A 134,037-nucleotide genomic window follows, 5' to 3' on the forward strand; every position below is an offset into this window, starting at 1 on the left:
TACCTGCCCTACCTGCCGCCAGGCTACCTGCCGCCAGGCTACCTGCCGTCAGGCTACCTGCCGCTAGGCTTCCTGCCGCTAGGCTACCTGCCGCTAGGCTACCGCTAGGCTACCTGCCACTAGGCTACCTGCCACTAGGCTACCCTGCCACTAGGCTACCTGCTACCTGCCACTAGTCTACCTGCCACTAGGCTACCTGCCACTAGGCTACCTGCCACTAGACTACCTGCCACTAGGCTACCCTGCCACTAGGCTACCTTCTACCTGCCACTGGTCTACCTGCCACTAGGCTACCTGCTTCCTGCCACTAGTCTATCTGCCACTAGGCTACCTGCTACCTGCCACTAGTCTACCTGCCACTAGGCTACCTGCTACCTGCCACTAGACTACCTGCCACTAGGCTACCTGCTACCTGCCACTAGACTACCTGCCACTAGGCTACCTGCTACCTGCCACAAGTCTACCTGCCACTAGGCTACCCTGCCACTAGGCTACTGCTACCTGCCACTAGGCTACCCTGCCACTAGGCTACCTGCTACCTGCCACTAGACTACCTGCCACTAGGCTACCTGCTACCTGCCACTAGACTACCTGCCACTAGGCTACCTGCTACCTGCCACAAGTCTACCTGCCACTAGGCTACCCTGCCACTAGGCTACTGCTACCTGCCACTAGGCTACCCTGCCACTAGGCTATTTGCTACCTGCCACTAGTCTACCTGCCACTAGGCTACCTGCCACTAGGCTACCTGCCACTAGGCTACCCTGCCACTAGGCTACCTTCTACCTGCCACTAGGCTACCTTCTACCTGCCACTAGACTACCTGCCACTAGGCTACCTGCCACTAGACTACCTGCCACTAGGTTACCCTGCCACTAGGCTACCTGCTACCTGCCACTGGTCTACCTGCCACTAGGCTACCTGCTTCCTGCCACTAGTCTATCTGCCACTAGGCTACCTGCTACCTGACACTAGTCTACCTGCCACTAGGCTACCTGCTACCTGCCACTAGACTACCTGCCACTAGGCTACCTGCTACCTGCCACTAGACTACCTGCCACTAGGCTACCTGCTACCTGCCACTAGACTACCTGCCACTAGGCTACCTGCTACCTGCCACAAGTCTACCTGCCACTAGGCTACCCTGCCACTAGGCTACTGCTACCTGCCACTAGGCTACCCTGCCACTAGGCTACCTGCTACCTGCCACTAGACTACCTGCCACTAGGCTACCTGCTACCTGACACTAGACTACCTGCCACTAGGCTACCTGCTACCTGCCACAAGTCTACCTGCCACTAGGCTACCCTGCCACTAGGCTACTGCTACCTGCCACTAGGCTACCCTGCCACTAGGCTATTTGCTACCTGCCCGCTACCGCCCGCCCTGCCCTAGCCTGCCACTAGCACCTGCCACGCCCTGCCCGGCCCCGCACTAGTCTACCTGCCACTAGGCCCCTACCGCCCTGGCCCCCCGCACTAGTCTACCTGCCACTAGGCTACCCTGCCACTAGGCTACCTTCTACCTGCCACTAGGCTACCTGCTACCTGACACTAGTCTACCTGCCACTAGGCTACCTGCTACCTGCCACCAGACTACCTGCCACTAGGCTACCTAGTGGTTATACTGGGCGTTATAGGGTAGGTGATGTTTGATGTAGCACAAATAATTGTCAACCAACCTAGCGATACCGTCGTTGTCCTTGATTTGTGGAAACAAGAGTCTCATAAAATGTACATGTCCAGTTGCAGGAGGTCCGTTTGAATTCTGAAATAAAAGAGCTCAGTTAATTAAAATAAATATCTGTTTTGCTCCATGAAGTAATGGAACAATGTGTACGTCATCTTGTCTATTTCAAGTCTTCTCTCATTGATTCAGACAGGGGGGTTTCCACCCCAAAGTGTCACATGTCATGATGACAGACCCCTGTATCGAAAATTGTTACCAAAACCTTTTTGTTGTTGTTGCTAACTCACATTTTACCTGCTGTTACAATCTGTTGATAGTATTCCTGCTGGGTCGGTCTAGACATCCTAAACTGGAAATCCTATTGACTTCCTCCCAAAGGAGTTATTGATTTTTACAGGTCTGTGTGTGGCGCTGCTGGGGGCAGATCATTCCATTTCTATCACTTTCCAATCCTCTGCTACATCAACACTTCAACCCATGTGAACTTCATAGTATGTAGTCAATCAAATCAAAGTTTATGGGTCACGTACGCTGATTTGCAGATATTATCGCAGGTGAAATGCAGCAGTGCAGTAATATCTAGCAGCACGATAACAATACACACGTCATCCAAAAGTTAATGAGCTGTCAAGAGTCCTGAATATTAACATATATGTACAGTGCATTTGGAATGTATTCAGACCCCTTCCCTTTTTCCACATTTTGTTAAATTCCAGCCTTATTCTAAAATGGATGAAATAAAACATTTCCCTCATCAATCTACACACAATACCCCATAATGACATCACAATACCCCATAATGACATCACAATACTTCATAATGACATCACAATACCCCATAATGACATCACAATACCCCATAATGACATCACAATACTTCATAATGACATCACAATACCCCATAATGTTTTTTTAGATATTTTTGCAAATGAATGAAAGATAAAAACAGTGGTCCTCCCGAGTGGCACAGCAGTCTAAGACACTACAGCCTGAAGTTTGCTCCCAGGCTGTGTAACAAACCGCTGTAACCGGGAGTCCCAAAGGGCGGCGCACAATTGGCCCAGTGTCGTCCGGGTTAGGGGAGGGTTTGGCCGGGCGCCTGCAAGCTGACTTCGGTCGTCAGACTTCCGACACATTGGTGCAGCTGGCTTCCGAGTTAAATGGGTGAGTGTTAAGAAGCGCGGATTGGCGGGTCATGTTTCGAGGACGCATGACTCGACCTTTGCCTCTCCCAAGCCCGTTGGGGATTTGCAGCGATGAAACAAGATCGAAAATTTGGGAGAAAAAAGTGTTCAGACCCTTTGCTACGAGACTCGAAATTGAACTCATTTGCATCCTGTTTCCATTGATGATCCTTGAGCTGTTTCTCCACCTGTGAAAAATGTAATTGATTGGACATGATTTGGAAAGGCACACACCTGTCTATATAAGGTCCCACAGTTGACAGTGCATGTCAGTGCAAAAACCAAGCAATGAGGTTAAAGGAATTGTCCGTAGACCTCCGAGACAGGATTGTGTCGAGGCACAGATTTGGGGAAGGGTACCAAAACATGTCTGCAGCATTGAAGGTCCCCAAGAACACAGTGGCCTCCATCATTCTTAAATGCAAGAAGTGTGGAACCACCAAGACTCTTCCAAGAGCTGGCCACCCTTCCAAACTGAGCAATCGGGGGAGAAGGGCCTTGGTCAAGGAGGTGAGCAAGAACCCGATGGTCACTCTGACAGAGCTTCAGAGTTCCTCTGTGGAGATGGGAGAACCTTCCAGAAGGACAAACATCTCTGCAGCACTCTAACAATCAGGCCTTAATGGTAGAGTGGCCCGATGGAAGCCATTCCTCAGTAAAAAACACATGACAGCCTGCTTGGAGTTTGCCAAAAAAAGGCACCTAAAGAACTCTCAGACCTTGAGAAACAAGATTCTCTGGTCTGATTAAACCAAAATTAAACTCTCTGGCCTGAATGCCAAGCATCACGTCTGGAGGAAACCTGGCACCATCCCTACGGTGAAGCATGGGGGTGGCAGCATTATACTGTGAGGATGTGTTTCAGCCGCAAGGACTGGGAGACTAGTCAGGATCGAGGGAAAGATGAACGGAGCAAAGTACAGAAAGATCCATGATGAAAACCTGCTCCAGAGCGCTCAGGACCTCAGACTGGGGCAAAGGTTCACCTTCCAACAGGACAATGACCCTAAGCACACAGTCAAGACAATGCAGAGTGTCTCTGAATGTCCTCGAGTGGCCCAGCCAGAGCCCGGACTTGAACCCGATCGAACATCTCTGGAGAGATCTGAAAATAGCTGTGCAGCGACACTCCCCATCCAACCTGACAGAGCTTGAGAGGATCTGCAGAGAAGAATGGGAAGAACTCCCCAAGTACAGGTGTGCCAAGCTTGTAGCGTCATACCCAAGAATACTTGAGTATTGAGTAAAGGGTCTGAATACTTATGTAAATCTAATATTTCCGTTTTTTTTTAAATACATTTGCTAGATTATTTGCTTTGCCATTATGGGGTATTGTGATGTCATTATTGGGTATTGTGATGTCATTATGGGGTATTGTGATGTCATGTGTTATAGATTGATGAGGGGGGAAATGATTTAATCCATTTTAGAATAAGGCTGTAACATAACAAAATGTGGAAAAAGTCAAGCAGTCTGAATACTTTCCCAAATGCACTGTATATAAGAACAACATTCATATTCAGTGAGAGGGACCTAAGATTCCTATTTTGCTCTTTGTTAATTGAAAGAGAGAGGACTAGGAAAAGAGGGTTGGGGTGGCAGAAGTGAGAAAACAGGGAAAGAGAGAGAGAGATGAGAAACAGTGAGAGATAGAATGAGAAAGAGAGAGAAACAGAGTGAGGGGAGAGAGAGAGAGAGAGAGAGAGGAGAGAGAGAGAGAGAGAATTTGCACTTGTTGTGTGGGTGGGAGTAAAACTTATATTTCACCACTAGAGGGCACTAAAACCCTGTGTTTTTATTTTGTCTTTATAGGTGAATGTGCGTGTGTGTGTTGTGTGTGTGTGTGTGTGTGTGTGTGTGTGTTCCCACTCATGCCTACTTGTGCCTGTATGACTCTCTCTCTGTGCCACTTACCGATGCCTCGTTATAACACAGACACCTCGTTAGTGTACCACAGCCAATTACAACCGCCGCAGCTCTCCCCGCGAGGGGCTATCACCGCTTCTTGATTGGCTATGATTGGCATGATAACAAGCTGAGCCTGAGCCACCAACCAACCACACACACACACACACACACACACACACACACACACACACACACACACACACACACACACACACACACACACACACACACACACACACACACACACACAAACACACAACAAACCCAAGGCAGGCAGCACTTAGCTGTTAATGACTATGCCAGATTGACAGCCAGCCCTGTCTCTCCTACTCATACAGCCAGCCCTGGCTCTCCTACTCATACAGCCAGCCCTGTCTCTCCTACTCATACAGCCAGCCCTGTCTCTGCTACTCATACAGCCAGCCCTGTCTCTCCTACTCATACAGCCAGCCCTGTCTCTCCTACTCATACAGCCAGCCCTGTCTCTCCTACTCATACAGCCAGCCCTGTCTCTCCTACTCATACAGCCAGCCCTGTCTCTCCTACTCATACAGCCAGCCCTGTCTCTCCTACTCATACAGCCAGCCCTGCCTCTCCTACTCATACAGCCAGCCCTGTCTCTGCTACTCATACAGCCAGCCCTGTCTCTCCTACTCATACAGCCAGCCCTGCCTCTCCTACTCATACAGCCAGCCCTGTCTCTGCTACTCATACAGCCAGCCCTGTCTCTGCTACTCATACAGCCAGCCCTGTCTCTGCTACTCATACAGCCAGCCCTGTCTCTGCTACTCATACAGCCAGCCCTGTCTCTCCTACTCATACAGCCAGCCCTGTCTCTCCTACTCATACAGCCAGCCCTGTCTCTGCTACTCATACAGCCAGCCCTGTCTCTCCTACTCATACAGCCAGCCCTGTCTCTGCTACTCATACAGCCAGCCCTGTCTCTCCTACTCATACAGCCAGCCCTGTCTCTCCTACTCATACAGCCAGCCTCATGGAATAGTTTATCAGGAGGCAACCAGAGATCAATCAGGATGGTGGATTGATTGAAATGTGTTTATTATGATCATGATGAACAATAATCCTGCTATCCACTTCAGAACTGTGTGAGCCGCTGTAATAGTTAGTTAGTGTGTGTCAGGTAGTAAGCCTAGTCCGAGACAGAACGGCCCGTAGTAATACTGTAAAGCGTCACTGTTACGCTGCTGGGAAATTCTTCCATTTCACTGTTGAGGTTTCTGCGAATCCACCCAGGCGTAATGACTGTCTGGTTTGAGATCAATATTTTTTTGGGACCTAATTTTGTCCTCAAACAGCTGTAGCAAAGAATGTGTCTTCTCCTTTTTGCGACACTGGGTTAAGTTCTCCTCAGTTAGGTCTGTCTCGTATTCTGGGATGTCAGGAGTATGGCAGAACTGTATTCTGGGATGTCAGGAGTATGGCAGAACTGTATTCTGGGAAGTCAGGAGTATGGCAGAACTGTATTCTGGGAAGTCAGGAGTATGGCAGAACTGTATTCTGGGAAGTCAGGAGTATGGCAGAACTGTATTCTGGGAAGTCAGGAGTGTGGCAGAACTGTATTCTGTGTCCAGGCCAGGCAGGGAACACCAGTTGGGTTGCTATGGAGATTAGACAGGAGAACAGAGGATGAGCTTAGCATCATGATTGGCTGACCCATGCAGTTGTTATGATGACACAATGGAAACAGTAACTGCTTCACCATTCTGTTTAATTGTATATATCTATATGATACAGGTATCTCAGGTGGGGAAGATGGGCTCGTGGTAACGGCTGGAGCGGAATCAGTGGAATGGTATCAAATACATCAAACACATGGTTTCCATGGTTTCCATGGTTTCCATGTGTTTGATGCAAATCCCTTGCGCTCCGTTCCAGCCATTATTATGAGCTGTCCTCCCCTCAGCAGCCTCCTCTGATGATTATGGTTGGAATGAAAAAGGCCCCAGACACAAGTAGAAACTATGAGCATGACAGAAAAATAAGTTAGGGAGAATTAGTTAGAGGAAAGTCCTTTGTCACAGCAGTGATCTTCAGTTTTCAACACTTTGCTGTTGTTTAGCGTTTTGGTTACCACGACAAAGCTGTCCTTCGGGGTACAGGTGAGAGGTCAGGTAGGTAGGAGGTAGACGACACAGGAGATCACGGCGATGCTTTCTGCTCGTGGGTGCTGGGAATTGTCTTGACATTTTCCACGATCTACACTTTCTGAACTCTAACGCCTCAGCGCGTCGACAGGTGTTGATTGGATGTTGTTGAATAGCGACATAAGCAGACCTCCGGAGACGAACAGATCATTAGCTAAAGCAAAGGCTTTATAAATCCCCAATCAGCTGCACCCCTTAACAGTCCTTTGATGAAGGTCGTGGCAAACATGATTCTGTAACGCTTACAGCTTTGAGACATTCTCACAGACCTCTGTACATTGACACGTCTGTCAGCAACTCTAGTCACCCTCATACAAGACCACTGATCCTGAAGGCTCACTCACCTTGGAGAGACATCCTATACTGTAAACCATGTGTTTCCATGTTCAGTGTGTGTGTGTGTGTGTGTGTGTGTGTGTGTGTGTGTGTGTGTGTGTGTGTGTGTGTGTGTGTGTGTGTGTGTGTGTGTGTGTGTGTGTGTGTGGGGTGTGTGTGTGTGGTTGTGTGTGTGGTTGTGTGTGTGTGTGTGTAGCAGATGTCTTTGTGACATGAGCACATTTATGCAAACTCCTCTGTGAGAAACACATGGTAAACAAGGATGTGCTGTCGCTATGGATACCGGGCTGGAACACGGAACAGCTAGTGTTTGAGGAGAGGGAAGTGATGAAAGCGTGTACAATACTACACACAATGTTTTTGATGTCACCCACTCAAAACACAGGCTCATTTTACAAAATGGAAACGTATTGAAGCGTTCAAACAAACCCGCTTGATATGACATCACTGGAGGAGATAGAGAGTGTTATAGATGGAAGATTTGTGGAGATCACAAGAGGCAGCGTTTCTGTTCCTCTTTACTCCGCTTAAAACCCTTTAATCCTTTACTGTTTAGCTATTTCTGTATTTATTGACTCTAGGGGATCTAAGCAACGTACATCAACCAATCAAAGGTAACTGTGTAGACTTACGACAGTGTTATTGATGGAAACGGATGGGGAATAGCAAGCAGTGGAGGTTAAAGGAAGCCAGGCTTCCCCCAAATATTGGACCAATAAAAAAACAAAAACAATTATGAAATAAAGTTCTCTTCGTCTCTCAGTGTTTTCATCATTTTTGGTAAATTCGCAAGTGGCTGAATCTCCCAGGAGAAATCATCCGTGCGAGGGAAACGTGTAGCCCATGTATCTGATGCTGTCTGAAACTAAGGAAACGTGTAGACCATGTATATGATGCTGTCTGAAACTAAGGAAACGTGTAGACCATGTATATGATGCTGTCTGAAACTAAGGAAACGTGTAGACCATGTATATGATGCTGTCTGAAACTAAGGAAACGTGTAGACCATGTATCTGATGCTGTCTGAAACTAAGGAAACGTGTAGACCATGTATATGATGCTGTCTGAAACTAAGGAAACGTGTAGCCCATGTATCTGATGCTGTCTGAAACTAAGGAAACGTGTAGCCCATGTATCTGATGCTGTCTGAAACTAAGGAAACGTGTAGACCATGTATCTGATGCTGTCTGAAACTAAGGAAACGTGTAGACCATGTATCTGATGCTGTCTGTGTCACGGCTGTTTAAAGGATCGGACCAAAGCGCAGAATGGTTGTAGTTCCCACAAACACAAACACAAGTGGAAAAACCCCCTACTTAAATATGATCTCCATTTAGAGACAACGAGGACCGGCTGCCTCTAATTGGAGATCATCCCAACAACCCGAAACATAGAAATAGAAACCTAGAAAACCCACATAGAAACAGATAACAAGAAAACCACCCAAAAACACCCCCTGTCACACCCTGACCACTCTACTATAGAAAATGACATCTTACAAGGGTCAGGACGTGACAGTCTGAAACAAAGGAGTATGACGTGTTGACACCGTAGCGTTTGATTGGTTGACGCCAGGAAGCATTTGGCCTCCCTTGATAAAGAAATGTAAAAAAGAATTAGCCAATCAGCGTTGAATTAAGCTCAACTGTGGGTTATCCTGGCGCAGCAAAACTCCCCCCCAAGGGAAGCCAGTTTGGATTTGGCTTCAAACCAATCAAATCACATCCTAAGCAAAACGTCATCATTGTCAGAAAAACGTGTTTGATTGTGGTCTGCTTGTGTTGATGTCCTGCTGTAGCTAACTTGCTAAATCAGCCCTTTCCTAAGCCATGGATGGAGACTTGTGGTTTTGACTTAATTCTATGTACAAACCAATGTTTATGACAGTGATTCTGATCATAAATGAATATGTTGTGCCACTGGCCTGAGAAGACTGAAGTTTAATATGTAGCCTAGTTGTAGCCTAGTAGGCTGACGTTAACTAGCTAGCTAACTTAGCTGGTTCATTGTTGCCCATGTGAGGAAGTCAGGCTAGCAAGCATTTTAGCTAGTTAGCCTATAAAACAAAAACTAAAAGTGTACTGTATGACAGAGACATAGACGGTTTTGCCAACATGAAAGAGAGGAGGATGGCATTGGTGAATCAACTAGTCTGCAAGTAGGGTGAGTCAACTTCATTTGTATTACTAGCATGCGCACGTACCATGGACAGACACATGATAATTAGCAACACCGATTAGACTAAATTGTTTTTTTTTTGGTATCTTTACGTTTGTTTTAAGCGTATTAAACTAAGCGTATATAGCCTTGTGGATTGGATGATTTTTAAAGGGTGCTGGGATAACAGAGGCTCCTGTTGTCTTTGTGCTGACTTGTGGTAACTTGTGGTTCCAAATCACTAGTTGTTTAGTAAACTGTTGAAAACATTAACTTGCTTGAGGGGCTCCTGAGTGGCGCAGCGGTCTAAGACACTGCATCTCAGTGCTAGAGGCGTCACTACAGACACCCTGGTTTGAATCCAGGCTGTATCACAACCGGCCGTGATTGGGAGTTCCATAGGGCTGCGCTCAATTGACTCAGCGTCGTCCGGATTTGGCCGGTGTAGGCCGTCATTGTAAATAAGAATTTGATCTAAACTAATTTGCCTAGTTAAATAAAATAAAACATTTGACCATGCTGCAGGTCATATAACTGTTTGTTACATGCAATATTTGCTTTGTGGACTTCACCGGACAGATGTTGCTCTCCGGTTTTGTGATGAAACAAACGTATGTGTAGTTGAATGTATTCCTCCACTGTGTGACTGTTGTCTTTTTGTTGTCACGGGCCTTATTGTATATCACGGTGGCATATGAACTAATGGGTTATAGAGCAAACAACGCAATTATCACAACAACATTGGTTGAAATATGGCTTTTTTACTGGCTTGGCTTCCCCAGGGATTTTACCCACGCACCTCTACTGATAGCAGGAGGGGTAACAGAAACATAGTTGATGTTTAGGAAAACATTTTGGAGTGTTTGTCACACTCATCTCAGTTGGTTTGTGATTCATCCCAAAGTGCAGTGCTTCTGAATATGTGCATCGTAAAGGAATGAGAATCCTGCATCGTAAAGGAATGAGAATCCTGCATCGTAAAGAATGAGAACCCTGCATCGTAAAGTAATGAGAATCCTGCATCGTAAAGGAATGAGAATCCTGCATCGTAAAGGAATGAGAATCCTGCATCGTAAAGGAATGAGAATCCTGCATCGTAAAGAATGAGAACCCTGCATCGTAAAGTAATGAGAACCCTGCATCGTAAAGGAATGAGAATCCTGCATCGTAAAGGAATGAGAATCCTGTATCGTAAAGGAATGAGAATCCTGCATCGTAAAGGAATGAGAATCCTGCATCGTAAAGGAATGAGAATCCTGCTTCGTAAAGGAATGAGTATCCTGCATCGTAAAGAATGAGAACCCTGCATCGTAAAGTAATGAGAACCCTGCATCGTAAAGAATGAGAACCCTGCATCGTAAAGTAATGAGAATCCTGCATTGTAAAGGAATGAGAATCCTGCATCGTAAAGTAATGAGAACCCTGCATCGTAAAGAATGAGAACCCTGCATCGTAAAGTAATGAGAATCCTGCATCGTAAAGGAATGAGAATCCTGCATCGTAAAGGAATGAGAATCCTGCATCGTAAAGAATGAGAACCCTGCATCGTAAAGTAATGAGAATTCTGCATCGTAAAGGAATGAGAATCCTGCATCGTAAAGGAATGAGAATCCTGCATCGTAAAGGAATGAGAATCCTGCATCGTAAAGAATGAGAACCCTGCATCGTAAAGTAATGAGAACCCTGCATCGTAAAGGAATGAGAATCCTGCATCGTAAAGGAATGAGAATCCTGTATCGTAAAGGAATGAGAATCCTGCATCGTAAAGGAATGAGAATCCTGCATCGTAAAGGAATGAGAATCCTGCATCGTAAAGGAATGACAATCCTGCTTCGTAAAGGAATGAGTATCCTGCATCGTAAAGAATGAGAACCCTGCATCGTAAAGTAATGAGAACCCTGCATCGTAAAGTAATGAGAATCCTGCATCGTAAAGTAATGAGAATCCTGTATCCTAAAGGAATGAGAATCCTGTATCCTAAAGGAATGAGAATCCTGCATCGTAAAGTAATGAGAATCCTGCATCGTAAAGTAATGAGAATCCTGCATCGTAAAGTAATGAGAATCCTGTATCCTAAAGGAATGAGAATCCTGTATCGTAAAGAAATGAGAATCCTACATCGTAAAGAAATGAGAATCCTGTATCCTAAAGGAATGAGAATCCTGTATCGTAAAGAAATGAGAATCCTGCATCGTAAAGAAATGAGAATCCTGTATCCTAAAGGAATGAGAATCCTGTATCGTAAAGAAATGGGAATCCTACATCGTAAAGGAATGAAAATCCTGCATCGTAAAGGAACGAGAATCCTACATCGTAAAGGAACAAGAATCCTGCATCGTAAAGGAATGAGAATCCTGCATCGTAAAGGAATGAGAATCCTGCATCGTAAAGGAATGAGAATCCTGGCAAAAGGTCAGAAGTTGTGTCCCAAATGACACCCTATTCCCTATATGTTGTACTGCTTTTGAGCAGCAAACAAGGACAGAAGAAGAGGCGTGTTGGTGGAGACAGCCTGTGCAGTGCAGCAGACAGCAACCCAAATATGTTTTATAAACAGCTTTATCCTGCCAGGGACAGGAGTGGTTCATTAGGTTTAAATGGATGGTTGATTTGTCTTCATTATAAGGTCTCAGTGCAGAACAGAACAGAAAACACAAAAGACAAAGAGAGAGAGAGAGAGAAGGAAAATACTCTCTCACCTGTAGTGTTTCAGAAAGAGGTCTATAAACAAGCCCCATTATAAACACCAACAGGACCATTTTGGAGAAGCAAACAACTTGCTATCACTGAGTCTGAGTCACTTCAGTTTTATAATTCAGTCAAAATAAGTTCTTGACTGAACCGAGAACAGAATTGACCCCAACATTGATCCCTGTGGCACTCCCTGTCCATCACCTGTCATCACCCTCACCTGAATTGGCCCGTTAATAAGAGGAGAGATTAGACTCCACAGAGCATTGCTTGGAGACCAAACACACACTGCCACCCCTGGAAACTGGATAATCACAGGTGTAAGTGCCACAGGTGTGGTTCCAATATCAGACCTGGAATGGACATTCAATGGCTTCTGACCCAAAATCTATGGAGGAATTTCTTTCAGACAGAATACCATTATACAGTTGTACATATAAGATCAAATGAGAATCCTATGGAGGAATTGCTTTGACACGGTGACCAAATACCATCTTACTGTGTGGCAGAATAACTCTGGGTTCCCTCCAAAAGAGATGCAAAGCTTCATTACTCTCTGAGTGATGGCTCACTAATTTGGACGTCAGCAACAGTCGTCACCGAGTCTGTTTTGCAGACGTGTTTTGGCTAGGAGTTGCCTGGAGGCCCAGTAAAAAAAGCCTGAGTCCTAACTGGCACCCTACTACCTTTTGTACTGCACTACTTTTGACCAGGACCCATAGGACTCAGGTTAAAAGTACAGAAAAAAGGGTTCCAAAAGGGTTCTTTGCGAAGGGATGAGGGTTCTACCAGGAACCGTTTTGATCTTAAGAACCCTTTTTGGAAGACAAATGGTTCTTTGATGATTCTTTGGTATGCAATAAGGGTTCATTGGAACGCAGGAAGGGTTCTACATAGAACCATATATCATATTTCCCAGCATGCTGTGTTGCATGGTGATTTTATGATTTATTTTGTTTTAATATCTGTGTTTTTGAATGTACATTGATTCATTGATTCATTTAATGCTACACAAAGATAAATAGCATACATTTTTCTAAACTAATCCAATCTGTTAGTAGTTGGACCCGTTACTGAGATGGATGTTCCAGTTTAAAGGTTGAGGTAGTCTCAGTATTCAATCTCCCCTACCCTGGCAGTTATTCTGAATGCAGGTTGCGGGTGGTAAACAATTCCACTTGTTGGATATCCTAACTCTGACTAGATTCCAATAGGAATTAAACATCCCTTTGCAAGCCAGATTAATGTGACTTGCAGGCCTGATGTGGCCTGTAAACCAGGAGTTTCCATACACCATTGTGTTAGGGTATAATTAGACCCTCAAAGAAAGACCTTATGATATATATAATGTATTCTCATAAATAATTACAGTTTAAAGGCTAATAAGGCTGGTGGAACCGTTCATAGAGGCTTCTAGAAAGAACGTTTATATTATAAAATGGTTATTGTTAGAACCCTTCATAGAGGGTTCTAGGTTGAACCATATACAGAGAGTTCTATGAAGAACCTTACACGAAGAGTTCTAGGCAGAACCCTCTGCAAACGGTTCTACCTAGCACCAAAATAGGGTTCAACCTGTGGGGACAAACCAAAGAACCCTCTATGGTTCTACTTACCACTTTTTTTTCTAAGAGTGTAGTGCACTATACAGGGAATAGGGTGCCATTTGAGATACAAAACAAAAAACAGAATCAAAAGCACCATCGTTGAATAACTAGAGAGAGAGAGATTCTATGTCTCTCTAATATGTCCCAAAAAGCATGGCTCTTCAGGACACAGAGCACTAGGTAAATACTCATTAAAAGTTCACCTTATTATCTTTCAGACAAAGCAGTAGGCGATTGGCAGACAGCTCATAATAGTAGACTAATCATCACGTCACTACAATTTGCTCATCAAGCTTACTAAACGGTTAGTTAAACATTTGTAGCCCCCGGGGCCGTTACTTTTCTTTTCAAACGTTAAGTGGGCATCTATGAGGTGTAGAGACGTCATAGATGTGTTAAAGAGGAGGGGTTCTAGGGCTAGGATGGCCTTTATAAATGGAACCCAGGCCTGAGATAGATACAGAATGTTTTAACCAGGCTAAGCTTCTAGGTTGTTGTCAGAGTTCTAATGGACAACATGTTTTCTCTTGAGAAGTATGTGTGTCTTCTCCTGTTGATTTTAACACAAGCGTTGAGTTTAGCAGAGACAGGTTTGTCCAACCCAAGACGGGGAAAGAGAGGTGGTCAGTTGAGTTGGTCAGGTAATATCGGTAACGGGGAGAGTACTGGCTTGATTTCACCGAGACGACAGCAAGCCTCCGTTCTCCCCGAAGAGAGACACCGTGACCAATATTCCACGTTCCATGGCAGGGTAATCGATCGAATCGATGAGGACCGCCTGAACCGAGGTTTTGTGGGATTTGGTTCGTTTTCTCAGCCAAAACAGTTGAACAGAAATCGCAGGGACAGAGACCAGACACGCTTTGGCCAATTCAACTCTGGTCAATTCAACTCTGACACGGTGAGTGTTGTTGATTTCAATAACTCATAAAAACGTTTCACGTCATCAATGATCTTTAAGCGACATTTTTTTTTTTCTACCTTCATATTGTAAACACAACATGAACTCGTCATCAACATCACTGCATAATGTGACGTCTATCCCACCAAGGACGTCACATTCAGCAGAAATGTTGGAATAATATCTTACTTAAGTGAGTCACCAATTGACCTGTAATGTCTTTGTAGCACGGCTGCAGTGGTATTCAGGCAAGAAGCTGCAGTGCTCATGGTAACTGTGCAGGATGCCTGGGACTCTACACCTGTGACGTGGACCTTGGAAAGTGTAACCTCAAGGGGATCTCACAGAGGACAGGTAACCAGGCTACAACTCCTCCATAATGTTGTCGATTTGGACGTGTCATTCATAGGTTTTTATGACAAATGTGTTGTTTATTAAAAATGAAATAAACCAGACGATGTGTTTTGTCTTGTCGTTTGCAGAAAGCAAGTTCTTCCAGACCCTGAGTGATAGCAGACGGAGATGACACCCTAAACCAACACAACCGATCATGAACCTTGACCTTTTCTACTGATTCTGTTGTTGTTATTGTTATTGCGCATTTTACTGATGTGCAGGAAATGCACATTTTCTAATTTGAATTTTCTAATAAAATGAAATTATTTTCATGGTCAATGGTTTACTGTACTAGAGTGAACTCAAATGTACTAAAACGTTGTTGTTAATATGAATTGTTCATATAATGTGTGATGCTGTTTTGTATTAAATCTTCTTAGGGGTCAGTTCCTCTTAGGATATTACTTCGTTATGGGCTTAGTGGTCAGAAAATTCGATAAACATCTCTGGATACCTTAAGATATTATCTTGTTTTGGGCAAAATATAAGTGGAATTTCCCCAGAAGATCAAAAATGTTCACATTTTATCAATAAAATTAAATTAAAAAAAAGAAAATGACCTTGATTCTACTTTGAATAATTTATTGGGGTTTTACTGCAAAAGCAACTTTGTTATATATATTATATTCTGTAAATACATGCATTATAAAATGGTGTCAACTCAACACTGACAAAGATTTCAAAGATAATTGACTAAATCCTTGATAAAAGCAGATAATATGTCAGGACCACCAAACTCAACGATTTGTGTTGTAGCTGGCAACAGGAAGTATCCTCTTGTCTTGGCAAGATTGGAGAAGTGTTATGTAATAAGATAACTGAACGTCTAGGCTCTTCTTTTAGTTAACACAATACACACGTATAGTTCAGAAACGTCCCACTCACAGACTATTGGAGCTGAGGACTCACAACGTGAACCAGTCTAGGTAGATCCTAAAGAAACTACGACCAGGTAAAGGGGAATATTTTGATTTCCCCCATTGGAGCTGAGGACTCACAACGTGAACCAGTCTAGGTAGATCCTAAAGAAACTACGACCAGGTAAAGGGGAATATTTTGATTTCCCCCATTGGAGCTGAGGACTCACAACGTGAACCAGTCTAGGTAGATCCTAAAGAAACTACGACCAGGTAAAGGGGAATATTTGGATTTCCCCCATTGGTTTTAGATCTCTACAGTGTGATTATTGTTTAGTTTTCATTCCACTTATGAATTAATGTCAACAATAGTTTGATAAATACATATATATTGATAACTGTATATATTTAAATCCTTTCATTTGCTGTATCAACCTTATATTTTACTGTACCTACCTGTCTTAATCAACCTTATATTTTACTGTACCTACCTGTCTTAATCAACCTTATATTTTACTGTACCTACCTGTCTTAATCAACCTTATATTTTACTGTACCTACCTGTCTTATTCAACCTTATATTTTACTGTACCTACCTGTCTTATTCAACCTTATATTTTACTGTACCTACCTGTCTTAATCAACCTTATATTTTACTGTACCTATCTGTCTTATTCAACCTTATATTTTACTGTACCTACCTGTCTTAATCAACCTTATATTTTACTGTACCTACCTGTCTTATTCAACCTTATATTTTACTGTACCTACCTGTCTTATTCAACCTTATATTTTACTGTACCTACCTGTCTTATTCAACCTTATATTTTACTGTACCTACCTGTCTTAATCAACCTTATATTTTACTGTACCTACCTGTCTTAATCAACCTTATATTTTACTGTACCTATCTGTCTTATTCAACCTTATATGTTACTGTACCAGCAGCGTTCCACCAAATCTGCCCGACGACACCCAATATGTAGACTTCTCACACAACAACATCGATAGATTAGATTATGAGGACCTTACTGGACTAACCCCATGCGTTGGCTCACACTGTCAGGCTCGAGGTCCTAAATGTATCTCACAACTCTTTATCAACCATGCTGGATCTGTCAATGCCTCAACTCCATATCCTGGACTTTATCAACCATCCTGGATCTGTCAATGCCTCAACTCCATATCCTGGACTTTATCAACCATCCTGGATCTGTCAATGCCTCAACTCCATATCCTGGACTTTATCAACCATCCTGGATCTGTCATTGCCTCAACTCCATATCCTGGACTTTATCAACCATCCTGGATCTGTCAATGCCTCAACTCCTCAACTCCAGATCCTGGACTTGTCAACCATCCTGGATCTGTCAATGCCCCAACTCCATATCCTGGACTTGTCAACCATCCTGGATCTGTCAATGCCCCAACTCCATATCCTGGACTTGTCAACCATCCTGGATCTGTCGTTGCCTCAACTCCATATCCTGGACTTTATCAAGCTACCTGGATGACAGTCATCTATTGCCAAGTACCATTGAAAACCTAACACACCTTCAAGTCTTTGCACTCGGAAGCGTAAATGCTATTTCAGTGAGCGACAGAGATATGGATCTGGTTCTCTCTTGCTGCGCCGTAGGGAAGTACCAGAGTCTTGTAGTGGATGCGAGCTTTGAATGGAAACCAGTGGAGTGTGTGGAGGAGCGGCGAGACATGAGAGAAGTTGGGAAGGTTGAAAACCAGGCGGGCTGCTGCGTTCTGTATAAATTGCAGGGGTTTGATGGCACAAGCAGGGAGACCAGCTAACAGAGAGTTGCAGTAGTCCAGATGGGAGATGACAAGAGCCTGGAGGGAGAGTATGGGGTGCAGACACAGATCCTCTCCACATCACCTGGTCAGAGCAGCCTGACAGGTAGGATGCAATCCAAGAGTGTTTCAGAGCCTGAGACGCCCAGCCCTGAGAGGGTGGAGAAGACGATCTGATGGTTCACAGTGTCAAAGGCTGCGGATAGATGTCGGACGATGAGAACAGAGCAGAGAGAGAGAGTCAGCTTTGGCAGTGGGAGCGCCTCCAGGACACAGAAAAGAGCAGTCTTGGTTGAGTGACCCGTTTTGAAGCATGACAGGTTGGGTCAAGAAGATAGTTCTTAGGGAGACAGTGAAAACGTTGGTCAGAGACAGCACGCTCAGAGTGTTTTAGAAAGAAAAGAAGGGTCACTTTATTTGGATAGATGATCTACAGCAATATTGGTCCCTGTCTGTGTGTGTGTGTGTCTATCACTCTGTGTGGTGTGTGGTGTGTGTGTGTGTGTCTATCACTCTGTGTGGTGTGTGTGTGTGTGTCTATCACTCTGTGTGGTGTGTCTATCACTCTGTGTGGGTGGTGTGTGTGTGTGTGTCTATCACTCTGTGTGGTGTGTGTGTCTATCACTCTGTGTGTGTGTGTCTGTGTGTGTGTGTGTGTGTGTGTGTGTCTATCACTCTGTGTGGTGTGTGTGTGTGTGTGTGTCTATCACTCTGTGTGGTGTGTCTATCACTCTGTGTGGTGTGTCTATCACTCTGTGTGGTGTGTGTGTGTGTGTGTGTCTATCACTCTGTGTGGTGTGTGTGTCTATCACTCTGTGTGGTGTGTGTTTCTATCACTCTGTGTGTGTGTGTGTGTGTGTCTATCACTCTGTGTGTGTGTGTGTCTATCACTCTGTGTGTGTGTGTGTCTATCACTCTGTGTGTGTGTATGTGTGTTTCTATCACTCTGTGTGTGTGTGTGTGTGTGTCTATCACTCTGTGTGGTGTGTGTTTCTATCACTCTGTGTGGTGTGTGTTTCTATCACTCTGTGTGTGTGTGTGTGTCTATCACTCTGTGTGGTGTGTGTGTCTATCACTCTGTGTGGTGTGTGTGTCTATCACTCGTGTGTGTGTGTGTGGTGTGTCTATCACTCTGTGTAGTGTGTGTTTCTATCACTCTGTGTGTGTGTGTGTGTGTGTCTATCACTCTGTGTGGTGTGTGTGTCTATCACTCTGTGTGGTGTGTGTGTGTGTGTGTCTATCACTCTGTGTAGTGTGTGTTTCTATCACTCTGTGTGTGTGTGTGTGTGTGTCTATCACTCTGTGTGTGTGTGTGTCTATCACTCTGTGTGTGTGTGTGTCTATCACTCTGTGTGGTGTGTGTGTGTCTATCACTCTGTGTGTAACCAGTTGATAACATTCTTCTGGGGTTAACAGAAAAGCTTTCACCAAAACCTTCTCAATTAAATGTTAACCTCGGAGTAGACTTACCTGGTACAGGTACGCTGAGTACACCCCCCCTTTAGCCCTCAGAACAGCCTCGATTAGTCGGGTCATGGACTCTACAAGGTGTGGAAATCGTTCCACAGGGATGCTGGTCCATGTTGACTCCAATGCTTCCCACAGTTGTGTCAAGTTGGCTGGATGTCCTTTGGGTGGAGGATCATTCTTGATACACACGGGAAACTGTTGAGCGTGAAAAACCCAGCAGCGTTGCAGTTCATGACACACAAACCAGTGCGCCTGGTGCCTACTAACATACCCCAGTTCAAAGGCACTTAAATAATTTGTCTTTTCCATTCACCCTCTGAATGGGACACATACACAATCCATGTCTCAATAGTCTCAAGGCTTAAAAATTACTTTTTTAACCACCTGTGTCTCCTCCCCTTCCTCTACACTGATTGAAGTGGATTTAACAAGTGACATCAATAAGGGATCATAGCTTTCACCTGGGTTCACCTGGTCAGTCTATGTCATGGAAATGTTTTGTACACTCAGTGTATATCAGGAGTAAGTACTATATATAATTTGTATCTATTATTTGTTGTTTGCATAAACTTGGCCATGAAATGAGCCGCAGCAGCGCAGAACCATCGCTAGACCAACACATGAGACAGCACATTCCTCACTCGCTAGATGAGCAATTAAAGGGCCAGATGCGCAATTTTAAAGGGGAATTACACACACACACACACACACACACACACACACACACACACACACACACACACACACACACACACACACACACACCCCACCACACACACACACCACACACACACACACACACACACACACACACACACACACACACACACACACACACACACACACACACACCCCACACACACACACACACACACACACACACACACACACACACACACACACACACACACACACACACACACACACACACACACACACACACACGCCACAAAATGGTCTTCTGATGTGATTTAAGCATTGACATGGACTCAGAACATCCCATTTAGTTGTTTCTCTACAGTTGTAATTTTGAGAGTTGACAATATAGTGCACTACTTTCTCTTGGACACTAAGGACCAGGGGAAGAGTTGACAACATAGTACACTACTTTCTCTTGGACACTAAGGACCAGGGGAAGAGTTGACAATATAGTGCACTACTTTCTCTTGTACACTAAGGACCAGGGGAAGAGTTGACAATATAGTGCACTACTTTCTCTTGGACACTAAGGACCAGGGGAAGAGTTGACAATATAGTACACTACTTTCTCTTGGACACTAAGGACCAGGGGAAGAGTTGACAATATAGTACACTACTTTCTCTTGTACACTAAGGACCAGGGGAAGAGTTGACAATATAGTACACTACTTTCTCTTGGACACTAAGGACCAGGGGAAGAGTTGACAACATAGTACACTACTTTCTCTTGTACACTAAGGACCAGGGGAAGAGTTGACAATATAGTACACTACTTTCTCTTGTACACTAAGGACCAGGGGAAGAGTTGACAATATAGTACACTACTTTCTCTTGTACACTAAGGACCAGGGGAAGAGTTGACAATATAGTACACTACTTTCTCTTGGACACTAAGGACCAGGGGAAGAGTTGACAATATAGTACACTACTTTCTCTTGGACACTAAGGACCAGGGGAAGAGTTGACAATATAGTGCACTACTTTCTCTTGGACACTAAGGACCAGGGGAAGAGTTGACAATATAGTGCACTACTTTCTCTTGGACACTAAGGACCAGGGGAAGAGTTGACAATATAGTACACTACTTTCTCTTGGACACTAAGGACCAGGGGAAGAGTTGACAATATAGTGCACTACTTTCTCTTGTACACTAAGGACCAGGGGAAGAGTTGACAATATAGTACACTACTTTCTCTTGGACACTAAGGACCAGGGGAAGAGTTGACAATATAGTGCACACTACTTTCTCTTGGACACTAAGGACCAGGGGAAGAGTTGACAATATAGTGCACTACTTTCTCTTGTACACTAAGGACCAGGGGAAGAGTTGACAATATAGTACCACTTACGTGTCTGGTAATTTATACTTCTGTAGCTCAAATTGTTTACTTATGTAACTTAAAATTCGGATTTATGAAACTAAAAATGTTTACTTATGTAACTCCGAATTTTGACTTAGAGTATCTCAACATTTCTAGTTCGTATCTCGACAGAATAGACTGATCAGCGCAGACGGATGTCACACTATCTGACGTCACGTAAGACAATGTATCTTTCCAACATTGAAGAAGTGTAACATGAAAAAGGAATTTGAACAAAATGGCAACCAAAGTAAAAATCTAAGAATCATTGTGGAAAAAGAGGATCTTAACAGTGACCCCCAGGCTCTTCCACATCAGGAAACACATAAATACTGGTATCAGAATCACTTTATTTGACAAGTACATTTGCACATAGGCCTACCTGTAATGTAACTTAATGAATAGCTGCTGCCAGCAATAGACAATGTACAAACAGAATACAGACACAAAGTCAACACATAAAACTCTGGAGTAAAGCTGATTGACAGTGAGGATATTTACAGATGGGAAATATCTGCAGAATCACACTCAACTGGTAGAACTGGTAAACTGTTGAACAGCAAACTTTAAAGCTGACAAAGTACTATGTGAAACAGTCTAGTTACCTCGTTGCAGAAGAAGCTGTGGCCAGGCAAATGTAAATGTTAAGATTCTCACTTAGATTTTTACACTTTATTTACAGTTTTAATATTACATTTATTTGGTGTTTTTCACATTTTCATGACATTTTTAATCAATTCAAGAAGGCACTCGCATATCTAATCTATCTCTGTTGCAGGTGCATGATAACAGTTGATTAAGATGAGAAAAAAGGAGAAACCAGCACACTGCTCTTGATGGTATCACTGCTCTTTAATAAGCTTTACGTATCGACCTCAAGCTTTTGTACTCCGACGAAGTCCTTGAGGCCGATACGTAAAGCTTATTAAAGAGCAGTGATACTATCAAGAGCAGTGTTCTGGTTTCTCCTCAGATAGCTGTATCTATTCATGTGTTAAAGCTACATTCAAAACATTTTTTTATTTTTATTTGACAAGTTTATTAAATTTAACTATTTTTCTTTTCTTCCAGTATGTCTTTACTCTTTTGGCCCGTTGCCATCCCTCCTGACACTGCATGCTTCCAGAGGGAGGAGAGAGAGGATTGGACCTGTCTGTGTCACTTCAAGACAAGAGAATAAAGAATTTATCCTATCAGAAATCTCAGCAGGGTGCCAACAAATCTGCCCGACGACACCCCAATACCTAGACATTTTCCCACAACACCATCGATAGACTAGAGAATGAGGAGCTCACTGGATTAAAACCACATTTGTCTCTTGAAGACAACTCATTGTGTTCTGAGGTTCATATATCCCCGAATGCATTTGTTCACACCACAAAGCTAAAGGTTCTGAACGTAACTAACAACTGCTTGTCAACCATCCTGGATCTCTCGTTTCCTCAACTCCAGATCCTGGACTTTATCAAGCCACCCTGTACGACATCTATCGACTGCCAAGTACGTTTGAAAACCTAACCGATCTTGAATTCCTTGTGCTTGGGAGCACAACTGCTTATTTCAGTGAACAACACTGACTTTGACCCGTTGAGAAACGTATATCTTTAAAACAACTTGGTTTGGGTGACAGGAAGTGAGTGGCAGAGATATGAATCTGGTTCTCTCGCCAAGCTCAAGTTTCTTCAGGAAATGACCCCTTTAACGTACCATTTTCAAGGACTTCCTGTTGGACTTGAATGAAACACAGACAACAATACTGAACGGTTGGTTAGGTTATTCCCCAATAACTGCAATGTGATCCTTTTGAGACATTTGGAAGCGATGCGTCTGGTTAAAAATCTCTATCCTTTAAAAAAAAAAAAACACTCGGATTAACAGTTCTGTGTCAGTGAAGCTAATAAACAATGTATGACCATCACCACTTCAGGAAGTCCCGTTTGTCAACATCACTTTATAATGAAGACACTCTGGACGGTTTTCAGTTCCCTAGTCAGAACCACTTGGTCAACGGTCGATCAGTCATTGTGAACAAAGTAGCTGAAGGAGCCCATGTTTTTTTGTTTTTTTACCCCACAGATAAACATCAGCGTTGACTCTCTATCGCTTTCTCAGATGACATATCTAAAGTTCACAGGGACTGGCATGAACATCTCTGTAACGTCTGCTTCCAACTCACACCCTCAAACACGTAGATCCCCTGAACGCAGCTCACTCTCCAGCCCACTTTCCAGCTCACACTCTCAAACACGTAGATCCCCTGAACGCAGCTCACTCTCCAGCCCACTTTCCAGCTCACACTCTCAAACACGTAGATTCCCTGAACGCAGCTCACTCTCCAGCCCACTTTCCAGCTCACACTCTCAAACACATAGATCCCCTGAACACAGCTCACCCTCCAGCCCTCTTTCCAGCTCACACTCTCAAACACGTAGATCCCCTGAACGCAGCTCACTCTCCAGCCCACTTTCCAGCTCACACTCTCAAACACGTAGATCCCCTGAACGCAGCTCACTCTCCAGCCCACTTTCCAGCTCACACTCTCAAACACGTAGATCCCCTGAACGCAGCTCACTCTCCAGCCCACTTTCCAGCTCACACTCTCAAACACGTAGATTCCCTGAACGCAGCTCACTCTCCAGCTCCCAATCACCTGAATTCTTATCACCTGTTCACACACCTGTATGTCATTATCACACATTATTTAGTTCAGTTCTCTGCACCCCATCACTGTGAGTTATTGTTTGTTTTGTAACACACATCTTTCAGAGTGCTGGGTTTACAGTGAGTGATTCCTCCCGTGTATGATAGTTTTTACCTATTCCCTGCCTGTACTTTAGCCTATCGGATTTCCTGTTATCTACCTATAGCCTGATCTCCCGGACTACGTTACCAGCCTTTTCCCTGTCTGTACTGTTGCCTTTTGTGGACCCCCTGTGTATGACCACCTGCCTGCCCCTGGACCCAGCTACCTGCCTCCTCCTGTGTATGACCTTCTGCCTGTCCCTGGACCCAGCTACCTGCCTCCTCCTGTGTATGACCTTATGCCTGCCCCTGGACCCAGCTACCTGCCTCCTCCTGTGTATGACCTTCTGCCTGTCCCTGGACCCAGCTACCTGCCTCCTCCTGTGTATGACCTTCTGCCTGCCCATGGACCCAGCTACCTGCCTCCTCCTGTGTATGACCTTCTGCCTGTCCCTGGACCCAGCTACCTGCCTCCTCCTGTGGTCCTTTACAATAAACACCTGCTGTGCCCTGTGCTTGAAACCATCTCCCTCCAAACTCTCTGCCTAGGAAGTTCCTGAACCTGCGGACAATGCTGAGGCAGCAGAGCTACCTTGAGTGTCCCGGGGCTGGTTTGGAGAGGAAGAGACAGGTGTTCTGGAGCAGTCTGAAAGCTATGCTGAGGACTGCAGACAAGAGCATGGTGCTAAAGGACCTGGCTGCAGATATAGCTGATACATTACCTCTGATGATAGACCAGGGCTGAGCATGGTGCTAAAGGACCTGGCTGCAGATATAGCTGATACATTACCTCTGATGATAGACCAGGGCTGAGCATGGTGCTAAAGGACCTGGCTGCAGATATAGCTGATACATTACCTCTGATGATAGACCAGGGCTGAGCATGGTGCTAAAGGACCTGGCTGCAGATATAGCTGATACATTACCTCTGATGATAGACCAGGGCTGAGCATGGTGCTAAAGGACCTGGCTGCAGATATAGCTGATACATTACCTCTGATGATAGACCAGGGCTGAGCATGGTGCTAAAGGACCTGGCTGCAGATATAGCTGATACATTACCTCTGATGATAGACCAGGGCTGAGCATGGTGCTAAAGGACCTGGCTGCAGATATAGCTGATACATTACCTCTGATGATAGACCAGGGCTGAGCATGGTGCTAAAGGACCTGGCTGCAGATATAGCTGATACATTACCTCTGATGATCCAGGAAAAGGTGACGACAGGAATATTCTCAGGTCGAGAGAGAGAACAGAGGAAACAAAGGCTTGGACACACAAGGCTTAACAGTTCATTGAAATTGGTGGGAAAACATCCGACTGGGAGGTGTCATCACTAACAAGAGCAGACGGAGACAAAGGGACGCATTCTATTTTAGTGCCAGCAATATGGGAGGGGAAATGGAGAGAGATAGTTATTATATATAAGGAGTAATGGTTTTGAAGAGCTTTAAGTGAACTGCTGGGGAAATCTTCAGGAGATAGTAATATTTAATGATGTATATCGTTGCCTTAAGGAGACGAGAATAATGGGTAGGATTTAGACCTTCCCTGTCTCTGGTCCACATTCCACTCCAGTTGGTTGTAGTAATGCACCTTAAAGTTGGTTGCCAACCGCCATATAAAAACCACAGAAGAAGCAGCAGGAGCAGCAGCAGCAGCAGGAGGAGCAGCAGCAGGAGCAGGAGGAGCAGCAGCAGCAGCAGGAGGAGCAGCAGCAGCAGCAGGAGCAGGAGGAGCAGCAGGAGCAGGAGCAGCGAGTTGTTAATGGTCGCCCACTTTCCCTCCTCTCCATTCCGATTTAAGATGGTGGTGAGGTAATGCGGAAGAGAGAAGACGGCAGAGAAAGTGAGACGACACGAAGGCGAAACAATGGCGCTAACTACAAACCTTTGTCTCTTGAGTACAAACAAACATCTCCGGAGGACAAACAAACATCTCCGGAGGACAATCAAACATCTCCTGAGTACAAACAAACATCTCCTGAGTACAAACATCTCCTGAGTACAAACAAACATCTCCTGAGTACAAACATCTCCTGAGTACAAACAAACATCTCCTGAGTACAAACAAACATCTCCTGAGTACAAACAAACATCTCCTGAGGACAAACAAACATCTCCTGAGGACAAACAAACATCTCCTGAGTACAAACATCTCCTGAGTACAAACAAACATCTCCTGAGTACAAACAAACATCTCCTGAGTACAAACAAACATCTCCTGAGGACAAACAAACATCTCCTGAGTACAAACATCTCCTGAGTACAAACAAACATCTCCTGAGTACAAACAAACATCTCCTGAGTACAATCAAACATCTCCTGAGTACAATCAAACATCTCCTGAGTACAATCAAACATCTCCTGAGTACAAACATCTCCTGAGGACAAACATCTCCTGAGTACAATCAAACATCTCCTGAGTACAATCAAACATCTCCTGAGTACAAACATCTCCTGAGTACAAACAAACATCTCCTGAGTACAAACATCTCCTGAGTACAATCCAAGTGAACATTCTTTTAGATGTACTTGAGAACCTTGAGAATGTCTAAATGGCACTAGTGGTTGGCTCTGAAGTTAAGCCTGCCCAGCATGACGTATGCCTACCTGTGGAGACAGGTGTGGCGGAGACTTCCAAGCCTTGCTCTGATGAGAAAATCAGACATGATTTTGGACAGTTAGGAGTGAGATTTTTATTTTGCGAAAAGTGGATCCGTGCCGTTTGGCCGACCCATACATACACTAATGTATATATACAGCAGTATGAGGACACCCCTTCAAATTAGTGGATTCGGCTATTTCAGCCACACCCGTTGCTGACAGGTGTATAAAATCGAGCACACTGACATGCAATCTCCATAGACAAACATTAGCAGTAGAATGGCCTTACTGATGAGTTCAGTGACTTTCAACTTGGCATCGTTAAAGGATGCCATCTTTCCAACAAGTCAGTTTTTCAAATATCTGCCCTGCTAGAGCTGTTCAGGTCAACTGTAAGTGCTGTTATTGTGAAGTGGAAATGTCTAGGAGCAACAACGGCCCAGCCACGAAGTGGTAGGCCACACAAGCCCACAGAACAGGACTGCCGAGTGCTGAACCGCGTAGCACGTAAAAATCATCTGTCCTTGGTTGCAACACTCACTACCGAGATCCAAACTGCCTCTGGAGGCAACGTCAGTACAATAACTATTCTTTGGGAGCTTTATGAAATGGGTTTCCATGGCCAAGCAGCCGCACACAAGCCTAAGATCACCATGCACAATGCCAAGCGTCAGCTGGAGTGGTGTAAAGATCGTTACCATTGGACTTTAGAGCAGTGGAAACGTGTTCTCTGGAGTGATGAATCACGTTTCACTATCTGGCAGTCCGACGGATAAATCTGGCTTTGGAACGCTACCTGCCCCAATGCATAGTGTCAACTGTAAAGTTTGGTGGATCAGGAAAAAAGTTCTGGGGCTGTTTTCATGGTTCGGTCTAGGCCCCTTAGTTCCAGTGAAGGGAAATCTTAACGCTGTAGCAGCATACATTTACATTCTAGACAATTCTGTGCTTCCAACTTTCTGGAAACAGTTTGGGGAAGGCCCTTTCCTGTTTCACCATGAAAAGGCCCCCATGCACAAAGTGAGGTCCATACAGAAATGGTTTGTCGAGATCGGTGTGGAAGAACTTGACAGGCCTGCACAGAGCCCGGACCTCAACCCCATCAAACACCTTTAGGATGAATTGGAACGCTGACTGCGAGCCAGGCCTAATCGCCCAACATCAGTGCCCGACCTCACTAATGCTCTTGTGGCTGAATGGAAGCAAGTCCTCCCGCAGCAATGTTCCAACATCTAGTGGAAAACCTTCCCAGAAGATTGGAGGCTGTTATAACAGTAAAGTGGGGACCAACTCCATATTAATGCCCATGATTTTGAAATGAGATGCTGGACGAACAGGTGTCCACATACTTTTGGTCATATAGTGTATGTCGTGTCAAGCTGGTTGAAAAACAAACTGGCTGCGGTTAAATCTGTCAAAGTTTTGAGAAGTGTAATTGTGTTTATTGTTTTTCTGCATCTTTCGCCCAGAGGCAGCAGGCGCTCTCTGTCACGCGTCTCAGGGCTCAACCTGTGTCGTGCTTTGCAATCCGGAGCAAGGCGCGGCTCAAAGGAGTGATCAGTGGGGTGGATCAAATGGAAAAATAATATTGCTGGTATTTGTGACGCCCGCCGTTTGATGAGATGTAGCCCCGGTGGCAATACCCTGTCTGTTTTGTTAGCTTTGACTCAGTTTCCACCTGAGAAGGTCAGGTTAGGTTATATTTGATATTCTGTGAGGGCCCATGTTCCGAACCCGCTACGGTGCTTTAGGTGCCAAGGATTCAGACATGTTGCAGCACTGTGTAAAAGGGAGATGTGCAGGAGGGCATGGTCAGCGGGAGTATAAAGTTGGGATAGAGTTGGGATAGAAAAAAGCACTGTGTGTTAACTGCAGCTGGGGATGCGAAGTGCCCTGTGAGGGACAAACAGGTTGAGATTGCCAGTTTCGAGTGGGGAAGAAAGTTTCCTATGCTGAGGCAGTGAAGGGACTAGAGGATAGCCCAAGGGTGAGTGATTCCACTGGGAGCCCGTCAGTGAGTAAGCCTGAAGAGAGAGAGAGAGCCAGAGTGGATGAGTTTTAGTAAGGTATGATTTCTTGAGTTTTTATTGCTATGGTCATTAATTGTACCGCACAGATGGAATGGAAATCCCAGAAGGTTAATCTAGTGGTATCAGCAGCAGATAAGTTATTGGGCGTCAAGAGGTTTAAGTGTAGAAGAACTACATGGGGTTTTGAGAGAAGGGGTTCCGGCCCCCCAGGCCGAAACCCTGTTGTAGGATCTGGTAGGGCCAAAGTAGTGGGAAGCGGTGGTGGGCTTGTTGGGGACAGTGGAGTATATGTAGGGTTGACAGGTGGTTGGTGGCACCTTAATTGGGGAGGACGAGCTCGTGGTAACGGCTGATGTGGAATGGTTTCCATGGTTTCCATGTATTTGATGCCACTGCGTCCGCTCCGTTCCAGCCATTATTATGAGTCATCCTCCCCTCACCAGCCTCCTGTGGTAGGGTTAGATTGTGGTGCAATTAAAAAATAAATAAATCCCATTCCCCTTTTCCCTTTTTTGTGAAGTGGATACTACTGCACTTCTGGAGCTAGGAACACAAGCATTTCGCTACACATGCAATAACATCTGCTAAATATGTTTACCAATACAATTTGATTTGATTTGAACAAAATGTGCAATTCACACTCCGACCTGTGAATGGCAGTAATACGCAACAAAGCCTCTAGTCTGTCAGACCACACGAAGAAGAAGAGAAGGTACCGCTTTCATTACACAGAGGCTGAAAAGAAAAAGAAAGGCGTTTTCTCAAGAAATACAACTACAATTTAATATTAACGCTGACTGAAATAAAGTTGCCAGCTCAGAAATATAATCAATCCCTGCCCCAGTTTGGTCTGGATATCCCCTGGAGAGAAATCCCAGCAAAATAGACAGGGTGAGTAACTCAAACTCTCGCCTGAAACTAGCGCCAGATTGCTTGCAAATGATTACAAAAGTAAATGGGGATGGAGTACAAACCCATCATTCACAAATATCCTACCCCTGTCTTCGAAGTTCATGTTATAAGAGCAGTGGAAAAGTCAAAAGGTTCGCCCAAAAATGCTTGCAGGTCTTGGAGGTAATCTGAGTAGGAGAGTCGCAGGCTTTGCCGGGAAGGGATAGGCCGCACTGTCAATGTTGAACGGTTTTCCTTTTCTGCTAATGCTAAACCAAGTTAGCTAACAGATAGCAAACCTGACACTTCTTTCTCGTTTGAAACGTGTTTATACCGCTGAAAGTAGTGTAGTGTTCTTGTTTAAAATATGAAAATATATATTTTTTTTATAATGTCATAAGTATTCAATTTTGTTTATTATTCTTGGGTTGTCTGTCTAGCTAGCCTACCGAGAGTTGCTAGCTTCATCCGCTAGCGCTAGCAAGTTAGCTACATTCGCGTCACTTGACCGGCTTTTTAAAAAAAAGTGTAAAGCATCTGTCAAATACAGTGCCTTTAAACTTTTCACACCACTTTAGTTTTATCACATTTTGTTGTTACAGCCTGAATTTAAAATGAGTTTGTCACTGGCCTACACACAATACTCCGTATAGTAATGTTAAAGTGGAAATATGTTTTTTGAAGTCTTTCCAAATGTATTACAATGGTATTGAGTTAAGGAGTAAAAATTGCATGAACTCCCTGTGTGCAATAGTGTTTAACATGATTTTTGAACGACTACATCATCTCTGTACCCCACACATACAATTATCTTTAAGGTTCTGCAGTCTAGCAGTGAATTTCAAACACAGATTCAGCCAAAAAGACCAGCAAGCTAGATAGATGGTTAAAAAAAAGACATTGAATATCCCTTTGAGCATGGTGAAGTTATTAATTTCAATTTGGATGGTGTATCAATACACCCAGTCACGACAAAGATACAGACATCCTTACTAACTAAGTTGCCGGAGAGGAAGGAAACCGCTCAGGGATTCACCATGAGGCCAATGGTGACTTTAAAACAGTTAGATATTTTGGGGTGTAGTTACCCTTTAACGTGCTCCTAGCGAGGCTGTTGTTTAGCAGTGTTTTTGTAGCGCACATGATGGTAGAGTTTGTAAATAATAAAGATAATCATTGTCAGGTAAGCATAGGCTACTTTGTAGTTAACATTTAATTGAGAAAGTTTTTGGGAAAGCCTTTCCATCTACCAGGAGACAGTTTTTATTAGCATTTTTGCTAAATTCTACACAAAGTGGTAGACAGGCACATACACACACAGGGGATCTCGTTGCCTGTTTAGAAAGTTGCAGGAAATACGAATCACTGAAGCATTCTGTTCATGTCTTATGATAAACTTTACTGAATATTGTTCAATTCCGTTTTCATGTTTGGATTTTGTCCATGTTCTCTGCATGGCGGTATTTTACAAGGCCCTAATCCTCCATGGTTTGGAAAATTGCATTTGGCTCAGAACAGGGCAGCACGGCTGGCACTCGGATGTAGACAGAGAGCAAACATTAATAATATGCTTGTCAATCTCTCCAGGCTTAAAGTAGAGGAGAGATTGACTTCATCACTACTTGTATTTGTGAGAGTTATTGACATGTTGAAAGCACCGAGCTGTCTGTTTTTAAACGACTAGCACACAGCTCGGACATGCATACCCCCACAATCGCCCATAAATTTGAAAGAAGCAAGATATGATTTTTAGTCTATATTTCCCAGCCCTAGTTGGGAGGCCTCAAGAGACCAGGGGTGGCAGGACCGAGTGCTCGGGTTGGGGTGTAGGGTTTGAGCATAGCCCGACGGTAGGGAGGGGCAGTTCCCCTTGCTCCTCCGTAGGCGAGCACCATGGTCTTGAAGATGATGCGAATTTCGACTGGAAGCCAGTGGAGTGTGCTGAGGAGCGAGGTGACGTGGGAGAATTTAGGAATGTTGAAAGACCAGGCGGGCTGTGTCATTCATTGTGGGGTGGCAGGTAGCCTAGTGGTTAGAGCGTTGTGCCAGTAACCTGAAAGGTTGCTGGATCGAATCCCTGAGCTGACAAGGTAAAAATCTGTTGTTCTGCCCCTGGACAAAGGCAGTTAACCCACTGTTCCTAGGCCTTCATTGTAAATAAGAACTTGTTCTAAACTGACTTGCCTAGTTAAATAAAGGTAAAATAAAAATTCTGGATAAGTTGCAAGTTTTTTTTTGATGGCTCATCGGGGAGCCCAGACAACAGAGTTACAGCAGTCTAGACTGGAGATGACAAGTACCTGGGTTAGGACCTGCGCCACTTCCTGTGTGAGGAAAAGTCTGATGTTATAGAGCAGTGGTATGTCACTCTACTGATGTTATAGAGCAGTGCTATGTCACTCTACTGATGTTATAGAGCAGTGGTATGTCACTCTACTGATGTTATAGAGCAGTGGTATGTCACTCTGCTGATGTTATAGAGCAGTGGTATGTCACTCTACTGATGGTATAGAGCAGTGGTATTCAAAGGTGGGGTGGCGACCCCTACTTTTGTCGCAGGGAAACTGCAATGGGGTCCCTAAAATATTTTTCAATTTTTTTTGGCACAAAAGTAAAGAGTACAGATTATTGTATGGGACAATATACAAAAGTCTTTGAGAGAAATAATTATAAAAATGTAAATGTTGATTTAAATATAGAAGAGTAGTGAAGTGTCAACACAGCAATGATCGGAGAGACCATGTGAGGAGCAGAGTGACTTGGTCTATAGAGAGGAGAGGGCCTAGAACGAAGCCCTGGGGGACACCAGTAGTGAGAGTATATGGTGCAGACACAGCTCCTCTCTACGCCGCCTGGTAGGAACGACCACTGTGGGTGGTTCCCTCCGTAGCCAGACAGACAGATCCTACCATGACTGCATCATGGGAAACCTCAGCCCGAGTCTCAACACTGGACAGTAACTTAACTGGGAGGCTAAAATACATCCGTGGCTGTTTCTAATTTCATACTAGACACATGCAGGAGGTTGAGTCAGACGAGCTCCACTCTACAGGCCTGTCAGCCATCCAGTCAGGGTAGGGCCCACTCGGATACCCCACCTCTGGCCTGTGTCCAGTGGGGCTGTCCCCTAAATGGCACCCTATTCCCTTTTATAGTGCACTACTTTACACCAGAGCCCTATTCCCTATATAGTACACTACTTTAGACCAGAGCCCTATTCCCTATATAGTGCACTACTTTAGACCAGAGCCCTATTCCCTATATTGTGCATTACTTTAGACCAGAGCCCTATTCCCTATATAGTACACTACTATAGACCAGAGCCCTATTCCCTATATAGTGCACTACTTTACACCAGAGCCCTATTCCCTATATAGTACACTACTTTAGACCAGAGCCCTATTCCCTATATAGTGCATTACTTTAGACCAGAGCCCTATTCCCTATATAGTGCACTACTTTACACCAGAGCCCTATTCCCTATATAGTGCACTACTTTAGACCAGAGCCCTATTCCCTATATAGTGCATTACTTTAGACCAGAGCCCTATTCCCTATATAGTACACTACTTTAGACCAGAGCCCTATTCCCTATATAGTGCACTACTTTAGACCAGAGCTCTATTCCCTATATAGTGCACTACTTTAGACCAGAGCCCTATGGACCCTGGTGAAAAGTAGTGCACTATAAAGGGAATAGGGCTCCATTTGGGCTGTAACACGGGGGCCGGCCCCAGGAAGGGCTGATGGCCTTACATGTAGAGCAGGCAGGAGAAGAAGGGGAGGGGCTGGAGAGGGGTCGAAGAGCACCATGCTTCCCTTCACCACTTCCCTTTAAAGAGAGGACCAGTGATCTGGCTCCTCCTCTCTCCATGCTAGGGATGGGACAGGGTATTTTTAGACTCTCCCTTCCTCTACTGTGTGTGTGTGTGTGTGTGTGTGTGTGTCGCTCTCTTTCTCTGGCCTCTCCCCTGCCCCTAGTGAGACAGAACTACAGCCACCTACACTGGCTGAACCCCTGGGTCACATTCATTAGTGCACAGCAACGGAAAAAGGAAAACAAGCATTTCTTATAAGTTTCAGGTAGTCCCTCCCAGGTCCGTTTTCTTTAGTTTGGTGCCTAATGAACACTACCCAGGCCTACCTCCTATAGACAAGGAACAGAAAGACATGAAGCCAACCAGGCTATTCTATAGACAGTATATAGTGAAGGAACAACAGAAAGACATGAAGCCAACCAGGCTATTCTATAGACAGTATATAGTGAAGGAACAACAGAAAGACATGAAGCCAACCAGGCTATTCTATAGACAGTATATAGTGAAGGAACAACAGAAAGACATGAAGCCAACCAGGCTATTCTATAGACAGTATATAGTGAAGGAACAACAGAAAGACATGAAGCCAACCAGGCTATTCTATAGACAGTATATAGTGAAGGAACAACAGAAAGACATGAAGCCAACCAGGCTATTCTATAGACAGTATATAGTGAAGGAACAACAGAAAGACATGAAGCCAACCAGGCTATTCTATAGACAGTATATAGTGAAGGAACAACAGAAAGACATGAAGCCAACCAGGCTATTCTATAGACAGTATATAGTGAAGGAACAACAGAAAGACATGAAGCCAACCAGGCTATTCTATAGACAGTATATAGTGAAGGAACAACAGAAAGACATGAAGCCAACCAGGCTATTCTATAGACAGTATATAGTGAAGGAACAACAGAAAGACATGAAGCCAACCAGGCTATTCTATAGACAGTATATAGTGAAGGAACAACAGAAAGACATGAAGCCAACCAGGCTATTCTATAGACAGTATATAGTGAAGGAACAACAGAAAGACATGAAGCCAACCAGGCTATTCTATAGACAGTATATAGTGAAGGAACAACAGAAAGACATGAAGCCAACCAGGCTATTCTATAGACAGTATATAGTGAAGGAACAACAGAAAGACATGAAGCCAACCAGGCTATTCTATAGACAGTATATAGTGAAGGAACAACAGAAAGACATGAAGCCAACCAGGCTATTCTATAGACAGTATATAGTGAAGGAACAACAGAAAGACATGAAGCCAACCAGGCTATTCTATAGACAGTATATAGTGAAGGAACAACAGAAAGACATGAAGCCAACCAGGCTATTCTATAGACAGTATATAGTGAAGGAACAACAGAAAGACATGAAGCCAACCAGGCTATTCTATAGACAGTATATAGTGAAGGAACAACAGAAAGACATGAAGCCAACCAGGCTATTCTATAGACAGTATATAGTGAAGGAACAACAGAAAGACATGAAGCCAACCAGGCTATTCTATAGACAGTATATAGTGAAGGAACAACAGAAAGACATGAAGCCAACCAGGCTATTCTATAGACAGTATATAGTGAAGGAACAACAGAAAGACATGAAGCCAACCAGGCTATTCTATAGACAGTATATAGTGAAGGAACAACAGAAAGACATGAAGCCAACCAGGCTATTCTATAGACAGTATATAGTGAAGGAACAACAGAAAGACATGAAGCCAACCAGGCTATTCTATAGACAGTATATAGTGAAGGAACAACAGAAAGACATGAAGCCAACCAGGCTATTCTATAGACAGTATATAGTGAAGGAACAACAGAAAGACATGAAGCCAACCAGGCTATTCTATAGACAGTATATAGTGAAGGAACAACAGAAAGACATGAAGCCAACCAGGCTATTCTATAGACAGTATATAGTGAAGGAACAACAGAAAGACATGAAGCCAACCAGGCTATTCTATAGACAGTATATAGTGAAGGAACAACAGAAAGACATGAAGCCAACCAGGCTATTCTATAGACAGTATATAGTGAAGGAACAACAGAAAGACATGAAGCCAACCAGGCTATTCTATAGACAGTATATAGTGAAGGAACAACAGAAAGACATGAAGCCAACCAGGCTATTCTATAGACAGTATATAGTGAAGGAACAACAGAAAGACATGAAGCCAACCAGGCTATTCTATAGACAGTATATAGTGAAGGAACAACAGAAAGACATGAAGCCAACCAGGCTATTCTATAGACAGTATATAGTGAAGGAACAACAGAAAGACATGAAGCCAACCAGGCTATTCTATAGACAGTATATAGTGAAGGAACAACAGAAAGACATGAAGCCAACCAGGCTATTCTATAGACAGTATATAGTGAAGGAACAACAGAAAGACATGAAGCCAACCAGGCTATTCTATAGACAGTATATAGTGAAGGAACAACAGAAAGACATGAAGCCAACCAGGCTATTCTATAGACAGTATATAGTGAAGGAACAACAGAAAGACATGAAGCCAACCAGGCTATTCTATAGACAGTATATAGTGAAGGAACAACAGAAAGACATGAAGCCAACCAGGCTATTCTATAGACAGTATATAGTGAAGGAACAACAGAAAGACATGAAGCCAACCAGGCTATTCTATAGACAGTATATAGTGAAGGAACAACAGAAAGACATGAAGCCAACCAGGCTATTCTATAGACAGTATATAGTGAAGGAACAACAGAAAGACATGAAGCCAACCAGGCTATTCTATAGACAGTATATAGTGAAGGAACAACAGAAAGACATGAAGCCAACCAGGCTATTCTATAGACAGTATATAGTGAAGGAACAACAGAAAGACATGAAGCCAACCAGGCTATTCTATAGACAGTATATAGTGAAGGAACAACAGAAAGACATGAAGCCAACCAGGCTATTCTATAGACAGTATATAGTGAAGGAACAACAGAAAGACATGAAGCCAACCAGGCTATTCTATAGACAGTATATAGTGAAGGAACAACAGAAAGACATGAAGCCAACCAGGCTATTCTATAGACAGTATATAGTGAAGGAACAACAGAAAGACATGAAGCCAACCAGGCTATTCTATAGACAGTATATAGTGAAGGAACAACAGAAAGACATGAAGCCAACCAGGCTATTCTATAGACAGTATATAGTGAAGGAACAACAGAAAGACATGAAGCCAACCAGGCTATTCTATAGACAGTATATAGTGAAGGAACAACAGAAAGACATGAAGCCAACCAGGCTATTCTATAGACAGTATATAGTGAAGGAACAACAGAAAGACATGAAGCCAACCAGGCTATTCTATAGACAGTATATAGTGAAGGAACAACAGAAAGACATGAAGCCAACCAGGCTATTCTATAGACAGTATATAGTGAAGGAACAACAGAAAGACATGAAGCCAACCAGGCTATTCTATAGACAGTATATAGTGAAGGAACAACAGAAAGACATGAAGCCAACCAGGCTATTCTATAGACAGTATATAGTGAAGGAACAACAGAAAGACATGAAGCCAACCAGGCTATTCTATAGACAGTATATAGTGAAGGAACAACAGAAAGACATGAAGCCAACCAGGCTATTCTATAGACAGTATATAGTGAAGGAACAACAGAAAGACATGAAGCCAACCAGGCTATTCTATAGACAGTATATAGTGAAGGAACAACAGAAAGACATGAAGCCAACCAGGCTATTCTATAGACAGTATATAGTGAAGGAACAACAGAAAGACATGAAGCCAACCAGGCTATTCTATAGACAGTATATAGTGAAGGAACAACAGAAAGACATGAAGCCAACCAGGCTATTCTATAGACAGTATATAGTGAAGGAACAACAGAAAGACATGAAGCCAACCAGGCTATTCTATAGACAGTATATAGTGAAGGAACAACAGAAAGACATGAAGCCAACCAGGCTATTCTATAGACAGTATATAGTGAAGGAACAACAGAAAGACATGAAGCCAACCAGGCTATTCTATAGACAGTATATAGTGAAGGAACAACAGAAAGACATGAAGCCAACCAGGCTATTCTATAGACAGTATATAGTGAAGGAACAACAGAAAGACATGAAGCCAACCAGGCTATTCTATAGACAGTATATAGTGAAGGAACAACAGAAAGACATGAAGCCAACCAGGCTATTCTATAGACAGTATATAGTGAAGGAACAACAGAAAGACATGAAGCCAACCAGGCTATTCTATAGACAGTATATAGTGAAGGAACAACAGAAAGACATGAAGCCAACCAGGCTATTCTATAGACAGTATATAGTGAAGGAACAACAGAAAGACATGAAGCCAACCAGGCTATTCTATAGACAGTATATAGTGAAGGAACAACAGAAAGACATGAAGCCAACCAGGCTATTCTATAGACAGTATATAGTGAAGGAACAACAGAAAGACATGAAGCCAACCAGGCTATTCTATAGACAGTATATAGTGAAGGAACAACAGAAAGACATGAAGCCAACCAGGCTATTCTATAGACAGTATATAGTGAAGGAACAACAGAAAGACATGAAGCCAACCAGGCTATTCTATAGACAGTATATAGTGAAGGAACAACAGAAAGACATGAAGCCAACCAGGCTATTCTATAGACAGTATATAGTGAAGGAACAACAGAAAGACATGAAGCCAACCAGCCTATTCTATAGACAGTATATAGTGAAGGAACAACAGAAAGACATTAAGCCAACCAGGCTATTCTATAGACAGTATATAGTGAAGGAACAACAGAAAGACATGAAGCCAACCAGGCTATTCTATAGACAGTATATAGTGAAGGAACAACAGAAAGACATGAAGCCAACCAGGCTATTCTATAGACAGTATATAGTGAAGGAACAACAGAAAGACATGAAGCCAACCAGGCTATTCTATAGACAGTATATAGTGAAGGAACAACAGAAAGACATGAAGCCAACCAGGCTATTCTATAGACAGTATATAGTGAAGGAACAACAGAAAGACATGAAGCCAACCAGGCTATTCTATAGACAGTATATAGTGAAGGAACAACAGAAAGACATGAAGCCAACCAGGCTATTCTATAGACAGTATATAGTGAAGGAACAACAGAAAGACATGAAGCCAACCAGGCTATTCTATAGACAGTATATAGTGAAGGAACAACAGAAAGACATGAAGCCAACCAGGCTATTCTATAGACAGTATATAGTGAAGGAACAACAGAAAGACATGAAGCCAACCAGGCTATTCTATAGACAGTATATAGTGAAGGAACAACAGAAAGACATGAAGCCAACCAGGCTATTCTATAGACAGTATATAGTGAAGGAACAACAGAAAGACATGAAGCCAACCAGGCTATTCTATAGACAGTATATAGTGAAGGAACAACAGAAAGACATGAAGCCAACCAGGCTATTCTATAGACAGTATATAGTGAAGGAACAACAGAAAGACATGAAGCCAACCAGGCTATTCTATAGACAGTATATAGTGAAGGAACAACAGAAAGACATGAAGCCAACCAGGCTATTCTATAGACAGTATATAGTGAAGGAACAACAGAAAGACATGAAGCCAACCAGGCTATTCTATAGACAGTATATAGTGAAGGAACAACAGAAAGACATGAAGCCAACCAGGCTATTCTATAGACAGTATATAGTGAAGGAACAACAGAAAGACATGAAGCCAACCAGGCTATTCTATAGACAGTATATAGTGAAGGAACAACAGAAAGACATGAAGCCAACCAGGCTATTCTATAGACAGTATATAGTGAAGGAACAACAGAAAGACATGAAGCCAACCAGGCTATTCTATAGACAGTATATAGTGAAGGAACAACAGAAAGACATGAAGCCAACCAGGCTATTCTATAGACAGTATATAGTGAAGGAACAACAGAAAGACATGAAGCCAACCAGGCTATTCTATAGACAGTATATAGTGAAGGAACAACAGAAAGACATGAAGCCAACCAGGCTATTCTATAGACAGTATATAGTGAAGGAACAACAGAAAGACATGAAGCCAACCAGGCTATTCTATAGACAGTATATAGTGAAGGAACAACAGAAAGACATGAAGCCAACCAGGCTATTCTATAGACAGTATATAGTGAAGGAACAACAGAAAGACATGAAGCCAACCAGGCTATTCTATAGACAGTATATAGTGAAGGAACAACAGAAAGACATGAAGCCAACCAGGCTATTCTATAGACAGTATATAGTGAAGGAACAACAGAAAGACATGAAGCCAACCAGGCTATTCTATAGACAGTATATAGTGAAGGAACAACAGAAAGACATGAAGCCAACCAGGCTATTCTATAGACAGTATATAGTGAAGGAACAACAGAAAGACATGAAGCCAACCAGGCTATTCTATAGACAGTATATAGTGAAGGAACAACAGAAAGACATGAAGCCAACCAGGCTATTCTATAGACAGTATATAGTGAAGGAACAACAGAAAGACATGAAGCCAACCAGGCTATTCTATAGACAGTATATAGTGAAGGAACAACAGAAAGACATGAAGCCAACCAGGCTATTCTATAGACAGTATATAGTGAAGGAACAACAGAAAGACATGAAGCCAACCAGGCTATTCTATAGACAGTATATAGTGAAGGAACAACAGAAAGACATGAAGCCAACCAGGCTATTCTATAGACAGTATATAGTGAAGGAACAACAGAAAGACATGAAGCCAACCAGGCTATTCTATAGACAGTATATAGTGAAGGAACAACAGAAAGACATGAAGCCAACCAGGCTATTCTATAGACAGTATATAGTGAAGGAACAACAGAAAGACATGAAGCCAACCAGGCTATTCTATAGACAGTATATAGTGAAGGAACAACAGAAAGACATGAAGCCAACCAGGCTATTCTATAGACAGTATATAGTGAAGGAACAACAGAAAGACATGAAGCCAACCAGGCTATTCTATAGACAGTATATAGTGAAGGAACAACAGAAAGACATGAAGCCAACCAGGCTATTCTATAGACAGTATATAGTGAAGGAACAACAGAAAGACATGAAGCCAACCAGGCTATTCTATAGACAGTATATAGTGAAGGAACAACAGAAAGACATGAAGCCAACCAGGCTATTCTATAGACAGTATATAGTGAAGGAACAACAGAAAGACATGAAGCCAACCAGGCTATTCTATAGACAGTATATAGTGAAGGAACAACAGAAAGACATGAAGCCAACCAGGCTATTCTATAGACAGTATATAGTGAAGGAACAACAGAAAGACATGAAGCCAACCAGGCTATTCTATAGACAGTATATAGTGAAGGAACAACAGAAAGACATGAAGCCAACCAGGCTATTCTATAGACAGTATATAGTGAAGGAACAACAGAAAGACATGAAGCCAACCAGGCTATTCTATAGACAGTATATAGTGACGGAACAACAGAAAGACATGAAGCCAACCAGGCTATTCTATAGACAGTATATAGTGACGGAACAACAGAAAGACATGAAGCCAACCAGGCTATTCTATAGACAGTATATAGTGACGGAACAACAGAAAGACATGAAGCCAACCAGGCTATTCTATAGACAGTATATAGTGAAGGAACAACAGAAAGACATGAAGCCAACCAGGCTATTCTATAGACAGTATATAGTGAAGGAACAACAGAAAGACATGAAGCCAACCAGGCTATTCTATAGACAGTATATAGTGAAGGAACAACAGAAAGACATGAAGCCAACCAGGCTATTCTATAGACAGTATATAGTGAAGGAACAACAGAAAGACATGAAGCCAACCAGGCTATTCTATAGACAGTATATAGTGAAGGAACAACAGAAAGACATGAAGCCAACCAGGCTATGTGAGATACAGTAGGAATACCATGCCATTGTTTCACATACATCCTTGGCTGCCAACCCCAGGTCTGTAGGCCCTAGCCCAGGTCTGTGGGTCCTAGCCCAGGTCTGTGGGTCCTAGCCCAGGTCTGTGGGCCGTAGCCCAGGTCTGTGGGTCCTAGCCCAGGTCTGTGGGTCCTAGCCCAGGTCTGTAGGCCCTAGCCCAGGTCTGTGGGCCCTAGCCCAGGTCTGTGGGCCCTAGCCCAGGTCTGTGGGTCCTAGCCCAGGTCTGTGGGCCCTAGCCCAGGTCTGTGGGCCCTAGCCCAGGTCTGTGGGCCCTAGCCCAGGTCTGTGGGCCCTAGCCCTAGCCCAGGTATTTTTGTCCGTTCTCCCTCTCCTCGCCGCCTCTCCTTGATTATTTTCTACCTTTGTCAAAAGGAAGTGAGGACTGAGAAGAGGATGCAGGAGTTTAGCTAACCCAATTGAGAAAAGGCATATATATATGTAATGTCTACAAGGATGTGTTTTAGCAGACCAGTCTCTCTCTGTGAGAACCAGAATAAGATGGAGCCTGAAGAGACATTCTCTCTCTGTGAGAACCAGGACAGAATGCAGCCTGAGGAGACATTCTCTCTCTGTGAGAACCAGGACAGAATGCAGCCTGAGGAGACATTCTCTCTCTGTGAGAACCAGGACAGAATGCAGCCTGAAGAGACATTCTCTCTCTGTGAGAACCAGGACAGAATGCAGCCTGAAGAGACATTCTCTCTCTGTGAGAACCAGGACAGAATGCAGCCTGAGGAGACATTCTCTCTCTGTGAGAACCAGGACAGAATGCAGCCTGAGGAGACATTCTCTCTCTGTGAGAACCAGGACAGAATGCAGCCTGAGGAGACATTCTCTCTCTGTGAGAACCAGGACAGAATGCAGCCTGAGGAGACATTCTCTCTCTGTGAGAACCAGGACAGAATGCAGCCTGAAGAGACATTCTCTCTCTGTGAGAACCAGGACAGAATGCAGCCTGAGGAGACATTCTCTCTCTGTGAGAACCAGGACAGAATGCAGCCTGAGGAGACATTCTCTCTCTGTGAGAACCAGGACAGAATGCAGCCTGAGGAGACATTCTCTCTCTGTGAGAACCAGGACAGAATGCAGCCTGAGGAGACATTCTCTCTCTGTGAGAACCAGGACAGAATGCAGCCTGAGGAGACATTCTCTCTCTGTGAGAACCAGGACAGAATGCAGCCTGAGGAGACATTCTCTCTCTGTGAGAACCAGGACAGAATGCAGCCTGAGGAGACATTCTCTCTCTGTGAGAACCAGGACAGAATGCAGCCTGAGGAGACATTCTCTCTCTGTGAGAACCAGGACAGAATGCAGCCTGAGGAGACATTCTCTCTCTGTGAGAACCAGGACAGAATGCAGCCTGAGGAGACATTCTCTCTCTGTGAGAACCAGGACAGAATGCAGCCTGAGGAGACATTCTCTCTCTGTGAGAACCAGGACAGAATGCAGCCTGAGGAGACATTCTCTCTCTGTGAGAACCAGGACAGAATGCAGCCTGAGGAGACATTCTCTCTCTGTGAGAACCAGGACAGAATGCAGCCTGAGGAGACATTCTCTCTCTGTGAGAACCAGGACAGAATGCAGCCTGAAGAGACATTCTCTCTCTGTGAGAACCAGGACAGAATGCAGCCTGAGGAGCATTCTCTCTCTGTGAGAACCAGGACAGAATGCAGCCTGAGGAGACATTCTCTCTCTGTGAGAACCAGGACAGAATGCAGTCTGAGGAGACATTCTCTCTCTGTGAGAACCAGAATAAGATGGAGCCTGAGGAGAACCTTGGTCAGTGTCACCAGGTCTTTGCACCAGGACACTTGTTGATAGTCATGCAGGCCCAGGTGTCAGCCTAAAGCATCCTCAAGAGACCATTGTTTTGTAAAAAAGTATTTAAAACTTGAGGAGAAAACAGCGAAGGCTTTGCTTACCAGTATGTTGCCCTGGAAATATAAAATGCATCTGTTAGCATGAAACATTGAGTGAAATTGGTTATTTTCCTAGACCTTTAGGCCTACAATGTACATAGAAAAGTATGTGGACACCCCTTCAAATGAGTGGATTCAGCTAATTCAGCCACTGCCATTGCTAACAAGTGTATAAAATCAAGCACATAGTTCTCTGGAGTGATGAATCCTGCTTCACCGTCTGGCAGTCCGACGGACTAATCTGGGTTTGGCAGATACCAGGAGAACACTACCTGCCCGAATACATAGTGCCAACTGTAAAGTTTGGTGGAGGAGGAATAATAGTCTGGGGCTGTTTTTCGTGGTTCGGACCCCTTAGATCCAGTGAAGGGAAATCTTAACGCTACAGCATACAATGACATTCTAGACGATTCTGTGCTTCCACCTTTGTGGCAACAGTTTGGGGTAGGCCTTTTCCTGTTTCAGCATGACAATGCCCCCGTGCACAAAGCGAGGTCCATACAGAAATAGTTTGTCGAGATCGGTGTGGAAGAACTTGACTGGCCTGCACAGAGCCCGGACCTCAACCCCATCGAACACCTTTGGGATGAATTAGAACACCGACTGCAAGCCAGGCTTAATCACCCAACATCAGTGCCCGACCTCACTAATGCTCTTGTGGCTGAATGGAAGCAAGTCCCCCTGCAGCAATGCTAGTGGAAAGCCTTCCCAGAAGAGTGGAGGCTGTTATAGCAGCAATGTTCCAACATCTAGTGGAAAGCCTTCCCAGAAGAGTGGAGGCTGTTATAGCAGCAATGTACCAACATCTAGTGGAAAGCCTTCCCAGAAGAGTGGAGGCTGTTATAGCAGCAATGTACCAACATCTAGTGGAAAGCCTTCCCAGAAGAGTGGAGGCTGTTATAGCAGCAATGTTCCAACATCTAGTGGAAAGCCTTCCCAGAAGAGTGGAGGCTGTTATAGCAGCAATGTACCAACATCTAGTGGAAAGCCTTCCCAGAAGAGTGGAGGCTGTTATAGCAGCAATGTTCCAACATCTAGTGGAAAGCCTTCCCAGAAGAGTGGAGGCTGTTATAGCAGCAATGTTCCAACATCTAGTGGAAAGCCTTCCCAGAAGAGTGGAGGCTGTTATAGCAGCAATGTTCCAACATCTAGTGGAAAGCCTTCCCAGAAGAGTGGAGGCTGTTATAGCAGCAATGTTCCAACATCTAGTGGAAAGCCTTCCCAGAAGAGTGGAGGCTGTTATAGCACCAATGTTCCAACATCTAGTGGAAAGCCTAATAATACCAACTAATACCCATGATTTTGAAATTAGATGTTGGACGAGCAGGTGTCCTCATACTGTTGGTGATGTAGTGCATGTGCTGTATTGCTTACTGTTAGAGTAAAACACTTAGGTGATCCTTTCCCAATTAAAAAGACAGATATCTGGGGGATGGATTGTAAAAGCCCTTGTTATTGTCCAGCACATCCATTCAGAGCTTTTTACAGACAGGCGTGCTGTGTCTCTCTCTCTGATGAGACATCCTGATGAGTGCTTGATGAGTGTTGTTTACCCATGATCCTCTCTGGGGGAGTCTTCCAGTGTGCCTCTGACTCAGCCGGTCTCATTATATCCTTCCTGGAGAGAGAGAGAGAGAGAGTGTGTGAGTGTGTGTGTGTGTGTGTGTGTGTGTGTGTGTGAGATCATTTCTTCTTCCTCTTGTGTGTGTCAGTGTCCCTGTGTGTTAGTGACTTGGCATTCAGAAAGTATTCACACCCCTTGACTTTTTCCACATTTTGTTACATTAGTCTTTTTCTAAAATGGATTAACGTGTCTACACACACTACCCCATAATGACATCACACTACCCCATAATGACATCACACTACCCCATAATGACATCACACTACCCCATAATGACATCACAATACCCCATAATGACATCACACTACCCCATAATGACATCACACTACCCCATAAAGCAAAAACTGTTATTTAGCAAATGTATATATCTATTAAAAAAAAACAGATCACATCTACACAAGTATTCACACCCTTTACTCAGTACTTTGTTGAAGCACCTTTGGCAGCGATTACAGCCTCGAGTCTTCTTGGGTATGACACTACAAGACTGGCACACCTGTATTTTGGAAGTTTCTCCCGTTGTTCTCTGCAGATCCTCTCAAGCTCTGACAGCTATTTTCAGGTCTCTCCAGAGATGTTCAATCGGGTTCAAGTCCAGGCTCTGGCTGGGCCACTCGAGGACATGTCATGTGCCTTTTTTACTGAGGAATGGCTTCTGTCTGTCCACTCTACCATAGAGGCCTGATTGGTGGAGTGCTGCAGAGACGGTTGTCTTTCTGGAAGCTTCTTCCATCTCCACAGAGGAACTCTGGAGCTCTGTCAGAGTGACCATCGGGTTCTTGGTCACCTCCCTGACCAAGGACCTTCTCACCCGATTGCTCAGTTTGGCAGGGCGGCCAGCTCTAGGAAGAGTCTTGGTGGTTCCAAACTTCTTCCATTTAAGAATGATGGAGGCCACTGTGTTCTTGGGGACCTTCAATGCTGCAGACATGTTTTGGTACCCTTCCCCAGATCTTTGCCTCGCCACAATCCTGTCTCGGAGCTCTACGGGCAATTCCTTCGACCTCATGGCTTGGTTATTGTCTGACATGCACTGTCAACTGTGGGACCTTACATAGACAGGTGTGTGCCTTTCCAAATCATGTCCAATCAATAGAATTTACCACAGGTGGACCCCAATCAAGTTGTAGAAACATCTCAAGGATGATCAATGGAAACAGGATGCACCCGAGCTCAATTCCGAGTCTCATAGCAAAGGGTCTGAATACTTATGCTAACATTTCTAAAAACCTGTTTTGGCTTTGTCATTATGGGATATTGTGATGTCATTATGGGATATTGTTGCGTCATTATGAGGTATTGTGATGTCATTATGGGGTACTGTGATGTCATTATGGGGTATTGTGTGTAGATTGAGGGACAAATGATTTAATCCATTTTAGAATAAGGATGTAACGTAACAAGGTGGAAACAGGGAAGGGGTCTGAATACTTTCCCAAGGCACTGTACCTGTAGTCTGAATGCTCATAGTTGTTATGAGTGACACCTTCCCTGACATACAACACTCCTCACGTCACACCAGATGTCTGCTCTTCAGTTTATAATGAACTATTCAGACGTCAGTCATCACATAAAAGAGGATGTCATCTGTTGGTCTTAGCGGAGAATATTGATGAGTACGGGTGTAGAGTATTGGGCATGTTGTTGATGGCACTTTTAATTAGGCTGCTGTTACTACCCTCACAAGACTCTGGTCAGTTATGTCTTCTTGTACGCTTCCCATCTGAAACAGTTCACAACCATTCCTTCATATCTCATTTTATTGTGTTTTTGGGCTTTGGCAAGGGTTCTTTCGGCTGTTTGTGCACAGTACATATTTTTTTCTTCTCTCTGCAAGTCTAAGTCGGTAGCCAAAGTGAAGTTTGTTTCAACGAGGAATCGCCGTCTTGCAACTTTTTTTCACTTGAGAAATAATGCACGTCTTAGTGTTGGATGTAAAATTGGGGCGACTAAGATCTCCACGTCCAAATTATTGACCGAGTTCTTGAGATTCTTAGTTTTAATTCTGACTATTTTGAGGAATAGTCAGAACATACTGGCTACGGCGTCTCAAGATGGACAAACAGTACTATCGCTGGGTTTTTTCTCCCTCTCATTTTTCAAGTGAAGGTCTTTCTAAGGGAGTATGGAGCTCGTTCGGTTGGCGTAGATGAGGTCCTCGGCGCCAACCTAACCAAAGCATGCCGGAAGGCTTTAACCGGTTAAAACCGGAAACGGCAACTCATTATGTGTAGTGTCCACTTAAGACTTAAATCATAGTCCTGTGTTTCAACCTCTCCTCCAATGGCTCTTCTCATCTCTCTCTGGGTGGAAGAACATGAGACTTCTAATGAGGTCTAGACCACTAAATCAATTTCATTCCTCCAATGGCTGAGCGGGAAAACAGGCCACACGGCTGAACATAAAAGCCTTTCTATCTCTCAGTGGTTGGTTAAGACTCACTCAGACACATGTTCAACCTTTTAAGCCAATCATTGTTTCTCTGTACGGTACTGTGGAGTCAGTGTGGTTTTGTTGGTCATTGGTTCTCTGTTCAGATACTGTTAACACTCACACCAGGGGTACTCAACCAGCTACTGTTAACACTCACACCAGGGGTACTCAACCAGATACTGTTAACACTCACACCAGGGGTACTCAACTAGCTACTGTTAACACTCACACCAGGGGTACTCAACTAGATACTGTTAACACTCACACCAGGGGTACTCAACTAGATACTGTTAACACTCACACCAGGGGTACTCAACCAGATACTGTTAACACTCACACCAGGGGTACTCAACCAGCTACTGTTAACACTCACACCAGGGGTACTCAACTAGATACTGTTAACACTCACACCAGGGGTACTCAACTAGATACTGTTAACACTCACACCAGGGGTACTCAACTAGATACTGTTAACACTCACACCAGGGGTACTCAACCAGATACTGTTAACACTCACACCAGGGGTACTCAACTAGATACTGTTAACACTCACACCAGGGGTACTCAACCAGCTACTGTTAACACTCACACCAGGGGTACTCAACCAGATACTGTTAACACTCACACCAGGGGTACTCAACCAGATACTGTTAACACTCACACCAGGGGTACTCAACCAGATACTGTTAACACTCACACCAGGGGTACTCAACCAGCTCCTGTTAACACTCACACCAGGGGTACTCAACCAGCTCCTGTTAACACTCACACCAGGGGTACTCAACCAGATACTGTTAACACTCACACCCCTCTTGTTTGGCGGAAAGAAAATGTGACACTTTCAAAGCTAATTTCCTGTAATTCTACACGCTTTGTCCACTGGTGAGACTTTCTGTTCGGTATTGTAATCTCTTTCTCCCCCCCACCGTCTCGTTCCAGCCTGCACTGCCCCCTGCCACGTCTCTCTCTGCTCCTCATCTTGGACATCCTGCAGTCCAGAGGTGAAGGATATGGATCCTATGGAGTGTCCGCTGTGTTTGGAGTCGCTGGAGATAGACGATGCCAACTTCTTCCCCTGCACCTGCGGCTACCAGATCTGCCGCTTCTGTTGGCACCGCATCCGCACAGACGAGAACGGCCTCTGCCCTGCCTGCAGAAAGGTACGCTACCGTAATCTATCCCCTACCCCATATCCTACCCTAAACCCTGGCCTAGTCTAACCACTACCCCATATCCTACCCTAAACCCTGCCCTAGTCTAACTCTTACCCCATATCCTACCCTAAACCCTGCCCTAGTCTAACCACTACCTCATATCCTATCCTACCCTAAACCCTGGCCTAGTCTAACCACTACCCCATATCCTACCCTAAACCCTGGCCTAGTCTAACCCCTACCCCATATTCTATCCTAAACCCTGGCCTAGTCTAACCACTACCCCATATCCTACCCTAAACCCTGGCCTAGTCTAACCACTACCCCATATCCTACCCTAAACCCTGGCCTAGTCTAAGCACTACCCCATATCCTACCCTAAACCCTGCCCTAGTCTAACCACTACCCCATATCCTACCCTAAACCCTGGCCTAGTCTAACCACTACCCCATATCCTACCCTAAACCCTGGCCTAGTCTAACCACTACCCCATATCCTACCCTAAACCCTGCCCTAGTCTAATCCCTACCCCATATCCTACCCTAAACCCTGGCCTAGTCGAACCCCGACCCCATATCCTACCCTAAACCCTGCCCTAGTCTAACCACTACCCCATATCCTACCCTAAACCCTGCCCTAGTCTAACCACTACCCCATATCCTACCCTAAACCCTGCCCTAGTCTAACCCCGACCCCATATCCTACCCTAAACCCTGCCCTAGTCTAACCACTACCCCACCTATCCTACCCTAAACCCTGCCCTAGTCTAACCACTACCCCATATCCTACCCTAAACCCTGCCCTAGTCTAACCACTACCCCATATCCTACCCTAAACCCTGCCCTAGTCTAACCACCTACCCCATATCCTACCCTAAACCCTAGTCTAACCACTACCCCATATCCTACCCTAAACCCTGCCCTAGTCGAACCACTACCCCATTATCTCACCCTACCCTAAACCCTGCCCCATATTCTACCCTAAACCCTGCCCTAGTCGAACCCCGACCCCATATCCTACCCTAAACCCTGGCCTAGTCTAACCACTACCTCATATCCTATCCTACCCTAAACTCTGCCCTAGTCGAACCACTACCCCATATCCTACCCTAAACCCTGCCCTAGTCGAACCACTACCCCATATCCTACCCTAAACCCTGCCCTAGTCGAACCACTACCCCCTATCCTACCCTAAACCCTGCCCTAGTCCAACCCCTACCCCACTCCTACCCTACCCTAAACCTTACCCAAGTCTATACCTACCCCATATCCTACCCTAAACCTTAGTCTAACCCCTACTCTCATCTTACCCTAAACCCGGCCCCCAACCTACCCAATATCCTACCCTCAACCCTAGTCTATTCCCTACCTCACATCCTACCCTAAACCCTGCCCTAGTCTAAGCCTGACCCCATATCCTACCCTAAATCCTAGTCTAACCCCTACCTCATATCTTACCCTAAACCCTGCCCTAGTCTAACCAATACCCCATATCCTACCCTACACCTTACCCTAGTCTAGCACCCCTACCTCCCAAACCCTGCCCTAGTCTAACCACCTACCCCATATCATACCCTAAACCCTGGCCTAGTCTAACCACTACCCCATATCCTACCCCAAACCCTGGCCTAGTCTAACCACTACCCCAGTATCCTACCCTAAACCCTGCCCTAGTCTAATCCCTACCCCATATCCTACCCTAAACCCTGGCCTAGTCGAACCCCGACCCCATATCCTACCCTAAACCCTGCCCTAGTCTAACCACTACCCCATATCCTACCCTAAACCCTGCCCTAGTCTAACCACTACCCCATATCCTACCCTAAACCCTGCCCTAGTCTAACCACTACCCAATATCCTACCCTAAACCCTGCCCTAGTCTAACCACTACCCCATATCCTACCCTAAAACCCTAGTCTAACCACTACCCCATATCCTACCCTAAACCTTACCCCAGTCTAACCCCATATCCTACCCTACCCTAAACCTTACCCTAGTCTAACCCCTACCTCATATCCTATCCTACTCTAGTCTAATCCCTACCCCCTATCCTATCCTAAACCTTACCCCAGTCTAACTCCTACCCCATATCCTAACCTAAACCTTACCCCAGTCTAACCCCTACCCCATATCCTACCCTAAACCTTACCCCAGTCTATCCCCTACCCCATATCCTACCTTAAACCTTACCCCAGTCTAACCCCTACCCCATATCCTACCCCAAACCCTGCCCTAGTCTAACACCGAACCCATATCCTACCCTAAACCTAGTCTAACCCCTACCCAATATCCTACCCTAAACCTTACCCTAGTCGAACCCTGAACCCATATCATATCCTACCCTAAACCCTAGTCTAACCATACCCCATATCCTACCCTAGTCTATATATCCTACCCTAAACCCTACCCTAGTCTAACCCCTACCCCAAACCCTGCCCTAGTCTAAATCCTACCCCATATCCTACCCTAAACCCTGCCCTAGTCTAACCCCTCCCCCATATCTTACCCGGCCCTAGTTTAACCCCGACCCTATAATATACCCTACCCTAAATCTTACCCTAGTCTAAACCCTACCCTAAACCCTAGTCTACCCCTACCCCATATCCTACCCTAAACCTTACCCTAGTCTAAGCCCGACCCCATATCCTACCCTAAACCTTACCCCAGTCTAACCCCATATCCTACCCTAAACCTTACCCTAGTCTAACCCCTACCTCATATCCTATCCTACTCTAGTCTAATCCCTACCCCCTATCCTATCCTAAACCTTACCCCAGTCTAACTCCTACCCCATATCCTAACCTAAACCTTACCCCAGTCTACCCCCTACCCCATATCCTACCCTAAACCTTACCCCAGTCTATCCCCTACCCCATATCCTACCTTAAACCTTACCCCAGTCTAACCCCTACCCCATATCCTACCCCAAACCCTGCCCTAGTCTAACACCGAACCCATATCCTACCCTAAACCCTAGTCTAACCATACCCCATATCCTACCCTAGTCTAACCCCTACCCCATATCCTATGCTACCCTAAACCCCAGTCTAACCCCTACCCTAGGGTTCCCCACCTGGCAGCCCGCGGGCCAAATCTGACCGGCAGGCAATATTATTTGGCCCCCCAAAGCCCCCAAATGATTTAATATTTGTTTCATAAAAAAAAAAAAATAGAATTTAAAATAATCTAACGAAATCTCAGACCCGAGATTCAAAAAGTGCCAGATGTAATTTTCTAAGAAGGAAGTTAACCTGCCTAAAATAAAGCAAAAGTAACATTTTAACTTCCTTCATGAGGAGAGAGAGAATACAGAAGACAGTCAGCTAATAAAGCAGGCCAGCGGACCATTTAGTGGTGCTGAAACGTAACGCTGCAACCGCAGAGCAATCAATAGGTGGACAGCGCCTGGTGCTGAAAATATAGCTAACTTGTTATATTAGGCCTGTATAAAATAACTTAACTGGCTATGAGACTTCACAGCATCTTTCACAATAAAAAGATATAGACAAATAGAATTGGGATAAAAAAAAAAAAAATTAAGCCTACTTACAATTGCAACTGGCCAAAAATGTAGCATCCTACATAAAACAATCATTTAAAGAAAAAAAGGCGATGTCGGGGTATAGCCTGCTCTGGTAACAACAGGAAACTGGTGTTTACGTGCTGCCTCTCTGCCTACAGCTTTACCCAGAGGTGTACAACCCCCTGTCCTTTAATCTAACACACCCCTCTCTCTCTCCTGTCTCTCTCTCCTGTCTCTGTAACAGCCTTACCCAGAGGTCCCAGCGGTGTACAACCCCCTGTCCTTTAATCTAACACACCCCTCTCTCTCCTGTCTCTCTCTCCTGTCTCTGTAACAGCCTTACCCAGAGGACCCAGCGGTGTACAACCCCCTGTCCTTTAATCTAACACACCCCTCTCTCTCCTGTCTCTCTCTCCTGTCTCTGTAACAGCCTTACCCAGAGGACCCAGCGGTGTACAACCCCCTGTCCTTTAATCTAACACACCCCTCTCTCTCCTGTCTCTCTCTCCTGTCTCTGTAACAGCCTTACCCAGAGGACCCAGCGGTGTACAACCCCCTGTCCTTTAATCTAACACACCCCTCTCTCTCCTGTCTCTCTCTCCTGTCTCTGTAACAGCCTTACCCAGAGGACCCAGCGGTGTACAACCCCCTGTCCTTTAATCTAACACACCCCTCTCTCTCTCCTGTCTCTGTAACAGCCTTACCCAGAGGACCCAGCGGTGTACAACCCCCTGTCCTTTAATCTAACACACCCCTCTCTCTCCTGTCTCTCTCTCCTGTCTCTGTAACAGCCTTACCCAGAGGACCCAGCGGTGTACAACCCCCTGTCCTTTAATCTAACACACCCCTCTCTCTCCTGTCTCTCTCTCCTGTCTCTGTAACAGCCTTACCCAGAGGACCCAGCGGTGTACAACCCCCTGTCCTTTTATCTAACACACCCCTCTCTCTCTCCTGTCTCTGTAACAGCCTTACCCAGAGGTCCCAGCGGTGTACAACCCCCTGTCCTTTTATCTAACACACCCCTCTCTCTCCTGTCTCTGTAACAGCCTTACCCAGAGGACCCAGAGGTGTACAACCCCCTGTCCTTTAATCTAACACACCCCTCTCTCTCCTGTCTCTCTCTCCTGTCTCTGTAACAGCCTTACCCAGAGGACCCAGCGGTGTACAACCCCCTGTCCTTTTATCTAACACACCCCTCTCTCTCTCCTGTCTCTGTAACAGCCTTACCCAGAGGTCCCAGCGGTGTACAACCCCCTGTCCTTTTATCTAACACACCCCTCTCTCTCCTGTCTCTCTCTCCTGTCTCTGTAACAGCCTTACCCAGAGGACCCAGCGGTGTACAACCCCCTGTCCTTTTATCTAACACACCCCTCTCTCTCTCCTGTCTCTGTAACAGCCTTACCCAGAGGACCCAGCGGTGTACAACCCCCTGTCCTTTTATCTAACACACCCCTCTCTCTCTCTCCTGTCTCTGTAACAGCCTTACCCAGAGGACCCAGCGGTGTACAACTCCCTGTCCTTTTATCTAACACACCCCTCTCTCTCTCCTGTCTCTGTAACAGCCTTACCCAGAGGACCCAGCGGTGTACAACCCCCTGTCCTTTTATCTAACACACCCCTCTCTCTCTCCTGTCTCTGTAACAGCCTTACCCAGAGGACCCAGCGGTGTACAACCCCCTGTCCTTTTATCTAACACACCCCTCTCTCTCTCTCCTGTCTCTGTAACAGCCTTACCCAGAGGACCCAGCGGTGTACAACCCCCTGTCCTTTTATCTAACGCACCCCTCTCTCTCCTGTCTCTGTAACAGCCTTACCCAGAGGACCCAGCGGTGTACAACCCCCTGTCCTTTTATCTAACACACCCCTCTCTCTCCTGTCTCTGTAACAGCCTTACCCAGAGGACCCAGCGGTGTACAACCCCCTGTCCTTTTATCTAACACACCCCTCTCTCTCTCCTGTCTCTGTAACAGCCTTACCCAGAGGACCCAGCGGTGTACAACCCCCTGTCCTTTTATCTAACACACCCCTCTCTCTCTCCTGTCTCTGTAACAGCCTAACCAGAGGACCCAGCGGTGTACAACCCCCTGTCCTTTTATCTAACGCACCCCTCTCTCTCCTGTCTCTGTAACAGCCTTACCCAGAGGACCCAGCGGTGTACAACCCCCTGTCCTTTTATCTAACACACCCCTCTCTCTCTCCTGTCTCTGTAACAGCCTTACCCAGAGGACCCAGCGGTGTACAACCCCCTGTCCTTTTATCTAACACACCCCTCTCTCTCTCCTGTCTCTGTAACAGCCTTACCCAGAGGACCCAGCGGTGTACAACCCCCTGTCCTTTTATCTAACACACCCCTCTCTCTCTCCTGTCTCTGTAACAGCCTTACCCAGAGGACCCAGCGGTGTACAACCCCCTGTCCTTTTATCTAACACACCCCTCTCTCTCTCCTGTCTCTGTAACAGCCTTACCCAGAGGACCCAGCGGTGTACAACCCCCTGTCCTTTTATCTAACACACCCCTCTCTCTCTCTCCTGTCTCTGTAACAGCCTTACCCAGAGGACCCAGAGGTGTACAACCCCCTGTCCTTTTATCTAACACACCCCTCTCTCTCTCTCCTGTCTCTGTAACAGCCTTACCCAGAGGACCCAGCGGTGTACAACCCCCTGTCCTTTTATCTAACGCACCCCTCTCTCTCCTGTCTCTGTAACAGCCTTACCCAGAGGACCCAGCGGTGTACAACCCCCTGTCCTTTTATCTAACACACCCCTCTCTCTCCTGTCTCTGTAACAGCCTTACCCAGAGGACCCAGCGGTGTACAACCCCCTGTCCTTTTATCTAACACACCCCTCTCTCTCTCCTGTCTCTGTAACAGCCTTACCCAGAGGACCCAGCGGTGTACAACCCCCTGTCCTTTTATCTAACACACCCCTCTCTCTCTCCTGTCTCTGTAACAGCCTTACCCAGAGGACCCAGCGGTGTACAACCCCCTGTCCTTTTATCTAACACACCCCTCTCTCTCTCCTGTCTCTGTAACAGCCTTACCCAGAGGACCCAGCGGTGTACAACCCCCTGTCCTTTTATCTAACACACCCCTCTCTCTCTCCTGTCTCTGTAACAGCCTTACCCAGAGGACCCAGCGGTGTACAACCCCCTGTCCTTTTATCTAACACACCCCTCTCTCTCTCCTGTCTCTGTAACAGCCTTACCCAGAGGACCCAGCGGTGTACAACCCCCTGTCCTTTTATCTAACACACCCCTCTCTCTCTCCTGTCTCTGTAACAGCCTTACCCAGAGGACCCAGCGGTGTACAACCCCCTGTCCTTTTATCTAACACACCCCTCTCTCTCTCCTGTCTCTGTAACAGCCTTACCCAGAGGACCCAGTGGTGTACAACCCCCTGTCCTTTTATCTAACACACCCCTCTCTCTCTCCTGTCTCTGTAACAGCCTTACCCAGAGGACCCAGCGGTGTACAACCCCCTGTCCTTTTATCTAACACACCCCTCTCTCTCTCCTGTCTCTGTAACAGCCTTACCCAGAGGACCCAGCGGTGTACAACCCCCTGTCCTTTTATCTAACACACCCCTCTCTCTCTCCTGTCTCTGTAACAGCCTTACCCAGAGGACCCAGCGGTGTACAACCCCCTGTCCTTTTATCTAACACACCCCTCTCTCTCTCCTGTCTCTGTAACAGCCTTACCCAGAGGACCCAGCGGTGTACAACCCCCTGTCCTTTTATCTAACACACCCCTCTCTCTCTCCTGTCTCTGTAACAGCCTTACCCAGAGGACCCAGCGGTGTACAACCCCCTGTCCTTTTATCTAACACACCCCTCTCTCTCTCCTGTCTCTGTAACAGCCTTACCCAGAGGACCCAGCGGTGTACAACCCCCTGTCCTTTTATCTAACACACCCCTCTCTCTCTCCTGTCTCTGTAACAGCCTTAACCAGAGGACCCAGCGGTGTACAACCCCCTGTCCTTTTATCTAACACACCCCTCTCTCTCTCCTGTCTCTGTAACAGCCTTACCCAGAGGACCCAGCGGTGTACAACCCCCTGTCGGCGGAGGAGCTGCAGAGGATAAAGAATGAGAAGAAGGCCAAACAGGTGGAGAAGAAACAGAAGACCACAGAAAACAGGAAGCACCTGGCCAGCGTCAGGGTGGTGCAGAGAAACCTGGTGTTTCTAGTGGGGCTGTCACAGAGACTGGCCGACCCTGAGGTAGGAACACAGACACCCAGAGATCTGGGAATAACACTCCTAAACGAATCATAGGGAATATTTGTTCATTATCGTCGTCATCAATGACTGCTCTGAGATTATCCTTCCTTTCCTTCCCCGCTTCCTAGAAATTCACTTAATGAGGGAGGGAGGGAGGGAGGGAGAGGGAGAGGGAGGGAGGGGTTGACTCAGTCAGCTCTGAAGGGAACTCTGGGAGGCAGTGGAGTGTGATATAATATGCAGAGGATGAGATTATAGGGCAAAGCTAGTTTATAATGGAAAGTAATTAAATGGCTACCCAGACTATTTACATGGCCCCTCCCCCTCTTTACACCGCTGCTACTCTCTGTTGTTGTCATCTATGCATAGTCACTTTAATAACTCTACCTACATGTACATACTACCTCAACTAACCGTTGCCCCCACACATTGACTCTGTACCGGTACCCCCTGTATATAGCCTCCACATTGACTCTGTACCGGTACCCCCTGTATATAGCCTCCACATTGACTCTGTACCGGTACCCCCCTGTATATAGCCTCCACATTGACTCTGTACAGGTACCCCCTGTATATAGCCTCCACATTGACTCTGTACTGGTACCCCCTGTATATAGCCTCCACATTGACTCTGTACCGGTACCTCCTGTATATAGCCTCCACATTGACTCTGTACCGTAACACCCTGTATATAGCCTCCACATTGACTCTGTACCGGTACCCCCCTGTATATAGCCTCCACATTGACTCTGTACCGGTACCCCCTGTATATAGCCTCCACATTGACTCTGTACCGGTACCCCCTGTATATAGCCTCCACATTGACTCTGTACCGTAACACCCTGTATATAGCCTCCACATTGACTCTGTACCGTAACACCCTGTATATAGCCTCCACATTGACTCTGTACCGGTACCTCCTGTATATAGCCTCCACATTGACTCTGTACAGGTACCCCCTGTATATAGCCTCCACATTGACTCTGTACCGTAACACCCTGTATATAGTCTCCACATTGACTCTGTACCGGTACCCCCTGTATATAGCCTCCACATTGACTCTGTACCGGTACCACCTGTATATAACCTCCACATTGACTCTGTACCGTAACACCCTGTATATAGTCTCCACATTGACTCTGTACCGGTACCCCCTGTATATAGCCTCCACATTGACTCTGTACCGGTACCACCTGTATATAGCCTCCACATTGACTCTGTACCGTAACACCCTGTATATAGCCTCCACATTGACTCTGTACCGGTACCCCCTGTATATAGCCTCCACATTGACTCTGTACTGGTACCACCTGTATATAGCCTCCACATTGACTCTGTACCGTAACACCCTGTATATAGCCTCCACATTGACTCTGTACTGGTACCACCTGTATATAGCCTCCACATTGACTCTGTACCGGTACCTGTATATAGCCTCCACATTGACTCTGTACCGGTACCCCCTGTATATAGCCTCCACATTGACTCTGTACCGGTACCCCCTGTATATAGCCTCCACATTGACTCTGTACCGGTACCCCCTGTATATAGCCTCTACATTGACTCTGTACTGGTACCCCCTGTATATAGCCTCCATATTGACTCTGTACCGGCACCCCCCTGTATATAGCCTCCACATTGACTCTGTACCGGTACCCCCTGTATATAGCCTCCACATTGACTCTGTACCGGTAACCCCTGTATATAGCCTCCACATTGACTCTGTACTGGTACCACCTGTATATAGCCTCCACATTGACTCTGTACCGGTACCTGTATATAGCCTCCACATTGACTCTGTACCGGTACCCCCCTGTATATAGCCTCCACATTGACTCTGTACCGGTACCCCCTGTATATAGCCTCCACATTGACTCTGTACCGGTACCCCCTGTATATAGCCTCCACATTGACTCTGTACCGGTACCCCCTGTATATAGCCTCCACATTGACTCTGTACCGGTACCTGTATATAGCCTCCACATTGACTCTGTACCGTAACACCCTGTATATAGCCTCCACATTGACTCTGTACTGGTACCACCTGTATATAGCCTCCACATTGACTCTGTACCGGTACCTGTATATAGCCTCCACATTGACTCTGTACCGTAACACCCTGTATATAGCCTCCACATTGACTCTGTACCGGTACCCCCTGTATATAGCCTCCACATTGACTCTGTACCGGTACCCCCTGTATATAGCCTCCACATTGACTCTGTACTGGTACCACCTGTATATAGCCTCCACATTGACTCTGTACCGTAACACCCTGTATATAGCCTCCACATTGACTCTGTACTGGTACCACCTGTATATAGCCTCCACATTGACACTGTACCGGTACCTGTATATAGCCTCCACATTGACTCTGTACCGGTACCCCCCTGTATATAGCCTCTACATTGACTCTGTACCGGTACCCCCTGTATATAGCCTCCATATTGACTCTGTACCGGTACCCCCTGTATATAGCCTCCACACTGACTCTGTACCGGTACCCCCTGTATATAGCCTCCACATTGACTCTGTACCGGTACCCCCTGTATATAGCCTCCACATTGACTCTGTACCGGTACCCCCTGTATATAGCCTCCACATTGACTCTGTACCGGTACCCCCTGTATATAGCCTCCACATTGACTCTGTACCGGTACCCCCTGTATATAGCCTCCACATTGACTCTGTACCGGTACCCCCTGTATATAGTCTCCACATTGACTCTGTACCGGTACCCCCTGTATATAGCCTCCACATTGACTCTGTACCGGTACCCCCTGTATATAGGCTCCACATTGACTCTGTACCGGTACCTCCTGTATATAGCCTCCACATTGACTCTGTACCGGTACCCCCTGTATATAGCCTCCACATTGACTCTGTACCGGTACCCTGTATATAGCCTCCACATTGACTCGGTACCGGTACCCCCTGTATATAGCCTCCACATTGACTCTGTACCGGTACCCCCTGTATATAGCCTCCACATTGACTCTGTACATTTCAGTGTAAGGTCTACACCTGTTGTATTCAGCGCATGTGACTAATACAATTTGATTGAAAGTAAAGCTTGTGGGTTATATATATATATATATATATATATATATATATATATATATATATACATACATACATACATACATACATACATACATACACACACACACACACACACACACACACACACACACACACACACACACACACACACACACACACACACACACTAGTTGGTGATTTATTCAGTGGTGTGAAAAGCTTCATTAGCAGAAAGCTGGAACAGTTTCCATTTCCTCTGTAGTATGACGTACAACAGAAGGGTTTTGGTGAACCCACCAACACCAGAATAAACCAGACCTTACCTAAAATCTCTAGGGGGGAAAAAATGGCCGGTTTGTCTGGAAACTGCTTTGTCTGGAAACTGGTTTGTCTGGAATCTGGTGTACTATCTGGCTTCTAGGCATCAGCCTTTCTGTTTGCTAATTTCCCCCACAACAACAACAACAACATAAGTACAGGACAACAACAACAGAGTGTTCTGCCGTGGTCCCGGATGGTCGTCATAGCAACACCCCTCCACACAAATAGACAGGACGCAATATTCATCTGTTCACAGAAGAAATGATGTGTCTATGGAGTGTCAGAAAGAGACTTGAGTTACAATGCTGTTGAAATTGGAAGAGGACGTGACAATACCTTTCTGTTGTCACATTCTTTCACGGTTTAACCTCGTCTGCTCACGTGTACTGCTGTTGTACGCACACGGCCAGCGACATTTTCCCCATGTCTGTCCTGGTTGTATTCTGGCTGGCCTGATATAGTGGTGTTTGATTATCACACAGCTGCTACTGCCAATGGTTTCACTCAGTCTTTTAGGGAGAGAGAGAGAGAGGAGGGAGCATTGGTCAAACAAAGGCTGCAAAGAAATGTCTGCGCTCCGGTCAAAGTGGACGGAGAGTGACCAGAATGTCAAAACCATCGTCGCCCAGCGGCTCGGGCCACAGAAACCACCAACACAACCACTTCCCTCTTTACCCATCTCACTACCCTGGACTCCTACAGAAACCACCAACACAACCACTTCCCTATTTACCCATCTCACTACCCTGGACTCCTTCTACAGAAACCACTAGCACAACCAATCAGAAACCTCGTCAATGCAGATCATGGCAGATTTTTAGTTCTTCTTGAAATGTGTAGCATCTGCCTTTTCCCCTCAAGTTCTGTATTTCTGTGATTTACTCCCAACAGGAAGTAGTAACAACATGCTTCGATGTACAGTAACTTGTTTCATGTTCATTCTGGTTTAATAATGTTTAAATACAGGCCCAAGTATCCAATATTTTCCTCGCTTAAAGAAAAACACAATACTGATAACCGATATTTAAAATTTTAGCAGCTTTTTTAAGCATTCTAGTACAGTTAAATAGTTAACACACACATGGACGCAGCGGTCTAAGGCACTGCATCTCAGTGCAAGAGGCGTCACTACAGTCCCTGGTTTGAATCCAGGCTGTATCACATGCGGACGTGATTGGGAGTCCCATAGAGCGGCACACAAGTGGCCCAGCGTCGTCCGGGTTTGGCCTGGGGTAAATAAGAATTTGTTCTTAACTGACTTGTCTAGTTAAATAAAGGTTACACACACACCACACTGACCAAAAAGTTATTTTGTTGGCATTTACGTATGTCCCCATTACCGGTAAAACATCATCAAAACCTATTTCTTTCACTTACTTGCTGTGCTGTTTCATTGTTCATTTGTTCAGTCGTTTCATTCTCAACCAGGATTTCTATGGAACGCCGTTTGGGTCTTTTCATGTCAAAAAAGATCCACGTCGAGTAACACTTTGACCAATCAGGATCTGAATATGACTGCACGTCACATAATCATTTAATGCATTCATTCATTTTTTTAACGTAGTTATTACACGTTGATTACACTACCACTCGTATTTCATATGTCACAACGATTCATCGATACGTCTGCTATGATGCGGGTAAAGTTGTCTAGCGCACCTACAGTGCTGGTCATAAAAAAAGCTAGCTAGCTCATGGATGCGGACAATGTTCTTCCCCAAAAACGTAGCAAAACGACATCATCTGTTTCAGTAGCTATCGTTAGCCAGCTAACTATATAGCTAGGTGTCATCATCTAAAATAACCCTAATTTATAAGACAGTTCTTATTTGATTAATGTTGGTTGGACCCATCTATGTGAAGCTAGCCACAATAAGGATTCCCTGTGGCTCAGTTGGTAGAGCATGGTGTTTGCAACGCCAGCATGGTGTGTGCAACGCCAGGGTTGTGGGTTCGATTCCCACGGGGGGGGCAGTACAAAAAAAAAAATGCATGAAATGAAATGTATGCATTCACTACTGTAAGTTGCTCTGGATAAGAGCGTCTGCTAAAAATGACTAAAATGTTTTAAAAAATTGCCACAGTAGTGGACTTTGCGGTTAGCCTTAAAAATAAAAGTATGGCATAATTCTACTATTTGTATTCATTTACATCACTGTTAATTACATACTTTTATTTTGAAGGCTAACCGCAAAGTCCACTATTGTGGCTAATCCTTATTGTGGCTAGCTTCACAACACATGACCCGGTCCGGTTCGAGCATCACTAGCCAGATTAAGTTAGCTGACTGCTTATAACGTTAGCTTTGGGCAACAGGGTTAAGTAGCTGGCTAGCTATTTATTTTCATGAACTGAAGTTCAATTTCAATTGGCGAACAACAAGTGACTTCCTAGCTAATACTTACTCACAAGGATTCCTAAATCATTGCTAAGAATAATGAAAATGGCTGCAGTTTCTACTGGTCATTGTTTTCAGGCTGGTTGTATTGGTGCTAGCTAGGTACCAAGCTAAAGCTAGCTACCCCAGAAGTTGCGCTCGAACAAATGATTCTTTACTACCAACGCGGTGTTGTAAACACATAATTTGTGGACGGTGTTTGCTTGTTTGCAGACTTTTTTTGTACAGCTTTGACAGTGCTACTGTATCTTTTTCCCCCCTCTTATCCCTCTTATTGTAACTGTTTTGGAGCGTAATTGACTGTTGTAACATGATTATAAGGGTCATGTTTGACCATGTTTTAGATAGCCAAAATACATATCCTAACAGTACCTCTGTTTTCTCTGTCCGTCCCAGATTCTAAAGAGACCGGAGTATTTTGTGAAGTTTGGGAAGGTCCATAAGGTTGTCATCAACAACAGCACCTCATACGCCGGCTCACAGGTGAGGGGGGGGGGGGACTTCCTGTGGGCGAGGATGATTGACAGCAATGTTGTAGTTTAAATTGATGGGATTTTGGTTGGTTGATGGAGTGCATTAGAAATGTATTACTAACACCATATAAAGCCATAACACCAGTACAATGGAAATACATAAAGTACACTGATTGATTGATCCATTGATTGTCTTGGTCTTGTCCCCAAGGGTCCCAGTGCCAGTGCCTATGTCACTTACATCCGGTCAGAAGACGCCCTCAGAGCAATACAGTGTGTCAACAACCTAGTAGTAGATGGCAGAACACTGAAGGTAAGCTTGGGAACATTTACAACGGTATATACGTCTAGTCTATGCACAGGATAAAAAACAATAAGCATCTCTCTGTATCAGATTAACATTTGAAATGTCATCTTCTCTGATGTGAATTTGTACACATTGGTACACCTGCAGCTAACGAACTGTCGTTGTGTTCTATAGGCTTCTTTAGGGACGATGAAATACTGCAGCTAACGAACTGTCGTTGTGTTCTACAGGCTTCTTTAGGGACGCTGAAATACTGCAGCTAACGAACTGTCGTTGTGTTCTACAGGCTTCTTTAGGGACGATGAAATACTGCAGTTAACGAACTGTCGTTGTGTTCTACAGGCTTCTTTAGGGACGACGAAATACTGCAGCTAACGAACTGTCGTTGTGTTCTACAGGCTTCTTTAGGGACGATGAAATACTGCAGCTAACGAACTGTCGTGTTCTACAGGCTTCTTTAGGGACGACGAAATACTGCAGCTAACGAACTGTCGTTGTGTTCTACAGGCTTCTTTAGGGACGATGAAATACTGCAGCTAACGAACTGTCGTTGTGTTCTACAGGCTTCTTTAGGGACGATGAAATACTGCAGCTAACGAACTGTCGTTGTGTTCTACAGGCTTCTTTAGGGACGATGAAATACTGCAGCTAACGAACTGTCGTTGTGTTCTACAGGCTTCTTTAGGGACGATGAAATACTGCAGCTAACGAACTGTCGTGTTCTACAGGCTTCTTTAGGGACGACGAAATACTGCAGCTAACGAACTGTCGTTGTGTTCTACAGGCTTCTTTAGGGACGATGAAATACTGCAGCTAACGAACTGTCGTTGTGTTCTACAGGCTTCTTTAGGGACGATGAAATACTGCAGCTAACGAACTGTCGTTGTGTTCTACAGGCTTCTTTAGGGACGATGAAATACTGCAGCTAACGAACTGTTGTGTTCTACAGGCTTCTTTAGGGACGATGAAATACTGCAGCTAACGAACTGTCGTTGTGTTCTACAGGCTTCTTTAGGGACGACGAAATACTGCAGCTAACGAACTGTCGTTGTGTTCTACAGGCTTCTTTAGGGACGATGAAATACTGCAGCTAACGAACTGTCGTTGTGTTCTACAGGCTTCTTTAGGGACGACGAAATACTGCAGCTAACGAACTGTCGTTGTGTTCTACAGGCTTCTTTAGGGACGATGAAATACTGCAGCTAACGAACTGTCGTTGTGTTCTACAGGCTTCTTTAGGGACGACGAAATACTGCAGCTAACGAACTGTCGTTGTGTTCTACAGGCTTCTTTAGGGACGACGAAATACTGCAGCTAACGAACTGTCGTTGTGTTCTACAGGCTTCTTTAGGGACGATGAAATACTGCAGCTAACGAACTGTCGTTGTGTTCTACAGGCTTCTTTAGGGACGATGAAATACTGCAGCTAACGAACTGTCGTTGTGTTCTACAGGCTTCTTTAGGGACGACGAAATACTGCAGCTAACGAACTGTCGTTGTGTTCTACAGGCTTCTTTAGGGACGATGAAATACTGCAGCTAACGAACTGTCGTTGTGTTCTACAGGCTTCTTTAGGGACGATGAAATACTGCAGCTAACGAACTGTTGTTGTGTTCTACAGGCTTCTTTAGGGACGATGAAATACTGCAGCTAACGAACTGTCGTTGTGTTCTACAGGCTTCTTTAGGGACGATGAAATACTGCAGCTAACGAACTGTCGTTGTGTTCAACAGGCTTCTTTAGGGACGACGAAATACTGCAGCTACTTTCTGAAGAGCATGGGGTGTCCCAAACCTGACTGCATGTATCTACACGAGCTGGGGGATGATGCGGCCAGCTTCACTAAAGAGGAGATGCAGGTAAGATGACCAATTCAATACTTAGTAAGGCTCTTTCTCAATTCATCTTTCCTCCGATCCTCACATGATATCGCCTACCTCCTTCTCAAAACACATTGTAGAAGGTCTGAGGGGAGGGACCTGGGACGACCTCCTCTAATATGCTTGAGAAGGAGACGAATAGATGGGATGCGATGAACTATGAGAATTGAAATGGAGTCCCAAGATTGTAGTAGTGTAGACTTCACAGCAGGTTTTTATCCTCCTAACCTGGTCCTTTGTGTTGCTCTGTGTTGTCTGTCAGGCAGGGAAGCATCAAGAGTATGAGCAGAGGCTGTTACAGGATCTGTACCAGAACCCCAGCTTTACCACCCAGACCTCAGGAGGGGAGACAACCAGGAGCTCTAAACCCTGCTCTTTACAGAGGTAGGACTAAGAGCTCTAAACCCTGCTCTTTACAGAGGTAGGACTAAGAGCTCTAAACCCTGCTCTTTACAGAGGTAGGACTAAGAGCTCTAAACTCAGCTCTTTACAGAGGTAGGACTAAGAGCTCTAAACCCTGCTCTTTACAGAGGTAGGACTAAGAGCTCTAAACTCAGCTCTTTACAGAGGTAGGACTAAGAGCTCTAAACCCTGCTCTTTACAGAGGTAGGACTAAGAGCTCTAAACCCAGCTCTTTACAGAGGTAGGACTAAGAGCTCTAAACCCTGCTCTTTACAGAGGTAGGACTAAGAGCTCTAAACCCTGCTCTTTACAGAGGTAGGACTAAGAGCTCTAAACTCAGCTCTTTACAGAGGTAGGACTAAGAGCTCTAAACCCTGCTCTTTACAGAGGTAGGACTAAGAGCTCTAAACTCAGCTCTTTACAGAGGTAGGACTAAGAGCTCTAAACCCTGCTCTTTACAGAGGTAGGACTAAGAGCTCTAAACTCAGCTCTTTACAGAGGTAGGGCGTAGAGCTCTAAACCCAGCTCTTTACAGAGGTAGGGCGTAGAGCTCTAAACCCAGCTCTTTACAGAGGTAGGTTAAGCTCTTTAGAGTTACACACTATCCTGTGATCCATTTTGATACCTGACACTTGACTGATGTCTTTTGAAAAGCTGAGATTCACTCATGTGGTACATTCGTCTCCCTTCTCTGCCCCTCAATTACTCACTATTCCTTCTTTCTTTCTCCCCGCTCTCTTCCCCCCCGCTCTCTTCCCCCCCGCTCTCTTCCCCCCTCGCTCTCTTCTCTTCCTCGCTCTCTCTTCCCCCCCTCGCTCTCTCTTCCCCCCCTCGCTCTCTCTTCCCCCCTCGCTCTCTCTTCCCCCCCTCGCTCTCTCTTTCCCCCGCCCTCTCTCCTCTCCTCTCCAGATCCAACAGTAACAACAGTCATGGACAAGACGTGTGGCCAACGTTACAACCCACGGGGAAAACAACCAATGGCGTATCGGATCACCGTAAGAGCCCTCCGTCGAACGGCGGCGTCTCGGACTCTGAACACATGACACCGGATGGGCCAGAATGTGCCGTTGGTCTGGGCTCTGTGACTGGCCTCTCAGCCTTCTCCTCAAGCTGTGACCCCCCCAGGTAAAGGGCCGTACGCACTTCACTCAAGCGCCGCGACGGAGCCTTGTTTTCACACGTCGCTTCTACATACTATCCATCGCTCTGTTTGTGTGAAGTGTGCATCAGTCTTGAACGACCATCCACGGACGTTAACTCCCAAACCCATTTACACACAGCTTATTTTCTAAAGGCTCCACTGAAATGTTTTCACACAAAGAAAAATGACTAACATGAGATGTCAAGAGAGAAGTAGAATTAAATGTATCCTGTTCCAGAACAACTCCTTCAAACCTCCTCGATGCTCTACTGGCGTTGCTGTTATCAGTCGCCTGCTGGCGTTGCTGTTATCTCTCATCTACTGGCGTTGCTGTTATCTCTCATCTACTGGCGTTGCTGTTATCTCTCATCTACTGGCGTTGCTGTTATCTCTCATCTACTGGCGTTGCTGTTATCTCTCATCTACTGGCGTTGCTGTTATCTCTCATCTACTGGCGTTGCTGTTATCTCTCATCTACTGGCGTTGCTGTTATCAGTCGCCTGCTGGCGTTGCTGTTATCTCTCATCTACTGGCGTTGCTGTTATCTCTCACCTACTGGCGTTGCTGTTCTCTCTCACCTACTGGCGTTGCTGTTATCTCTCACCTACTGGCGTTGCTGTTATCAGTCGCCTGCTGGCGTTGCTGTTATCAGTCGCCTGCTGGCGTTGCTGTTATCTCTCACCTACTGGCGTTGCTGTTATCAGTCGCCTGCTGGCGTTGCTGTTATCTCTCACCTACTGGCGTTGCTGTTATCAGTCGCCTGCTGGCGTTGCTGTTATCTCTCATCTACTGGCGTTGCTGTTATCTCTCATCTACTGGCGTTGCTGTTATCTCTCATCTACTGGCGTTGCTGTTATCTCTCATCTACTGGTGTTGCTGTTATCTCTCACCTACTGGCGTTGCTGTTATCTCTCATCTACTGGCGTTGCTGTTATCTCTCATCTACTGGCGTTGCTGTTATCTCTCATCTACTGGCGTCGCTGTTCTCTCTCACCGACTGGCGTCGCTGTTCTCTCTCACCGACTGGCGTCGCTGTTCTCTCTCACCTACTGGCGTTGCTGTTATCTCTCGCCTGCTGGTGTTGCTGTTATCTCTCATCTACTGGCGTTGCTGTTATCTCTCGCCTGCTGGTGTTGCTGTTATCTCTCATCTACTGGCGTTGCTGTTATCTCTCGCCTGCTGGCGTTGCTGTTATCTCTCGCCTGCTGGCGTTGCTGTTCTCTCTCGCCTACTGGCGTTGCTGTTATCTCTCGCCTGCTGGCGTTGCTGTGCTTTTTTCTGTATTGTTTGTTTAGCTTTGCTGTGTTTATAGCCTACCACTACCACCATTTGTTTGTGTACTGTGTTGGTTATCCTCTGTTTGCATTGTGTGTAGACGTGTTGGTTATCCTCTGTTTGCGAGCTACGCTATAAAATATCTGGACACCCCTTCAAATTAGTGGATTTGGCTATTTCAGCCACACCCGTTGCTGACAGGTTTATGAAATCAAGTACACAGCCATGCAATCTCCATAGACAAACATTGGCAGTATAATTGGCCTTACTTGACCTCCCAGCAGTTTAAGGCTCCACTTCAGCCTCTGGTTCGATCCCAGGCTGTGTAACAGCTGGACGTGACCGGGAGCCCCATAGGGCGGCACACAATTGGCCCAGCGTTGACAGGGTTTGGACGGGGGAAATTTCCTTGGCTCATCGCGCTCTAGCGACTCCTTGTGGCTGGCCGGGCACCTGCAAGCTGACCTCGGCCGTTAGTTAAACGGCGTTTCCTCCGACACATTGGTGCGGCTAGCTTCCGGATTAAGCGAGCAGCGCGGCTTGGCGGTTAAAGTTTCGGAGGTCATCACGGCTCGACCTTCGCCTCTCCCGAGCCCGTTGGAGTTGCAGCGTTAAGAGAAGATTAACTACAAGTTGGATTTCATGATATTGGGGAGGAAAAAGGGGTGAAAACAATTAAGAACATAAACAAGAATGGCCTTACTGAAGAGCTCAATGACTTTCAACGTGGCACCGTCATAGGATGCCAACTTTCCAACAAGTCAGTTCGTCAGATTTCTGCTCTGCTAAAGCTGTTCCAGTCTACTGTAAGTGCTGTTATTGTGAAGTGGAAACATCTAGGAGCAACAACGGCTCAGCCGCGAGTGGGACTGCCGAGCTCACAAATGGGACCGCCGAGTATTGAATCGCGTAAAAAATCGTCTTGAGTTCCACTACCGAGTTCCAAACTGCCTCTGGAAGTAACATCAGCACCAGAACTGTTCGTTGGGAGCTTCATGAAATGGGTTTCCATGGCCGAGCAGCCGCACACCAGCCTAAGATCACCATGTACAATGCCAAGCGTCAGCTGGAGTGGTGTAAAGCTCACCGCCATTGGACTCTGGAGCAGTGGAAACACGTTCACTGGAGTGATGAATCACACTTCACCATCTGGCAGTCCGACGGAAAATGTGGGTTTGCCGGATGCCAGGAGAACACTACCTGACCGAATGCATAGTGCCAACTGTAAAGTTTGGTGGAGGAATAATGGTCTGGGGCTGTTTTTCATGGTTTGGGCCCCTTAGTTCCAGTGAAGGGAAATCTTAACGCTACAGAATACAATGACATTCTAGACAATTCTGTGGAACTTTGTGGCAAGTTTGAGGAAGGTCCTTTCCTGTTTCAGCATGACAATGCCTCCGTGCACAAAGCGAGGTCCATACAGAAATGGTTTGTCGAGATCGTTGTGGAAGAACTTGACTGGCCTGCACAGAGCCCTGACCTCAACCAAATCGAACACCTTTGGGATGAATTGGAACACCGACTGCGAGCCAGCCCTAATCACCCAACATCAGTGCCCGACCTCACTAATGCTCTTGTGGCTGAATGGAAGCAAGTCCCCCTGCAGCAATGTTCCAACATCTAGTGGAAAGCCTTCCCAGAAGAGTGGAGGCTGTTATAGCAGCAATGTTCCAACATCTAGTGGAAAGCCTTCCCAGAAGAGTGGAGGCTGTTATAGCAGCAATGTACCAACATCTAGTGGAAAGCCTTCCCAGAAGAGTGGAGGCTGTTATCGCAGCAATGTTCCAACATCTAGTGGAAAGCCTTCCCAGAAGAGTGGAGGCTGTTATAGCAGCAATGTTCCAACATCTAGTGGAAAGCCTTCCCAGAAGAGTGGAGGCTGTTATAGCAGCAATGTACCAACATCTAGTGGAAAGCCTTCCCAGAAGAGTGGAGGCTGTTATAGCAGCAATGTTCCAACATCTAGTGGAAAGCCTTCCCAGAAGAGTGGAGGCTGTTATAGCAGCAATGTTCCAACATCTAGTGGAAAGCCTTCCCAGAAGAGTGGAGGCTGTTATAGCAGCAATGTTCCAACATCTAGTGGAAAGCCTTCCCAGAATAATGGAGGCTGTTATAGCAGCAAAGGGGGGAACCAACTCCATGTTAATGCCCATGATTTTAGAATGAGATTATTGGACGAGCAGGTGTCATCATACTGTTGGTGATGTAGTGTAATTGAGACATTTTATCTCTGGTCATCCTCGCCACATCATGGCTGTTCTAACCAGCTGCTGTGTCTTTCAGCCCCAGTGATGCTCTGCCAGACATCATCAGGAGCAGTGACACACAACATGGAGACTCCTCAGAACGTCACAACCTGGTAAGATGGAGAACATTGTAGAGTTTTCAGGGGCTAGGAAATGTTAGGTGAAGTTGGTCAGTCTTTATTTGACCTTAGCTGCAGATTCCCATCTACCAAGTCTATCTGTTGACTCCTAGACTTCTTGATTGAAAAGCTGTTACACATTGGTCATTTTTTTCTTTTTTTAACTAATCAGTGATGCTGACTAATTGTTTATTCATTCTAATTTGATTGAGAAGACTGACCATCTCTCTCTCTCTCTCTCTCTCTCTCTCTCTCACGCTTGCTCTCCCTCTCTCCCTCATCTCTCTCCCTCATCTCTCTCCCTCATCTCTTTCTCTCCTCCCTCATCTCTCTCTCTCATCTCTCTCCTCCCTCATCTCTCTCTCTCTCCTCCCTCATCTCTCTCTCTCTCCTCCCTCATCTCTCTCTCTCTCCTCCCTCATCTCTCTCTCTCTCCTCCCTCATCTCTCTCTCTCTCCTCCCTCATATCTCTCTCCCTCTCTCTCTCCCCCAGCTCCCAGACAGTGACTCTCCGTCGCCCCCTCCTGTCCTCTCCGGCCCTCCTGGTTTCTCCAAAGCCAGCCAGGTGGTTCCCATCAGTGTGACTACCCGGTCTCCCTTTCAGGGGGCTGCCGCCGAGTCCCAGTCTCTGTTCTCAGACAATAGTAACTTCCGCCATCCTAACCCCATCCCCAGCAGCCTCCATGGGTTCCCCAGCACTGAGACACATAACAACCACGACACCTGGCCCACTGCACCCCAACCACACAGCCTCTTCACTTCAGGTACAGTGGGAACTCTACCTGCATATAAATGACAAGTATATGTTTATTTATCTGCATACGTTACAAATGGGAGATCTATACTATTTTAGATCATGTAATGTCATTTAATTACTGGGGGTTTAAGAGTCAGGGTGGACAACACAGTCCAAATGTCTAGCCAGCGACGAGGCGGCCTAGCCAGCCAGCGACGAGGCGGCCTAGCCAGCCAGCGACGAGGCGGCCTAGCCAGCCAGCGACGAGGCGGCCTAGCCAGCCAGGGACGGGGCGGCCCAGCTTAGCCAGCGACGAGGCGGCCCAGCTTAGCCAGCCAGCGACGAGGCGGCCCAGCTTAGCCAGCCAGCGACGAGGCGGCCCAGCTTAGCCAGCCAGCGACGAGGCGGCCCAGCTTAGCCAGCCAGCGACGAGGCGGCCCAGCTTAGCCAGCCAGCGACGAGGCGGCCCAGCTTAGCCAGCCAGCGACGAGGCGGCCCAGCTTAGCCAGCCAGCGACGAGGCGGCCCAGCTTAGCCAGCCAGCGACGAGGCGGCCCAGCTTAGCCAGCCAGCGACGAGGCGGCCCAGCTTAGCCAGCCAGCGACGAGGCGGCCCAGCTTAGCCAGCCAGCGACGAGGCGGCCCAGCTTAGCCAGCCAGCGACGAGGCGGCCCAGCTTAGCCAGCCAGCGACGAGGCGGCCCAGCTTAGCCAGCCAGCGACGAGGCGGCCTTGTTTGTTTGTATTAATTATAGGCATTTAAAAGCTTTTTCTGTTAAATTTGTCATCACTAATGTCTTGCTGTTTCCTCCAGATACCATCCCAGTATCGTCCTCAACAGACTGGCAGGCAGCGTTCGGCTTCGGCTCATCCAAACAACAGACGTCAGAAGATGACCTGGGATTTGATCCCTTCGACATCACCCGTAAAGCCCTGGAGGACCTGATAGAGAAGGAGCTCAGCATTCAGGACAGCCTCCCGTCCCTCTCCATCTCCCCAGGTCCCTTCCCCCCCCACCACCACTCACTCCTCTCCTCTGTACCCACCAAAGCTGGTTCTGGTCCCCCTGGAGAGCTGATACCCCGTAACCACTTCTTCTCTGGGCTGAACTCTGGTCTCTCTAGTAATCACTGCTTCTCCCAGATGCATCAACACCACCAACACCCTCAACAACGGGCTGTCTATAACTCCTTCAGCTTCCCCGGACAGCTGCCGCCATCATCGTCCTCGTCTTCATCACAGACCAGCCGTCACCCCTGGATGACGTCCTCCACGGCTGTAGGCTCGGTCCCGACGCGCAGTAACTTCACGACGCACTTCGGCGGCAACCATACGGTGTCACAACACAGCAGCTTCCTGGACCGGATGCTGCCCAGTATGCATCACCACAGTACAGGGCTGGGAGGCATCGCCATGACAGGTAATACATACCATAATAATGTATACAGTGCATTCAGAAAGGATTCAGACCCCTTGACTTTTTCCACATTTTGTTACGTTACAGCCTTATTCTAAAATGGATTTTAAAAAATGTTCCTCATCAATCGACATCACAATACCCCATAATGACATCACTATACCCCATAATGACATCACAATACCCCATAATGACATCACAATAACCCATAATGACATCACAATACCCCATAATGACATCACACTACCCCATAATGATAAAGCAATAACAGGTTTTTAGAAATCTGAAATCTTTTTAATAAATCTAATTTATTAAAAATAAGAGAACTGGTATCACATTTCCATAAGTATTCAGACCCTTTACTCAGTACTCAGCCTTGAGTCTTCTTGGGTATGACGCTACAATCTTGGCACACCTGTATTTGGGGAGTTTCTCCAATTCTTCTCTGCAGATCCTCTCAAGCTCTGTCAGGTTGGATGGGGAACGTCACTGCACAGCTATTTTCAGGTCTCTCCAGAGATGTTCGATCAGGTTCAAGTCTAGGCTCTGGCTGGGCCACTCAAGGACATTCGGAGACTTGTCCCAAAGCCACTCCTGCATTGTCTTGGCTGTGTGCTTAGGGTCGTTGTCCTGTTGGAAGGTAAACCTTCGCCCCAGTCTGAGATCCTGAGCGCTCTGGAGCAGGTTTTCATCAAGGATCTCTCTGTACTTTGCTCCGTTCATCTTTCCCTCGATCCTGACTAGTCTCCCACTCCCTGCCGCTGAAAAACATCCCCACAGCATAATGCTGCCACCACCATGCTTCACCATAGGGATGGTGCCAGGTTTCCTTTGGCATTCAGGCCAGAGCATTCAAATCATCTTCAATCAATAGAATTTACCACAGGTGGACTCCAATCAAGTTGTAGAAACATCTCAAGGATGATTAATGGAAACAGGATGCACCTGACCTCAATTTCAAGGGTCTTAATGCTTATGTAAATAAGGTATTTCTGTTTTTGATTTTTAATACATTCGCAAAAATGTCCTGTTTTTGCTTTGTAATTATGGGGTATTGTGTGTAGATTGCTGATGATTTTGTATTTATTTAATAAATTTCAGAATAAGGCTGTAACGTAACAAAATGTGGAAAAAGTCAAGGGGGTCTGATTACTTCCTGAAGACGTGTATGTGTGTGTATTGCATCATGAGTGGAGAGTTAACATGATACAGTCCAGACTCCCAGTCCAGACTCCCAGTGGAGAGTTAACATGATACAGTCCAGACTCCCAGTGGAGAGTTAACATGATACAGTCCAGACTCCCAGTGGAGAGCTAACATGATACAGTCCAGACTCCCAGTGGAGAGTTAACATGATACAGTCCAGACTCCCAGTGGAGAGTTAACATGATACAGTCCAGACTCCCAGTGGAGAGCTAACATGATACAGTCCAGACTCCCAGTGGAGAGCTAACATGATACAGTCCAGACTCCCAGTGGAGAGTTAACATGATACAGTCCAGACTCCCAGTGGAGAGTTAACATGATACAGTCCAGACTCCCAGTGGAGAGTTAACATGATACAGTCCAGACTCCCAGTGGAGAGTTAACATGATACAGTCCAGACTCCCAGTGGAGAGTTAACATGATACAGTCCAGACTCCCAGTGGAGAGTTAACATGATACAGTCCAGACTCCCAGTGGAGAGTTAACATGATACAGTCCAGACTCCCAGTGGAGAGTTAACATGATACAGTCCAGACTCCCAGTGGAGAGTTAACATGATACAGTCCAGACTCCCAGTGGAGAGCTAACATGATACAGTCCAGACTCCCAGTGGAGAGCTAACATGATACAGTCCAGACTCCCAGTGGAGAGCTAACATGATACAGTCCAGACTCCCAGTGGAGAGTTAACATGATACAGTCCAGACTCCCAGTGGAGAGTTAACATGATACAGTCCAGACTCCCAGTGGAGAGTTAACATGATACAGTCCAGACTCCCAGTGGAGAGTTAACATGATACAGTCCAGACTCCCAGTGGAGAGTTAACATGATACAGTCCAGACTCCCAGTGGAGAGTTAACATGATACAGTCCAGACTCCCAGTGGAGAGTTAACATGATACAGTCCAGACTCCCAGTGGAGAGTTAACATGATACAGTCCAGACTCCCAGTGGAGAGTTAACATGATACAGTCCAGACTCCCAGTGGAGAGTTAACATGATACAGTCCAGACTCCCAGTGGAGAGTTAACATGATACAGTCCAGACTCCCAGTGGAGAGTTAACATGATACAGTCCAGACTCCCAGTGGAGAGCTAACATGATACAGTCCAGACTCCCAGTGGAGAGTTAACATGATACAGTCCAGACTCCCAGTGGAGAGCTAACATGATACAGTCCAGACTCCCAGTGGAGAGTTAACATGATACAGTCCACGAGGAGTACTTGGGGATAATGTATGAAATATAGTCAGCGAGGAGGACTTGGGGATAATGTGTGGAATATAGTCAGCGAGAATGACTTGGGGATAATGTATGAAATATAGTCAGCGAGGAGGACTTGGGGATAATGTGTAGAATATAGTCAGCGAGGAGGACTTGGGGATAATGTATGAAATATAGTCAGCGAGGAGGACTTGGGGATAATGTGTAGAATATAGTCAGCGAGGAGGACTTGGTGATAATGTGTAGAATATAGTCAGCGAGGAGGACTTGGGGATAATGTATGAAATATAGTCAGCGAGGAGGACTTGGGGATAATGTGTAGAATATAGTCAGCGAGGAGGACTTGGTGATAATGTGTAGAATATAGTCAGCGAGGAGGACTTGGGGATAATGTGTGAAATATACAGTAGTATAGATGCATGTAATGATATATACTTTTAGTCAATAAGCATCCAGAATCCAACCTAGCCATTTTATAATGGAGACATGGAGCGCTGCCAGTGGTAGCTGTGACTGGAAAAAGCACAACCCTGCAGCTCTTTCTTTCTTTGTTTGTTTTTGTCCAAACAATCCCATGAGGTCATTGAATTGCATTGCATTGTGGGTAAGTAATAGGTAATACATGAGCGAGAGAACCACTGGGTGGCAGCACATGGTTACCCTAGTGGAGTGTAGTGCAGTGGCTGGAATTACCATCAGAATAGAACAGACTGACCCAGTCAGCCAACAGTATAGAAGACGTCATAGGGTGTTACTGCCAGGGTCATAGGTACAGATTATGCATCACTGTTTGGGTACATAGCTTTGAAATAACGCAAATTGATCAAAGAATCTAATGCCTATGGTTAGGTCGTTGAGCTGCTACCATTGACTGCAAACCATTTTACAATCCATCTTTCTCTCTGACTGACAGACAACTAAATCCGCCCAGGACCAGTCAGATCTGTCTGACCTGAACAACCTCTTCCTGTGTGAAGAACAGAAACAAACACGTTTAGCAGAGCACCTCCCCTCTCGCTCCTCATTCGTCCAACAGCTCTTTATTCGGCTGTTGCTGACCCACCTCTGCTCTCTGGATGGCTGCCCAGAAAACATGATCAACTGTCATTGGCCAGTTCCTCTCTTAACCCCGCCCCCCCCGGACTGAGCCTAGGGCTGTGCCTCAAATAGCACTTGTTCCCCATATAGTGTAGAACAACTTCTGACCAGGTCGTTTGGGGTCAGCCCTGGTTTTGGGTCATTCATCCTGTGAGGCTGACAAGTGAGTGTGGCTGCTCTTTGCTTTTCTGTTTACCTCTGCAGCTCCTCTGCTCTCCTCTGCTGCTCTCCTCTGCTCCTCTCCCCTTCTCCACTCTCCTCCCTTCTGATCCGCTCCTCTTCCCTTCTACTCTCTCCTCTCTCTCCTCCCCTTCTGATCTCTCCTCTACTCTCCCCTCCTCTCCTCTCCTCCCAAATACGTCAGTCAGGGAGACTGAGGCCAAGCACCCTCCCTCTCCTTCCCTGACTTCTCTGGCCCTCCGCTGATGGAGAGATGTGAGCCCAGATTGAGGTCTAAATCTTAAAGTATGTTTTTGGTCAGGACACGACACATCACCTCAAAAACACTGAGTGTACCCCATATAGCACGCTATTCCCTACAGCGACTCAAACACCCAGAGTGTATCCCATATAATATAGCACGCTTTTCCCTACAGGGACTCAGAAACACCCAGAGTGTATCCCGTATAGCACCCTATTCCCTACAGGGACTCAGAAACACCCAGAGTGTATCCCGTATAGCACCCTATTCCCTACAGGGACTCAGAAACACCCAGGGTGTATCCCATATAGCACCCTATTCTCTACAGCGACTCAGAAACACCCAGAGTGTATCCCGTATAGCACGCTATTCCCTACAGGGACTCAGAAACACCCAGGGTGTATCCCATATAGCACCCTATTCTCTACAGCGACTCAGAAACACCCAGAGTGTATCCCGTATAGCACGCTATTCCCTACAGGGACTCAGAAACACCCAGGGTGTATCCCATATAGCACCCTATTCTCTACAGCGCCTCAGAAACACCCAGAGTGTATCCCGTATAGCACGCTATTCCCTACAGGGACTCAGAAACACCCAGGGTGTATCCCATATAGCACCCTATTCTCTACAGGGACTCAGAAACACCCAGAGTGTATCCCGTATAGCACCCTATTCCCTACAGGGACTCAGAAACACCCAGGGTGTATCCCATATAGCACCCTATTCTCTACAGCGACTCAGAAACACCCAGAGTGTATCCCGTATAGCACGCTATTCCCTACAGCGACTCAGTGTATGTAAACGTCCGAATTCAACTGTAGGTAGGGGTGAAGTGACTGCATAGATAATAAACAGCGAGTAGCAGCAGTGTAGGGAGATCAATGTATATATTCCGGTGGCCATTTGATTAATTGTTCAGCAGTGTTATGGGGGTAGAAGCTGTTAAGGATCCTTTTGGTCCTAGATTTGGTGCTCCGGTACAGCTTGCCGTGCGGTAGCAGAGAAAAGTCTATGATTTGGGTGACTGGAATCTTTGACAATTTTTTGGGGCTTTCCTCTGACACCGCCTAGTATATATACACTGCCCTTCTAAAGTTGGGGGTCACTTAGAAATGTCCTTGTTTTTGAAAGAAAATCAATTTTTTTGTCCATTTTTTAAATGACATCAAATTGATCAGAAATACAGTGTAGACATTGTTAATGTTGTAAATGACTATTGTAGCTGGAAACGGCAGATTTTGGCGTAGAGGCCCATTATCAGCGACCATCACACCTGTGTTCCAATGGCACATTGTGTTAGCTAATCCAAGTGTATCATTTTAAAAGGCTAATTGATCATTAGAAAACCCTTTTGCAATTATGTTAGCACAGCTGAAAACTGTTTTCCTGAATAAAGAAGCAATTAAACTGGCCTTCTTTAGACTAGTTGAATATCTGGAGCATCAGCATTTGTGGGTTCGATTACAGGCTCAAAATGGCCAGAAACAAAGAACTTTCTTCTGAAACTCATCAGTCTATTCTTGTTCTGAAAAATGAATGCTATTCCATGCGAGAAATTGCCTAGAAACTGAAGATCTCGTACAATGCTGTGTACTACTCCCTTCACAGAACAGCAGAAACTGGCTCTAACCAGAATAGAAAGAGGAGTGGGACAACTGAGCAAGAGGACAAAGTACATTAGAGTGTCTAGTTTGAGAAACAGACGACTCACAAGTCCTCAACTGGCAGCTTCATTAAATAGTAACCGCAAAACACCAGTCTCAACATCAACAGTGAAGAGGCGACTCCGGGATGCTGGCCTTCTAGGCAGAGTTCCTCTGTCCAGTGTGTTATTTTGCCCATCTTAATCTTTTATTTTTATTGGCCAGTCTGAGATATGGCTTTTTTCTTTGCAACTCTGTCTAGAAGGCCAGCATCCCGGAGTCGCCTCTTCACTGTTGACGTTGAGACTGGTGTTTTGCGGGTACTATTTAATGAAGCTTTCTCAAACTATACACTAATGTACTTGTCCTCCTGCTCAGTTTTGTGGGTACTATTTAATGAAGCTGCCAGATACTCAACTGGTATAAAGAAGGCCAGTTTTATTGCTTCTTTGTACGCCTATGTAGATATTCCATAAAACATCTGCCGTTTCCAGCTACAGTAGTCATTTACAGCATTAACAATGTCTACACTGTATTTCTGATCAGTTTGATGTTATTTTAACGGACAACATTTTTTTTCTTTCAAAAACAAGGACATTTCTAGGTGACCCCAAGCTTTTAAACAGTAGTGTAGGTCCATGATGGCAGGAAGTTTGGCCCCAGTGATGTACTGGGCCGTACGCACTACCCTATGTAGAGCCTTACGATCAGATGCTGAGCTGTTGCCATACCCGGCGGTGATGCAACCGGTCAGGATGCTCTCGATGGTGTAGCTGTAGAACTTTTTGAGGACCCATGCCAAATCTTTTCAGTCTCCTCAGGGGGGAAAAGGTGTTGTCGTGCCCTCTTCACGACTGTCTTGATGTGTTTGAACCATGATAGTTTGTTGGTGACGTGGACACCAGAGAACTTGAAACTCTCAACCCGGGGGTACAGGAGGGGACTAAGCACGCACCCCTGAGGGGACCCAGTGTTGAGGATCAGCATAGCAGACGTGTTGTTACCTACCCTTACCACCTGGGGGTGGCCCATCAGGAAATCCAGGATCCAGTTGCAGAGGGAGGTGTTTAGTCCCAGGGTCCTTAGCTTAGTGATGAGCTTTATAGGCACTATGGTGTTTAACGCTGAGCTGTAGTCAATGAACAGCATTCTCACATAGGTGTTCCTTTTGTCTAGGTGGGAAAGGGCAGTGTGGAGTGCGATTGAGATTGCATCATCTGTGGATCTGTTGGGACGGTATGCAAATTAGAGTGGGTCTAGAGTTTCCGGGAGGATGCTGTTGATGTGAGCCTTGACCATGAAGTGCTTAGAAAGGCTGGTCTACTGACGTGAGTGCTACGGGGCGGTAATCATTTAGGCAGGATATCTTCACTTCCTTGGGCACAGGGACTATGGTGGTCTGCTTGAAATATGTAGGTATTACAGATTCAGTCAGGGAGAGGTTGACATTTTCAGTGAAGACACTTGCCAGTTGGTCCATGCATGCTTTGAGTACATGTCCTGGTAATCAGTCTGGCCCTGCAGCTTTGTGAATGTTGACCTGTTTAAAGGTCTTGCTCACATCGGCTACCGAGAGCATTATCACACAGTCGTCCAGAACAGCTGGTGCTGTTATGCATGCTTCAGTGTTGCTTGCCTCGAAGCGAGCATAAAAGGCATTTAGTTCGTCTGGTAGGCTTGCGTCAATGGGCAGCTCGCGGCTGGGTTTCCCTTTTGTTGTCCGTAATAGTTTTCAAGCCCTGCCACATCCGACAAGCATCAGAGCCATTGTAGTAGGATTCCATTTTAATCCTTTATTGACTCTTTGCTTGTTTGATGGTTCGTCTGAGGGCATAGCGGGATTTCTTATAAGCATCCGGATTAGTGTCCCACTCCTTGCAAGCGGCAGCTCTAGCCTTTAGCTCAGTGCGAATGTTGCCTGTAATCCATGGCTTCTGGTTGGGATATGTACGTACGGTCACTGTGGGGACGACGTCGTTGATGGACTTATTGGCCTAGCTGATCAGAATCAGTTTTCCCCCGACAAAAGGGGTTTATTATAGACAGAAATACTCCTCACTTTCATCAGCTGTCCTGGTGGCTTGTCTCTGACAATCCCACATGAAGCCGGATGTGGCGTACACGTGGTCTGCGGTTGTGAGGCCGGTTGGACGTACTGCCAAATTCTCGAAAACAACGTTGGAGTTGGCTTATGATAAAGAAATTAACATTCAATTCTCTGGAAACAGCTCTGGTGGACATTCCTACAGTCAGAATGCCAATTTCACGCTCCCTCAACTTGAGACCTCTGTTGAGGGAGCGTTGTGACAAAACTGCATATTTTAGTGGCCTTTTATTGTCCCCAGCATAAGGTGCACCTGTGTAATGATCATGCTGATTTCTATGGTTATATTTTGGCTAGGCTACTTTGAAACAAGGTAAGACATGCTTTGTAAACTATAAGTCAACCAGGTTTTAAACAGTTAAGTTGATGGTCAAAATGCTGACCCCTTCTACTCAGTTTCAAGGTGGGCAACGTGCTCTGTGCGACCAGGCACTGGCCTTCACTCTTGTCTTGAGACCGTCTAATCTGAACCAATGGTGCCTGGAGTACGTCAACAGAATCAAGCCTTTAGAAATGATTGTTATCCTTCATTATATTTGTCAAACATGACTGGCCAATATTTATGTACTCAGGTGAATATACCACATCCAGACACTGAGGTGAATATACCACACTGAGGTGAATATACCACACTGAGGAGAATATACCACACTGAGGAGAATATACCACACTGAGGAGAATATACCACACTGAGGAGAATATACCACACTGAGGAGAATATACCACACTGAGGTGAATATACCACATCCAGACACTGAGGTGAATATACCACACTGAGGAGAATATACCACACTGAGGTGAATATACCACACTGAGGTGAATATACCACATCCAGACACTGAGGTGAATATACCACATCCAGACACTGAGGTGAATATACCACACTGAGGTGAATATACCACACTGAGGTGAATATACCACATCCAGACACTGAGATGAATATACCACACTGAGGTGAATATACCACATCCAGACACTGAGGTGAATATACCACACTGAGGTGAATATACCACATCCATGTACTGAGGTGAATATACCACATCCAGACACTGAGGTGAATATACCACATCCAGACACTGAGGTGAATCTACCACATCCAGACACTGAGGTGAATCTACCACATCCAGACACTGAGGTGAATATACCACACTGAGGTGAATATACCAACTGTACAGCCCATCGTCCATCCCTCCATCTGTACAGCCCATCCTCCATCTCTACAGCCCATCCTCCATCCCTCCATCTGTACAGCCCATCGTCCATCCCTCCATCTGTACAGCCCATCGTCCATCCCTCCATCTGTACAGCCCATCGTCCATCCCTCCATCTGTACAGCCCATCGTCCATCCCTCCATCTGTACAGCCCATCGTCCATCCCTCCATCTGTACAGCCCATCGTCCATCCCTCCATCTGTACAGCCCATCGTCCATCTCTACAGCCCATCCTCCATCCCTACATCTGTTCAGCCCATCGTCCATCCCTCCATCTCTACAGCTCATCCTCCATCCCTCCATCTCTACAGCTCATCCTCCATCCCTCCATCTGTACTGCCCATCTCTCCATCCCTCCATCTGTACTGCCCATCTCTCCATCCCTCCATCTGTACTCTCCATCCCTCCATCTGTACTCTCCATCCCTCCATCTGTACAGCCCATCCTCCATCCCTCCATCTGTACAGCCCATCCTCCATCCCTCCATCTGTACTGCCCATCCTCCATCTGTACTGCCCATCCTCCATCCCTCCATCTGTACTGCCCATCCTCCATCCCTCCATCTGTACTGCCTATCCTCCATCCCTCCATCTGTACAGCCCATCCTCCATCCCTCCATCTGTACAGCCCATCCTCCATCCCTCCATCTGTACAGCCCATCCTCCATCCCTCCATCTGTACTGTCCATCCCTCCATCTGTACAGCCCATCCTCCATCCCTCCATCTGTACTGCCCATTTCTCCATCTCTCCATCTGTACTGCCCATCCCTCCATCTGTACTCTCCATCCCTCCATCTGTACAGCCCATCCTCCATCCCTCCATCTGTACAGCCCATCCTCCATCCCTCCATCTGTACTGCCCATCCTCCATCTGCAATGCCCATCCTCCATCCCTCCATCTGTACTGCCTATCCTCCATCCCTCCATGTGTACAGCCCATCCTCCATCCCTCCATCTGTACAGCCCATCCTCCATCCCTCCATCTGTACAGCCCATCCTCCATCCCTCCATCTGTACTGCCCATCCTCCATCTGTACAGCCCATCCTCCATCCCTCCATCTGTACTGCCCATCGTCCATCCCTCCATCTGTACTGCCCATCGTCCATCCCTCCATCTGTACAGCCCATCCTCCATCCCTCCATCTGTACAGCCCATCCTCCATCCCTCCATCTGTACAGCCGATCCTCCATCCCTCCATCTGTACAGCCCATCCCTCCATCCCTCCAACAGTCTCCATTTTGAAGGCAGGTGCTTTTGGATTGACAGTATCTCATTGTTGTGGTAGTTGGTGTGCAGTGTTGTATGTTGCGTGTGCTCTGACTATCAAGTCATAGTTCACAGCGAGCCACTGAGCTTTTTGGCAGACATTACTACCCTCCCTCCCAACTCCCCAAATCCCCCCAGCCCATTTTACAACAGCATTATTGTAGATGAATGTTTATAAGGGGTCAGTTCTCTCTCTGTCCTCTGTGTTGTGTTTGCTACAGACAGAGAGTTCTATGACACCTTCTTGGCGTCTTTCTCCTGGATGCTGTCTGCCTCGCTCCACTCTGAGGTGTTCCCTGAGATGGTCTGTCTGATGGTCTGTCTGATGGCCTGTCTGATGGTCTGTCTGATGGTCTGTCTGATGGTCTGTCTGATGGTCTGTCTGATGGCCTGTCTGATGGTCTGTCTGATGGTCTGTCTGATGGTCTGTCTGATGGCCTGTCTGATGGTCTGTCTGATGGTCTGTCTGATGGCCTGTCTGATGGTCTGTCTGATGGTCTGTCTGATGGTCTGTCTGATGGCCTGTCTGATGGTCTGTCTGATGGCCTGTCTGATGGCCTGTCTGATGGTCTGTCTGATGGTCTGTCTGATGGCCTGTCTGATGGTCTGTCTGATGGTCTGTCTGATGGCCTGTCTGATGGTCTGTCTGATGGTCTGTCTGATGGTCTGTCTGATGGCCTGTCTGATGGCCTGTCTGATGGTCTGTCTGATGGCCTGTCTGATGGCCTGTCTGATGGTCTGTCTGATGGTCTGTCTGATGGTCTGTCTGATGGTCTGTCTGATGGTCTGTCTGATGGCCTGTCTGATGGTCTGTCTGATGGTCTGTCTGATGGTCTGTCTGATGGTCTGTCTGATGGTCTGTCTGATGGCCTGTCTGATGGTCTGTCTGATGGTCTGTCTGATGGCCTGTCTGATGGCCTGTCTGATGGCCTGTCTGATGGCCTGTCTGATGGCCTGTCTGATGGTCTGTCTGATGGTCTGTCTGATGGTCTGTCTGATGGTCTGTCTGATGGCCTGTCTGATGGTCTGTCTGATGGCCTGTCTGATGGTCTGTCTGATGGCCTGTCTGATGGCCTGTCTGATGGCCTGTCTGATGGCCTGTCTGATGGTCTGTCTGATGGTCTGTCTGATGGTCTGTCTGATGGCCTGTCTGATGGTCTGTCTGATGGTCTGTCTGATGGCCTGTCTGATGGTCTGTCTGATGGCCTGTCTGATGGCATGTCTGATGGTCTGTCTGATGGCCTGTCTGATGGCCTGTCTGCGATGGCCTGTCTGATGGCCTGTCTGATGGTCTGTCTGATGGCCTGTCTGATGGCCTGTCTGATGGCCTGTCTGATGGCCTGTCTGATGGCCTGTCTGATGGTCTGTCTGATGGCCTGTCTGATGGTCTGTCTGATGGTCTGTCTGATGGCCTGTCTGATGGCCTGTCTGATGGTCTGTCTGATGGTCTGTCTGATGGCCTGTCTGATGGTCTGTCTGATGGTCTGTCTGATGGTCTGTCTGATGGTCTGTCTGATGGTCTGTCTGATGGTCTGTCTGATGGTCTGTCTGATGGCCTGTCTGATGGTCTGTCTGATGGCCTGTCTGATGGTCTGTCTGATGGCCTGTCTGATGGCCTGTCTGATGGCCTGTCTGATGGCCTGTCTGATGGCCTGTCTGATGGCCTGTCTGATGGCCTGTCTGATGGCCTGTCTGATGGCCTGTCTGATGGCCTGTCTGATGGCCTGTCTGATGGCCTGTCTGATGGTCTGTCTGATGGCCTGTCTGATGGTCTGTCTGACTGATGGTCTGTCTGATGGCCTGTCTGATGGCCTGTCTGATGGTCTGTCTGATGGTCTGTCTGATGGCCTGTCTGATGGTCTGTCTGATGGTCTGTCTGATGGCCTGTCTGATGGCCTGTCTGATGGCCTGTCTGATGGCCTGTCTGATGGCCTGTCTGATGGTCTGTCTGATGGTCTGTCTGATGGTCTGTCTGATGGTCTGTCTGATGGCCTGTCTGATGGCCTGTCTGATGGCCTGTCTGATGGTCTGTCTGATGGTCTGTCTGATGGTCTGTCTGATGGCCTGTCTGATGGTCTGTCTGATGGCCTGTCTGATGGCCTGTCTGATGGTCTGTCTGATGGTCTGTCTGATGGTCTGTCTGATGGCCTGTCTGATGGCCTGTCTGATGGTCTGTCTGATGGTCTGTCTGATGGCCTGTCTGATGGCCTGTCTGATGGCCTGTCTGATGGCCTGTCTGATGGCCTGTCTGATGGCCTGTCTGATGGCCTGTCTGATGGTCTGTCTGATGGTCTGTCTGATGATGGCCTGTCTGATGGCCTGTCTGATGGCCTGTCTGATGGCCTGTCTGATGGTCTGTCTGATGGTCTGTCTGATGGTCTGTCTGATGGCCTGTCTGATGGTCTGTCTGATGGCCTGTCTGATGGTCTGTCTGATGGTCTGTCTGATGGTCTGTCTGATGGTCTGTCTGGCTCTCTGCTTCCCTGAGATGGCCTCTGGCATGAGGATAAAGCCTCATTAACTTTTTGTGAAATATGTTCAACGTCTCCTCCCTCCCTGTCTCCTGTCTCCTCACCCCTGTCTCCTGTCTCCTCACCCCTGTCTCCTGTCTCCTCACCCCTGTCTCCTGTCTCTATTTTATTAGGATCCCCATTAGCTGTTGCAAAAGCAGCAGCTACTCTTCCTGGGGTCCAAGGAGTGCATGTTGAATTGAATTGACCTCGATAGAGTTTTGAGAAGCGTCATCTTTGACTCTCCCGACCGCTGTGGTCTGAGCTGCTTGTATCTCTGTGTTCTGTGTGTTTGTGTGCAGCAGAAAGCAGCAGTGGTGTTGTCAGGGATTCACTAGAACAGCATAGAAACATTAAAGAGAGCCAGGACGCCCTTAAAGCCCTACTGCCAAACATCAACTCCTCCTCCTCTTCGTCCAGTGTTCACCACATGGGGCCACCGCTGGGCTTTGGGCCGGGGGCCAGGTCAGTTTCGGGACCAAGGTCTGGTGGTCCGGGGGGCATGTCACATAGCCTTAGCTGGGACGGGAGCTATGGGACGGGCACGACCAGCTGGATGGATCCAGCCATCATCACAGGTAACTGGAGCCTGTAGCCAGGCACTAGTTAGAAACCAATAGGCCTGTAGTATGATCTGTAGCCAGGCACTAGTTAGAAACCAATAGGCCTGTAGTATGATCTGTAGCCAGGCACTAGTTAGAAACCAATAGGCCTGTAGCATGATCTGTACCCTGTAGCCAGGCACTAGTTAGAAACCAATAGGCCTGTAGCATGATCTGTAGCCAGGCACTAGTTAGAAACCAATAGGCCTGTAGTATGATCTGTAGCCAGGCACTAGTTAGAAACCAATAGGCCTGTAGTATGATCTGTAGCCAGGCACTAGTTAGAAACCAATAGGCCTGTAGTATGATCTGTAGCCAGGCACTAGTTAGAAACCAATAGGCCTGTAGTATGATCTGTAGCCAGGCACTAGTTAGAAACCAATAGGCCTGTAGTATGATCTGTAGCCAGGCACTAGTTAGAAACCAATAGGCCTGTAGTATGATCTGTAGCCAGGCACTAGTTAGAAACCAATAGGCCTGTAGTATGATCTGTAGCCAGGCACTAGTTAGAAACCAATAGGCCTGTAGTATGATCTGTAGCCAGGCACTAGTTAGAAACCAATAGGCCTGTAGTATGATCTGTAGCCAGGCACTAGTTAGAAACCAATAGGCCTGTAGTATGATCTGTAGCCAGGCACTAGTTAGAAACCAATAGGCCTGTAGTATGATCTGTAGCCAGGCACTAGTTAGAAACCAATAGGCCTGTAGTATGATCTGTAGCCAGGCACTAGTTAGAAACCAATAGGCCTGTAGTATGATCTGTAGCCAGGCACTAGTTAGAAACCAATAGGCCTGTAGCATGATCTGTACCCTGTAGCCAGGCACTAGTTAGAAACCAATAGGCCTGTAGTATGATCTGTAGCCAGGCACTAGTTAGAAACCAATAGGCCTGTAGTATGATCTGTAGCCTGTAGCCAGGCACTAGTTAGAAACCAATAGGCCTGTAGTATGATCTGTAGCCTGTAACCACTAGAAACTAACCACTAACGTCGCTCAAGTGTAGTTGGGACTTGGTGTGGTGTGTCTATGGTTTGAAGTGTTGGATTGATGTCAACTCTTTGCTAATTGGGTAGAGGGACATTTGCATTCCTTTACTTCCAAATTCCAATGGCTCTTTAAATAATTGTGTTGTTTGCTGTTGGTGGAAGTGGCTCACTAATTGGCAGTTGGAATTTTACCACTAACACAGTGCAGGATCAGATTGAGTGTCATATTGCTCATGTAATGTGTTAATGTTGGTGGGAAAGACTAACCGCAGGCAGGACTAACATAAAACTCTGGCTTTGTCTGCTGTGTGGCACCGGTCCTAAACACGTCTTTATTAGTGTGTTAGCTGAGGTCAAGCTGTGTACTTTGCTACTTTCATCTTTGCCTCCATCCTGACTAGTCTCCCAGTCACTGCCCGCTGAAAAACATCCCCACAGCATGATGCTGCCACCACCATGCTTCACCATAGGGATGGTGCCAGGTTTCCTCCAGGCGTGAAGCTTGGCATTCAGGTCAAAGAGTTCAATCATGGTTTCATCAGACCAGAGAATCTTGTTTCTCATGGTCTGAGTCCTTTAGGTGCCTTTTGCAAACTCCAAGTGGGCTGTCATTTACTGCCTTTTACTGAGGAATGGCTTCCGTCGGGCCACTCTACCATAAAGGCCTGATTGGTGGAGTGCTGCAGAGATGGTTGTCCTTCTGGAAGGTTCTCCCATCTCCACAGAGGAACTCTAGAGCTGTGTCAGAGTGACCATCGGGTTCTTGGTCACCTCCCTGACGAAGGCCCTTCTCCCCCTGATTGCTCAGTTTGGCCGGTCAATTGAATTTACCACAGGTGGACTCCAATCAAGCTGTAGAAACATCTCAAGGATGATCAATGGACACAGGATGCACCTGAACTCAATTTAGTCTCATAGCAAAGGGTCTGAATCCTTATGTAAATGTTTTTTTTTATTTTTTATTAATTTGCAAAAAAATCCTGTTCACTTTGTCATTATGGGGTATTGTGATGTCGTTATGGGGTATTGTGATGTCATTATGGGGTATTGTGATGTCGTTATGGGGTATTGTGATGTCATTATGGGGTATTGTGATGTCGTTATGGGGTATTGTGATGTCGTTATGGGGTATTGTGTGTAGATTGATGAGAAAAAAATTATTTAATCCATTTTAGAATAAGGCTGTAACATAACAAAATGTGGAAAAAGTCAAGGGGTCTGAATACTTTTCGATTGCACTGTATGTAGTGTTTTGGGCAGGGCAGAGATAGTCAAGCCAGGGCTTGCTTGGCAGATGTAGGCCCAGGATTTGGGTTTGTCAGAAACAACCACCAATCTGAGATTAAATGTATTCTGACACGTAATCCCAGCATATTGCCATGTCAGAATATGTAGGTCTATTCTTAATTGGTATCCGTTATTATGAGAGGCTGTGTATGGAATGGAAAAGAAGGGAAATATACCATTTTACATCTGGTGTTATTTCTATTTAGAGTGCAGAGTTAGTACAAATGATAGAACACAAATGCCATAAAGAAAAGATCATTTCCTTATGGCATTACGTTATGCTCTACATCCAGCTGGACTCCCTGCCTGCCTTGCATGGTGTGTTGCTCCTTGCATCGGAAGTATGTCCCAAATGGCTACCTGTGTAGTGCACCAGCTCTGGTCAAAAGTAGTGCGCTACATGGGGAATATGGTGCCAATTTGGGACACACCCTGAGTGTGCTCAGCATCTACCCCAGACATCATCTATCGTCTGGGGGTTCAGATCAGGGGAGTGTAACGTCTGGTCTCCTCCCTGGCATGGAGCATTCTACATCCCCTAGGGGAGACAATGGTGGTCCTAACACACGTCTCCTTACAGCTACACGTCTCTTCTTCAGCTCTTTCCACGGATTTCATTTCTGTCTCTATCGCCCGCTCTCTCTCTGTCTTTCTCTCTCTCTCTCTGTTAGTTTATGTAATGATGTCTTTCTATCTTCTAAATGGGTGAATATGCCAAGAGACTGTCTTTTTCTCCTTCCTCCCTCCTTCCATCCACTGTTAGATACTGTTCCCTCCTTCCTCCCTCCTTCCATCCACTGTTAGATACTGTAACCTCCTTCCTCCCTCCTTCCATCCACTGTTAGATACTGTTCCCTCCTTCCTCCCTCCTTCCATCCACTGTTAGATACTGTTCCCTCCTTCCTCCCTCCTTCCATCCACTGTTAGATACTGTTCCCTCCTTCCTCCTTCCTTCCATCCACTGTTAGATACTGTTCCCTCCTTCCTCCCTCCTTCCATCCACTGTTAGATACTGTTCCCTCCCTCCTTCCTCCCTCCTTCCATCCACTGTTAGATACTGTTCCCTCCTTCCTTCCTTCCTCCCTCCTTCCATCCACTGTTAGATACTGTTCCCTCCTTCCTCCCTCCTTCCATCCACTGTTAGATACTGTTCCCTCCTTCCTTCCTTCCTCCCTCCTTCCATCCACTGTTAGATACTGTTCCCTCCTTCCTCCTTCCTTCCATCCACTGTTAGATACTGTTCCCTCCTTCCTTCCTCCCTCCTTCCATCCACTGTTAGATACTGTTCCCTCCTTCCTTCCCTCCCTCCTTCCATCCACTGTTAGATACTGTTTCCTCCCTCCTTCCTCCTTCCATCCACTGTTAGATACTGTTCCCTCCTTCCTCCCTCCTTCCATCCACTGTTAGATACTGTTCCCTCCTTCCTCCCTCCTTCCATCCACTGTTAGATACTGTTCCCTCCTTCCTCCCTCCTTCCATCCACTGTTAGATACTGTTCCCTCCTTCCTCCCTCCTTCCATCCACTGTTAGATACTGTTCCCTCCTTCCTCCCTCCTTCCATCCACTGTTAGATACTGTTCCCTCCTTCCTCCCTCCTTCCATCCACTGTTAGATACTGTTCCCTCCCTACTTCCTCCCTCCTTCCATCCACTGTTAGATACTGTTCCCTCCTTCCTTCCTCCCTCCTTCCATCCACTGTTAGATACTGTTCCCTCCTTCCTCCCTCCTTCCATCCACTGTTAGATACTGTTCCCTCCTTCCTCCCTCCTTCCATCCACTGTTAGATACTGTTCCCTCCTTCCTCCCTCCTTCCATCCACTGTTAGATACTGTTCCCTCCCTACTTCCTCCCTCCTTCCATCCACTGTTAGATACTGTTCCTCCCTCCTTCCTCCCTCCTTCCATCCACTGTTAGATACTGTTCCCTCCTTCCTTCCTCCTTCCATCCACTGTTAGATACTGTTCCCTCCTTCCTCCCTCCTTCCATCCACTGTTAGATACTGTTCCCTCCTTCCTCCTTCCATCCACTGTTAGATACTGTTCCCTCCTTCCTCCCTCCTTCCATCCACTGTTAGATACTGTTCCCTCCTTCCTCCCTCCTTCCATCCACTGTTAGATACTGTTCCCTCCTTCCTCCTTCCATCCACTGTTAGATACTGTTCCCTCCTTCCTCCCTCCTTCCATCCACTGTTAGATACTGTTCCCTCCTTCCTCCCTCCTTCCATCCACTGTTAGATACTGTTCCCTCCTTCCTCCCTCCTTCCATCCACTGTTAGATACTGTTCCCTCCTTCCTCCCTCCTTCCATCCACTGTTAGATACTGTTCCCTCCCTCCTCCCTCCTTCCATCCACTGTTAGATACTGTTCCCTCCTTCCTTCCTCCTCCTTCATCCACTGTTAGATACTGTTCCCTCCTTCCTCCCTCCTTCCATCCACTGTTAGATACTGTTCCTCCTTCCTCCTCCCTCCTTCCATCCACTGTTAGATACTGTTCCCCTCCTTCCTTCCTTCCTCCTTCCATCCACTGTTAGATACTGTTCCCTCCTTCCTTCCTCCCTCCTTCCATCCACTGTTAGATACTGTCCTCCTTCCTTCCTTCCTCCTTCCATCCACTGTTAGATACTGTTCCCTCCTTCCCCTCCTTCCATCCACTGTTAGATACTGTTCCCTCTCCTTCCTCCCTCCTTCCATCCACTGTTAGATACTGTTCCCTCCTTCCTTCCTCCCTCCTTCCATCCACTGTTAGATACTGTTCCCTCCCTTCCTTCCTCCCTCCTTCCATCCACTGTTAGATACTGTTCCCTCCTTCCTTCCTCCCTCCTTCCATCCACTGTTAGATACTGTTCCCTCCTTCCTCCTCCTTCCATCCCTGTTAGATACTGTTCCCTCCTTCCTCCCTCCTTCCATCCACTGTTAGATACTGTTCCTCCTTCCTCCCTCCTTCCATCCACTGTTAGATACTGTTCCTCCTTCCTCCTTCCTTCCATCCACTGTTAGATACTGTTCCCTCCTTCCTTCCTCCCTCCTTCCATCCACTGTTAGATACTGTTCCCTCCTTCCTTCCTTCCTCCTTCCATCCACTGTTAGATACTGTTCCCTCCTTCCTCCCTCCTTCCATCCACTGTTAGATACTGTTCCCTCCTTCCTTCCTCCCTCCTTCCATCCACTGTTAGATACTGTTCCCTCCCTCCTTCCATCCACTGTTAGATACTGTTCCCTCCTTCCTCCCTCCTTCCATCCACTGTTAGATACTGTTCCCTCCTTCCTTCCTCCCTCCTTCCATCCACTGTTAGATACTGTTCCCTCCTTCCTTCCTTCCTCCTTCCATCCACTGTTAGATACTGTTCCCTCCTTCCTCCCTCCTTCCATCCACTGTTAGATACTGTTCCCTCCTTCCTTCCTCCCTCCTTCCATCCACTGTTAGATACTGTTCCCTCCCTCCTTCCATCCACTGTTAGATACTGTTCCCTCCTTCCTCCCTCCTTCCATCCACTGTTAGATACTGTTCCCTCCTTCCTTCCTCCCTCCTTCCATCCACTGTTAGATACTGTTCCCTCCTTCCTTCCTCCCTCCTTCCATCCACTGTTAGATACTGTTCCCTCCTTCCTTCCTCCCTCCTTCCATCCACTGTTAGATACTGTTCCCTCCTCCTTCCTCCCTCCTTCCATCCACTGTTAGATACTGTTCCCTCCTTCCTCCCTCCTTCCATCCACTGTTAGATACTGTTCCCTCCTTCCTCCCTCCTTCCATCCACTGTTAGATACTGTTCCCTCCTTCCTTCCATCCACTGTTAGATACTGTTCCCTCCTTCCTTCCATCCACTGTTAGATACTGTTCCCTCCTTCCTCCCTCCTTCCATCCACTGTTAGATACTGTTCCCTCCTTCCTCCCTCCTTCCATCCACTGTTAGATACTGTTCCCTCCTTCCTCCCTCCTTCCATCCACTGTTAGATACTGTTCCCTCCTTCCTCCCTCCTTCCATCCACTGTTAGATACTGTTCCCTCCTTCCTTCCCTCCTTCCATCCACTGTTAGATACTGTTCCCTCCCTCCTTCCTCCCTCCTTCCATCCACTGTTAGATACTGTTCCCTCCTTCCTCCCTCCTTCCATCCACTGTTAGATACTGTTCCCTCCTTCCTCCCTCCTTCCATCCACTGTTAGATACTGTTCCCTCCTTCCTCCCTCCTTCCATCCACTGTTAGATACTGTTCCCTCCTTCCTCCTTCCTTCCATCCACTGTTAGATACTGTTCCCTCCTTCCATCCACTGTTAGATACTGTTCCCTCCTTCCTCCCTCCTTCCATCCACTGTTAGATACTGTTCCCTCCTTCCTCCCTCCTTCCATCCACTGTTAGATACTGTTCCCTCCTTCCTCCCTCCTTCCATCCACTGTTAGATACTGTTCCCTCCTTCCTCCCTCCCTCCTTCCATCCACTGTTAGATACTGTTCCCTCCTTCCTCCCTCCTTCCATCCACTGTTAGATACTGTTCCCTCCTTCCTCCCTCCTTCCATCCACTGTTAGATACTGTTCCCTCCTTCCTCCCTCCTTCCATCCACTGTTAGATACTGTTCTGTTTAGAACGTCTATTCCTGATGTGCATAAAAGCACAGACATTATCAGAGACCTGTATTTTTTGACTGTGTGGATAGTGTGTCCTGACTGAAGCTCTCTCTATACTACCATAATGTCTGGTCTGGTGTCAACCCAATGGTCTCAGTAAAAGACCATGGGAATTAGATTGTCCAATAGGGCTGTTCTCTTCACCCCTGTAGTCCATAACAGCCTGGAAACAATGCTGAATCAATGGCAGTAAAACAGGGTTATTGCCAATTGGACATCGACCAATCAATGCACTTCATCTAGAGTCCCATCCAATCAATTTGCTTCGTCTAAGATAACATCCAATCACAAGCGGGCAGAAGACAGCATCAATCCGATAAGAAACGGTTATCGTGGTCCAAATGGCACCCTTTTCCCTCTGAGCCCTGGTCTATAGTAGTGTTCTATATAGGGCCCTGGTCTATAGTAGTGTTCTATATAGGGCCCTGGTCTATAGTAGTGTTCTATATAGGGCCCCGGTCTATAGTAGTGTTCTATATAGGGCCCTGGTCTATAGTAGTGTTCTATATAGGGCCCTGGTCTATAGTAGTGTTCTATATAGGGCCCTGGTCTATAGTAGTGTTCTACATAGGGCCCCGGTCTATAGTAGTGTTCTATATAGGGCCCCGGTCTATAGTAGTGTTCTATATAGGGCCCTGGTCTATAGTAGTGTTCTATATAGGGCCCTGGTCTATAGTAGTGTTCTACATAGGGCCCCGGTCTATAGTAGTGCAGAACTTCCCAGACAGGAAGTGGCTAACGCTTGCTGTTAGGCCTAAAGGGTTTTTGTCGTATTAGTAAGTCATGGCTCCAGACAGACAGGTCCTCTCCACAGAGGATTTCTCCTCTCTAACGGCTAATAATGTAATGGTGGCCAATCATTGTGGCTGTCTGTCTCTGTGTGGTTTTAATAGCAAGCTCTCTTGTCAGCCAGCCAGGCCCAGCTCTCCTATCTGTATCTGTCCTGTCGGAGGCAGGCAGCCTGGTTAGTGAAGAGGATCCTGGGTCTGTCAGTGTTGACATCCTAGCCTAGGAGTTATTTTCCTCCCTGAGTTTTGTCAGTTGGACTTCAGACTTGTTCTGTACTGTGGTTCTCATTAACTCTTCTGTCTCTCTCTCTCTCGCTCACTCTCTCTCTCTCTCTCCAGGTTTCCCATCGTCAGCAGGCAACAGTTTGGACTCCCTCCAGGATGACAACCCTCCCCACTGGCTCAAGTCCCTTCAGGTCCTTACAGAGATGGATGCTGCGTCTCTCCCCAGCTCCACTGCTAACCCAAACCCCCAGCAGCCCAACTCACACAGCGGCCAGGTCCGCCCTCACCACAGACCCAGCTGGGCTCCCTACCCACCCCCATCCACAGCCTCTCACAACCCCCACCCAGCCAGTCAATTCCACTCTCCACCTCCAGGCTTCCAGACTGCTTTCAGATCCCCGGCTCAGACACCCACAGAGCTGCTACTGAGCGCCGGCGTGGACCGCCACTAGGGAGCGATGCTGTGAAGTGGACTTCTGATTCCCGTCTTTAAACCCCCACAGAAACACAAATAAAAACCAAATCAGATCTAATTAACAAAAAAACAATAAGATATATTCTTCTTCCTGGTGAGCTGGTTTTCTGATCTTGTGTGTTCCCTCTTGGTTATGTTGAGTTGTTTCAGTTGGTCTATAGACGCAAACTACTATCCTAGCTACACTGTCTACCTGGCCCTGTCTCCTGTCTGTCTCCTTCTGTCTCCTGTCTGTCTACCTGGCCCTGTCTGTCTGTCTCCGGTCTGTCTCCTGTCTGTCTCCTGTCTGTCTCCTGGTCTGTCTCCATGTCTGTCTCCATGTCTGTCTCCATGTCTGTCTCCCTCCTTCTGTCTCCATGTCTGTCTCCCTCCTTCTGTCTCCCTCCTTCTGTCTCCCTCCTGTCTGTCTCCCTCCTGTCTGTCTCCGTCTGTCTGTCTGTCTGTTTCTATGGCAGCATCAGGGACAGCACCATCGGGATTTGACGACAGCAAGTTAAGAGGCATTTGAAGATGTCAAAACCAAGATATTGGTGAATGATCCAGATATTAAAATATTGTGTTATATCACAAATATAACTGAACGTAGGGGAAATAAAACCATGTTTGACAGGATGGATGCTACGGTAGTGAGTTGTTTGGTTGACTGAAATGAGTTCCTTCAAAGCTACAAATCAGATCTATCTCAAACGGGGACCCTGTTACCTATATAGTTCACTACTTCCTAGACCCATGGGGCTCTGGTCTAAAGCAGTGCCCTACATAGGTTTTGAGTGCCGTTTGGGATGCATCCTTCACCTCCATCTGTTTATACGCAGCTTCCTGCCAGACCCCGAGATGTACGCTTCTGATTCGCTAGAAATCGGGTACATCACACTTGGTTTTGGCAGAACAATGATTACTTTGATCCAGTGGGTAGTGCTTCCTTTTGCTCTATGGAAGGCCAGGCACCACACCCTTAATCATATCACAGTCAACTTTTACCGGTTGAAAGTGGACACAAATATAATACTTTTTAATATAATTTTCTCCTGGAAATATTCTATTGACATATGCAAATTAGGTGATATTTCGATAAAAATGCACATATTTGCATATCAAGCAAATACATTTTTGTGGACATCGGTTTAAGTCAGCCTAAATATTTGTATTTCATTTTGTTAAGACACTCCAGGGCTGGATTTATACATAGCAGATTGTTAATGAATACTTTTTACATCTTTCTATCTTTAAAATACTAAAATGCATTTTTCTTTCAGAAGAAAATGTAATCTAGAATAAAAATTTGACATGTCAACAATTCCATATGTATAAGTCCGGGAAAATACGTCTAAGGATAACCACACACAATTTGGTGAACGCTGATGCTTCTGAGGATGAGGAAAATAAGTTTGACTGTCGGGAAATGGCAGTTAGACAAGTACACAACATTTACACTGCCAAACACAGTACCAGTCAAAAGTTTGGACACATCTTGTCATTCAAGGGTTTTTCTTTTATTTATTTTTTACTGTTTTCTACATTGTAAAATAATAGTGAAGACATTAAAACTATGAAATAACATATATGAGGAATCATGTCGTGACCAAAACAGTGTTAAACACATCAAAATATATTTTATATTTGAGATTCTTCAAAGTAGCCACTTTTGTTTTGTCTTGATGACAGCTTTGCACACTCTTGGCGTTCTCTCAACCCTTGAATGAGTAGGTGTGTCTAAACGTTTCACTGGTACTGTATTTAGACCCAATCACAATCTCTTCAAATGAAGTTACTAAATATAGTCCAGTTTGTTACATTCTCTATTCAGTTGGTTTTTAAATGATGGATGTCCATTTAACAGTGGTTACCATTCATGGCATTTTTATGACAGTGGTATTATTTAACAAGACAAGCCAGTTAAGAACAAATTCTTATTTACAATGACGGCCTACCCCAGGCCAAACCCGGACGACGCTGGGACCAATTGTGAACCTCCCTATAGGACTCCCAATCACGGCAGGATGGGATTCAGCCTGGATTCGAACCAGGTACTGTAGTGATGCCTCTTGTACTGAGATGCAGTGCCTTAGACCACTCGTGAGCTATCAAAATTGATAATTACATGCAAAAATGTCACTATGCCTGTGGTGCCTGGCATCAAGTTGTCCAGATCAAAGCTAAAAAAAGGTATATGGATAGATTAAACTAAATAACGCTAAGCCTCTTACTCTGCAGGTGTAGTGAAAGCTAAGCCGCTCACTCTGCAGGCGTAGTGAAAGCTAAGCCTCTTACTGCAGGTGTAGTGAAAGCTAAGCCTCTTACTGCAGGTGTAGTGAAAGCTAAGCCGCTCACTCTGCAGGTGTAGTGAAAGCTAAGCCTCTCACTGCAGGTGTAGTGAAAGCTAAGCCTCACTCTGCAGGTGTAGTGAAAGCTAAGCCTCTTACTGCAGGTGTAGTGAAAGCTAAGCCTCTCACTGCAGGTGTAGTGAAAGCTAAGCCTCTTACTGCAGGTGTAGTGAAAGCTAAGCCGCTCACTCTGCAGGTGTAGTGAAAGCTAAGCCTCTCACTCTGCAGGTGTAGTGAAAGCTAAGCCTCTTACTGCAGGTGTAGTGAAAGCTAAGCCTCTCACTCTGCAGGTGTAGTGAAAGCTAAGCCTCTTACTGCAGGTGTAGTGAAAGCTAAGCCTCTCACTCTGCAGGTGTAGTGAAAGCTAAGCCTCTCACTCTGCAGGTGTAGTGAAAGCTAAGCCTCTTACTGCAGGTGTAGTGAAAGCTAAGCCTCTCACTCTGCAGGTGTAGTGAAAGCTAAGCCTCACTGCAGGTGTAGTGAAAGCTAAGCCTCTCACTCTGCAGGTGTAGTGAAAGCTAAGCCTCTTACTGCAGGTGTAGTGAAAGCTAAGCCTCTCACTCTGCAGGTGTAGTGAAAGCTAAGCCTCACTGCAGGTGTAGTGAAAGCTAAGCCTCTCACTCTGCAGGTGTAGTGAAAGCTAAGCCTCTCACTCTGCAGGTGTAGTGAAAGCTAAGCCTCTCACTCTGCAGGTGTAGTGAAAGCTAAGCCTCACTGCAGGTGTAGTGAAAGCTAAGCCTCACTGCAGGTGTAGTGAAAGCTAAGCCGCTCACTCTGCAGGTGTAGTGAAAGCTAAGCCTCTCACTCTGCAGGTGTAGTGAAAGCTAAGCCTCTCACTCTGCAGGTGTAGTGAAAGCTAAGCCTCTCACTCTGCAGGTGTAGTGAAAGCTAAGCCTCACTGCAGGTGTAGTGAAAGCTAAGCCTCTCACTCTGCAGGTGTAGTGAAAGCTAAGCCTCTTACTGCAGGTGTAGTGAAAGCTAAGCCTCTCACTCTGCAGGTGTAGTGAAAGCTAAGCCTCTCACTCTGCAGGTGTAGTGAAAGCTAAGCCTCTTACTGCAGGTGTAGTGAAAGCTAAGCCTCTCACTCTGCAGGTGTAGTGAAAGCTAAGCCTCTTACTGCAGGTGTAGTGAAAGCTAAGCCTCACTGCAGGTGTAGTGAAAGCTAAGCCTCTCTGCAGGTGTAGTGAAAGCTAAGCCGCTCACTCTGCAGGTGTAGTGAAAGCTAAGCCTCTCACTCTGCAGGTGTAGTGAAAGCTAAGCCTCTTACTGCAGGTGTAGTGAAAGCTAAGCCTCACTGCAGGTGTAGTGAAAGCTAAGCCTCTCTGCAGGTGTAGTGAAAGCTAAGCCTCTCACTCTGCAGGTGTAGTGAAAGCTAAGCCTCACTGCAGGTGTATTTAAATCTAACATTCAGAGTTTCTCACATCCATAAATAGGTCTCTGGTTTCAGGCCTCCCTGTGAAAGGGATAGGGGTTGGGAGGACTCGCAAATAGAGTCCTCCCAAAAAGCGCCCTAACCCCTTTATAGTGCAGTAGTCTAGGGCTCTGGTCAAAAGTAGTGCACTATATAGGGAATAGGGTGTCATTTGAGACAACCCTTGCCAGGCCTGGCTGCAAGCTGACCGTCAATGAGGATGGAGCAACTCCATGCCAGACCAGAAGGGGGCGACCACCTCTACCTCGAAGGGAGCATGGAGATGGACTGTTAATGTGAATTTCGTTATCAATGTTCATAAACTTAAATTAATCTACTCAGTCTGCAACCCAGAGTTTGTAAGATTCTGGTTGAATGAAACAGACGAGAGTCCCAGCTTACAATAGTCAATGTTTATTCACTAGGGTACTCTGAAGTTCATTATACAAAGACATCCATTTTATAGTTCACTTCCTACCTACGCACATACATCCACACAAACAGTAGATATCCTACGCACATACATCGACACAAACAGTAGGTGAGTTGTGTGCTTCTCCAGAGTTGTCACCACTGTTTATCACTACCCAGCGCTGTCTGTTCCATTCCCCCGAGATTAGAGAAACCTTGAGAAGTACTCCCTGTCCTATCATAGGTTTCTCAGAGTTCTAGCCAGGTCGGGTAATTGTTCTCGGTATTTTCTTAGAAACACACATACACACGTTTATCTCCCTCCCAGTCCAACCTAGTTGGACTTATGTTTAATACTTTAATTATTTATTATACATGCTACATAAACAACTAGTTACTAATATGGTACATTATTTAATCATTTTCTTTAAACATATAAATGATTTTATCATGGACCTGTGACCCTCTCAGAACAGCACAGGTTGGGACAGGAAGGAGACTGGGTGTCACTATGTGGTTCTTGTTGTACTGTAACTTCCCTCTGTCAGTTTCCACCTGGTAGCCATGTCTTAACGGTTACACAGACTACAGGTCCCTAGTGGAAAACTGGAGCGTGGCACAGCACCACAAATTTACTCACCCATCAGGACACGCTCCACTTGAGTCCTCTTGATTTAGAGAGACGTTTTTAATGTCACATGCACAAGTACAGTGAAATGCCTTTCTTGCTAACTCAAAAACACAGCAATGCAATAATCAATAGCATTTTATTACTAGGGGAAAAACAAGGTAAGGACGCAAGCGTACTATTATACAGGAAATAATCCAAGTCAGTTCCAATGCCATAAAAGAGGAGTCTCTGACGGGTAGAGTTGAGAACAGAACAGGGTGAATGACTGACCCTATGAAACAGATGGAGTTCAGCTTGTTGGACCCAACATGTAGCCTGGTGCCAGTCTGGTTCTGATCTCTTGACAACTCCTGATGGAATTGTCATGTTTAATCTGGTGTAATAAAGAATTAGCAAAATGGCAGAAATAGATTAGGACCAGTTTACACTCTGCCCTCTGATTGTTAATGCTAACCCAGGGAGGGATAGGGACCAGTTTACACTCTGCCCTCTGATTGTGAATGCTAGCACAGGGAGGGATAGGGACCAGTTTACACTCTGCCCTCTGATTGTTAATGCTAACCCAGGGAGGGATAGGGACCAGTTTACACTCTGCCCTCTGATTGTGAATGCTAGCACAGGGAGGGATAGGGACCAGTTTACACTCTGCCCTCTGATTGTTAATGCTAACCCAGGGAGGGATAGGGACCAGTTTACACTCTGCCCTCTGATTGTTAATGCTAACCCAGGGAGGGATAGGGACCAGTTTACACTCTGCCCTCTGATTGTTAATGCTAGCACAGGGAGAGATAGGGACCAGTTTACACTCTGCCCTCTGATTGTTAATGCTAACCCAGGGAGGGATAGGGACCAGTTTACACTCTGCCCTCTGATTGTTAATGCTAGCACAGGGAGAGATAGGGACCAGTTTACACTCTGCCCTCTGATTGTTAATGCTAACCCAGGGAGGGATAGGGACCAGTTTACACTCTGCCCTCTGATTGTTAATGCTAACCCAGGGAGGGATAGGGACCAGTTTACACTCTGCCCTCTGATTGTTAATGCTAGCACAGGGAGAGATAGGGACCAGTTTACACTCTGCCCTCTGATTGTTAATGCTAGCACAGGGAGAGAAAGCATCGTATCTTAGCTGCTGTGGTATTCTTAGTGTATCATGTCTAGATTTTAAAACTCGAAATCAGGAAACGAATTGAAAAAGTTAATTGTTTGATTCATTAATGACGTAGTGTGCTGAGATAGCAGTGTTTGTTTTTTACAGTATTACTTTAGTGCCTTGTTGCAAACAGGATGCATGTTTTGGAATATTTTTATTCTGTACAGGCTTCCTTCTTTTCACTCTGTCAATTAGGATAGTATTGTTGAGTACAATGTTGTTGATCCATCCTCAGTTTTCATATCACAGCCATTACATTTGACATTTTAGTCACTTAGCAGACGCTCTTATCCAGAGCGACTTACAGTAGTGAATGCATACGTTTCATTTCATAATTATTATTTTTTTCGTACTGGCCCCCCAATGGTAACTGTTTTAAAGTTACCATTGGCCTCATAGTGAAATCCCTGAGAGGTTTCCTTTCTCTTTGGCAACTGAGTTAGGAAGGAAGCCTGTATCTTTGTAGTGACTGGGTGTATTGATACTCCATCCAAAGTGTAATTAATAACTTCACCATGCTCAAAGGGATATTCAATGTCTGCTTTCAAAAAACAAAAAAACATCTGCCACTCGGTGCCCTTCTTTGCGAGGTATTGGAAAACCTCCCTGGTCTTTGTGGTTGAATCGTCGACTGAGGGACCTTACAATTATCTGTATGTGTGGAGTACAGAGATGAGGTAGTCATTCATAAATCACGTTAAACACTATTATTGAACACAGAGTGAGTCAATGCAACTTTATTATGTGACTTGTTAAGCACATTTTTAATCCTGAACAAATTTAGCCTTGCCATAACAAAGGGGTTGAATACTTATTAACTCAAGACATTTCAGCTTTTAATTTTTAATTCCACTTTGACATTACGGGGTATTGTGTGTAGGCCAGTGATAATGTTTCTCCATTTTAATCCATTTTAAATTCCAGCTGTAACACAACAACATGTGGATGAAAGTCAAGGGATGTCAATAGTTTCTGAAGGTACTGCAGAACAACACCAGACACTCAGTTCTCATGTTATCTGTCCATGTTGGCTCCCCCCAAAAATTACAACAACTAAACATTTACAAGGTATTTACAATAAGAGATGTGAAATGTAACCTGCCAGGTGTTGAGGTGTAGGATGTAACCTGCCAGGTGTTGAGATGTGAGATGTAACCTGCCAGGTGTTGAGGTGTAGGATGTAACCTGCCAGGTGTAGAGCTGTGAGATGTAACCTGCCAGGTGTTGAGGTGTAGGATGTAACCTGCCAGGTGTTGAGCTGTAGGATGTAACCTGCCAGGTGTAGAGGTGTAGGATGTAACCTGCCAGGTGTTGAGATGTAGCATGTAACCTGTCAGGTGTGGAGCTGTGAGATGTAACCTGCCAGGTGTTGAGATGTAGGATGTAACCTGCCAGGTGTGGAGCTGTGAGATGTAACCTGCCAGGTAATGAGATGTAGGATGTAACCTGCCAGGTGTAGAGGTGTAGGATGTAACCTGCCAGGTGTTGAGGTGTAGGATGTAACCTGCCAGGTGTTGAGGTGTAGGATGTAACCTGCCAGGTTTTGAGGTGTAGGATGTAACCTGCCAGGTGTTGAGGTGTAGGATGTAACCTGCCAGGTGTTGAGGTGTACGATGTAACCTGCCAGGTGTTGAGGTGTAGGATGTAACCTGCCAGGTGTGGAGCTGTGAGATGTAACCTGCCAGGTGTTGAGATGTAGGATGTAACCTGCCAGGTGTAGAGGTGTAGGATGTAACCTGCCAGGTGTAGAGGTGTAGGATGTAACCTGCCAGGTGTTGAGGTGTAGGATGTAACCTGCCAGGTGTTGAGGTGTAGGATGTAACCTGCCAGGTGTAGAGGTGTAGGATGTAACCTGCCAGGTGTTGAGGTGTAGGATGTAACTTGCCAGGTGTGGAGGTGTAGGATGTAACCTGCCAGGTGTTGTGGTGTAGAATGTAACCTGCCAGGTGTTGAGGTGTAGAATGGAACCTGCCAGGTGTTAAGGTGTAGGATGGAACCTGCCAGGTGTTGAGGTGTAGGATGGAACCTGCCAGGTGTTGAGGTGTAGGATGGAACCTGCCAGGTGTTGAGGTGTAGGATGGAACCTGCCAGGTGTTGAGGTGTAGGATGGAACCTGCCAGGTGTTGAGGTGTAGGATGTAACCTGCCAGGTGTTGAGGTGTAGGATGGAACCTGCCAGGTGTTGAGGTGTAGGATGGAACCTGCCAGGTGTTGAGGTGTAGGATGGAACCTGCCAGGTGTTGAGGTGTAGGATGTAACCTGCCAGGTGTAGAGGTGTAGGATGTAACCTGCCAGGTGTTGTGGTGTAGGATGTAACCTGCCAGGTGTAGAGGTGTAGAATGTAACCTGCCAGGTGTTGAGGTGTAGAATGGAACCTGCCAGGTGTTGAGGTGTAGGATGGAACCTGCCAGGTGTTGAGGTGTAGGATGTAACCTGCCAGGTGTTGAGGTGTAGGATGGAACCTGCCAGGTGTTGAGGTGTAGGATGGAACCTGCCAGGTGTTGAGGTGTAGGATGGAACCTGCCAGGTGTTGAGGTGTAGGATGTAACCTGCCAGGTGTAGAGGTGTAGGATGTAACCTGCCAGGTGTTGTGGTGTAGGATGTAACCTGCCAGGTGTAGAGGTGTAGAATGTAACCTGCCAGGTGTTGAGGTGTAGAATGGAACCTGCCAGGTGTTGAGGTGTAGGATGGAACCTGCCAGGTGTTGAGGTGTAGGATGGAACCTGCCAGGTGATGAGGTGTAGGATGTAACCTGCCAGGTGATGAGGTGTAGGATGTAACCTGCAAGGTGTGGAGGTGTAGGATGTAACCTGCCAGGTAATGAGGTGTAGGATGTAACCTGCAAGGTGTTGAGGTGTAGGATGTAACCTGCAAGGTGTTGAGGTGTAGGATGTAACCTGCAAGGTGTGCAGTCTTGATATGATAATACATTACAACTACAAACATCACCTCCTGTTCTCAAGTTATCTCAAAGCAACTGTTCATAGAGGTGTCATTTGAGAAACTCTCTCTCTCTCTCTCTCGCTCTCTGTCTCTCTCCCCCTGTCTCTCTCTCTCTCCCTCTCTCTCTCTGTCCCTCTCTCTCTCTGTCTCTCTCTCTGTCCCTTTTTCTCTCTCTCTCTGTCTCTCTCTCTGTCTGTCTGTCTCCCTCTCCCTCTCCCTCTCTCTCTCTCTCTCTCTCTCTGTCCCTCTCTGTCCCTCTATCTCTCTCTCTGCAAACACTTCCTTTCATTTGCATAAGAACCTGATATGACGAGACATGTTCTCATGCACCCTGTCAGAACTAAACCAACATCTCATCAGGAGGTAGAGATTTCAGTTCAGGAGAGAGAGTTCAGTTCAGGAGAGAGAGAGAGAGAGAGAGAGAGTTCAGTTCAGGAGAGAGAGAAAGAGAGTTCAGTTCACACCACAGCTCATTACCTCCAGAAGATGATTTGGTGAACCCGCTGCAGTATAGTGGCTGTCGACTACACCACCAACCTCCTAAGGAAGAAGCGTTCCTTTGAAAGGACGGACTTCAAATGCCTTTTCATGTGGGCCAATTAACTTTATCTAGCGAGAAGAGGCAGCGCCTCTAAGATAATGTCAAGAAAATTAAGCTGCTCTTACTCTGATGAACCTAGCTGGCTGGAGAACTAACATCCCATAATGTCAAGAGAACCAAGCTGCTCGTACTCTGATGAACCTAGCTGGCTGGAGAACTAACATCCCATAATGTCAAGAGAACGAAGCTGCTCGTACTCTGATGAACCTAGCTGGCTGGAGAACTAACATCCCATAATGTCAAGAGAACCAAGCTGCTCGTACTCTGATGAACCTAGCTGGGTGGAGAACTAACATCCCATAATGTCAAGAGAACGAAGCTGCTCGTACTCTGATGAACCTAGCTGGCTGGAGAACTAACATCCCATAATGTCAAGAGAACCAAGCTGCTCGTACTCTGATGAACCTAGCTGGCCGGAGAACTAACATCCCATAATGTCAAGAGAACGAAGCTGCTCGTACTCTGATGAACCTAGCTGGCCGGAGAACTAACATCCCATAATGTCAAGAGAACGAAGCTGCTCGTACTCTGATGAACCTAGCTGGCTGGAGAACTAACATCCCATAATGTCAAGAGAACGAAGCTGCTCGTACTCTGATGAACCTAGCTGGCTGGAGAACTAACATCCCATAATGTCAAGAGAACCAAGCTGCTCGTACTCTGATGAACCTAGCTGGCTGGAGAACTAACATCCCATAATGTCAAGAGAACGAAGCTGCTCGTACTCTGATGAACCTAGCTGGCCTGAGAACTAACATCCCATAATGTCAAGAGAACCAAGCTGCTCGTACTCTGATGAACCTAGCTGGGTGGAGAACTAACATCCCATAATGTCAAGAGAACCAAGCTGCTCGTACTCTGATGAACCTAGCTGGCTGGAGAACTAACATCCCATAATGTCAAGAGAACGAAGCTGCTCGTACTCTGATGAACCTAGCTGGCTGGAGAACTAACATCCCATAATGTCAAGAGAACCAAGCTGCTCGTACTCTGATGAACCTAGCTGGCTGGAGAACTAACATCCCATAATGTCAAGAGAACCAAGCTGCTCGTACTCTGATGAACCTAGCTGGCTGGAGAACTAACATCCCAAATGGTACCCTATTCCCTTTGTAGTTCCACTAGCCCTCACAGGGCCCTGGTCAAAAGTAGTGCACTAAATAGGGAATAGGTTGCCATTTGGGATGTGTCCCTATGCCTTGCATCTAGCAGCTACTCTACTCCTCTGGGATATTGTCATGCTCTCGTTGGGTGAAATTACTGTTGTGCCGAGCTAATTGGCTGAGCCAAGCTGGGAAACATCAAGTAACATTTTTATATAGTCTACATCAGTCCTCATTTGGAAAATTGTATTTCGGTGTGTGTGTGTGTGTGTGTGTGTGTGTTATATCTATGTCCTCATAGAACAAGTCAGCCTGTTAGAATCCTGACCTTATGTACCATATGGCTCCCCATATAGTACACTACTATAGACCAGAGCCCTATTCCCTATATAGTGTACTACTATAGACCAGAGCCCTATTCCCTATATAGTGTACTACTATAGACCAGAGTCCTATTCCCTATATAGTACACTACTATAGACCAGAGCCCTATTCCCTATATAGTACACTACTATAGAACAGAGCCCTATTCCCTATATAGTGTACTACTATAGACCAGGGCCCTATTCCCTATATAGTACACTACTATAGACCAGAGCCCTATTCCCTATATAGTACACTACTATAGAACAGAGCCCTATTCCCTATATAGTGCACTACTATAGACCAGGGCCCTATTCCCTATATAGTGCACTACTATAGACCAGAGCCCTATTCCCTATATAGTACACTACCTTAGACCAGAGCCCTATTCCCTATATAGTACATTACTTTAGACCAGAGCCCTATTCCAACTATATAGTTCACTACTTTAGACCAGAGCCCTATTCCCTATATAGTACACTACATTAGACCAGAGCCCTACCCCCTATATAGTACACTACTTTAGACCAGAGCCCTATTCCCTGTATAGTTCACTACTTTAGACCAGAGCCCTATTCCCTATATAGTGCACTACTTTAGACCAGAGCCCTATTCCCTATATAGTGCACTACTTTAGACCAGGGCCCTATTCCCTATATAGTGCACTACTTTAGACCAGAGCCCTATTCCCTATATAGTACACTACTATAGACCAGAGCACTATTCCCTATATAGTGCACTACTTTAGACCAGAGCCCTATTCCCTATATAGTACACTACTATAGACCAGAGCACTATTCCCTATATAGTGCACTACTATAGACCAGAGCCATATTCCCTATATAGTGTACTACTTTAGACCAGAGCCCTATTCCCTATATAGTGCACTACTTTAGACCAGAGCCCTATTCCCTATATAGTGTACTACTTTAGACCAGAGCCCTATTCCCTATATAGTGCACTACTGTAGACCAGAGCCCTATTCCCTATATAGTGCACTACTATAGACCAGAGCCCTATTCCCTATATAGTGCACTACTATAGACCAGAGCCCTATTCCCTATATAGTGCACTACTATAGACCAGAGCCCTATTCCCTATATAGTAGCACTACTATAGACCAGAAGCCCTATTCCCTATATAGTGACACTACTATAGACCAGAGCCCTATTCCCTATATAGTGCACTACTATAGACCAGAGCCCTATTCCCTATATAGTGCACTACTATAGACCAGAGCCCTATTCCCTATATAGTGCACTACTTTAGACCAGAGCCCTATTCCCTATATAGTGCACTACTTTAGACCAGAGCCCTATTCCCTATATAGTGCACTACTATAGACCAGAGCCCTATTCCCTATATAGTGCACTACTATAGACCAGAGCCCTATTCCCTATATAGTGCACTACTTTAGACCAGAGCCCTATTCCCTATATAGTACACTACTATAGACCAGAGCCCTATTCCCTATATAGTGCACTACTATAGACCAGAGCCCTATTCCCTATATAGTGCACTACTATAGACCAGAGCCCTATTCCCTATATAGTGCACTACTATAGACCAGAGCCCTATTCCCTATATAGTGCACTACTTTAGACCAGAGCCCTATTCCCTATATAGTGCACTACTGTAGACCAGAGCCCTATTCCCTATATAGTGCACTACTATAGACCAGAGCCCTATTCCCTATATAGTGCACTACTATAGACCAGAGCCCTATTCCCTATATAGTGCACTACTATAGACCAGAGCCCTATTCCCTATATAGTGCACTACTGTAGACCAGAGCCCTATTCCCTATATAGTGCACTACTGTAGACCAGAGCCCTATTCCCTATATAGTGCACTACTTTAGACCAGAGCCCTATTCCCTATATAGTACACTACTATAGACCAGAGCCCTATTCCCTATATAGTGCACTACTATAGACCAGAGCCCTATTCCCTATATAGTGCACTACTATAGACCAGAGCCCTATTCCCTATATAGTGCACTACTATAGACCAGAGCCCTATTCCCTATATAGTGCACTACTATAGACCAGAGCCCTATTCCCTATATAGTGCACTACTATAGACCAGAGCCCTATTCCCTATATAGTGCACTACTATAGACCAGAGCCCTATTCCCTATATAGTGCACTACTATAGACCAGAGCCCTATTCCCTATATAGTGCACTACTATAGACCAGAGCCCTATTCCCTATATAGTGCACTACTATAGACCAGAGCCCTATTCCCTATATAGTGCACTACTTTAGACCAGAGCCCTATTCCCTATATAGTGCACTACTATAGACCAGAGCCCTATTCCCTATATAGTGCACTACTATAGACCAGAGCCCTATTCCCTATATAGTACACTACTATAGACCAGAGCCCTATTCCCTATATAGTGCACTACTATAGACCAGAGCCCTATTCCCTATATAGTGCACTACTATAGACCAGAGCCCTATTCCCTATATAGTGCACTACTATAGACCAGAGCCCTATTCCCTATATAGTGCACTACTATAGACCAGAGCCCTATTCCCTATATAGTGCACTACTATAGACCAGAGCCCTATTCCCTATATAGTGCACTACTATAGACCAGAGCCCTATTCCCTATATAGTGCACTACTATAGACCAGAGCCCTATTCCCTATATAGTGCACTACTATAGACCAGAGCCCTATTCCCTATATAGTGCACTACTATAGACCAGAGCCCTATTCCCTATATAGTGCACTACTATAGACCAGAGCCCTATTCCCTATATAGTGCACTACTATAGACCAGAGCCCTATTCCCTATATAGTGCACTACTATAGACCAGAGCCCTATTCCCTATATAGTGCACTACTATAGACCAGAGCCCTATTCCCTATATAGTGCACTACTATAGACCAGAGCCCTATTCCCTATATAGTGCACTACTATAGACCAGAGCCCTATTCCCTATATAGTGCACTACTATAGACCAGAGCCCTATTCCCTATATAGTGCACTACTATAGACCAGAGCCCTATTCCCTATATAGTGCACTACTATAGACCAGAGCCCTATTCCCTATATAGTGCACTACTATAGACCAGAGCCCTATTCCCTATATAGTGCACTACTATAGACCAGAGCCCTATTCCCTATATAGTGCACTACTATAGACCAGAGCCCTATTCCCTATATAGTGCACTACTATAGACCAGAGCCCTATTCCCTATATAGTGCACTACTATAGACCAGAGCCCTATTCCCTATATAGTGCACTACTATAGACCAGAGCCCTATTCCCTATATAGTGCACTACTATAGACCAGAGCCCTATTCCCTATATAGTGCACTACTATAGACCAGAGCCCTATTCCCTATATAGTGCACTACTATAGACCAGAGCCCTATTCCCTATATAGTGTACTACTATAGACCAGAGCCCTATTCCCTATATAGTGCACTACTATAGACCAGAGCCCTATTCCCTATATAGTGCACTACTATAGACCAGAGCCCTATTCCCTATATAGTGCACTACTATAGACCAGAGCCCTATTCCCTATATAGTGCACTACTATAGACCAGAGCCCTATTCCCTATATAGTGCACTACTATAGACCAGAGCCCTATTCCCTATATAGTGCACTACTATAGACCAGAGCCCTATTCCCTATATAGTGCACTACTATAGACCAGAGCCCTATTCCCTATATAGTGCACTACTATAGACCAGAGCCCTATTCCCTATATAGTGCACTACTATAGACCAGAGCCCTATTCCCTATATAGTGCACTACTATAGACCAGAGCCCTATTCCCTATATAGTGCACTACTTTAGACCAGAGCCCTATTCCCTATATAGTGCACTACTTTAGACCAGAGCCCTATTCCCTATATAGTGCACTACTATAGACCAGAGCCCTATTCCCTATATAGTGCACTACTATAGACCAGAGCCCTATTCCCTATATAGTGCACTACTATAGACCAGAGCCCTATTCCCTATATAGTGCACTACTTTAGACCAGAGCCCTATTCCCTATATAGTGCACTACTATAGACCAGAGCCCTATTCCCTATATAGTGCACTACTATAGACCAGAGCCCTATTCCCTATATAGTGCACTACTATAGACCAGAGCCCTATTCCCTATATAGTGCACTACTATAGACCAGAGCCCTATTCCCTATATAGTGCACTACTATAGACCAGAGCCCTATTCCCTATATAGTGCACTACTATAGACCAGAGCCCTATTCCCTATATAGTGCACTACTATAGACCAGAGCCCTATTCCCTATATAGTGCACTACTATAGACCAGAGCCCTATTCCCTATATAGTGCACTACTATAGACCAGAGCCCTATTCCCTATATAGTGCACTACTATAGACCAGAGCCCTATTCCCTATATAGTGCACTACTATAGACCAGAGCCCTATTCCCTATATAGTGCACTACTATAGACCAGAGCCCTATTCCCTATATAGTGCACTACTATAGACCAGAGCCCTATTCCCTATATAGTGCACTACTATAGACCAGAGCCCTATTCCCTATATAGTGCACTACTATAGACCAGAGCCCTATTCCCTATATAGTGCACTACTATAGACCAGAGCCCTATTCCCTATATAGTGCACTACTATAGACCAGAGCCCTATTCCCTATATAGTGCACTACTATAGACCAGAGCCCTATTCCCTATATAGTGCACTACTATAGACCAGAGCCCTATTCCCTATATAGTACACTACTATAGACCAGAGCCCTATTCCCTATATAGTGCACTACTATAGACCAGAACCCTATTCCCTATATAGTGCACTACTATAGACCAGAGCCCTATTCCCTATATAGTACACTACTATAGACCAGAGCCCTATTCCCTATATAGTGCACTACTTTAGACCAGAGCCCTATTCCCTATATAGTGCACTACTATAGACCAGAGCCCTATTCCCTATATAGTGCACTACTATAGACCAGAGCCCTATTCCCTATATAGTGCACTACTATAGACCAGAGCCCTATTCCCTATATAGTGCACTACTATAGACCAGAGCCCTATTCCCTATATAGTGCACTACTATAGACCAGAGCCCTATTCCCTATATAGTGCACTACTATAGACCAGAGCCCTATTCCCTATATAGTGCACTACTATAGACCAGAGCCCTATTCCCTATATAGTGCACTACTATAGACCAGAGCCCTATTCCCTATATAGTGCACTACTATAGACCAGAGCCCTATTCCCTATATAGTGCACTACTATAGACCAGAGCCCTATTCCCTATATAGTGCACTACTTTAGACCAGAGCCCTATTCCCTATATAGTGCACTACTATAGACCAGAACCCTATTCCCTATATAGTGCACTACTTTAGACCAGAGCCCTATTCCCTATATAGTGCACTACTATAGACCAGAGCCCTATTCCCTATATAGTACACTACTATAGACCAGAACCCTATTCCCTATATAGTGCACTACTATAGACCAGAGCCCTATTCCCTATATAGTGCACTACTATAGACCAGAGCCCTATTCCCTATATAGTGCACTACTATAGACCAGGGCCCTATTCCCTATATAGTGCACTACTATAGACCAGGGCCCTATTCCCTATATAGTGCACTACTATAGACCAGAAGCCCTATTCCCTATATAGTGCACTACTATAGACCAGAACCCTATTCCCTATATAGTGCACTACTATAGACCAGAGCCCTATTCCCTATATAGTGCACTACTATAGACCAGAGCCCTATTCCCTATATAGTGCACTACTTTAGACCAGAGCCCTATTCCCTATATAGTGCACTACTATAGACCAGAGCCCTATTCCCTATATAGTGCACTACTTTAGACCAGAGCCCTATTCCCTATATAGTGCACTACTTTAGACCAGAGCCCTATTCCCTATATAGTGCACTACTATAGACCAGAGCCCTATTCCCTATATAGTGCACTACTATAGACCAGAGCCCTATTCCCTATATAGTGCACTACTATAGACCAGAGCCCTATTCCCTATATAGTGCACTACTATAGACCAGAGCCCTATTCCCTATATAGTGCACTACTATAGACCAGGGCCCTATTCCCTATATAGTGCACTACTTTAGACCAGAGCCCTATTCCCTATATAGTGCACTACTATAGACCAGAGCCCTATTCCCTATATAGTGCACTACTTTAGACCAGAGCCCTATTCCCTATATAGTGCACTACTATAGACCAGAGCCCTATTCCCTATATAGTGCACTACTGTAGACCAGAGCCCTATTCCCTATATAGTGCACTACTATAGACCAGAGCCCTATTCCCTATTTAGTACACTACTATAGACCAGAGCCCTATTCCCTATATAGTACACTACTATAGACCAGAGCCCTATTCCCTATATAGTGCACTACTATAGACCAGAGCCCTATTCCCTATATAGTACACTACTATAGACCAGAGCACTATTCCCTATATAGTGTACTACTATAGACCAGAGCCCTATTCCCTATATAGTGCACTACTGTAGACCAGAACCCTATTCCCTATATAGTGCACTACTATAGACCAGAGCCCTATTCCCTATATAGTGCACTACTATAGACCAGAGCCCTATTCCCTATATAGTACACTACTATAGACCAGAGCCCTATTCCCTATATAGTACACTACTATAGACCAGAGCCCTATTCCCTATATAGTGCACTACTTTAGACCAGAGCCCTATTCCCTATATAGTGCACTACTATAGACCAGAGCCCTATTCCCTATATAGTACACTACTATAGACCAGAGCCCTATTCCCTATATAGTACACTACTTTAGACCAGAGCCCTATTCCCTATATAGTGCACTACTTTAGACCAGAGTCCTATTCCCTATATAGTGCACTACTATAGACCAGAGCCCTATTCCCTATATAGTGCACTACTTTAGACCAGAACCCTATTCCCTATATAGTGCACTACTTTAGACCAGAGCCCTATTCCCTATATAGTGCACTACTTTAGACCAGAGCCCTATTCCCTATATAGTACACTACTATAGACCAGAGCCCTATTCCCTATATAGTACACTACTTTAGACCAGAGCCCTATTCCCTATATAGTGCACTACTATAGACCAGAGCCCTATTCCCTATATAGTACACTACTATAGACCAGAACCCTATTCCCTATATAGTGCACTACTATAGACCAGAGCCCTATTCCCTATATAGTGCACTACTTTAGACCAGAACCCTATTCCCTATATAGTGCACTACTATAGACCAGAACCCCATTCCCTATATAGTACACTACTTTAGACCAGAGTCCTATTCCCTATATAGTGCACTACTATAGACCAGAGCCCTATTCCCTATATAGTGCACTACTTTAGACCAGAACCCTATTCCCTATATAGTGCACTACTATAGACCAGAGCCCTATTCCCTATATAGTGCACTACTATAGACCAGAACCCTATTCCCTATATAGTGCACTACTTTAGACCAGAGCCCTATTCCCTATATAGTGCACTACTATAGACCAGAACCCTATTCCCTATATAGTACACTACTATAGACCAGAGCCCTATTCCCTATATAGTGCACTACTATAGACCAGAGCCCTATTCCCTATATAGTACACTACTATAGACCAGAGTCCTATTCCCTATATAGTGTACTACTATAGACCAGAGCCCTATTCCCTATATAGTGCACTACTATAGACCAGAGCCCTATTCCCTATATAGTGCACTACTATAGACCAGAGCCCTATTCCCTATATAGTGCACTACTATAGACCAGAGCCCTATTCCCTATATAGTGCACTACTTTAGACCAGAGCCCTATTCCCTATATAGTACACTACTATAGACCAGAGCCCTATTCCCTATATAGTACACTACTATAGACCAGAGCCCTATTCCCTATATAGTGCACTACTATAGACCAGAGCCCTATTCCCTATATAGTACACTACTATAGACCAGAGTCCTATTCCCTATATAGTGTACTACTATAGACCAGAGCCCTATTCCCTATATAGTGCACTACTATAGACCAGAGCCCTATTCCCTATATAGTGCACTACTATAGACCAGGGCCCTATTCCCTATATAGTGCACTACTTTAGACCAGAGCCCTATTCCCTATATAGTGCACTACTATAGACCAGAGACCCTATTCCCTATATAGTACACTACTATAGACCAGAGCCCTATTCCCTATATAGTGACACTACTATAGACCAGAACCCTATTCCCTATATAGTGCACTACTATAGACCAGAGCCCTATTCCCTATATAGTGCACTACTATAGACCAGAGCCCTATTCCCTATATAGTGACACTACTTTAGACCAGAGCCCTATTCCCTATATAGTACACTACTATAGAACCAGAGCCCTATTCCCTATATAGTGACACTACTATAGACCAGAACCCTATTCCCTATATAGTGCACTACTATAGACCAGAGCCCTATTCCCTATATAGTGCACTACTATAGACCAGAGCCCTATTCCCTATATAGTGCACTACTATAGACCAGAGCCCTATTCCCTATATAGTGCACTACTATAGACCAGGGCCCTATTCCCTATATAGTACACTACTTTAGACCAGAGCCCTATTCCCTATATAGTGCACTACTATAGACCAGAGCCCTATTCCCTATATAGTGCACTACTATAGACCAGAGCCCTATTCCCTATATAGTGCACTACTATAGACCAGAGCCCTATTCCCTATATAGTGCACTACTATAGACCAGAGCCCCATTCCCTATATAGTGCACTACTATAGACCAGAGCCCTATTCCCTATATAGTGCACTACTATAGACCAGGGCCCTATTCCCTATATAGTGCACTACTATAGACCAGAGCCCTATTCCCTATATAGTACACTACTATAGACCAGAGCCCTATTCCCTATATAGTGCACTACTATAGACCAGAGCCCTATTCCCTATATAGTGTACTACTATAGACCAGAGCCCTATTCCCTATATAGTGCACTACTTTAGACCAGAGCCCTATTCCCTATATAGTACACTACTTTAGACCAGAGCCCTATTCCCTATATAGTGCACTACTATAGACCAGAGCCCTATTCCCTATATAGTGCACTACTATAGACCAGAGCCCTATTCCCTATATAGTGCACTACTTTAGACCAGAACCCTATTCCCTATATAGTGCACTACTTTAGACCAGAGCCCTATTCCCTATATAGTGCACTACTATAGACCAGAGCCCTATTCCCTATATAGTGCACTACTATAGACCAGAGCCCTATTCCCTATATAGTGCACTACTTTAGACCAGAGCCCTATTCCCTATATAGTGCACTACTATAGACCAGAGCCCTATTCCCTATATAGTGCACTACTATAGACCAGAGCCCTATTCCCTATATAGTGCACTACTATAGACCAGAACCCTATTCCCTATATAGTGCACTACTATAGACCAGAGCCCTATTCCCTATATAGTGCACTACTATAGACCAGAGCCCTATTCCCTATATAGTACACTACTATAGACCAGAGCCCTATTCCCTATATAGTGCACTACTATAGACCAGAGCCCTATTCCCTATATAGTGCACTACTATAGACCAGAGCCCTATTCCCTATATAGTGTACTACTATAGACCAGAACCCTATTCCCTATATAGTGCACTACTATAGACCAGAGCCCTATTCCCTATATAGTGCACTACTGTAGACCAGAGCCCTATTCCCTATATAGTGCACTACTATAGACCAGAGCCCTATTCCCTATATAGTACACTACTATAGACCAGAGCCCTATTCCCTATATAGTGCACTACTGTAGACCAGAGCCCTATTCCCTATATAGTGCACTACTATAGACCAGAGCCCTATTCCCTATATAGTGCACTACTATAGACCAGAGCCCTATTCCCTATATAGTGCACTACTTTAGACCAGAGCCCTATTCCCTATATAGTACACTACTTTAGACCAGAGCCCTATTCCCTATATAGTGCACTACTATAGACCAGAGCCCTATTCCCTATATAGTGCACTACTATAGACCAGAGCCCTATTCCCTATATAGTGCACTACTATAGACCAGAGCCCTATTCCCTATATAGTACACTACTTTAGACCAGAGCCCTATTCCCTATATAGTGCACTACTATAGACCAGAGCCCTATTCCCTATATAGTGCACTACTATAGACCAGAGCCCTATTCCCTATATAGTGCACTACTGTAGACCAGAGCCCTATTCCCTATATAGTGCACTACTATAGACCAGAGCCCTATTCCCTATATAGTGCACTACTATAGACCAGAGCCCTATTCCCTATATAGTGCACTACTATAGACCAGAGCCCTATTCCCTATATAGTGCACTACTATAGACCAGAGCCCTATTCCCTATATAGTACACTACTATAGACCAGAGCCCTATTCCCTATATAGTGCACTACTATAGACCAGAGCCCTATTCCCTATATAGTGCACTACTGTAGACCAGAGCCCTATTCCCTATATAGTGCACTACTATAGACCAGAGCCCTATTCCCTATATAGTGCACTACTATAGACCAGAGCCCTATTCCCTATATAGTGCACTACTATAGACCAGAGCCCTATTCCCTATATAGTACACTACTATAGACCAGAGCCCTATTCCCTATATAGTGCACTACTATAGACCAGAGCCCTATTCCCTATATAGTGCACTACTATAGACCAGAGCCCTATTCCCTATATAGTGCACTACTATAGACCAGAGCCCTATTCCCTATATAGTGCACTACTATAGACCAGAGCCCTATTCCCTATATAGTGCACTACTATAGACCAGAGCCCTATTCCCTATATAGTACACTACTATAGACCAGAGCCCTATTCCCTATATAGTGCACTACTATAGACCAGAGCCCTATTCCCTATATAGTGCACTACTATAGACCAGAGCCCTCCTGATGTTTTTCAGTTACAGGCTAGACACGGGGCCTAAGAAGGCTCAGAACACTTTCTAATGTATTAGATTAGAGGAAAATAGGGGAACGTGGAAGTGCTGGCAGGGGCGAAGGCAACACGGAAACAGGGGCGAAGGCAACACGGAAACAGGGGAGAAGGCAACACGGAAACAAAAGAGGAGCCAAAAATACACAGAGGGAAGTTGACTCATACGGACAGCTAATCCTAGAGACGGAGCAGAGGACGGCTTTACAGCTACAAAGACCAGGACACGTTTCCATTGTGTTTCAATATGCACTCTCTTCTTCATGCTGCTTGTCCTCCTCTTCGCTCTCTTGCTCTGATCTTTCCATTGTAATATTAGACCTACACCCCACATTGGTGTAAAACATTTACATTTTGGAATGAACTCAATAAATCATTCAACACAGGAAAGATCAGAAAACACTAATGCTACAGAAAATGGTAAAGCTTAATTCCATGTACACAAGAGAGGGAGAGAGAGGGACATTCCAAGTACACAAGAGAGGGAGAGAGAGGGACATTCCAAGTACACAGGAGAGGGAGAGAGAGAGACAGAGAGAAGGACATGCCATGTACACAGGAGAGGGAGAGAGAGAGAGAGAGAGAGGGACATGCCATGTACACAGGAGAGGGAGAGAGAGAGACAGAGAGAAGGACATGCCATGTACACAGAAGAGGGAGGGAGAGAGAGGGACATTCCATTTACACAGGAGAGGGAGAGAGAGAGAGAGACAGAGAGAAGGACATGACATGTACACAGAAGAGGAGGGAGAGAGAGGGACATTCCATGTACACAGGAGAGGGAGAGAGAGAGAGAGACAGAGAGAAGGACATGCCATGTACACAGGAGAGGGAGAGAGAGGGACATTCCAAGTGTACACAGGAGAGGGAGAGAGAGAGAGAGACAGAGAGAAGGACATGACATGTACACAGAAGAGGGAGGGAGAGAGAGGGACATTCCATGTACACAGGAGAGGGAGAGAGAGGGACATTCCATTTACACAGGAGAGGGAGAGAGAGGGACATTCCATGTACACAGGAGAGGGAGAGAGAGGGACATTCCATGTACACAGGAGAGGGAGAGAGAGAGGGACATTCCATGTACACAGGAGAGGGAGAGGGACATTCCAAGTGTACAGGAGAGGGAGAGGGACATTCCAAGTGTACAGGAGAGGGAGAGGGACATTCCATGTACACAGGAGAGGGAGAGAGAGGGACATTCCAAGTGTACACAGGAGAGGGAGGGAGAGGGACATTCCATGTACACAGGAGAGGGAGAGAGAGGGACATTCCAAGTGTACAGGCGAGGGAGAGGGAGAGAGAGAGAGAGGGACATTCCATGTGCACAGGAGAGGGAGAGAGAGGGACATTCCAAGTGTACAGGAGAGGGAGAGGGACATTCCATTTACACAGGAGAGGGAGAGGGACATTCCATGTACACAGGAGAGGGAGAGGGACATGCCATGTACACAGGAGAGGGAGAGGGACATTCCATGTGCACAGGAGAGGGAGAGGGACATTCCAAGTGTACAGGAGAGGGAGAGGGACATTCCAAGTGTACAGGATGACAACAGAACTACCAACGTGATAACACACCAATGAGATTTATTTCATCATGATTTTACATTCCACAATTTAACATTTTCCAGAGTTCATTTTTTATTTATTTCATTTTTTTATTTTGTTCAACAGACACATTACTGATGTAAAAGGTTGATCGATCCTTTTGTTTTTAATAATATCCATCCAAAAGGAAATGTGCAGTATTTCTGTTTTGACTATTTTACACCATTCAAACCGTCTGAAACCTCAAACCCACATTCCCACAGTCCCTTACATACTAGTCAAGCATTTCAAGCATCTGTCCTGGTCTGGTCAGTTGTTACTGTAAAGAGATTGGTGTGTTTCACTAGGGTTCAACAGTCTATAGAATGTTCACGTGTGATCCTACCGTAGAAACACAATGTGTAGAAGGGCCCGGAACCACTGACGTTCGTTCTATTTCTATGGAGCCTACAGTAAGGTATTACAAGCCTGAGTCTGCCAACAGCTGATATATATATATATAAGGGCCCTTACAAAGTAGAGTTCTGTCAATACTGGATCAAGTAGAACTGCTTTTCAGGTGTGCTTTTATGGACAGGTAACTACACACTGTAATACAGTATACCTTGCCTTCTGTGGTCAGTATAGTGAGCCAGTGTACGCTAAACTAGACAGTGGTGTAAAGCACTTAAGTAAAAATTCTTTAAAGTATTTTCCTTTTTTGGGAGTATCTGTACTTTCCTATTTATATTTTTGACAACTTTTACTTTGACTTCACTACATTTCTAAAGAAAATAATGTACTTTTTAATCCATACATTTTCCCTGACACCCAAAAGTACATTGTTACATTTAGAATATTTAGCAGCACAGGAAAACATAATGGATAATGGCGCCGGAGGGGATGGCTGCCGTTTTAACGGCTCTTAACCAACTGGGCTATTTTGTTTTGTTTTTTCACATTGTTTGTAACTAATTTTGTACATAATGTTGCTGCTACCATCTCTTATGACCGAAAATAACACCCTGGATATCAGAACAGCGATTACTCACCTCGAACTGGACAAAGATTTTTTTTCTTTAATGAGTCTGATGCCGAAGGATATACTGCTTCCGCCAAGACCAGGCCCAAATCACCGTCATTTGCTTGAAGAAAAGACGGAAGTACAAGGGGCAGAGATCGGCGTGCCTTGTGCGAATTCATCGGCGAGTGGGTAACGTGCGTCTACCATGAGTTCTATTGGCCAACGTGCAATCGCTGGAAAATAAACTGGATGATCTCCGTTGGAGACTATCCGACCAACGGGACATTAAAAACTGTAATATCCTATGTTTCACTGCGTTGTGGCTGAACGACGACATGGATAATATAGAGCTGGCTGGGTTCTCCGTGCATCGCCAGGACAGAACAGCTACGTCTGGGAAGACGAGGGCTGGGGGGGGGGGGGGGGGTGTGTCTATAACAGCTGGTCGCGCGATGTCTAATATTAAAGAAGTCTCGAGGTATTGCTCGCCTGAGGTAGAGCACCTGAGGTAGAGCACCTGAGGTAGAGCACCTGAGGTAGCGCACCTGAGGTAGCGCACCTGAGGTAGCGCACCTGACGTAGAGCACCTGACGTAGAGCACCTGAGGTAGAGCACCTGAGGTAGAGCACCTCATGAGTGGCGCAGCGGTCTAAGGCACTACATCTCAGTGCAGTAGAACGTAGGTCAGTCAGTCAGTTAAGAACACATTCTTATTTACAATGACGGCCTACACCGGCCAAACTCGGATGATGCTGGACCAATTGTGCGCCGCCCTATGGGACTCCCAATCACGGCCGGGTTGTGACACAGCCTGGATTCAAACCAGGGTGTCTGTAGTGACGCCTCTTGCACTGAGATGCAGTGCCTTAGAGCGCTGAACCAGGGTGTCTGTAGTGACGCCTCTTGCACTGAGATGCAGTGCCTTAGAGCGCTGAACCAGGGTGTCTGTAGTGACGCCTCTTGCACTGAGATGCAGTGCCTTAGAGCGCTGAACCAGGGTGTCTGTAGTGACGCCTCTTGCACTGAGATGCAGTGCCTTAGAGCGCTGAACCAGGGTGTCTGTAGTGACGCCTCTTGCACTGAGATGCAGTGCCTTAGAGCGCTGCGCCACTCGGGAGCCCCCGAGTGATCTTCTCTGAGGATGTTGATTGATCGAGGAGACCTTTCACGCCAAGCTTCATTAGCTATAGGTCCAACCTAATTATCGACGTATAGATTCAGAGCTCATTTAAAAGGTATACAAGATTACGGCCTCATTGATCAGTGTTTGAGCTGCCATTCCTACAACAATCCTAGTGTGCTTCGTAAAGGGTCAGACAAGGTCTCTACTTTCTGGTTTAAGTCCCAACCCTATTCTCTTTACAATGCACTACTTTTGACCAGAGTAGTGCACTACTTTTGACCAGAGTAGTGCACTACTTTTGACCAGAGTAGTGCACTACTTTTGACCAGAGTAGTGCACTACTTTTGACCAGAGTAGTGCACTACTTTTGACCAGAGTAGTGCACTACTTTTGACCAGAGTAGTGCACTACTTTTGACCAGAGCAGTGCACTACTTTTGACCAGAGCAGTGCACTACTTTTGACCAGAGCAGTGTACCACTTTTGACCAGAGCAGTGTACCACTTTTGACCAGAGCAGTGCACTACTTTTGACCAGAGTAGTGCACTACTTTTGACCAGAGCAGTGCACTACTTTTGACCAGAGCAGTGCACTACTTTTGACCAGAGCAGTGCACTACTTTTGACCAGAGTAGTGCACTACTTTTGACCAGAGCAGTGCACTACTTTTGACCAGAGTAGTGCACTACTTTTGACCAGAGTAGTGCACTACTTTTGACCAGAGTAGTGCACTACTTTTGACCAGAGTAGTGCACTACTTTTGACCAGAGTAGTGCACTATTGGGAACAAGGTGCCATTTAAAGCGTAGGCCCTGAGGTCTCAGATCATCAAAATCGAATATTCTATATTTTCTTCAGAAACATGTTGGCTGCCATTTTGCATATTAAACTGGTAATTCATTTTTGTTTTTAAGAGCAGGGTGCAGGTCAATCATAGTCGCACTCCTTAGCTTAGTTCAACTGTCGTACCCCGTCAGAAGCCCGAATATAAGCTTGTTTTAACGCCAATGTTAGTAAACAAAGGAAATGTAAACAAACACTGTATAGCCTCAAAACATGGTTCAAACTATCCTGTTGATATCATGGATGGTCAGTCCTTGCATCCATAGCTCTGTCTATGAATCTGAAAGTGTTACATTTCTGTAGCCCCGTCCTAATTTTCATTTTTTTACTGAAACAGGGGGCTGGGAAGGTTACTTAATGTTTTAACTGCTGATTGTAGCTTTAAGGGCTGGATTCTGTTCCCAACAGTATCACGGAGGATCCGCGTTATAGCCAGATTGACATTTAAAAAGAAATGTTCCCTCGTTAGCAGAGACGGCATTCACGGTAAACGCCGCATATGTCAGCTCAATCAGGAAATTACCTTTACATTTTTTAACACGGATAGTCCACGATACTTCCACGATATGGATTGACTCCAGCACTGAATGAGTACTATGACAGTGGTGGAAAATGTACCCAATTGTCATACTGTAGTAAAAGTAAAGATGCCTTAATAGAAAATGACTCAAGTAAAAGTGAAAGTCACCCAGTAAAATACTACATGAGTAAAAGTCTAAAAGTATTTGGTTTTAAATGTACTTAAGTATCAAAAGTAAACGTACGTGCTAAAATATACTTACGTTTTAACAGTAAAAGTAAAAGTATAAATAATTTCAAATTTGTTATATTAAGTAAAGACGGCACCATTTTCTTCTCTTTTTTTACATTTACGGATAGCCAGGGGCACGCTCTAACACTTTACCAACAATGCATTTGTGGTTGGTGAGTCCGCCAGATCAGAGGCAGTAGTGATGACCAGGGATGTTCTCTGTTTAGTGAGTCCTCCAGATCAGAGACAGTAGGGATGACCAGGGATGTTCTCTGTTTAGTGAGTCCTCCAGATCAGAGGCAGTAGTGATGACCAGGGATGTTCTCTGTTTAGTGAGTCCTCCAGATCAGAGGCAGTAGGGATGACCAGGGATGTTCTCTGTTTAAATGAGTCCTCCAGATCAGAGGCAGTAGGGATGACCAGGGATGTTCTCTGTTTAGTGAGTCCTCCAGATCAGAGGCAGTAGTGATGACCAGGGATGTTCTCTGTTTAGTGAGTCCTCCAGATCAGAGGCAGTAGGGATGACCAGGGATGTTCTCTGTTTAGTGAGTCCTCCAGATCAGAGGCAGTAGGGATGACCAGGGATGTTGTCTTGATAAGCGCTGCTAAGCATTCATAATGTAACGAGTACTTTTGGGTGTCAGGGAAAATATATGGAGTAAAAAGCACATTATTTTCTTTAGGAATGTAGGGAAGTAAAAGTTATAAACAATATAAATAGTAAAGTACAGATACCCCCCCAAAAATACTTAAGTCGTACTTGAAAGTATTTTTACTTAAGTACTTTACACCACTGGGATTGGACATTTTTTACATTTAAGTTTTCTGTACTGTAATTGTTTATGAATAATACTGTACTTCCTGATCAAAAGTGATATGATGTTTTGGCAATCTTTACAGAAAGGGAATTGCTGAGATTCCCAACCTTTGATAAGCTGAGCCTTTGTCCTCCATCTTAGAAGCTTGTGGTTTTAACTGAAGCTGTGACACCTCTCCTCACTACATCTTTACTGGTTGTCCTCTAGCTGTAAATATAATCTGGACAGCTCCGTAGTAAAACCCCAAGGCAGAGAGCCACAATAGAATTTTGAAAGTCCTCGTCCTTCCAAAAGAGATGACAGGACAGAACCAGGGTAATATTGTTTCAAAAGATGACAGGACAGAACCAGGGTAATATTGTTTCAAAAGATGACAGGACAGAACCAGGGTAATATTGTTTCAAAAGATGACAGGACAGAACCAGGGTAATATTGTTTCAAAAGATGACAGGACAGAACCAGGGTAATATTGTCCTCCCAAACAGATGACAGGACAGAACTAGGGTAATATTGTCCTCCCAAACAGATGACAGGACAGAACTAGGGTAATATTGTCCTCCCAAACAGATGACAGGACAGAACTAGGGTAATATTGTCCTCCCAAACCAATAACAGGACAGAACCAGGGTAATATTGTCCTCCCAAACAGATGACAGGACAGAACTAGGGTAATATTGTCCTCCCAAACAGATGACAGGACAGAACCAGGGTAATATTGTCCTCCCAAACAGATGACAGGACAGAACCAGGGTAATATTGTCCTCCCAAACAGATGACAGGACAGAACCAGTGTAATATTGTCCTCCCAAACAGATGACAGGACAGAACCAGGGTAATATTATTTAAACAGATGACAGGACAGAACCAGGGTAATATTGTCCTCCCAAACAGATGACAGGACAGAACTAGGGTAATATTATTTAAACAGATGACAGGACAGAACCAGGGTAATATTATTTAAACAGATGACAGGACAGAACCAGGGTAATATTGTTTAAACAGGAGAGTGCATCTTTCTACTAGTCTCTGTTCATCATTTCTACAACTGTTGTATGTTTTTAATTCTATAGACTGAAAACACACACACACACACACACACACACACACACACACACACACACACACACACACACACACACACACACACACACACACACACACACACACACACAGTTCCTTCATTCAGAATGGGTTTCAGTACAACACACAGTTCCTTCATTCAGAATGGGTTTCAGTACAACACACAGTTCCTTCATTCAGGATGGGTTTCAGTACAATACAAAGAAAAAGGAATTAATGTATAAAATGTTAGATGACAGAGGATAGACAGGGCTTGAAGAAATAGGTATGTGTCTCCACTGGCACCCTATTCCCTGTCCAGTGCACTACTGTTGACTAGAGACCAGAGGGAAAAGGGAGCCGTTTGGGACGATTGGCACCCTATTCCCTATCCAGTGTACAGTCGTGGCGAAAAGTTTTGAGAATGACACAAATATTAATTTTCACAAAGTCTGCTGCCTCAGTTTGTATGATGGCAATTTGCATACACTCCAGAATGTTATGAAGAGTGATCAGATGAATTGCAAATAATTGCAAAGGCTCTCTTTGCCATGCAAATGAACTGAATCACCCCCAAAAATTCCACTGCATTTCAGCCCTGCCATAAAAGGACCAGCTGACATCATGTCAGTGATTCTCTCATTAACACAGGTGTGAGTGTTGACAAGGCTGGAGATCACTCAGTCATGCTGATTGAGTTCGAATAACAGACTGGAAGCTTCAAAAGGAGGGTGGTGCTTGGAATCATTGTTCTTCCTCTGTCAACCATGGTTACCTGCAAGAAAACACGTGCCGTCATCATTGCTTTGCACAAAAAAGGCTTCAGAGGCAAGGATATTGCTGCCAGTAAGATTGCACCTAAATCAACCATTTATCGGATCATCAAGAACTTCAAGGAGAGCGGTTCAATTGTTGTGAAGAAAGTCCAGCGAGCGCCAGGACCGTCTCCTAAAGTTGATTCAGCTGTGGGATCGGGGCACCACCAGTACAGAGCTTGCTCAGGAATGGCAGCAGGCAGGTGTGAGTGCATCTGCACGCACAGTGAGGCGAAGACTTTTGGAGGATGGCCTGGTGTCAAGAAGGGCAGCAAAGAAGCCAATTCTCTCCAGGAAAAACATCAGAGACAGACTGATATTCTGCATAAGGTACAGGGATTGGACTGCTGAGGACTGGGGTAAATTCAATTTCTCTGATGAATCCCCTTTCCGATTGTTTGGGGCATCCGGAAAAAAGCTTGTCCGGAGAAGACAAGGTGAGCGCTACCATCAGTCCTGTGTCATGCCAACAGTAAAGCATCCTGAGACCATTCATGTCTGGGGTTGCTTCTCAGCCAAGGGAGTGGGCTCACTCACAATTTTGCCTAAGAACACAGCCATGAATAAAGAATGGTACCAACACATCCTCCGAAAGCAACTTCTCCCAACCATCCAGGAACAGTTTGGTGACAAACAATGCCATTTCCAGCATAATGGAGCACCTTGCCATAAGGCAAAGTGATAATCAAGTGGCTCGGGGAACAAAACATTGATTTTTGGGTCCATGGCCAGGAAACTCCCCAGACATTAATCACATTGAGACCTTGTAGTCAACCCTCAAAAGCGGGTGGACAAACAAAAACCCACAAATTCTGACGAACTCCAAGCATTGATTATGCAAGAATGGGCTGCCATCAGTCAGGATGTGGCCCAGAAGTTAATTGACAGCATGCCAGGGCGGATTGCAGAGGTCTTGAAAAAGACTCTTTGCATCAACTTCATGTAATTGTCAATAAAAGCCTTTGACACTTATGAAATGCTTGTAATTATACTTCAGTATTCCATTGTAACATCTGACAAAAATATTTAAAGACACTGAAGCGGTAAACTTTGTGGAAATTAATATTTGTGTCATTCTCTAAAATGTTGGCCACGACTGTACTACTGTTGACTAGAGCCCAGAGGGAATCGGGAGCCATTTGGGATACAAACTAGGACGCCCTGGTGGGAATGACGATGCTCCAACATGGAATTTCCTGGCTGTAATTTCTCTGGAATGATTATTCTGTAGTTTTGTACAATAGTAGAGATATGGTAGAGAGCCTGTATCGTGTGATGTGCTATCCTTCTCCCACAGCTAGTCCAATGACCCAGAGTGGATCTGAGGAACACACAGCTAGTCCAATGACCCAGAGTGGATCTGAGGAACACACAGCTAGTCCAATGACCCAGAGTGGATCTGAGGAACACACAGCTAGTCCAATGACCCAGAGTAGATCTGAGGAACACACAGCTAGTCCAATGACCCAGAGTAGATCTGAGGAACACACAGCTAGTCCAATGACCCAGAGTGGATCTGAGGAACACACAGCTAGTCCAATGACCCAGAGTGGATCTGAGGAACACACAGCTAGTCCAATGACCCAGAGTGGATCTGAGGAACACACAGCTAGTCCAATGACCCAGAGTGGATCTGAGGAACACACAGCTAGTCCAATGACCCAGAGTAGATCTGAGGAACACACAGCTAGTCCAATGACCCAGAGTGGATCTGAGGAACGCACAGCTAGTCCAATGACCCAGAGTGGATCTGAGGAACACACAGCTAGTCCAATGACCCAGAGTGGATCTGAGGAACACACAGCTAGTCCAATGACCCAGAGTGGATCTGAGGAACACACAGCTAGTCCAATGACCCAGAGTGGATCTGAGGAACACACAGCTAGTCCAATGACCCAGAGTGGATCTGAGGAACACACAGCTAGTCCAATGACCCAGAGTGGATCTGAGGAACACACAGCTAGTCCAATGACCCAGAGTGGATCTGAGGAACTCACAGCTAGTCCAATGACCCAGAGTGGATCTGAGGAACACACAGCTAGTCCAATGACCCAGAGTGGATCTGAGGAACACACAGCTAGTCCAATGACCCAGAGTGGATCTGAGGAACACACAGCTAGTCCAATGACCCAGAGTGGATCTGAGGAACACACAGCTAGTCCAATGACCCAGAGTAGATCTGAGGAACTCACAGCTAGTCCAATGACCCAGAGTGGATCTGAGGAACACACAGCTAGTCCAATGACCCAGAGTAGATCTGAGGAACACACAGCTAGTCCAATGACCCAGAGTGGATCTGAGGAACACACAGCTAGTCCAATGACCCAGAGTGGATCTGAGGAACTCACAGCTAGTCCAATGACCCAGAGTGGATCTGAGGAACACACAGCTAGTCCAATGACCCAGAGTAGATCTGAGGAACACACAGCTAGTCCAATCGGAAGTCTCCAACAAGCTGAGGTGTCTCTTTAGAACAGGATGTGCTGTTTATAATACTCCAACCTTTGACCCCTCTCAGTTAGTGTTGATTAACCCCTTCGACACAGGAGGTTGGTGGCACCTTAATTGGGGAGGACGGGCTCGTGGGAAATGGCTTGAGAGGAAATAGGTGAAATGGTATCAAATACATGGTTTCCGTTCCATTTGCGCCGTTCCAGCCATTCTGATGAGCCGTCCTCCCCTCAGCAGCCTTCACTGCCCCTTAGTAACAATATAGTTTGAGTTCTTCTCCTTGTTGTGGATGGGTTAGAGCCTGGTCACCATGATGAGTTCCTCTGAGGTTCAGACTTAATGTTCCTGCTGAAAAGTGTAATGTCCAATACGTCCCCCCCCCCGTTGTTATAACTCCCATCCCTTGTTGTCCATCTGTCTGTCATCGTTCATTACCGAAAGGTTCCTCTCGTTCCCCCCCAGTAGAGAAGGCCGTTTCATGGTACATCCATTTCAAGCATCACAACATCCACTCCCCGACTACAAACCCCCCCCAGCACAACTTCAGACCGCTGATTCGATTTTTCTGTCAGTTCGTTGTTTTTTTAATCTGTTTTTCAAGAAACCAGATCATGTTTATACACACACACACACTTTAAACATATTTATACACACAGAAACATACTTTAAACAGAGAACAAACAAAACATTGTCTTTAAGTGGCCAGGAAAAGACAGATAGTCGATGAATTAATTAAACGAATGCATGGATTTGTCAACTCATTGTCCCATTTTGTTTGTTAAATTCTCTTTTCTTATGGCTGTCCTGTGTGGTTAAAGGTGTAGTTAGCTATCTATCTAACACTGGACCTCCAGTCCTCTATCCTCCATCCCAGTCCCTCTAGCAGACCGTCCCGTTCTCCTGCCTCGACTTGGGGCAGGTGGATCGAGGGAGGGGCTGGACGGAGGGAGCCAGGGTGCAGAAGAAACCAGCGATGAGAGTGAGCCCCAGACCTCCCCAGGCGCAGAACATGGACCAGCCGTAGCCATGGCCGATGTCGTCTGGCAGGCCGTACAGATAGCGAGGATAACGGGAGAGCTCAAAGTTGATCCCCGCCACGCAGGTACAGAGAGAGATTATACAGAAGGTGCCTGGGGAGGAAAGAGAGAGAGGAGAGAGAGGGAGAGAGGGAAGGTAGGGGAAAGGGAGAGAGAGGGGGGAGGGGGGAGAGGGTAAGGGTAGCGAGGGAGAGAGAGAGGGGAGGTGTAGAGGGAGAGAGTAGGGGAAGATAAAGGAGAGGGGAGGGGTAGAGAGAGGGGAGATGGGGGGGAGGGAGAGAAGGAGGGAGGGAGAAGGTGGGGATAGGGAGAGAGAGAGGTAGAGACCGAGGGAGGAAGAGAGAGAGAGAAGAGGTGGGGGGAGAGAGAGAGAGAGAGAGAAGAGGTAGGGACAGAGAGAGAGAGAGAGAGAGAGAGAGAGAGAGAGAGAGAGAGAGAGACAGTTACACTGATGCAATGAGAACGATGGTGTTCATTTGGTGTTTGAGTGTGAAACCGTTTATCAGTAATATAATACAACATCCAATGCATTGCTATCATCATTATTTTGGAGAACCAATTTCTAACACATTCAGACTGTGAACATTTTGTACATACAGAAAACTGTCCATTGTACAGCATTAAAATACATTACTTTGGACTTTTTTCATAGGTTCCTCTCTTTTGTGTGTGTAGATTGAGGGTGTAATTCCATCCGGACTCTGTGAGCTGGGTGTGTGACACCTCTGGGCTGTTTAGCTGCGTCCCCAATGGCACCCAACAACCCTGTACAGGACACTATTTCTGACCAGGACCCAATGGCACCCAACAACCCTGTATAGGACACTACCTCTGACCAGGACCCAATGGGTATGTGCAGACTAGCTGGTTGGACATATTCAATCTCTGCCGATCCCAGTCTGCTGTCCCCACTTGCTTCAAGATGCGTCGTCTGTGGATCTATTGTGTGTCGGCTAAGGTAGAGGTGATATGATCCTTGACTAGTCTCTCAAAGCACTGATAACGGAAGTGAGTACTACGGGCGATAGTCATTTACTCACTTCCGTTATCAGTGCTTTGAGAGACTAGTCAAGGATCATATCACCTCTACCTTAGCCGACACACAATAGATCCACAGACGACACAATTACCATCGCACTTCACCCTGCCATATACCACCTGGACAAGAATGAGAATGCTGTTCATCGACTACAGCTCAGCCTTGAAGACCATAATACCCTCCAAGCTCATTACTAAGCTCTGGGCCCTGGGTCTGAACCCCTCCCTGTGCAACTGGATCCTGGACGTCCTGACGGGCCACTACCCCCAGATGGTGAGAGTAGGCAACAACACCTCCGCCACGCTGATCCACAACACGGGGAGTCCCTCAGGGATGTGTGCTTAGTCCCCTCCTGTACTCCCTGTTCACACATGACTGCACCGGCCATGTACGTCTCCAACTCAATTATTACGTTTTCTGAAGACACAACAGTTATAGGCCTGAATACCAGCAATGACGAGGTGAGAACCCTGGTGGAGTGGTGCCAGAAAAATAACCTCAACGTCAACAAAACGAAGGAGCTGATCGTGGACTACAGGAGACAGCAGAGAGAGCACTCCCCCATCCACATCTACAGGGCCGCCCCCCGTCCACATCTACAGGGCCGCCCCCCGTCCACATCTACAGGGCCGCCCCCCGTCCACATCTACAGGGCCGCCCCCCGTCCACATCTACAGGGCCGCCCCCCGTCCACATCTACAGGGCCGCCCCCCGTCCACATCTACAGGGCCGCCCCCCGTCCACATCTACAGGGCCGCCCCCCGTCCACATCTACAGGGCCGCCCCCCGTCCACATCTACAGGGCCGCCCCCCGTCCACATCTACAGGGCCGCCCCCCGTCCACATCTACAGGGGAGGGGGTCAAAAGCTTTGTGTTCCTCGGCGTGCACATCACTGACACCCTGAAATGGTCTCTTCACACTGACAGCACGGTGAAGAAGGAGCAACAGCACCTCTTCAACCTCAGGAGGCAGAAGAAATTTGGCTTGGCCCCCTATGACTATGACCCTCACGGACATCGACAGATGCACCATTGAAAGCATCCTGTCGGGCTGTATCACAGCCTGGTACGGCAACTGCACCATCAACAACCTCAGAGCTTCAGAGGGTGGTGCGGTCAGCCCAACGCATCACTGGGGGCACACTGCCTGCCCTCCAGGATATCTACAGGTGTTACAGGAAGACCAAGAAGATCATCAAGGACCTCAGCCACCCGAGTAACGGCGTGTCCTGAGACATGTCCATCAAAGCTGGGACCGAGAGACTGAAAAACAGGCCATCAGACTGTTAAATAGTCACCACTAGCCGGCCTCCCCCCAGTACCCTGCCCTGAACTATAGTCACTGTTACTAGTCTCCCCCAGTACCCTGCCCTGAACTATAGTCACTGTAACTAGTCTCCCCCAGTACCCTGCCCTGAACTATAGTCACTGTTACTAGTCTCCCCCAGTACCCTGAACTATAGTCACTGTTACTAGTCTCCCCCCAGTACCCTGAACTATAGTCACTGCTACTAGTCTCCCCCCAGTACCCTGAACTATAGTCACTGTTACTAGTCTCCCCCAGTACCCTGCCCTGAACTATAGTCACTGTTACTAGTCTCCCCCCAGTACCCTGAACTATAGTCACTGTTACTAGTCTCCCCCAGTACCCTGAACTATAGTCACTGTTAATAGTCTCCCCCCAGTACCCTGAACTATAGTCACTGTTACTAGTCTCCCCCAGTACCCTGAACTATAGTCACTGTTACTAGTCTCCCCCCAGTACCCTGAACTATAGTCACTGTTACTAGTCTCCCCCAGTACCCTGAACTATAGTCACTGTTACTAGTCTCCCCCCAGTACCCTGAACTATAGTCACTGTTACTAGTCTCCCCCCAGTACCCTGAACTATAGTCACTGTTACTAGTCTCCCCCCAGTACCCTGAACTATAGTCACTGTTACTAGTCTCCCCCAGTACCCTGAACTATAGTCACTGTTACTAGTCTCCCCCCAGTACCCTGAACTATAGTCACTGTTACTAGTCTCCCCCCAGTACCCTGAACTATAGTCACTGTTACTAGTCTCCCCCAGTACCCTGCCCTGAACTATAGTCACTGTTACTAGTCTCCCCCCAGTACCCTGAACTATAGTCACTGTTACTAGTCTCCCCCCAGTACCCTGAACTATAGTCACTGTTACTAGTCTCCCCCAGTACCCTGAACTATAGTCACTGTTACTAGTCTCCCCCAGTACCCTGAACTATAGTCACTGTTACTAGTCTCCCCCAGTACCCTGAACTATAGTCACTGTTACTAGTCTCCCCCCAGTACCCTGAACTATAGTCACTGTTACTAGTCTCCCCCAGTACCCTGAACTATAGTCACTGTTACTAGTCTCCCCCCAGTACCCTGAACTATAGTCACTGTTACTAGTCTCCCCCCAGTACCCTGAACTATAGTCACTGTTACTAGTCTCCCCCCAGTACCCTGAACTATAGTCACTGTTACTAGTCTCCCCCCAGTACCCTGAACTATAGTCACTGTTACTAGTCTCCCCCCAGTACCCTGAACTATAGTCACTGTTACTAGTCTCCCCCCAGTACCCTGAACTATAGTCACTGTTACTAGTCTCCCCCAGTACCCTGCCCTGAACTATAGTCACTGTTACTAGTCTCCCCCAGTACCCTGAACTATAGTCACTGTTACTAGTCTCCCCCCAGTACCCTGAACTATAGTCACTGTTACTAGTCTCCCCCAGTACCCTGAACTATAGTCACTGTTACTAGTCTCCCCCAGTACCCTGAACTATAGTCACTGTTACTAGTCTCCCCCCAGTACCCTGAACTATAGTCACTGTTACTAGTCTCCCCCCAGTACCCTGAACTATAGTCACTGTTACTAGTCTCCCCCCAGTACCCTGAACTATAGTCACTGTTACTAGTCTCTCCCCAGTACCCTGAACTATAGTCACTGTTACTAGTCTCCCCCCAGTACCCTGAACTATAGTCACTGTTACTAGTCTCCCCCAGTACCCCCCTGAACTATAGTCACTGTTACTAGTCTCCCCCAGTACCCTGAACTATAGTCACTGTTACTAGTCTCCCCCAGTACCCTGCCCTGAACTATAGTCACTGTTACTAGTCTCCCCCCAGTACCCTGAACTATAGTCACTGTTACTAGTCTCCCCCCAGTACCCTGAACTATAGTCACTGTTACTAGTCTCCCCCAGTACCCTGAACTATAGTCACTGTTACTAGTCTCCCCCAGTACCCTGAACTATAGTCACTGTTACTAGTCTCCCCCCAGTACCCTGAACTATAGTCACTGTTACTAGTCTCCCCCAGTACCCTGAACTATAGTCACTGTTACTAGTCTCCCCCCAGTACCCTGAACTATAGTCACTGTTACTAGTCTCCCCCCAGTACCCTGAACTATAGTCACTGTTACTAGTCTCCCCCCAGTACCCTGAACTATAGTCACTGTTACTAGTCTCCCCCCAGTACCCTGCCCTGAACTATAGTCACTGTTACTAGTCTCCCCCCAGTACCCTGAACTATAGTCACTGTTACTAGTCTCCCCCCAGTACCCTGAACTATAGTCACTGTTACTAGTCCTCCCCCAGTACTCTGCCCTGAACTATAGTCACTGTTACTAGTCTCCCCCCAGTACCCTTCCCTGAACTATAGTCACTGTTACTAGTCTCCCCCAGTACCCTGAACTATAGTCACTGTTACTAGTCTCCCCCCAGTACCCTGAACTATAGTCACTGTTACTAGTCTCCCCCCAGTACCCTGAACTATAGTCACTGTTACTAGTCTCCCCCCAGTACCCTGAACTATAGTCACTGTTACTAGTCTCCCCCCAGTACCCTGAACTATAGTCACTGTTACTAGTCTCCCCCCAGTACCCTGAACTATAGTCACTGTTACTAGTCTCCCCCCAGTACCCTGAACTATAGTCACTGTTACTAGTCTCCCCCCAGTACCCTGAACTATAGTCACTGTTACTAGTCTCCCCCCAGTACCCTGCCCTGAACTATAGTCACTGTTACTAGTCTCCCCCCAGTACCCTGAACTATAGTCACTGTTACTAGTCTCCCCCCAGTACCCTGAACTATAGTCACTGTTACTAGTCTCCCCCCAGTACCCTGAACTATAGTCACTGTTACTAGTCTCCCCCCAGTACCCTGAACTATAGTCACTGTTACTAGTCTCCCCCCAGTACCCTGAACTATAGTCACTGTTACTAGTCTCCCCCCAGTACCCTGCCCTGAACTATAGTCACTGTTACTAGTCTCCCCCAGTACCCTGAACTATAGTCACTGTTACTAGTCTCCCCCCAGTACCCTGAACTATAGTCACTGTTACTAGTCTCCCCCCAGTACCCTGAACTATAGTCACTGTTACTAGTCTCCCCCCAGTACCCTGAACTATAGTCACTGTTACTAGTCTCCCCCAGTACCCTGAACTATAGTCACTGTTACTAGTCTCCCCCCAGTACCCTGAACTATAGTCACTGTTACTAGTCTCCCCCCAGTACCCTGAACTATAGTCACTGTTACTAGTCTCCCCCCAGTACCCTGAACTATAGTCACTGTTACTAGTCTCCCCCCAGTACCCTGCCCTGAACTATAGTCACTGTTACTAGTCTCCCCCCAGTACCCTGAACTATAGTCACTGTTACTAGTCTCCCCCCAGTACCCTGAACTATAGTCACTGTTACTAGTCTCCCCCCAGTACCCTGAACTATAGTCACTGTTACTAGTCTCCCCCCAGTACCCTGAACTATAGTCACTGTTACTAGTCTCCCCCCAGTACCCTGAACTATAGTCACTGTTACTAGTCTCCCCCCAGTACCCTGAACTATAGTCACTGTTACTAGTCTCCCCCCAGTACCCTGAACTATAGTCACTGTTACTAGTCTCCCCCAGTACCCTGAACTATAGTCACTGTTACTAGTCTCCCCCCAGTACCCTGAACTATAGTCACTGTTACTAGTCTCCCCCCAGTACCCTGAACTATAGTCACTGTTACTAGTCTCCCCCAGTACCCTGAACTATAGTCACTGTTACTAGTCTCCCCCCAGTACCCTGAACTATAGTCACTGTTACTAGTCTCCCCCAGTACCCTGAACTATAGTCACTGTTACTAGTCTCCCCCCAGTACCCTGAACTATAGTCACTGTTACTAGTCTCCCCCCAGTACCCTGAACTATAGTCACTGTTACTAGTCTCCCCCCAGTACCCTGAACTATAGTCACTGTTACTAGTCTCCCCCAGTACCCTGAACTATAGTCACTGTTACTAGTCTCCCCCCAGTACCCTGCCCTGAACTATAGTCACTGTTACTAGTCTCCCCCCAGTACCCTGAACTATAGTCACTGTTACTAGTCTCCCCCCAGTACCCTGAACTATAGTCACTGTTACTAGTCTCCCCCCAGTACCCTGAACTATAGTCACTGTTACTAGTCTCCCCCCAGTACCCTGAACTATAGTCACTGTTACTAGTCTCCCCCAGTACCCTGAACTATAGTCACTGTTACTAGTCTCCCCCCAGTACCCTGAACTATAGTCACTGTTACTAGTCTCCCCCCAGTACCCTGAACTATAGTCACTGTTACTAGTCTCCCCCCAGTACCCTGAACTATAGTCACTGTTACTAGTCTCCCCCCAGTACCCTGCCCTGAACTATAGTCACTGTTACTAGTCTCCCCCAGTACCCTGAACTATAGTCACTGTTACTAGTCTCCCCCCAGTACCCTGAACTATAGTCACTGTTACTAGTCTCCCCCCAGTACCCTGAACTATAGTCACTGTTACTAGTCTCCCCCCAGTACCCTGAACTATAGTCACTGTTACTAGTCTCCCCCCAGTACCCTGAACTATAGTCACTGTTACTAGTCTCCCCCCAGTACCCTGAACTATAGTCACTGTTACTAGTCTCCCCCCAGTACCCTGAACTATAGTCACTGTTACTAGTCTCCCCCAGTACCCTGAACTATAGTCACTGTTACTAGTCTCCCCCCAGTACCCTGAACTATAGTCACTGTTACTAGTCTCCCCCCAGTACCCTGAACTATAGTCACTGTTACTAGTCTCCCCCCAGT

The 134,037-nt window shown here is 46.0% G+C and overlaps 2 protein-coding genes and 1 pseudogene across 4 annotated transcripts in view; 2 read left to right on the plus strand and 1 right to left on the minus strand.

The window, feature by feature from the left end:
• The first annotated feature begins 17,718 nt into the window (after window positions 1-17,718).
• On the plus strand, window positions 17,719-24,765 carry LOC123743834 (uncharacterized; annotated as a pseudogene).
• A 4,506-nt stretch (window positions 24,766-29,271) lies between these two features.
• LOC106609840 (CCR4-NOT transcription complex subunit 4) lies at window positions 29,272-94,153 on the plus strand. Of its 3 annotated transcripts, none has more exons than XM_082964301.1 (13): window positions 29,272-29,497; window positions 48,166-48,386; window positions 55,920-56,117; window positions 62,275-62,361; window positions 62,563-62,664; window positions 64,392-64,517; window positions 64,801-64,922; window positions 65,850-66,065; window positions 69,640-69,715; window positions 70,215-70,485; window positions 71,269-71,874; window positions 84,860-85,135; window positions 93,181-94,153. In XM_082964301.1, the coding sequence occupies exons 2-13, from the start codon at window positions 48,237-48,239 to the stop codon at window positions 93,516-93,518; spliced, it is 2,568 nt and encodes an 855-aa protein (XP_082820427.1). In that variant the 5' UTR covers window positions 29,272-29,497; window positions 48,166-48,236; the 3' UTR covers window positions 93,519-94,153. The 3 variants fall into 3 exon arrangements, with proteins under 3 accessions (XP_082820427.1, XP_082820428.1, XP_082820429.1); XM_082964302.1 differs by having other exon boundaries at window positions 84,863-85,135; XM_082964303.1 differs by lacking the exon at window positions 84,860-85,135 and having other exon boundaries at window positions 29,273-29,497.
• Window positions 94,154-125,167: 31,014 nt separating this feature from the next.
• Window positions 125,168-134,037, minus strand: part of tmem178b (transmembrane protein 178B) — a 203,663-nt gene continuing 194,793 nt past the window's right edge. The window contains exon 5 of the mRNA XM_082964304.1: window positions 125,168-127,006. Within this exon, the coding sequence (XP_082820430.1) occupies window positions 126,756-127,006 (251 nt within the window). The 3' untranslated portion in view covers window positions 125,168-126,755. The remainder of the gene's footprint in view (window positions 127,007-134,037) is intronic.

The sequence above is a fragment of the Salmo salar genome, chromosome 17, assembly GCF_965601325.2.
Source record: "Salmo salar chromosome 17, fSalSal1, whole genome shotgun sequence".
Lineage (NCBI taxonomy): Eukaryota > Metazoa > Chordata > Actinopteri > Salmoniformes > Salmonidae > Salmo > Salmo salar.

Coding starts and splice junctions, on each gene's coding strand:
- LOC106609840 (XM_082964301.1), top strand. CDS start 48,237: ATGGATCCTATGGAGTGTCCGCTGTGTTTGGAGTCGCTGGAGATAGAC. Junction 64,518..64,800: donor TCACTAAAGAGGAGATGCAG/GTAAGATGACCA, acceptor GTTGTCTGTCAG/GCAGGGAAGCATCAAGAGTA. Junction 66,066..69,639: donor TCAAGCTGTGACCCCCCCAG/GTAAAGGGCCGT, acceptor TGTGTCTTTCAG/CCCCAGTGATGCTCTGCCAG.